Genomic DNA, 134306 nt, shown 5'->3' with positions numbered 1-134306 from the left:
TCTCCAAATCAGGATGAGTAGTTTGCCTTTCCTACCTCAATTCCTTCCTTTTCTTTCCCAGGAACCCATGAGGGACATATAGAATCTGCAGTGGCTGTGGAGTCCACACTACACCTGAACAAAGAATGTCTTCTTTGATAGAACACAGCATGTGGCTATCTAGCTTTTGCCTGAAGCCCTCCAGTGAGTAGAAACCTACTAAATCCTGGGCAGTCCATTCCACTTTTGGATACCTCTAATTGTTTGGATTTTTTTCCCCTTACATCAAGCCTAATTTTTTTTTCTTACATCAAACCTAAATTCTGCAACTTCTACCCCATGCTTCTAATCCTATCTCCCGTGTAACAACATTCAGATACTTGGAGCCAGCTGGCTATCATATCCTCCCTAAATTCTTTACTCCGGGCTAAACATTCCTAGCTCTTTTTTTTTAAAACACCAATTGTTTTTGGTATGAGTTTTTATTGTTTTTTTTCTATTCTTTTTCCAGATTTTAAAATTGTTATAACATTTCTAATTGTCTCTTGAAATCATTAGCTCACATTTGGTCAATTCAAATTTTTTGGTTTTGTTTTTTTTTCTTTAGTTTACAATACTCAGTTCCACAAGTTTTTGGGTTCCAAATTTTCTCTCCCTCCTACTCCTTCCCCCATCCTCCCAAGACGGCATGTAATCCAATGTAGTTCTACATATGCCTTCACCTTGAACTTATTTACATAATAGTCCAGTTGTAATGAAGAATGATAACCAATAGAATGAATCATGAGAAAGAAGAAACAAAGCCAAAAAAAAGGAAAAAAAAAAGCAAAAAAGTTCGTCTCGATCTGCATTCAAACTCCATAATTCTTTCTCTGGGTGTGCATAGCTTTTTCCATCATGAGTCATTTGGAGCTGTCTTTGAACCTTGCATTGATGAGAGGAGTCAAGTCTATCAAAGTTAGTCCTTACATGTACTGTGGGTCTGTAATCATGTACAATCTCTTGGTTCTGCTCCCCTCACTCAGCATCAGTTCGAAGTCTGTCTGCTCCTCATTTCTTATAGCACAATAGTATTCCATTACATTCATATACCATGATTTGTTCAGCCATTCCCCAATTGATAGGCATCCCCTTGATTTCCAATTCTTTGCCACCACAAAAAGAGCTGCTATAAATATTTTTGTACATGCAGATTCCTTTCCCACTTGTATGATCTCTTTGGGATACACCTGTAGAAGGTGGGTCAAAGGGTATGCACATTTTTGTAGCCCTTTGGGCACAGTTCCAAATTGCTCTTCAGAATGGCTGGATCAGTTCACAACTCCACCAACAATGCAACAATGTTCCAATTTTCCCATATCCTCTCCAGCATTTATCATTTTCCTGTTTTGTCATGTTAGCCAATCTGACAGGAGAGATGTGGTACCTAAAGATTGTTTTGATTTGTATTTCTCTAATCAATAGTGATTTAGGGCATTTTTTCATATGCCTATAGATGTATTTAATTTCTTCCTTTGAAAACTGCCTGTTCATATCCTTTGACCATTTCTCAATCTAGGAATGACTTGTATTCCTATACATTTGGCTCAGTTCCCTGTATATTTTAGATATGAGGCCTTTATCAGAGACACTGGTTGTAAAGATTTCCTCCCAGTTTTCTGCTTCCCTCCTTATCTTGGTTGCATTGGCTTTGTTTATACAAAAACTTTTCAATTTATGCTCTCTATCTCTTGTTGTGTCATGAATTCTTCCCTTTTCCATAAATCTGACAGGTAACCTATTCCTTGCTCTCCCAAATTGCTTATAGTATTAGCCTTTATTCCTAAATCATGAATCCATTTTGACTTTATTTTGGTATATGGTGTAAGATATTGGTCTATGCCCAGTTTCTGCCTTACCATTTCCCAGTTTTCCCAGCAGTTTTTGTGAAATAGTGAATTCTTAGCCCAGAAGCTGGATTCTTTGCATTTATCAAAGAGTAGATTGCTATAGTCATTGACTACTGCGTCTTGTGTACCTGACCTATTCCACTGATCCACCACTCTGTTTGTTAGCCCGTACCAAGTAATTTTGATGACTGCTGCTTTATATTACAGTTTAATATCTGGTATGGCTAGGCCACCTTCCCTAGCATTTCTTTTCATTAATTCCCTTGATATTCTGGACCTTTTGTTCTTCCAGATGAATTTTGTTATTATTTTATCTGGCTCTGTAAAATAATTTTTTGGTAGTTTGATTGGTATGGCACTGAATAAATAAATTAATTTAGGTAAAATTGTCATTTTTATTATATTAGGCTCGGCCTAACCATGAGTAACTGATGTTTTTCTGTTTATTTAGATCTGACTTTATTTGTGTGAAAAGTGTTTCTGCATTGGTAACTCAGGTGGGGCCAGTGAAGGGAGGTCTGATTATATCTTCGCTCCCAAGTAGGTGCTACTAGGTGCTAAGTCAGTGTGGGTGTGAAGCACCCAGGGTCCTAAGGGGAGTTGCTTAGACCAGAGCCAGTAGTAAGAGCTTAAGTTCTGGTAGCTCAGATGACGGTTGTTGGAGGCTAAAGAGTGCATAAAAAGGGAAGACAGAGTTATTTGCTTAGGGTCATCACTCTTGGAAGAGTGCTGATGTGGAGACTCTGGGCACCTGTAGTTAAGAGCCCTCCAGCTTGTAAATCTGGATGTTGGGACTTTGTTAAACTCTGTTAACTATGAGATTTGAATCAGACAAGATCTGTCTGTTGATGTTTGTAATTTGTGTTTGCTCTGAAGTTCAGGGTGCTGGCTTTTTTCCCTGAACTAAGTGAATGATATTCGTATGCTGGACCCCTTAATGTTCCTTTCCTTAGTAAAGCAGATCAAAAGAACCCGGGCTTGCAGCATTCTTGTTGTTGGGCTCGTGTTGGTTTTTCATCCCCACAGCAGCTGCTACCTGAATTGTTGCAACAGTTTCATAATTGTGTTCATATAGGCCTTGGGTTTGTCTTGGCAGGTAGACTCCTAAATATTTTATAGTGTCTACAGTAACTTTGAATGGAATTTCTCTTTCTATCTCTTGCTGTTGGGCTTTGTTAGTAATATATAGGAATGCTGAGGATTTATGTGGGTTTATTTTATATCCTGCAACTTTGCTAAAGTTGTTTATTGTTTCAAGTAGTTTTTTACTTGATTCTCTAGGATTCTCTAAGTAAATCACATCATCTGCAAAGAGTGATAACTTAGTTTCTTCTTTGCCCATTCTAATTCCTTCAATTTCTTTTTCTTCTCTTATTGCTAAAGCTAACATTTCTAGTACCAAATTGAATAATAGGGGTGATAATGGACATCCTTGTTGCATCTAGCTTATCCGCATTACATGTAATGCTTGCTGATGGTTTTAGGTAGATGCTACTCATAATTTTATGGAAGACTCCATTTATTCCTATGCTTTCTAATGTTTTTAATAGGAAAATATTCCTAGTTCTTTCAAACTCTCCAGTGAAGTGAATGTCCATACATTCTGCCTCTCTTAACACACTCTAACTTTGAACCGCTTTCTTAGCCACCACATCACATTGCTGAATTGTATGGTTTGTATAGTCAGCAATTTCATTCAATAAACATCTGCTGTGTCTGTGACTTCTGGCCCCACCTCTGACACATGCATGTTGTATATATGGGGGGAGGTTACTTAACTCTTCAGTTCTGTCCCCTCCCCCAGCTCTCTAAGATCTCACATTGCAGACCAGTTGCTGACCTGTCTTGGTAAAGGGAGTTTTCTCACCTGGAGATCCCAACACAGATGAAATCACAGGTACAAACAAACAAAAAATGCGTGTGTATGCACACACACATGCACTGTTTATATTCTACTCAGGGATGCATCATATAAGTACATGCAAAGTTTATACAAAAATAATATCTGATATCCAAACCTTCCAGTCTTTCTTAAACTCCTGGAGGAGTTGTAAGGAGACAGGGGTAGGAAGATAATGGAGGCTGATTCAGTAAGACCCAAGGATAGATCTCATATAATCAGTGGGAACTTAGGACAGATAAATTGGTCAAGTGTTCCATTTTTTCTTCATACCTCTTTCATGAAATCCTTCTGACTAGTCTGCAAGGACCTCTTTCTTCTCTGAACTATCTATTGCCTTTTTAGCATGTACTGCACCAGTGGGCATTTGGTTGCATTCTGTCTGGTACTGCTTTTTAACCTCCTGTGGAGACAGCTTTGTATTAGTATGAGAAAAAACAGACTAGTTTCAGATGCCCTGGTGTTCAGTTTAACAAATATTTGGTTTCCCTACTTGAGATGACCTACATTCTATTGGGGGGAAGCAACAAGTACATATAAAAACATATATAGAATAAGTATAAAGTTAATAAATGCATACAGAGTAATTAAATGCAATGTAGTTTGGTACGGAGGGTGTTAGAAGTTGGGGGGATCAGGAACAGCTTCATAGTGCCTGATGCTACATCTTAAAGGAAGAGATACAGAGGCAGAGGTAAAATGGGAGTACATAAATGTGTTATATATTACTTAGTACAAGTTAAAATGTGCTGAGTATGTGTGGCACCCCTTCTGGGCTCACTCATAATGGCAGTTTGACACCCCAGAGGCCGATGACTATTGCACCCCTCAGGATTTTGAGGTAATCCTGAGCATTAGGGCTTCTAATACTCTTGATGATGAGCTCCCACCTGTGGTGCTTCCTCCATATCAATCAATCAGTCGATAATGATTAGCTTTTCCAGAAGGGATATTTACAGATTGCTTGCTGTCTTGAGGAAGGAGGAGGGAAGGTAGGGAGGGAGAAAAATTTGGAACTCAAAATCTTACAAGAATGAATATTGAAAACTATTTTTACATGTAATTAGAAAAATACTATTAAGAAAAAAGTAAAATATAAATAAGTTGCTTATATAGCAAAAAAAAAAAAAAGGCATATTTTACTAAGAAGTTATAGCAAGGAAAGAAGTTAACCAAAAACACCTCTCTAGCCAGGGGCTCACCCTCCCCTTGCTTATGTGACAAGGTTTTTAGGAAGAGTGGGCTCACAAGCTTGAAGCACAAGGATAGTCAGGCACACCTACAGAGAATATGTGGGATTCGGGAATGCCTTGAGACTCCTGACCCTGGGAGTCCTTTTTCCCCTTTGCAAAATATTCTCCATATTCACTTCAGGGCAAAGCACCAGTGAGGGACTAGTTATTTCCCTTCCTTAGCTGGGCTACTTCCTTGAAGGACTTGAGGTCTCAGCTGATAGGTCATTCCATTGCTTGGATGGGTCAAACAGGTCACCCAAGTTGTTTTGTTGGCTCCTCCCTGCACTCAGCTATTTCTGCTACTGGCTCTGGTGGTCTCTGTTATTACTGACTGTTTGCTAAGGATACCTCTGGTGGCTCCTCTGACCTTTCAAAGCTTTGGAGGTAGTCACCTGCTCAGTTCTTTATCTAGATACCTTGCCCAAGACCAAAGAAGAATAAACACAAAAAGAAACAAGGACCATGTACTTAGGAATGTATAGCAAGGGGGTGGAGGGGGGAGGTAGGGAGGAAGCTTCTAGCTTCTCTTCAAGTTACCCTGAGGTTCACACCAATTTTTGGATCACTAGGCACTATGGGAGGAAAAGTTAAAAAAAAAAAGCTAAAGGAGGGGCAGATAGATTTTTATTTATTTATTTTTGTATTTGAACTTAGTTCCAGCTCCTCAGCCAATCAGAAAACTCATCACCAGCCAGCAGCAGTCATGACCCTAACTCCTCCTCCCTGCTTTTCCTGATGGACAGAAGTAGACTCAGTAAGCCTCCATGTGTTGGGTTGGAACAATGCAGGTAATATTACTTATGCTCTATATAACCCACTAGGAAGGGTGAGTGAAAGCATGCTCAGAGGACGGGTCCCTCATTGAGTAGTCCTCCCCTTACATGTATAGAGAGACATTCTAGTATAACAGTATGAAGAATCTGAGGAGGAACTTTTTGGCTGAGGGGGTCTGAGGAAGCTTCATGGAGAAGGTGGTACCTGAACTGTGCCTTGAAAGATTTCATTAAGGAGGAAATGTGGCAGAGACTATTATATTCTGTGTCTGGAATGTATTTCCTCCTCCTATCTCTCAGAATTCCTTGTTTCCTTTGAAACTTTGCACAATCTCCAAGATTTTCCCATTTGCTAGAACCTTTCCCTTCTCCCCCATTTATTTTGCATGAATTCTGTATTTATTTGTGTACACCTATCTTGCTGAGCAGCTGGTGGTGCAGTGGGTAGGGCATTGGGCCTAGAGTCAGGAAGACTGGACTTCAAAACCAGCCTCATTGTGTGACCCCAAGACAAGTCATGTAACCCTGTTTGCCCCAGTTTCTTCATCTGTAAAATGAGCTGGAGAAGAAAATGGCAAACTAGTTCAGTATTTTTGCCAACAAAACCCCAAATGGGGTCATGAAGAGTATGATGGGAATGAAATAGCTAAACAACATCTCCCTCTCGCTAGGTAGCCCATAAATGCCTAGAGGACAGAGACGTTCTTTTTGTTTTTGTTTTGTTTTTTTGCATCCCTAACTGGTAGAACATGCCTGGCTCTTAGCAGATGTATAATAAATGTGGTCAGTTGATCGATTACAGGCTTTAGGGAGGGAATGAGCTCTGGGGAAAGTTAGGATAAGAAGAGCCAGAGAAACCAAGAATGGGTTAGCTTGGATGAACCATTAAGTGGGTGAAAAGGAATAGTATGTGATAATGATGGAATTACAAAATCTTAGAGTCAGAGGAACCTCACCGATAATTTAATCTAGCCAATCAGAATCTGACCCAGATTGTTTTCTAAAACTACCCAAACAAGGGGTGGTCTATCCTTTGAAGGCTTCTGATAAGGGGAAACTCACTACCCACTGAAGCAAATCATTCTGCTTTCTTTCTTTTTTGTAGCTCTAATAATTGAGAATTGTTTTTGTGTTTTACACTGTTTCAAACTCCAATAGAGACCAATCCCTGCAGAATTGTATATTGATTTAGGAAACCACAAATTAACATTATATATGTTTCATTAAGTGGGCAGGTAGATGGAGTAGTGGATAGAGCTGGGCCTGGAGTCCGGAAGACCTGAGTTTAAATCCTCAATTTTAATCCTGAGTTTAAATCCTTACTAGTTGTAGGACCCTGGGCAAGTCACTTAACCATGTTTGCCTCGGTTTCCTCATCTATAAAATGAGCTGGAGAAGGAAATAGTAAACCACTCCAATATCTTTGCCAAGAAAACCCCAAAAGGGGTGGACGTGACTGAGCAACAACATGTTCTATTGTATTTTTATTTATTTTGTTAAACATTTCCCAGTTACATTTTAACCTGGTTGCAGCGCACCCTGAAGTTTTGCAGGGGCCTTGTGTCCAGAAAGCTGAGAATTTGACAACAATACTTTTATACTATTATGGGAAATTTTGATTTACTCTTATTATTCAGGACTTGGGGCCATTCCTTCTGCAAATTTTGGTTAACTAAAAGTCTGTTAACTTCACCGACCAAAACCTGTCCCATGAAATGTGAAAATTTACTCAGAACCTTAAACATTCCTTAGCTAAGTAGCCAGAGGAAAATCTCAACTGTCCCTGATGCCTTGGCAACACGTAAATCTTCCTCCTGAATGAGCTTATTTGTGAGCCCGCTAAATGTAGTTTAATCTGTAACCTGACTTAGATTACCTATAGAGTTTGTTTGATGAGGTTTGTTCAACATTGATGACATTAAAGGAAGTATGGGATTATGGATCTAGCTTCTCTTTAACTTTTATGGCCTGAGAGGAATGTACAAGATTTCAGTATATAAAAGAATTGTATCTTTGCCACTGCTGTAATTTTGTCTATGACCTTGTTAGTGTCCTAATCAAGGTTCAGTTTTTTCTCAGCTTCAGCTTAATAATAGAATGTAGATTTTTAACCTCTGTAATTCCTACATTATGGTAAATGTATACTTGGTACCAGTTACCTACCACATGAACTCAGAGAGGAGATACTTCTCCCATAACAATGTCAAAAGTAAATTTGGGGGGCGGAGCCAAGATGGAGGCTGGAAAGCAGGGACTAGCATGAGCTCCCTGCCAAGTCCCTCCAAAAACCTACAAAAAATGGCTGTGAACCAATTCTAGAACTGCAGAACCCACAAAAGAGCAGAGGGAAGCAGGGCTCCAGCCCAGGACAGCCTGGATGGTTGCTGGGTGAGGTCTTTCATGCACGGAGCTGGGAGTGGAGCAGAGCCCAGCGTGGGAGGCAGCAGGACCAGCCAGACCAGGAGCTAGGCAGAACAGGCCCTATCACCCTGAATCAGTGAGCTGTGGCAGTTACCAGACTTCTCAACCCACAAACACCAAAGACAACAGAGAAGGTTAGTGGGAAAAGCTGCTGGGATCAGAGTGAAAGAAGGAGTTTGCCGTTAGGCCACCGCCCCGAGGGCAGCAGAGGTGGGGCAGCTACAGAACTACAGCTGCAGTTGCTTCTGGCCCCAGGCCCACCTGGTGGGAGGAATTAAGTGGCAGATCAGAGCAGGAGTGAAGAGCCTGCGGAAGATCTAAGTCCAGTCTGGGTTGGGGGTTCTTGGGGAAGGAGGAGTGCTGGTGTGGCAGAGCTGGCGCATCCCCCCAAGCTTGGAGCATAGTACTCTTTACTCTACAAGCAGTCATACCCCACTGAAAAACTCAAGGGTCAAGTAAGTTGGCTGGGAACATGGCCAGGCAGCAAAAACGCACTCAGATTCAGTCTCAGACTTTGGAATCTTTCTTTGGTGGCAAAGAAGACCAAAACATACAGCCAGAAGAAGTCAACAAAGTCAAAGAGCCTACAACAAAAGCCTCCAAGAAAAAACATGAACTGGTCTCAGGCCATGGAAGAGCTCAAAAAGGATTTGGTAAAGCAAGTTAGAGAAGTAGAGGAAAAATTAGGAAGAGAAATGAGAAGGATGCGAGAAAACCATGAAAAACAAGTCAATGACTTGCTAAAGGAGACCCAAAAAAATACTGAAAAATGTACTGAAGAAAACAACACCTTAAAAAATAGACTAACTCAAATGGCAAAAGAGCTCCAAAAAGCCAATGAGGAGAATGCCTTGAAAGGCAGAATTAACCAAATGGAAAAGGAGGTCCAAAAGACCACTGAAGAAAATACTACCTTAAAAATGAGATTGGAGCAAGTGGAAGCTAGTGACTTGTTGAGAAATAAAGATATTATAAAACAGAACCAAAGGAATGAAAAAGTGGAAGACAATGTGAAATATCTCCTTGGAAAAACCACTGACCTGGAAAATAGATCCAGGAGAGATAATTTAAAAATTATTGGACTACCTGAAAGCCATGATGAAAAAAAGAGCCTAGATATCATCTTTCAAGAAATGATCAAGGAGAACTGCCCTGATATTCTAGAGGCACAGGGCAAAATAGAAATTGAAAGAATCCATCGATCACCTCCTCAAATAGATCCCAAAAAGAAATCTCCTAGGAATATTGTCGCCAAATTCCAGAGCTCCCAGATCAAGGAGAAAATACTGCAAGTAGCCAGAAAGAAACAATTTTGAGTATTGTGGAAACACAATCAGAATAACCCAAGATCTAGCAGCTTCTACATTAAGAGATCGAAGGGCTTGGAATACGATATTCCGGAGGTCAATGGAGCTAGGATTAAAACCAAGAATCACCTGCCCAGCAAAACTGAGTATCATGCTCCAAGGCAAAATATGGACTTTCAATAAAATAGAGAACTTTCAAGCTTTCTCAGTGAAAAGACCAGAACTGAATAGAAAATTTGACTTTCAAACACAAAAATCAAGAGAAGCATGAAAAGGTAATCAAGAAAAAGAACAAGAAAAAGAAATTGCAAGGGACTTACTAAAGTTGAACCGTTTTGTTTACATTCCTACATGGAAAGATGATGTGTATGATTCGTGAGACCTCAGTATTAAGGTAGCTGAAGGGAATATGCATATATATACACATATATATGTGTTTATGTATATATATGTATATGTAAGTGTGTATGTATGTATATACGTATGTGTATATATATATATAGAGAGAGAGAGAGAGAGCGGGCACAGGGTGAGTTGAAGATGAAGGGAAGATATCTAAAAGAAATAAAACCAAATTAAGGGATGAGAGAGGAATATATTGAGAGAAGGAGATAGGGAGAGATAGAATGGGGTAAATTATCTCACATAAAAGTGGCAAGAAAAAGCAGTTCTGTAGGAAGAGAAAAGAAGGCAGGTGAGGGGGAATGAGTGAATTTGACCTGAGGAGGGAATACCATACATACTCAATTGGATATCTTACCCCACAGGAAAGAAGGAGGAAGAAGATTTAAAAAAGGGGGGATGATAGAAGGGAGGGCAGATGAGGGTGGAGGTAATCAAAAACAAACACTTTTGAAAAGGGACAGGGTCAAGGGAGAAAATTCAATAAAGGGGGATAGGTTAGGAAGGAGCAAAATATAGTTAGTCTTTCACAACATGAGTATTGTGGAAGGGTTATATGTAATGATACGCATGTGGCCTATGTTGAATTGCTTGACTTCTTAGTGAGGGTGGATGGGAAGGGAAGAGGGGAGAGAATTTGGAACTCAAAGTTTTAAAAACAGATGTTCAAAAACAACAAAAAAAAAGTTTTTGCATGCAACTATAAAATAAGATACCCAGGCAATGGGGCATAGAAATTTATCTTGCCCTACAAGAAAGGAAGGGAAAAGGGGATGGGAGGGGAGTGGGGTGACAGAAGGGAGGGCTGACTGGGGAACAGGGCAACCAGAATATATGCCATCTTGGAGTGGGGGAGGGTAGAAATGGGGAGAAAATTTGTAATTCAAACTCTTGTGAAAATCAATGCTGAAAACTAAATATATTAAATAAAAAAAATTTTAAAAAAAGTAAATCTGCCCCTGTGTACCCTTGAAGAAGGAAATAAGCATTTACTAAGCGCCTCCCATGTGGCAGGCACTGTGCTCAGTGCTTGACAAATAGTGTCTCACAACTCTTGGAGAGAGGTGTAATTATTATAGGTGTTGTTGTTATTATCCTCATTTTGCAGGTGAAACAGAGGCAAAAAAGAGATTAAATGACTTCCCCAGGGTCATATAGCTAGGAGTTGTCTGAGGCTGGATTTGAACTCCTGACTTCAGGTCCAGAACTTTATCCACTGTGCCATTTAGCTACCTGCCTCCTTTCACCCATAGCTCCTAATTTTTCTCTCTGGGGCCTTGAAGGATGTTCATAGCATAGCATAGCCCTTCTTAGATACTTAAAGAAAGCTACAACCTGCCCTGCTAAATCTCTTCTTTTCTAAGCTAAACATTCCCACTTCCCATCATCAGACCATCTTGGTACCTCCCTCTGGGTCCTTCTTAAAGGTGGTACCCTCAACAACAAGTCGCATAACCAGTCACTAAGAATGTATTCATTTTATAAAACGTTTCTTCTTACAATAACCCTGTGAGGCAGGGAGCAAAAGAACTACCCAGCATATCCCAGTGTCTGACCAGAGGGATCATCACCTCCTCTGCCCTTCAATGCAATGGTGCTGTGGACAGACCACATGGGCTTTAAAGTTTGAAAAAGAACCAGGCTTCGGATCCTGGCTTCATCACTTACTATCTGTGTGACCTGGGGCAAGTCTTGTTGTCAGTCTGGGCCTTAGTTTCTTCCTCTAAAACCAGGGGGTTATAATTGATGGCTTCTGACGTCCCTTCCAGCTCTAGACCTGATGTCCTGTAATAATATACCTTAAGATCACCTTAGCTTTAGGTTTGATCCAGATTAGAGAGGGCCTTAAATGTCATAGTCATTTCATTTAGTCATTTGGATTAAATGTTTGAGTATAGGAGTGATGTGCTCAGATTTGTATCATACAGAGTACTCTAGGAGCAGAGTGAAGGATGGGTTAAAGACTTAGGGAGAGATTGAAGACAAATTAGAAGGTTGTACATACAGGTTCCTTTCCAACTTCTGCCTCAGTTTCCTCATCTGTAAAAATGGAGATCATAATAGTACCCGCTTCCCAGGGTTGTTGTGAGGATAAAATAAGATAATATTTGTAAAGTTTGCTTTGCAAACTTTAAAGCACTATGTAATGCTAACTATTTTGATTATACCTTTATAATAATAGTATATAGCAGGCCAGGGACTATTTAATTTTTGTCTCTGCATGGTGCCTGGGACATAGACACTTAATAATGCTTGATTATTGATTGATTGGGAGAGGTGGGAAAGATAGGAGATTATGGTCAGAAAAGGGAATTTCAGAGCAATTGGTGGAGAGGGGATGGTGAGGTCTACGATGTGACCACCTTGGGGAGTAACTGAAGTAGATGGGAGGGGGGAGTCTTAGGAGTTGAGAAGTTCAAGGAATTCTGAGGATGGAGTCATCTATGAAGAAGGGTCATCAATGTGAATATTGAAAGGATGGAGAGGAAGATTCTGAACTATGTGCTAGAGTCATGGTGTCAGTGTCCAGGATGTCAGTAGATAACAGAGACAAAGATCTGGAGAGGGTAACATGAGGTTGGATAGCATATAAAATTCAACAGAGAAGTAGTTGAGTGGCATTTTACCCTATTCTTATTTCCCAAGCGTGCCCCTGTGGAATCAGGTTGGTTTGGCCTAGCTTGGAAAGATGGACTGATTTCTGCCTTAATGAAGCCTATATCTGGCTTCCTTCCTTCAGATTCTCAGCCCTGGTGGTTGCCTTTCATTGTAGCTTTGTGAGGCTCTGCTGCCCTCTTAAGTCCTTCTAGAGGAATGGCCAGAGGAGCTAAGGGTCTTGATGTCAGTGGGGGAGGAGCTGGAAGGGCAACCGGAAACTGGCACTAGAGGAATGAGATGCGGTGAGGGAAGGAAGTAGTTGAAAAGGATACCGTTGGTTGAGGTGGTTGAAGTGAGGTAGATTGAATGGAAAAGTGAAGTGAGCAGAAAGGGGCAAGGTGAAGAAAGGAGGAAGGAGATAACAAATTACAGGGTTGTATGAGGAAGAAAAAAATAAGGTAAGGAGAATTAGGGAAAGAAAGAGAAAGATTGGAACAGTTTTGGAAAGAAGAATTATAAACTTTTAGAAACCATATGGAAGATTGCAACAAATCACTAACAAGAAGAGAGATGCAAAATCAAAACAACTCTGAGGTTTGACCTCACACCCTGCAAATTGGTAAAGACCACAGAAATTGGGGTTAGTTAACGTTGGAAGGGCTGAAGAGAGATAGACAAAAATAATATATTGTTGGTGGGGCTGTGGATTGGCCCACATTCTGGAAAGCAATTTGGAATTATGCTAAACACATTACTCAGATATCTATACCCTTTGACCCAGAAATCCCTGTTAGGTATATAACCCTAGAAGGTTAAAGGCAAAGAAAATTTCCTTATGCATTCAGACTAAGAGTTATGGAATTTGAGCGATGTAAGGGACCACAGGGACCATATTGCCTAACTGATACCAGAAAGGAAAATCTCCTGTCATAATATACTAGAAAAATAGGTCTTCCAGCCTCTTTCTGAAGATCTCCAATTATAGGGAGGCAGAGGCAGCCCATTCCATTTACAGATAATTCTAATTGTTAGGAAGTTTTTCTTGATATGAAGACAAATGTGCCTCTTTGCTCCTGTTCATTGGCTCCTGGTTCTGCCTGTCCCAGCTTTCGTGGTCATGATTATTTGCCTAATAGAGGCAGCTAAGTGGTTTTGTGGATAACCTAGCCTAGTGCTAGCCTAGGAGTCAGGAAGACTTCAGATCAAATCTAGCCTCAGATACTTAATAGCCATATGACCCTGGGCAAGCCACATAACTGCTATTTGCCTCAGTTTCCTCATCTGTAAAATGTTGATAATACTACCTATCTCACAGCATTTTGAGAAAAAAGGGACATAATACAAGTAAAATTGTTTGCAAAACTTTCAATGCTATTATGTCTGCTATGGTTATTCTCAATAGTCAAATATTCTCAGCCATATGAAATTCCCTTATACTTTCAGCTGGATACTACTGTCTCCTCCTCATTGGCACTGCTTTCTTCTATGATTATATGCCTATGTTCTACACTAGGGGAAGCTGCTGTTCCTGTAACTGCAGTTGGCTTGTAGATGTCAGTTGTGCTTTGAGATCTCTGAAGAAAGCTGTATCCCCTAAAGTTCCTCTTGAGCTTCCATTTCTTGACCTCCATAAAATCGGGGAATTGGGCTAAGTGATCTCTAAGACCCCTCCCAGCTCTGAAATCTGATGACTTAACGTCTCTTCTTACATACATCGAGAGTACTTTGAGAAAAAGATCCAGCCCATACATACCCACTTACCAATCTTCTCATTATATAGTGGGGGAGATATAGCTCACTCACTGACCATCACATGTTTCTATTTTAAAAGAGTAAGAGGTGGAGCACAGTTGAAGCATGAAATTGTACTTTGGTAGCAGAAAGCTCGGGAACAGACCCATACCAGCTGCTAGATTCTTCCTCTTACCTGTCTCTGCATTTTTGCAGTTTGGGGGAGAAGAGGAGAGAGAAAGACTGTGCAGGATATTGTATATTTCCTGCATTTTTTTCTCTGACACAACTGCAGATAGCCTTTTGTTGGGGGAGGGGTAAGTAAAGCCAAAGTAGACACCTGTCAATTTAGAAATGGCTAATCAAATTGTGGTACAGGAATGGAATGGAATGTTATTGTACTGTGAGAAACAATGAATACGAAGAATTCGTAGAAGCATGAGAAAACTGATATGAACTAAATCAGAACAAAGTAAGCAATGTCAAGAAAATATTAGGCAACAACTACAACAGGTAAATGGAAAGAGTAGCAGAAATTGAACCAAGCCCTAATCATAATGACAGAGCTCTGAGAATGCATCTCCCTCCTTTTTTTTTTCCAAGGCAAGGAACTATAGGCGTGGAACAATGCTTCTACTGTAGGTCTTGGCTAATATGTTGGTTGGTTTTGCTGTGCTACTTTTCTTTCTTTTCTTATTCTTTATTACTAGAGATGGGTCACCAGCAATACCACTAGGGGGTCTGTATACCAAAGAGATCAAAGAAAAAGGAAAAGGACCTTTAGGTACAAAAATATTTATAGCAGCTCTTTTTGTGGTGGCCAAGAATTGGACACTAAGGGGAGGCCCATCAACTGAAGATTGGCTGAATAAATTGTGATGTATGAATGTGTTGGGATATTATTGTGCTGCAAGAAATGATGAAGGGGATGGTTTCAGGAAGACCTGGGTGTATGAGGTGATGTAAAGTGAAGTGAGCAGAACCAGGAGAACATTGTACATAGTGATAATGATATGAGGATAATCAGTTGTGAAAGCTATTCTGATCAATATAGTTCCAAAGGACTTGTAATGAAAAATACCATCACCTCCAGAGAGAGAATGAATAGACTGAGAGCAAATTGAAGCAGATTGTTTTCACTTTCTTTATTTTTCTTGCCCTTTTTTTCTTTATGATATGGCTAATGTAGAATATATTTTGCATGGCTTGCACCACATGTATAATGTGTATCATATTTGTTTGCCTTCTCTGTGGGTGGGGGAGGAGTGGAGGAAGGGAGAGAATTTGGAATTCAAAAGAAAAAAAGAATTTTATAATAAAATAATTTTCAAAAATATCAAAAACAACTCAGAGATAGGTCCCTAGTGGGGGAGGGGAAAGGGATATAATGGGAAATAAAGAGGCTATAAAAACAAAAAGATCAATAAACATTAAAATTTTAAAAATATGAGGATCAAGCTTAGCCCTGGAAAAGAGCTGAAAAAACGCATGGTTCTCCCTTGTTTGCATAGCTGGGGGAATACTGCATCTTGTTAGGTTTGGTGGGTATGCCCCTTAGTTTTGCTGAATTGCTTTCTGTCTCCCTCTTTTTAAATTTTTGTTAGAAAGAATGGTTCTCTAGCGTAGGACCGGGAGGAGGGATATATCCCAAGGGTAGGAGCTAGACTTGTTATTGGTGTAGGGAACTTCGGGTAAGGAAAATCCCTCCACCAATGCACGTTAGCATTGCAACTTTTTTTCGTGTATAGTTACCAGAGAAGTTAAGTGATTTGCCCAGGGTCACGTAGCCAATGTGTCAGAGGCAGAACTCTAACCCAAGTCTTCCTGCCTTTGAGCTTACTCTATGAATAAAAAATGGACTTAAAAAGAGAAAAGAGTAGATAGAATAGAGAGGGGGCAGGATGGTGAGAGGAGGAGGAACCTGGAGTAACAAGACAAAGATGGGAGAAAGGGAGTGGGCTGAGACAAAGAGTGAGTGAAGGGATATGATGAAGTCAGAAGATTGGCTGAAAAGAGAAGATAAGGGATAGGAGAGAATATGAGGGGTAAGAAGAAAGAATGACAATAGATCCAGATGGCGATGGTGAAGAAAACAAAAGCGGATGAGAAAAGAAGAGGTAGGGTATGAGAAGAGAAGATGGAGGTGAGGAGGGAAAATGAAGGTGAGGAGACCAGGTACAATGAGATGAGACAATGGAAGTGAGGAAAGAAATGGGATGAGGAGAGAGGGTGGAGGTGAGCAGGGAGGCTGAAGAGAGAAGGAATGGAGGTGAGAAGAGAACACCCTCATCACTTCTTGCTTGGACTACTGCAATAACCTCTACACTGGTCTCCCTAATTCCAGTCTCTCCTCTTTCCCCTTTCTGTAGTTGCCATGCTTAAAATACAAATCTGTCCACATCGCTACCCTACTCAAAAATCGCCTGTAACAGAATATAAAATCTTCCATAATCTAGCACCTACCTACCTTTCCAGCCTTATTTCATGTTACTCCTATTCACACATTCTCTATTCTGGTGCAAAATGACTGCTCTTTATTCACTGAAGACCTTCTTTTCCCCACCTCTTTGTCTTTCCACGGTAAGTCCCCCGTGTCTGACATGCCATCTCCTCCTAATCTCTCCTTCATAAAATCCCCAACCTCCTTCATAGCGCATCTCCATTGCTATTCCCTACATAGGGCTTCTCCTGGTCACCCCAGTTGCTAGTGCCCTTCTTTTCTTGACACTTTTTATGTACTTTATATCTCCTTGTCTGTGCACATGTCATGCCTACCTATTGGGATGTAAGCTCCTCGAAGGCAGGCATCATTCTGGTCACATCCCCAGAGCCCAGCAGAGTGCCATATACACAGTAGGTGGTTATTTACAAGTATGTATTAACTTGAGGAGAAAAGGAATTAGGAGGGGTTGGCAGGGAGTGGAGAAAGCACAAATGGTGGGAAAAGAAGGTGGGGATGAGGAAAAGAATGGTGAATGCAGAGAAGGTGGGGGAGCAAGGATTGGAGATGGATGTGTAAAGTAAAATCATGAGATGTGAGGAGGGAAGATGGAGCCAAAGGAATTGAGGAATATGAAGTTCAAGGAACTATGAAGGCAGGATGGATGAGAGAAAAGGGGAAGGTTAAGGAAAAGGAATGGATGTGATGGAGAGACCAGAGGTAAGACAAGAAGACAGGGATTAGGAGAGAAGATGAGGGTGACAGAGGATGGGAGTGTTAGGAGAAAGGGTAGGAGTGACCGTGAGGAGAAGGTTCGAAGCAGAGAGAGTGGGGTAAGGATAAATGGGGTATGAACAGAGAGGATCCAGTGAGGAGTGAGTGCCTCAGGGTTGTAGTTGGGAAGGGGTCTTTGGACTCAGACCGGGTAAGGGCCTTCTGAAGCTTGAGTCAACTTTTCGGAGACCTATGCTTCTTGTGGTCATGGCTGTTTGTGAGGTTTGTGGGCTGGACAGGTGGGTGGAGCCATAGCTTATCTCTCTGGGACAGTCCTAACCTCAGATGGTGACAGAGCAGGAGCCAACCGGGGGTTTTGCAAACCGTCCCGATTGCAGCAGGGTCGGGTGGCCTGGCCAGGAGTGACAGGACTAGGGGACCAGTGTAAGGGTGGAGCAATGACTCTATAGATAATAGGGGCCTGTGGAATGCAAAGCCTTCAGAAGAGGGACCTCATTTGTGGGAGAGAGGAGGGGAGAGAGCCAACACCTTATTGGAAAGTAAAGGGGTTCCTATTCAATATCCAAGGTCTAGTATTGTATGACATTGTTCTATGGGTCAGTTTCAGCCCCATTTCTGCTTAAAAGTGGTGGAAAGAGATCTGGAGTGGGTCTTTGGTGCTATGCATCTCAAGAGTTTTCATCTCTTCAAAACTGTCTTTGTTCTAGATACAGGTCCATGGATCAGCATTCTAGGACCTTGACATTGGCCCCTGGAGCCAGAACTGAGAGCCCCATCTGGTTTTCTTATCCTTTAGTATTCCCAAGTGATGTAGTCCCTTTCATGCCCAAGATCAGTGCAGCTTCCCTTGAGGAAGGTCAATTATATGATCATAGAATGTCAGCTCTGGAAGATGATTTAATCCAATTCCTGCCCCCACTGATTTTATAGATGAGGATAATGAGTCCTAGAAAGGTGAAGTAGTTTACTGAGGGGGGTCACAGTTAAGTGGCTGAACTGTTAATAGAATCAAAGGCTTATTGTTGTTCAATCATTTAGTTATATCCAACTCTTTGTGACTCCTTTTGGGATTTTCTTGGCAAAGATACTGGAGTGATTTGCCATTTCTTTCTCTAGTGGATTAATGCAAACAAGGATAAGTGACTTGCCCAGGGTCATACACCTAGTAAGTGTCTGAGGATGGATTTGAACTCAGGTCTTTCTGACTCTAGGCCCAGCACTCTATCCACTGAGCCATCTAACTGCCTCCTAACTGAAGTCTACTGACATTCAATTAAGCATTCTTTCCACTACACTATAAAGTCTCTCTTTGACTGCCTTCCAACAAGATTGAGCCTTCTCTCCCCTTCCCCAGTGCTCCTCTCAGAACTCCCGATGCTAGCAGAACCCAATCAAAGGGTCATAGGATAACATATCTAGAACTAGAAAGGATGTTAAAGGCCACCAAGTCCAACAGATGAGGAAACTGAAACAAACGGAGGTTAAGTGACTTGCTCAGGGTCACACAACTAGTAACCATGAGACTAGACATAGACATAGGCATAGATATGTGCAGTAGTGTTATGCTAGTTGGCTCGTTAAGATTAATGTTATTAAGGGCTATGGGACCTTGAGCGGTGAGAAGCAATGTCAGGGACAGAATGTCTATGAAAGGGGACATGAAATAGATAATATGAGGTAGGCAAGAGGGCAACTATATGCAAATTCACACCTATTTTTTCCCAATGGGCTGTCCCCTCCATCCAGTTCCTTGCTGGTGGGGGATGGGACTAAGAGGTGTGAGGGGGCCCCTCTGCCTTCACCCCCTCCCAGCCCCCACAACCCCAGCCGGGATCTTGCGACATTGGGATTGGGCCCCAGGATGTGGCAATCTTGAGGGGGACCAGCAAGTGAGAAGGGGGAGTAACTTTCACAAGATATTGACCTTGGCAAGCTCACCTTGGGGCAGCTTCCTCCCTTTGTTGCCCCCTCTTCCCCATAGTCTTCCCCTTCCTCCAGTTGACCTTTTTTCACTTCTTGTGTGCTCAGGTCTCCAACTCCTATGGGAAATATACCTTTGTTTTGCTTCAGAGCCATGGGTGGTCATTTGCATGTTGTTTTGATCTTTGGTTTTGAAGGCATTCATTTAAAATGGGTTGTCTCTCCCATTAGAATGTGAGCTCCTTGAGAGCAGGAACTATCTTTTCTATTTGTATTCCCAGTTGTTGGCAGAGTGCTATGCACATAATGCTTAATAAATGCTTCATTCATTCATTCATTCATTCATTCAATATGATAATTTTTTTCCCCTCCTTCCCAGTGTCTCCCAATCCCTGGTATATCATATTGGGTTGCAAAGCCCAGAAAAAAAAAATGCTGGTTGGCTCCACTCAGTGTTCCGGTCTTCACTGACTGCTCTACCTTTTGGTTCCTCCTCCTTTCTCTCTCTCTTATAGCAGTTCATATGGAGGTGGGATAGGATGAGAATTTTGGGAAAGTGAGGATGGAGAGTAGAATGGAGGCTGGTTGTCAGGAACAGACTCAAAGGGCAGAAGAGCTAATTCTCCCTCCTTCTGGGTCAACAAGTTCAATCTCAAGTCATCCAGGGCCCTGAAAAGAACCACCCTATATGAAAAGAGTAAGTTGGAGACATAGGAATGGAAGCCAAATCAGAGAAGGACTTCTCTCTCTCTCAAGGCTGAGGAAAGCCCAAGTTTGGGAAGAGGTCCTACCAGGTAAGGCTATGAAAGGAGGAAAAAAGAACCCAGGGATTTTCTTGTTTAATTAAAAAAAAAAGATTTAGAAAGCATCTACTACATGCAAGTCACTGTGCTAGGCAAGGGAATACAAAGACAAGAACAAAGCAATCTCTGCTTTCCAAGAGCTTATATTCTACTGGGGAGGGGGGGAAGGAGAAGGGATACAACATGTACACAATTATAGTACTAAGTAAATGCAGCAGGGAAGGAGAGCACTGATAATTTGGGGTAGGATGGAGCTGTCAGGATAGATCAGAGAAGGTGACACTTGAGGCTTGAAGGAAGACAGAGATTCACACAGGTGAAGAGGAGGTGCATATCGAGCATGGAGACTGGCTCGTGGTCCAGTTTGGCTGGAAAGCAGAGTATGAAATCAAGTTGGAAAGGTACATGGGAGACAGATCATGGGGCCTTGAATACAAAACTAATGAGTTCATATTTTAGATTATGGGGAATAAGGAACAGGAGACTACAGTGATCAGAATTGTAAGGCTTAGGAAGGTGATGGCAACTGTGTGGAAGGAAGAAAAAGAAATAAGTATTTATTAAGTGCCCATTATGGACTAGGCACTGTATTAGGCACTTTACAAATATTATCTTATTTAATAAATTGGAGATAGAATAAATTGGAGAGAGGAGAGACTGGAAGCAGGGAAACCAATGAGGGGAATCTTAATAGTAGTCTAGGTGAGAGGTGATGAGGGCCTCAGAAGTAAGGTAGTGGCTATGTAATTGGAGGGAAAAAGGGATTCGAGATGTAGAGAAAGAATGGAGAAGACATGGTGATTGTTTGGATATGAGGAAGGTTCTGGTGAGAGAGAAGAAGAGTCAAGGGTGATTCTCAGGTTATCAACCTGCATGACTAGGACGGTGGTCATACCCTATCTCCCCCTCACTGTCCCTACCCTCATCTCCCCATACACACAAATAAATGAGGGCTGGAGGCTGCCCATGCACGGTCCAAGGAAAGAGTGGAACTCCTGTCACTAAGATATTACTATGCCAAGGATTTTATTTTGAATTGGACCCGTGACTTCACTGGTGTAGGAAATTCTCAAGAAGGAAACTCTTCCTGCTAATGTAGATCAGCACCTGCTCTGAAATTTATTATCTTAAAGAATTGCCTGGACCACTTAGGTATTAAATGATTTACCCCAAGTCATAAACCAGTATGTGTCAGAGGTAAGACTTGAACCCAGCTCTTCCTGACTCCCCAGACCAGCCCTCTACCTGCCAAGCCACCTTGCCTATTTCAACAACAGATGGTTGAAATGAAATTAGCTAATCTGCCTAGTTAAAATCAGATCAAGTAAATATAAATGCTTGATAAATGGAAAAAAATCAGGTCCAGTAAAACAGTAAGAGTTTAATATTGATGCTGGTGATTGCAGTGATGACCACAATGGTGGTGATGTTGAGGATGACTCTCATCGTCACTTTTAGGAAACTTTGCTCAGCGCAGACCCAAACTCTAAGGGGATTTGGGGTAACACAGTTCAAGGTCATAGGGAGGAAGACTGGGAGTTTATTCCTAATCTATGCAGGTCTCACTTCACCAAGAGCCTTGACAATAAAGCGAGGGGCAGTAGGATTGAGCTGAGGAGAAAAGAGGGGAACTGGTTGCTCCCCGTCCCAAACCGCACTTGCTCCGGAGGTTGAGTCACTCACCACGCTCTGTACCAACCCCCCTTATGCAATCTGCCCCTTAGGGCTGTAAAGAAGGCGCCAGTGTCCCATGGGGCTCCCCCCAGGCAGGCACAGAGACCCTGTACCAAACCCAAAAGGTTCCCACCAACTCCAAAACCAAGCCTTTAACACGCCAAGTAAATCCTGTCCAGCTGCGCTGGAAACCTACCAACACTAACCAGACTGAGGGAAAGGTGAGACCCAAGGAAACCCAGAGACATGAAAGAAGCAGGTCTGGAGAGACTTAGATACATGGGAGAGACAGGGGACACCCCCCCCCCCCCACCGCAGCATCTTCTCTGGGACAAGTTTATATGGGAAAACTGGCACACACATTTCCCTGTCCACGAATTCTTTCCGATGTCTGATGTCAGTTTTCCAAGCTGTGTTCTAGGAGCTGGGGACAGAGCAGAGAGCTCTGCTGCTCTGCTGTTCCTCACTTCGTTTGCTTCTTTTCATCCTATCTCTGTGCTGTTGGCATGGTCATTCACCAAATACCTATTAAATATCCAGTATGTGCCTACCCTTAGGCTAGATGCTACTCCATATACACCTGATAAGCAGGATAAAGATCTATGTTTTAGTTTGGGCTTTGCCACTAACAAGCTGGGTAACCAGTTGCCTCATTTCTTTGAATATGAATTTTCTCATCTGTACAATGGGTATAGTAATACCTTGCCACCCTGATAGCAGGGGGCTAGATTGTGGGATCACCTGGGGGCCCCATCCATCTGTAAGATTTGTGATTATTTGATTCTAATACTGGTCTTACCACTAACTAGATGTGAGACTTTGGACAATTCACTTAATTTCTTTGGGCTGCAGTTTCTTCTCCAAAATTAAGGAATTGTACTAGATGGTCTCTAAAGTCTCTTCTAGTCCTAATGTCCTATGATTTTAATTCAGTTGGGTTCAACAGGTGTTTAGTAAGCATGTTCTCAACCCTGTGCTAATTATTTGGTCCACCCAAAACATTTTAAACTTTGTAAATCTTAAAGTGCTGTTTAATGTAAGTCATTATTATTATGACCTCTGATTCTAACTTACACTCACCTAGCATATAATACTTACACAAAGGTAGTCCCCATGTCTCTTGCCCTCTCTTCCAGAGGTATGGTGCCATATCTGGTATGGTACGGTATCCTGGTATATGATACCAGCACATGAATCACAGTATGAATTTTGTTTAGTCATAGAAACACTTTTCACAGATCCACAACACTTTCCTTCCCTGCCACCCCCGCCAGGCAAGTCTCCCAACAGATTAGCCCGGTAATTGGGAGCAAGCCACCTAAATTCTCTCAGTCTGTTTCCTCATCTGTAAAGCGGGGGGTATATCTACACTACCTAAGTCATAAAGTTTTTGGTTGGAAAGCACTTTATAAACGTTACCTTGATATATAAATGTCAGCTATTCTTATCACTGTTATCCTCCTCCCAAAGTGTCACAGCAAGGGAGGCAGCCACCTAGGGTGTAATACAGATGGAAGAAGATTCAGGGAAAGACACTTTTAAATATCACTTTTAATAAATGCCCTTGTTTAATGACAGGAAATACTTAGGTCCATGGCACATAAAGTATTTATTACGCAGTAAGTTGTCATTTGTTTTACAAGGAAGGCTAAAAACCTCCACGGACCAGGGATGCAGTATTTCACTGTATTAGGGGAAGTGCTATCTCCAAACCCTGCCCAGGGTGCTGCCCAAATGCCCTGGAGCTGGCTCAGCAGCTAGTCTGTCTTGTCTGTCTGTCTGAGGGCATCGATGTACCCTGTATGTAGGAAGAAAGCCCAGACTGAGTTGAGGGCCTCCCCCTAGGGATACAGGGGGTCCAGAAGTCCCTCAGAGCCAGAGGAGGAGACGATCGCCCCTCTGCCCATTAGCCCTGGGGCTCAGCCACATCCTACTCCCTTGATGAGGCTGGCAGCTTCGGGGATCTGGCGGAAGAGGTTTCTCAGAGTGTCGAGCTCCTGCGTGAGCTGGTCCACGCGGTTGCGGAGCCGCTCGTTCTCGGCCATGTACTCCAGCACCTTTTGCTGCGTCTCCTGGATGCGCCGTTTGGCTTTGTCCCGGCTTTTGCGGACTGCAATGTTGTTGCGCTCACGCCGCAGCCGGTACTCCAGGCTGTCTTTGTTCACTGCTTTCTTGCCCTTATGGGGGGGCCCGGCTGGAGAGGGAGCCTTGAGGAGAGGACTGCAGGGAGGGGCAGCAGCGGCAGCCAGGGGTCCCTGTGGTGGGAGGGGTGAGAGGTACGCAGAGATCAGGTACAGGGCGCAGATGTTCAGATACAGAACTGGGGACTGGGAGAGAGTAGGAGAAAGAGGGAGAAAGAAAAGGACCAACCGATACAGGGAATGACAGATGTAGGGTAGTGGGGCAAGATGGACAGTGGATTGAAGGGGAAGAAGTTTATCCAGTGGACTCCTCCCCCTGCCTCCTTCAGTATACATCTTGGTCTAGGAGACCCCTTTTGTACAAATCAAATCATCCATTCCCTTGCCTCCAAACAAGACTGCAGCCCAAACCAAGGATACTCTGTCCTAAAGATTTCAGAGGAAGGAACCCCTGGCAGCTTTCCTCAGCCTCCCATTCCACTTTCTCACACGACTCAGGACATTTCCCTCAATAGCTATCCTGAATCTCCCGCTTTGAAATTTATGAGCATTTCCTCTTCTCCAGCCAGCCAGACAGGAGGCAAAGGCAGGCAGCCAAGGCTGGAGGGGGGTAGCAGGACAGATTGGAATCCACAGAGCCCTTTAAAGCAATGTTTGGTGGGATGGGCAGTGGAAATGGTCAGAATTCAAAGAACTCCACAAAAGCATTTGAGGTGCCTCAAAATATGCAGAGCTCTATGGAGAAGACTTGGTATATGGGAATCCTAGAGCTGTCCTCAGGGGTGTGGAAAGATTCAGAATTCTCAGGGTCTTGGGGTGGTAATTTAGGATCTGCCGAGCCAGAGAAAGAGAATCAGGGGAGTGGGTCAGAACCTGAAGAACTGTGGAGAGGGATTGTTGTACATCAGAATCCTCAAAAGTGTAGAGAGTAGGGCATGGATCATAATCTGTAGCACTTTAAAGAGAGATGTCATCTGAGACAGAACAGCCCAGTCTGATCTTAGAGATACCCTGTTCTGGTCCCCTCTCAAACTCTGATCTCTTGAATATAGGGGTCCCAAGGAGCCAAGAATAAGTATATCAACCTCTTACCTTGAGGACTCGAAGGGGCTGGTTGGGTGTGCCCAGAGCTGGGGGCAAATGCATGGCAGTCTGTCCACAGTGTGCCACCTGGTACTGCAGTGGGTTGTAGCTACCTCGGCTAGAGCTTCTCCCACACTCTGGCCCCCGAGGCTCTTCTTTCACGGACACTGCCCGTGGATCATAGCCCTCTGCTGGGCCATAGGAATTGGGCCCTAAGCCCTTCCGGTCAGGGCCAAAGGCATGGGCCGGATAGACAAAGGTCCTGGGGTCTGGTGGGAGGTAGTGGGGGAAGGCAGGAGTTCCAGGACCCTTGAGCCCACGAGGCTCAGGTTGTGGTTTGACAGCAAAGAGATCAGAGAGGAGCTGTTCCTCCCCGGATTCAATGTAGGCTGACAGATCGATGGAGGCCTCGTGGTCACACATGTCCCCCAGCTCTCCTGGCCCAGTTCGGCTGCCTGGGAACTCTAGTGGTTGGCCTCCTCGTTGCTCACAGTCGTAGTAGATCCCGTGGGACATGACCTAGACCGCCCCCTCTACTCCCCGCCCTCTGGCCACACACCCTGTCCGGGGACTCCCCCTCTGGGTGTCTGGCTTCCCTCTCCCTTTTTGCCCCTTCTCAACTCTATCACCTCCTCTCCCTCAGGATCTTCCGCTCTCCTGGCTCCTGCTTTCTCTCCTCTTCTCCCCTACTCCTTTGTGGCCTCTCTCCTCCCTCCTTTGTGCTGCTTCCTTTTCCTTTCTGCTGCGGTCAGTGGCTCTCCTCTTCCCTTTTTCCCCCCTTCTCTCCCTGGTGCAATGTTGGAGGGAGGGCAGAGAAGGGAAGGCTAGCAGAGGGGGACAAGGTGAGTCCTGGAAGGAGAAATTTGACGGTAGGTAGCTGGTCTCCACCAAATTAGGTCATTGGCCTGTTCAGCAGCTAAAGTTGTCACTTTTTTTGCTGGTGCTCTCTTTTCTTCTCCACTGCGTGAGTAAGGGGGGCATCAGGGTCCTGGCGTTGATGAGTGTTGGTGCTTCTCTAAGTAGACCCCTTACTCTCATCCCATGAGATCCTGAGTCCCACTTGCAGGTTACCTTGTTTCTTCCTCTGGCTCCCAAATTGTTTTGAGCAGAATAAGGTTTCAACTCCTAGGGGAGCACTGAAAACCCTTCCTTGGCAGACCCCTAGACTAGTCTGAGCTCCACCCTTGACATAGCTCTGCCCCCTTCAGCCTGGGCTCCACCTATCTCAGGGATAGCTCCTGCCCCTCCCTTAGAAATCCCACCCCCCTAGACAACCTCCTGGAGGCAGGGCAAGATAGGGTAGGACAGGGCTGGGCAGTGGAGGGAAGGGAAGTGATGGACTAGGAAAGAGGTGACTGACTTGTTTCACAGAGTGCCTGAGGTTGCTAACCCAGAAGTAGTGAACACCCTTTTTCATGAAACTAACGGAAAATCTTTGCAACCACTGCTTGCTTTAATGGGAAAGCTGGAACAGGAAAAAGAGCCCTGAATTTGTTGACAGAGGTTGTTGCTCTTCATGACCCCATTTGGGGTTTTCTTGGCAAAATATTGGAGCAATTTGTCATTCTTTCTCCAGCTCATTTTACAGATGAGGAAACTGAGACAAACATGGTTAAGTGACTTGCCCAGGGTCACACAGCTAGGAAGTATCGGAGGTCAGATTTGAACTCAGGAAAAGTCATCCAGTCTTCCAAGTCTCTAGGCATGGTACTCTATCCACTGTGCCATCTAGCTGGCCTGGGTTCAAGTGCTGGCTCTTATTTACCTGTGTGACTTTCAGCAAATCAATCACCACCTGTTACTTCATCTATAAAATGCGGGAGTTGGACTTACTGGTCTCTTTCCCTTCAAAATTCTCTTTCTCTCTCCATTCCCTCACCCATTGAAAAGGCAGGATAGATGATATCCATTATACGTATGCAAACCATATTTTCAAAACATTATCCATGTTGCAAAAAAAAAAACTCCAAGAAAAATAACATAAGTGAAAAAAAATATGCTTCAGTCTGCACTCAGAGCCCATCAGTTCTCTCTGGAGGTGGGATAGCATTTTTCATGATTCCTTTAGAATTGTCATGGATCTACTGGTCACGCTAAATCCCAGTTCTAAATCCTGTGATCCTGCGTGAACTTAGCAATTGGATTCCCAGTTTCGAGTTTCTTCCCTCTCTAATCCATCCTGTGAGCAGCTGGCAGAATCAACTTTGTAAGGTCCAGCCAGGGCTGACCATGTTGCTCTCTTGCTCAAACATCTTAAAAGGCACCCTGTTATAGCCTCTAGCTCTAGCATAAAATATAAACACAGCCTGCCATTTAGAGCTCTAGACAATCCAGCTCCAACCCACCTTTCCATACTTTGCATTACTTTTATGGCTGCTTCCTTTGCAGAAGGCTGACCTCCATACCTGGAATTCGCTCCCTCTTCGTTGCTAACTTTCAGAACCTCTAGCTTGGATACTGCCTTCTCCAATTAACTTTCCCTTATTCCACCCATTGCCAGCACCAGTAATTAATATTTTCTCATTTTCTTTATGTACGTGTTATATCCCCTCAAGAGAATGTGAACTTCTTGAAGGCAGGGACTCTTTCATTGTTTTCATTTTCCCCAGCACCTAGCATAGTGCCTGACACACAGTAGGCACTTAATAACTACTGGTTGAAGTGAATTGAATTATGCCAGATCCTAACTGAGTTCGGACTAAATACCCCAGAGGAGCCCCTGCCCCTGTCCTAGCAGTGCTAACAACTTTGCTTCAGTCTGTCTTTCTTGTCATGACCTGGAGATTACAACCTTCAGAGGATAATGCCATTGTCCTGTCTCTGGAATATATTTCACTCTCCCACCTCCCTTCCAGTAGGATTCCAGGACCCTTCACCAAGACCCTGAGATCTTCCCTCCACCCCTGGCTTAGCTTCCCCCTTGCTTAGAACAGCATTACCTCCACCGCTTCTCTTCTGGGCCCACTTCCTCTTGAGGGGCTCAAGAGCCTTCCTCTCTGCAATCACCTCTCCATGGGGCTTTCTTTCTCAGGGGACTCTAGGAGAACCCCACGGGCCCCTCTCACTTTGGACTTCCTGGTTTCATGCAGCACGGCTCTCCAACCCTCTTTCCCCTCTCCACCATGATTGCCAAAACCCCTCTGCTTATAGGAACTCAGAATCAGGGAATCAATAGTGCTTTCCCCAAAAAACATGTTTGCTGACATTAATGGGGGGGAAGAAAATTAAGCCAGTTTGAAATAATTGATGCCATATTAGACAGTATGGCTTAGTGGACATAAAATTTGAGTTGGACTCAAGTATCCTGGGATCATATCTTGACCCTGCCACTTATTAAAGTATCTGTATGATCATTGTCAAGTCATTTAATCTGTGAGCCTCAGTTTCTTTATCTATAGAATGAGAGAATTAGACTAGTTTGGCCTCTCGGATTTCTTCCAGTTCTGAAGATAAATTTAGTACTATAGTCCTGTGACTCCAGAAACTGAAAAAGAGGAGAAAAATGTGCTGTTTTGCAGCTCCTAATAGTTAACTGTCCAATATGGAATAAAACTTGGCAACAAAGTAAACTTCAAAGTAGAGGATACAAAATATGCCCAGAACATCGGACCCAAGATTATTGCTGATTTGATCCTGTTCGTAGTTGAAAAGAACTCCGTGTGTGTGTGTGTGTGTGTGTGTGTGTGTGTGTGTGTGTGTGTGTGTGTGTGGGCAGGGAGTGTTAACAAGGACCAAGGAGAATATATTTGTCTAGAGATTTGCAGATCTGGTCAAGAGAGAAAAAATTATTTACACAGATGTGTTAAGCCAAGAAACAGAGAGAAGCAGATATGGAAAGAAAAACCAATAGCATGGAAGTGCCTGGTGGTTTATAGGAAACCACATCCATGAAGAATCACACAATCTTGGGGTTGGGAGAGACCTCAGAGGCTTCATAGAGTAACCCACACCTGACCTAGAATCCCCTCTGTACTATCCCCAGCAGTTGTTCTTTCAGGCTTTGCTTAAAGATCATTAATGTGGGGGAACCTGCTGTCTCCTGAAGGTAATCCATTCCACTTTTGCATAATGTTAACTATTAAGTATTTTTTTCTCTTTTTAAATAATTGTCTAAAAAATTTTGAACTTAACAAATAATACTCTTCCCAACCCAACCCTGAACGCTTCCACATACAAAATAGAACACAAACAAGGATTATATGTGAAATTTGCTGTGTGACCCTGGACAAGTCACTTAAACCTTTGTTTGCCTCAGTTTCCTCATCTGTAAAAATGGGAATACTAATAGCTCTTACTTCCCAGGGTAGTTGTGAGGATTAAATGAGATAATTGTAAAGCACTTAGCCCAGTACCTGGAACACAGTAAGTGCCATATAAATGCCAGCTGTTACTACTGTCCTACTTAATCTGTGCTTTCTTCTGTAGTACTCTGTACACTTTAGCAATGTTTTCAGAGCACTCCTTTTTATCCTTTTCTCTTTTCTTTTGTATCACCATCCATAACCCTCCCCTCCCCCCCCCAAAAAAAACCAGAAAGAAAGAAATCTTTGTGATAAATACATTATCAAGAAAAACAAAACCCTACAGTGGCCATGTCCAAAAATTTATGCCTCCTTCTGCAACTTGATTCCACCACCTCTATTAGTAGGTGGGTAACATGCTTCATCATAAGTCACTTGGAAATGGGGCTGGTGTTTGCCCTGATCTGAGTTCTTAAGTCTTTCAATATTTTTTTTCTTTATAATATTGTTCTCATTATATAAATTATTCTCCTAGTTAATCCCACTTCACTCTGTATCAGTTTCTAATTTCCAAGATTCTCTGAAATTGTTTCTTTTTGCATTTCATTACACTCGTATGTCCAAATTTTTTTCACCACTCCTCTTTGCTTTTCTTTTCCCTCCTTTTAGTCCTCCCCTTAGAATCAGAAAGTTTGTTTTGGTTATGACTATTTGCTTCTCAGTATTATCCTTCCTTTTAATTTTCCTCCCCCATTCTCACCTGTTTCCCTGTTGAGTTTGATAGATTTTTTCACTAAACTGTGCATGTGTTCGATTCTGCTTTCAGTTAAAAGGGAGTTTTTTTTTTTCTGATGGCCTCACCCCCAACTAAACCCTGCTGCCTAATTTATATGAGAGTCTACTCAGCCATTCTCTCTAATACAACATCGAAGTGATGATACTCCTTCCTCCTTCCTCCATCTTTGTTCCTCCTTTTCTTTTCTCACAACCCAATTATGAAAAAAAGCAAGTTCTACCCCCTTCTTCCTCTTTTCAATACTAGTGTATTACTTTTATCCTCCCTTTTCTTTCTCCTCAGAACAGAGTCAATCCATCCCCAGGTCTTCCATTTTTGTTTGTTTTTGAGGCAGCTGATGACACAGTAGATGTAATACTTGGCCTGGAGTCAGGAAGACCTAAATTCAAATTTGACCTCAGATACTTATTAGCTGTGTAGTTCTGGTCAAACCTATGTCTACCTCAGTTTCCTCAATTGTAATATGGGGATAATAATAGCATCTCCCTCTCAGGGTTGTTGTGAGAATCAATTGAGCTAATGTTTGTAAAAGAGGCAAATGGTTTATTCTTTTTTCCTTCCCCTTATTTAACTCCCTCATTTTCTTGGAAGATGATAAGGTTCTTCTTTCCTGGCAAGATTGTTAGCCCTTTACTCCAATAAATAACCTTTTTAGGTTTCTCTGGAGTCTTGCTTTTGTGTTTCAAAGTTTCTACCCAGCTCTGGTCTTTTCATGAAACGCTTGAAAGTCCTCTATTCCATTAAAGGTTAACTTCTTTTTCCCCTATAAGATTATACTCAGCTTTTCTGGGGAAGTTATTCTTAGCTGTAAGTGTAAGGGGATTTGATCTTTAGGTGCCCAGATCTCCTAACAGGGAGGCACGCTGTATCCTGCCTTTTCCTACTACATGGGTGGGAGTGGACTCCTTTGACTGACTGTGTAACCACAACAGGCTCCTTCTTTAAAACTGGCCAGACTGATGTAGTCTCTCTTTTCTGTGTGCTCTTTCCTGTTTCATCCAGAAGGTGAAAAGTACAACTCACTCACATCATGGGAGACATGAACAGAACCAGGAAGGGGGAAAACCTTCCCTCTCCCCCTTTCTTTTACCCTCAGCTACTATTAATGGGTCTGAGGGTGTTCTTTTCTGTTCTATTTTATTTGTCCTCAGTTTTACATGCCAGTGATGATTCTCTTCAACCAGAAGTTTGAGCCACAGTGACCTCGGAGTAGGATTCCCATAGGGATGTTGCAACCAGCCAGCCTGAGCAGGGAAGCCCAGAGAAGCCTAGGTATCTGGGACTTGAGGTAGAGGTGGGTTTTGGACTCAGAAATAAGACTGTACTTATTGAAACCAAGCTACTTATGAACCTAATCCTCTTACCTTCCCCAGAGACTGAGGTTGTACAAGGGGTAGGGAATAGGAGAAAGATTAAACCCATGTTGAAAAAATAAGTCTGTTTGTTTGTTATTATGAATTTTGATGTAAATACTCCTTTGAAGGTTAATTGTATTGTTAGTGGTTAAATAAAACTGGAGTACAGGAGGTCTACCCCCTATAATTGAGGGAACATCATCAACTGGGGCTATATCCAATGGCAGAGATCCTCAACACCCTCCAATCTCCCTTAAGGTATCAGAGAACCCTAGGGTGAGATGAGGATTCATCTTTAGGCCAAAGGGGCCTGGGATAATCAGGGTTACATATGAGGCCTTGTCTGGGATTAAATTGGACACTTCACTTTCATGGGGCCCTTGGAGACTTTTTTTAGATTTTAGATATTCTAGACTACAAGATTGTAGAGGAATTTAACATTTTTTTTTTAGGCTGTAAATGTACAGTTGATTTTTTCCCGGTGTTTATTTCCTCACAAGTCAGTTGCATTGGTGTAATTTTGCAGACTTTTCATTTGTTGATAGCTTGACTTTTTAAATATTTATACTTTTTGAATTATTGAATTCCGTGTAAGTATACTGATATATTGGTTCTGTATTACTGAGTTCTATGTAAGTACTGATATACTGATATTAAGTTTAATATGAGAAATCTGACCAGGTTGCTACTATCTAGGTGAAATATTTCTATTGTTCTTTTGAATTTAAAGAGACCTATACTACTTGCCTTTTTGTGAAAGCTTCACAAGGATTGAAAGGATTTAAAATCCTTCAACTTCTTAGGGTGAGATGCTGGTGCCTAAAATCTGTAAGTGGCTGATATTCTTTGCTATTCGCTAAGTGAGCCTATTTTTCTTCTTGGACTAACAGACTTGTAATTCCGTTTGGTTTACCCAGGCAGTAGCTAGGATCTGTGGGAGAAATTTTGGATACCCTTTGGAATAAGGTCCCAGAGGAAATTGTCCAGACTTCTATGTAGACAGGCTATGGTCCAGAGGATCCTAGAGAATTTTGGTGTGTAGAAAGGCACATTTTTGGTCCACACTCCAGTTGGATGATCTTATGCACTGAGGGAAATCAGTGGATTCTGTGTATTCTGGAAAGCTCAGCATGAACCAGGTTTTCATCTTACATGGGAAATCAATTTTCTTTGCCTTCTTTGCTTTTTATTTTATTTGTGGGTTGAGAAAGGCCCTCTAAGCTAAGGCTAAGCAAGCAGAGATATTTGGTAAATTTTATAAAATGCTTCTATTTTGTTGAATCTGCAAAACTTGGTATTTTGGGGTGTGATTTTCCCTGTACATATGGGCTTGTATATGATCATTTAACATTGACTGTTTCTGAGACTTTACTATGTGACGCAAGGAGCCAAGTAAATGGATGTTGTTTATGCCTCCCCAGAGAACAGAGAAGTGTTATGAATTTGGGACAAGGACTGTTCAAAAACACATTGTCGCCTATTTGCTGAGGATGGCAAACAGGGAAATGATTTGTAAGGTAGCCTGAACTTTGAGTGGTTGGGAGAGGACTCCTTTGACTGGCTGTGTAGCCAGAACAGGCGCCATCTTTAAAACTGGCCAGACTAAGACAGTCTCTCTCTTTTCTTCAAGTCTGGAGGATAAAGATCACAGTTCACCCATAGCATAGAAACCATGAACTGAACCATAAACCCCCTTCTCTTTTGCCCCGGGTCTGAGAATTGGACTGGTGACATTTATTTCTGTCCTATTTCCTTTGTCCTCCTCAGTCTTAGGAGCTGGTAGTCCCTACTAGAGCAGGATTTTGTGCCATGATGATCTTGGAGTCAGTACTTCAGGTAAGATAGTGCAACCAGTCAGGAAAGCCTAGAGAGGCTAGGGGGGGCTGAAAGGGGGATTTGGACTTGGGACTGGGAATATGTCCTATAGAAATTGAGCTAAACCATTTCTATTCTTGTTACTACACTGACTCCTTTGTAAAAGCTGATCTGACTGTTAGTAATAATTAATAATATCAGCTGATATTGACACGGCACTCTGTATGTGCCAGGCATTGTACAACCATTATCTCCTTCGATCCTCATACAACAACCCTAGGAGGGAGGTGCTGTTATTGTACAGATGAAGAACTTGAAGCAAGCAGAAGTGACTTGCCCAGGGTTACATAGCTAGTAAGTAACTGAAGCTGATTTGAAATCAGGTCTTCTGATCCTAGGCCCTGTACTCTATCCACTGTACTGCACAGTTGTCTCTGCTCTTAGTACTTAAATGGAAGTGGGGTGCAGGTATCCTATCCCCTACAATTGAAGGAATATCATCAGTGGGGACTAGAGCCATTTATAGAGAGCCTAGATACCTAAAAGCCCTTTAAGGGTACTAGAGAACCCTGGGGGAGGGGTGAAATGTAACATACCTGGCCTTTAGGCTGTGGAGGCCAGAATAGTCAGTGTTACACCGGCCTATATTGTTTGCCTTTGGGAATATTGCATCCTTCCAGGGAAGGAGAGGAGCTTCCTAGTGTCCTAGACTACCTGGGCTACCATTCTATCTCCCTTCTTTTGTGACCTCCTGAAATTCCACCTCTATCAATCACCTCAACAGAGTCCACCTTGTAGGTATTTCACACCTTCCCCCCTACGCTTTCCAGCTTTCCAGTTGGAATTTGTGCCACTGTGAATGCCCTTGGAGAATTCTACCCTGAGGCCAAACCCTTGGGGATGATCATATGTCTGAACCTGTTTCTTAATGATGAACAAACTCTGATCACAGCCTCCCTCTCCCAGGCATTCTGAACCTCTGGCTGTCATTGTTCAAACACTATTCTCCATGTTTATTGCCCTCGCTTTCAACCGAATATCCCCAAAGTCCCCTCCTAAAGCTATCCACCCCTTTCACCATGCTCTTTAGAATGCCTGGTCCATAGGAACAAACTTGCTTTCATCTTAAACCTTTTCTTTTCTCACTCTTTCTGTCTTTGTGACCTGGCATCAGAGCTTCCCTGGCCACCCTCTCTAGTACCTGATTGAACTTTCATTCATACTCCCCCGCTTCTTACCCCCACCCCAGGCTGGTTGAGGTGGGGAAGTCGCAATATTCCTTGCTCCCCAATGCCACTTCCAAGCGTTCCTTCTAACCCAATTACTAAGTAATCTCTCCTCTTTTGAGGTTCATTCAATCCATATTTACCACCCAATTGAGATTCTGGTACCTCTTATTTACTGACATCCAGGACATCCTCATTTTTTCCTCAATTAATTCAATGCCTGGCTCACAGCCTTTCTCTCCTCCCCAACTCCTGCCCTCATCTGAGGGGATTTCAATATATGTATTGATAATCCCTCAATCACTCCTATCTTCCAGTTCCTGATCTTGCTCATTTTCTATGATCTATGGCTCCAGCCTACCTCAGCTACAGTGTTGGTCATACCCTTTGTCTTACCATCACCCACAAATGTACCACTTCCATGTTCGTGAACTCGAAAATTTCTTATCTGATAACAATCTGTTGTCATTTCACCTCTCCCTTTGCCCTTTGCTTTGCCTTTGACAGTGACGTCCAATCCCTCCATACGTCACTTCCGTCCCAGACTATCACTCTTGCACTGGCTACGCTCTTCCCCACTCTCCATCTTGACCTTTTGGTGAACCAGTTTAACTCTACACTATCTTCTTGATTCCATTGTCCCCTTATCTTATTACTGACCTTGCCCTGCCAAGTCTCAGCCTTGGATCACTCCACCACCTGCTGCCCTTCTCCTTTTTCCATGCTACTGAAGAAGAATGGAGAAAATCATGAAACTATTCTGACATGGTCCACTATGGATTCTTGTTACAAAGCCTCAACTGGGCCCTCACTGCTGCAAGGCAATCCTTTTACATCTCCCTAGTCAACTCACTGTCCCATTCAATTTAGTGGCTTTTCCAAACCTTTTTTTTCTTTTATCTCTCTTCAAACCTCCTCCTGTCCACTGAGAGAAACTTGCCTCATATTTCACTGAAAAAAGTTGAGGCCATTTGTCAAGAGCTGCCTCTTATCTCCTCCTCACCTCATACTGCTTAAGTGCTTTCTGCCACTGTCTTCTCCTTCACTCTTGTTCACAACAAGAAGTGGTCCTTCTTCTTGCCAAGGCAAATTTCTCTACATATACAGGTGATTCCATTCCATCTCCAGCATATTTTCTGCTGTATCATTCTTACTCTCACTAATCTTTAATTTCTCCCTGTCTAGTGGCTGCTTCCCTGGTATTTAGAAATATGCCTATTTCTCCTCTGTCCTCAAAAATCCCTCATCAGGTTTGTTCATCCCTGTTAGTCTTATTTTTCTTCTCCCTTTTGTTACTAAACTCCTTGAGAAGACTGTCTACAATTGGTACCTCCATCTCCTTTCTTCTCACTTTGTTTTTAACTCTCCTCAGTCTGGCTTCTGACCTCATTAACAACTGAAATGGCTCTTTCCAAAGTTGCTAATGATCTCTTAATTACTACATTTTCTCAAATCTCATCTTCTTGACTTCCCTGAAGCCTTCGGCACTGTTTATCACCCTCTTTTTGATATTCTCTTTTCTCTGGGTTATTGTGACACTATTTTCTCCTTATTCTCATACATGTCTGATGACTCCTTTTCAGTCCCTTTTGCTCGGTCTTCATCCAGCTCACTACCTTTAACTGTGTGTGTTCTGTCCTGGTCTCTCTTCTCTCTCTGTACTGTTTCACTTGGTGATCTTGGTGATGAGCTCCCATGGACTCAATTACCATCTTTATGCTGATCATTCTCAAATCTCCTTATCTAGCCCTAACCTTTCTGCTGACCTCCAGTCTTATGTCTGCCATTTCCTATTAGAAATCTCAAACTAGATGTATTAAAGAGATGTTAAGCTCAATGTGTCCAACAGAATTCATTATCTTTTCCTGCAAGCCATCCCATTTTCCCAATTTTTATATTACTGTTGAAGGCACCACCATCTTTCCAGTGACCCAGGCTTATAGCTTTGATGCCATCCTCAGCTCCTCACTCTCTTACACTTCCCCCACCCCCATATCCAATTTGTTGCTGCTAAGTCCTGTGGATTTTACTCTCATTACATTGCTTATGTATGCCAACTTCTCTGATGTTCCCACTGCCCTGATTTGGGAATGCATCACCTCATACCTAGACTGTTTAATGGCCTTCTGGTTGTTCTCCCTGCCTCAAGTCTTTCCCTGTTCTAATCCATCCTCCACTCATATGTTAAACTGATGGAGTACATGTCACACTCCTTCAATAAATTCCGGTGGCTACCTATCACTTCCAGGGTAAATATAAAATCTTCAATTTGGCATTCAAAGCCATAAATTTCTACTGTGGCCCTTTCCTAGCTTTCGTGTCTTCTGATACATCCTTCCCTCCAAACATACCCTGGGATCCAGTGACACTGGCCTTTCCTGCTGTTGCTTGAACCTGACACTCCATTTCTCAGCTCTGTGCATTTTTACTTGCTGCCTCCAGGCCTGGAATGTTCTCCCTCCTCACCTCTACCTTCTAGCTTCTGTGGCTTTTTTAAGTTTCAGTTTATGTCCTACCTTCTGCAAGACCCTTTCCCTTAATGCTAGTGTGTTCCCTCTGTTGATTATGTCCTCTTTATCTTGTTTGTACATAGTCACTCTAGGAGCCCCTTGAGAGCAGGAACTATTTTTTTTAACTCTCTCTGTATCCCAGCACTTAGTACAATGCCTGGTCCATAGTAAGTATTTGATCAATGCCTTTTGACTTTGACTTAGGCTTTGGAAGAGTATTTCATATCAAGAAGATATATTCCTATAATAAAATCTATGAAGAGGAAGGAAAAAGCATAGTGGAAAGTATTAGGGAGAGGATCAAAGTATGGACAAACAAAAGCCCGAGTGTGGTAGGAATACATACAGAATGCTTCATCAGAAAGAGGAAATGGATAGATGAAAACTCATCACAAAACTGTCATAGAGGCAGGATAAACTAACAATGGAGAATTGCAACGTGCTTTAGGTTATCTCTCATTTAAAAGCAGAGCAGCTAACAAATTCCTGACTTGCCTTGCAAATAACTTGTAGCATCTAACATAGTGCCTGGCACACAATAGGCATTTAATAAATGCTTATTTGAATGAATGTTGAATGAATCCTTTAGAAGGGAAAAGCAATGAAGGGAAGGGACCATTGTCCTTTGAAGGGACTTTTCTGGCCTTGATTCTGACTAAAAAGGAAGAACTGGTTGCTGAAGTAGAATTGTCAGGAACTTGGGGAGGAAGTAACCACACCATCTTAGAGTTGATAGATTAAGCATCTGGAGATGGGGGCGGGGGGTGGTGGTGGTGGTGGTGCGGTGTGTGATGTACACCTTAGGTTCTAGAAGACTAGGTTTCTAAGGATTCAGAGATATGATCACGTGACCTAATATTCTACAAGGGAAACTGGTTTAGGCAGGAATTGGAAACTCCCAGAAACAAAACTCCGACAACAGAAACACAAATAATTCTGATAAAGAGGAAGAGGGGAAGCAGCTTAAAGAGTCTGGTGTGGCTACACAGGGAACTAAATGACCAACTAAGAGGTTCGAAGGATATGTACAGGAAATGCAAGTAAGAGAGTATGAGAATATGAGTATGAGAATAAATACAAAATGCAGCATGATTCTTTAAGAATAATGTCAAGATTACACTTTCAAGTTGCTAACCTGAGTATTTCAAATTATCCTAGATGGGAACCTAAGGTGCCTACTATGTGCCTGGCACTGCCCTAAGTGCTTTTTACAAATATTATCTCATTTGAACCTCACATCAACCCTGTGAAGTAGGTGCTATTATTATCCCCATTTTACAGTTGAAGAAATAGAGACAGACAAAGGTTAAGTGACTTGGCCAGGGCTACACAGCTGATAAGTATCTGAGGTCAAATTTGAACTCAGGTCTTCCTGACCCCAGGCCTAGTGCTCGGTACAATTCTCTATTCAGCCACTAAAGTGATTTTCCTAAAAGGCAAGTCAGATCATATCACCCCTCTTCAAAACCCCCATTCACTAAACTCCAGTGGCTTCCTATTGCCTCCAGAGTCAAATACAGAGTGTTCTGTTTGGCATCAAAACCCTTCATAACTTAACCCCTTCCTACCTTTCCAGTCCTCTTAACACCTTACTTCCAGAGACATACTCTTCCATTCAGTGACACTGACATGCTGGCTATTCATCAAACAAGACGCTCCATCTCTCTACCCTGGAGGGCTCCCAAGCCTAGAATGCCCCTCCTCCCCCATTCTGACTATGGCTTCCCTGGATTCCTTTAAGTCCCAGCTAATATCCCACCTTCTATAGGAAGCCTTCCCCAAACCCTCTTAATTACGATGCCTTCCCTTGGTTGAATTATCTCCTATTTATCCTGTATGTAGCTTGGTCTGTATGTATTTGTTTGCATGTTGTCTTCCCCATTAGATGAGAAGCTCCTTGAGGGCAGGGACAATCTTTTGCCTGTTTTTGCATCCCCAGTGCTTATCACAGTGCCTTTCAGATAGTAGACACTTAATAAATGTTGATTAATTAATTATCCACTCTACCATCATCTCTCTCAGTAAAAAGATTAGCCAAACTGCAAAGGAGCTGGATGCAACTGGGGTGAGGAAAATCTTTTCAAACCCTAGAATTTCCCCTAATTACTATACAAATCAGTTCGGGAGAGACCAAAAGGAGTTAGGCGTAGAACCCTGTAGATGCTACAGACCTTTGCTGTATTTCCCACCAGCAACTACATACTCCCTTGTGTTTTCCCTACTTATATTTTTCAGACTGTAAAGAAAAGCAAAATGATTTAAGAAGGAATTGAAGCCCCATCTAAGTGAGAAGATAAGAAGGCACTTAACCAGCCTCAATGAGTTTTAGTCACCAGATCCAGACAAACCATCAGGGATGTTGAGAGAACTTGGAGGGGTGATTGCTGAACCACAGTGGATATTCTAATTCAAGTCAACATTTATTAGGGGCATGTGAGGCTGTAGGATTCAATTTTGCAATAATGCTATAGTTCTGTCCTCAAGGAATTTATACGTACAGGGAACCGAGGAAATAATAAATAAGCATGAAGGCTGATGGGGCAAATTGGAGATCAAGACAAAGTGGGAAAATGAAAAAAGGGAAAGATTATTTTCATTTGGGGAATCAAAGAAGGATTCCTAGTGGAGGTGGCACCCAAGTTGGGCTCCAGAGGAAGAAAGGATTTCAACAGGTGGCAATGTGAAAGGAGCACATTCCAGGTATGGAGGACAGCCTGTGCAAATGCATGGAGACTGGTGAGTGTAGAATGAGATCAGGGAAAACCTAGAAGTCGTTTGGCTAGAATATGGGAAGTAGGGAGAGGACAGAACCAAGTTGGTGAAGTAAGGCAGGGACTTGCCTGGAAGCTCCCAAATTTACCTCCAAACAACTATAAGATAATACCACAAAATGAATTCTGGAGCAGCAGAACCCACAAAAGGATGAGATAAAACAATTTTCCAGCCCAAGACAACTTAGAAGGTTGGCAGGAAAGGTCTGTCTCATTTGGGTTAAAGGAGAGCACAGTCCAGCACAGGTGGCATCCAGCAAGCCACCAGCCAGGTCTGGAACCCTGGGACACGCTAGCAGAGAGGCTTCGTTAGAAGTTTGGGATAGTGCCCCCTTCACCCCAGGAGCAGAACCCAAATTTAACATAAAGTTAAAAGTTACAAAATAGGTTGGAAAAACAAAACAAAATAGAACATGACCATAGAAAGTTACTATGGTGACAGGGAAGATCAAAACAATCTCAGAAGAGGACAGCAATGTCAGAATAATTACATGCAAAGTCTCAAAGAAAAATGTGAATTGGTCTCAGGCCCAAATAGAACTCCTGGAAGAGCTCAAAAAGGATTTTAAAAATCAAATAAGAGAAGTAGAAGAAAAATTGGGAAAAAAAATGAGAATGATACAGGATAATCATGAAAAAAGAGTCAACAGCTTGGTAAAGGAAGCATAAAAAATGGAAAAAGATACAAAAATTCACTGAAGAAGATGACTCCTTAAAAAGTAGAATTGGCCAAATGGAAAAGGAGGTACAAAAACTCACTGAAGAAAGTAATTCCTGAAAAAAAATAGAATATGGAAAGTGCATGAAGGTAATAGTTCAAAATCAGGCCTAAAAGGCAGGTAAGAAAAACAATGTGATTGGGCTTTAAAGGTCAGGCTAAGGAGTTTATATTTTACCCTAAAGACCAATGGTTGTGAAACTTTTTTGATCACACACCCTCACCAGGATAAAAATAAAATAAAATTTAAGCACATTCATTTATAAATTATATTCACATACTACTAATCGTTATGGACATTATAAAACTTACACAAAAGAGATGTTTTTTCAAAAGGATGAGATGAAGATAAACTATTTTATCCTAGAATCAGAGATTTTAGGGATCATCTGTGGGAATCCTCTGTATTTACTGAATAGGGGAATGATATGGTCAGACTTATGCTTTAGGAATTGAGGCAGAGGGAGCAAATAGGCTATTGCAGTAGACCAGGAGAGAGGTGACAAGTTTTTGAAGCAAAATTGTGGCTGTGAGAGCAGAGGGAAAGAGATAGATGCAAGAAATGTCATGGGGGGAAATGAAAAGATTTGGCAACTGATTGGTTGTGTGGAGAGAGTGAATTGAAGTCAACACTGAAGTTGCGAAACTGAGTGACTGGAAGTATGGTAGTGTTCTTGACAGTAACAGGAAAATTTGGAAGAGGGGTGAGGTTGGGGACAAAGATAATGTAAAGAAGTCTGTTGTACAGATCGCAGTTTTTCCATACTTGGTTATCCTGTGTGACTCACTCTAGTTTACTCAAAAAGAAATCATTCACTGGTCACTGCCCCAGAACATAGCACCTGGCCTCAGAGGGGCAACTTCCCATAACCATGAGCTGATGGAGTAGGAGGAGCAATTTGCTAACAGCCCTTGCTATGAGTGCCACTTAGTTATGATTCCACTAAGGGGCCATGGCATGACCCCAAAAAGCATTCAATCAACCAGTCAGAAGGTAGAAAGATGGGTCACATCTGACCCTCCTCATGATATCCAGTTGTGGGAATTATCTCCAACATAACCATGCTGACCCCAACTCAGAAGTTGGAGTTTTCATGGCAAAGGGAGATGGTAGAGTTGGGGTCAGCATGGTTATGTTGGAGATAATTCCCACAACTGGATATCATGAGGAGGGTCAGATGTGACCCATCTTTCTACCTTCTGACTGGTTGATTGAATGCTTTTTGGGGTCATGCCATGGCCCCTTAGTGGAATCACATTCCCACATCAGAGAGCACTGCTATGAAGAGGAGTAACAGAAGACTTTTGAGTAAGAGAATGACATGAGAGGAAATACACTACAGAACTGAAGATGGGCAAATGTACCAGTTCTCAAAAGGAAGAAAGTTGATTCTTCAAACTGTGGCTATTGAGCTTGATAGAGAGTCTAGGAAAATTCTATTTATAATTAAATGTTTAGGCTTATGAGTGTTTAGAATGAGCAGTCATGGTCACCATTGACCAACATGGGCCCATCCCAAATGGCTCACCTCATTTCCTTCTTTTGACAGTGTTTATAGAGATGTCATATTGCTATGAATTATGGAATGCTACCATATTCAAAGAATCAAAATTGTGAGTGACCCAAAAATCATCAGAGAAACTTGTAGTGGTTGTAAGTGGGCTGCAGTACATTGCCAATGATGACAGAAGTGGCCTGAAAGATTTTATCTAGGAAATATATTGAAAAAGGATGACTGGAAATGGAGGTGGGCTGATTGCATAACTACAAGTAGGGATGGATAGTCAGAGTCTTGTACATACAGAAGATTAAAAGACCTAGAAGAAGGCCTCTAGAGCTCTGAATACATCTTCTATGAAGGATTTATGGGAGGACATGAACAAGAATTATACAGGATGGGATATAGATGACTTGCAATCTGCACCACATCTGTACCACATCACTGAGATGGAGGATTGAAGTATTTCAGTTGTTTTCCAGTCATGTCCAACTTTTTGTGACCCCATTTGGGGTTCTCTTGGCTGAGATACTGGAGTAGTTTGCCATTTCCTTCTCTAGCTCATTTTACCAGTGAGAAACTGAGGCAAACAGGGATGGGTAACTTTTCCAGAGCTAATCAATGTCTTAGGCCAGATTTGAGCTCAGGAAGATGAGTATTCTATTCACTGTGCCACCTAGGTCATACAGGTCATATAGCTACTGCATAGTAGAGTTAGTACTTGAACTTAGGTCTTTATGACTCTAAGGCTGGCCCTCTACTACACCATCTTGCCTCACAAAATCAGATTTAATAGGAAAAATTATGAGATCCTACATTTAGTGTTTTTTTTCTTTTTTAAGATAGATTTTAATTGATATGTTTTTATTTTTACTTTGCCTAGATTTCCTTCCGTATCCTTCCCCTCCTTCCTCCCAGAGAGCCATCACTTATAAGAAAGATTAAAAAAGCTATAACATGAAAAGAAAAAATTTAGCAAAATGACCAACACATTTTAAAAAATTTGGTATGCCATACTATGCAATGGTCCATGCTGCAGACCTTGACCTCCAAAGGAATGAAGGCAAATGTCTTCACATATCTATTCTCTAGGTTCTCAATTGTTCTTTATAATTTTGCAATACAATGTTTTGATTGTTTGTGGTTGTTCTTTCCATTTACATTGTTGTAATCATTTTGGATATTGTTTTCTTGCCTCTGCTTATTTCACTCCATATCCATTCATCTAAATCTTTTCATGCTTCTCTGTATTCATCACATTTGTCATTTCAGCACAGGAGTATTTATGTGCTATGGTTTGTTTAGTCATTCCTCAGTCAGCGGGCATCTATTTTTTTTTCCCAGTTCTTTGCTACCACAACCTACATTTAATTTTTTTTTGAAAAATAATTGCAGAGGCAGAATGAGGGAGAAATAGCTAGACAATAATTTATATGAAAAAGACCTCAGAAAATGACTCTTTGGGAGGGAAAGAGGGAGAAGTACAGGGAGAAACTATGGTATTACTTTTTTTAAAAAGAGACATTATTAAAAACTTATTTATAAAAAAAGAAAAGAAAAAGATGTGGGATTTTCTAGTGGACCCCAAACTCAATATGACAAACAATGTGACGTGGAAACCAGAAAAGTTAATGTACTATTAGGCTTCAGTAATAGAAATGTACTGTGCATTCTTTCCAAGTGACAGTGAATATAGCACAGTGATTATTAATATAGTGTGGGCAAACCAGGTCAAATCTGAACCAGCTCCTGTCATTGTCAGTCATCAGTCAGTTGAAATAAGCTTATGACACAAAAGAATTATATTTGCTGCATTTGAATGTGAAGTGTTTGTACATTTACTCAAAACTAAACAATTTTTGCATCAAAATTAAAAGTACAACATCTATTATATAGTATATTCCAAAAATCATAGTGCAGTTTTAAGCTATTAAACTATACTAGAGACATTTCTCAATAATACTTCTCACTATTGTTCATCACAATGTGATAAGCTAATCCCCGCCCCAACACTGCAACTCTAAATAAATTGATATAACTCCAGAATGATTATAGAAAATAATTTGAGATTTTCAAAAATTAAATCTAATCATCTTGATTTTTGCTGTTTTAAAATTTTTATGGCAAAATAATATTTTGTCATGGATAAATACATAAATAGTTGGTAAAGAAAATACCCTGGAACAGCTGAAACTAGTACAAATGTAAGACATTGCCCTCCATGTATACATTTTGATTCCTGGAAGGAGTGGAAAAAGAATATTTTATGCAATTTTTATGCAGCTTGAAAAGAACAAACAGTTCTGAGAGAATCTAAAACAAAGGCAGCCTCTCAGATGAAAGTGGAGGAGAAACATATAAAGATCTGAGAAGACTGGAATGAAAACATGCCTCTCAGAGGTAAAAGTACTCATTATTAGTAAAAATCTCTGATGTGCATTGTTTCCTAGAAACTAATTTATATATGGTTGTTTTTAGGACTTTGAAGTTGCTTGCTTGGAAACTCTGAATCAAAGAACGGTTTTTGTAACTATGGGACTATTATATTTTAATTTATGTCATATCTGACAGAAATATGAATTTCGAGTTTTTCATCCTCAAGAGAAGGCTTTGATTTGGGGCATTAGAAGCCAGAGGAAAATCAGAGAAACTGACTAGAGAAGCTGCTTACAGATGACAATACAGAAGCCAACAAAACCAGGAGAAAAGATGCTGGGACAATGGGAGGGAAGAACAACTGACTCTGGCAGACAAGAGACAGACAAGCTCTGCTGTTGATGACGGGAGCCAATTTGATTAGAAGATTCTGGGAACTGATTGGAGAAAGCAGTATCTGATGTATGAAAAGCTGGCTGGAGAAGGCTCTCTACTTCCATCCGTAGCTTGAAAGAAGGGAAACCCTCCAAATCCTACATTGCCTTTTACTGCCCTCTATGGCTCAAGAGGGGAATCTCCCTTGAAGCCCTTGGAGAAATGAATAGCTTTTCAGATTCCCATGGATATGGTGTGCATTAGTGGGAGCACTGGAGCCCTAGAGTCAGGAAGACCTGTGTTCAAGTCCAACCTCAGATACTTCCTAGCTGTGTGATTCTGGGCAAATCATTTAACTGCTACTTGCCTTAGTATAGCAACTATCTCCCGGGGTTGTTATGAGGATCAAATGAGATAATATTTGTAAAGTGCTTTGCAAACCTTAAATCAGTATATAAATACAAGCTCATATGATTAGAGTTGTGGTTCAGGTTTCTGGGTAGACCGTTCTGTTTTAATTATTCCTGCTTTTGCTTCCTATTTATTGAATGTTACGGTTATCCTTGTTTTCCCCCTGTTGTTTAGTAAATGTTTCACACTTAAGAATTAATGTTACCATTGTGCTGATTTGTTCTATTAGGAAGCACCTCCTTAGGAGCTCAGAAACAATAATTATGAATGTAGATATGTATATATATTATATATATATATATATTTCCCCCATACCAGGGATACCCTCTAGAACGCTGACAGTGAGCTATAGCCAGCCTCCCCTCCCCATCATAAGAACTACCCCCTGCCATCTGGCAGCATGAGTGTAGTTTGGAGTGAATGAGCCGGGGGTGGGGGAGAGATCAGGTGTTCATGTTGGATATTCCCTTTACATAAATAAAAACAATAGACACTGTCTGTTAATAGAAATGCAAACCCAAAGTAAAAAACTCAGATAAAAAATGTATTTAAGACTGGACAAAACAAATATTGTTGGTGGAGAGAAAAGGCGGTAAGGGAAGGAAAGGGAACAAACATTTATTAAGTGTTCCTATGTGCCTGGGGGCAGCTAGGTGGCACAGTGGATAGAGTGCCAGGCCTAGAGTCATGAAGACTCATCTTCCTGAGTTCAAATCTGGCCTCAGACACTTATTGGCTGTGTGACCCTGGGCAAGTCACTTAACCCTTGTTTGCCTCGGTTTCCTCATCCGTAAAATGAGCTGGAGAAGGAAATGGCAAACCACTCTAGTATCTTTACCAAGAAAATCCCACGAAGAGTTAGACAAGACTGAAAAACAACAGTACAGCAACAACATATGACAAGTTCTGTACTAAGTGCTTTACTGCTATGTTTTCTTTGAATATGTGCTTTAGCTACAAGCAATAAGAAGACCAATAAATTGAAATGATATCTTAAAGATGCATTTGCAGGATACAAGAAATTTTTCCAGAGAAAATTGTATACTTTCAATATTATATACTTTTGTATATTGTATACTTTTAATAAGCAAAAACATTTCAAAAAAACGCATCTGTGGCATCAAAAGGATTGCTTGAATTATACAAGGCTGTGTATAGAGTTACTAAGTTTAAAGAGCTACATTTAGTTGGGAAAATGTTACAGCTATTGATAAGGTCAAAGTGATCCTTAGGGAGCAATTTGCAAAGCAAATTTAAGAGTTCCACTTGCAGATAATACAGTGGGAAGGAGAATTGCCCATATGTTTGAAAATGCTTGTGGTTCATTAATTGAGGAGCTCAAGTCTTGCTATTTTGTATTGTAAGTGGACCCCCAAAAAATGATGTAAAGGTGCCCATTTAAAAGAATATGTGCAATATATTGTTGAAACTGATGTTAGGGAACATTTGTTACTTTTGCAAACCTATTGATGACAGTGCCGTATCAAGAGAAAATGTCAATATAATTGACAGAATTTTAAAAGTGAAAATGATAAAATGGCAGGATTATACCAGACTCTACAGTGATGAAGCCCAATAGATGTTAAGATAAAATGTACGCCCCCAAGTATGAGTTTAACGTGTATCATGAAATATTCAAGAGGAGCTACATAAGTTCGAGTTGTTTCAAGAGTAACCAACTTTGTAATAAACAGTCCATTGAAAGGAAGACTCTTTATAAAATTGTATGATAATAGAAGGACAAAGGAGAAAGAATTGCCTATGATGCCAAGGTGCAGTCATACATGGTGACTGAAAGGATGGTAGTATCTCCAATAGAAATAGAAAACTTTGAAGGAGAGCTGAGTTGAGGGTACAAGAAGCGCCATTTTGGACACACTGAATTTGAAATTCCCAGGGGACTTCCATGTAGAAATACTAACAGGCAACTGGAGATGCTGGACTAGAACTCAGGAAAGACATCACTGATGGGTGTCATTTGCAAAGAGATAATAGTTGAGCCCATGAGAATTGTTGAGTCTGCCGACAAAGTGAGGGTATAGAGAGAAGACAAAAGTCTTCCCAGTGTATGGTTAGTGGTCCAGACTGGGGTGATGCAACAGAAAAAGTGAATGAAAAAGAGCGCACATACACGTAGGAGGAGAATTGAGAAAGAGAATCCAGGATGAGGGGTCAATTTTGCCAGAAGCTATAGAGAGTCAAGAAGTAGGAGGGCTAAGAGACGGTTTGTGGAGTTAGCAATTAAGGGATTATTGGAGAAAGTTTCAGTTGTGTGCTGAAGTAGGAAGCCAGATTACCCAGGGTGAAAAGTATGTGGAAGAAGAGAAAGTAGGAAAAGAAGTATTATCTTTTTCTGGAAATTAGGTCATGAAAGCGGGGAGAGAGAGATACAGGACTGTTGTTTTAACTGATTATTCTTGCTAACTACTTGACTGTTAGGGCCTGGGGAACGTGCATATGTGTGTGCATGTAACTGTGATCTGATACCTTTCTCCATTCCTCTGACTACCTTTCACCACCACCATCCATGACTGAATGTAGGCAGAATCCTAGGCAGCCAGCTCTATTTGAACTGTGACCTTTAGACTGTAAGTTCTTTGACTTGAGGGCAGGATCTATCTGTGGCCATTTTTTATCTCTCCCGCCCCCTCCCCGTGGGGCTTAGTATAGGACCTGACATATAGTAGGTGCTTAATACCTGGTAATTAACTGGCTGATTGATGGTAGGTGAGACCTGGCCTTGGGCATGGATCCTCCACCCAAGGCCAAAGATGGCTCAGATGTCCGACCAAGTGCTCTTGCCTTGTCCTAAGTAGGGGACTGGCTGGGGGGTAGAGAAGGGGAAAAGGGAGTACATCACTGGGCAACATGTCCTTGTATAGGTTCATGGCCTTGGAATCTGTATCCTCCTGAGTCTAAACTCCCCCTCTAAAGGGGGAAGAGGGCTGGCCAAAGTGTCAAGGTCCTGGAACCTTGAGAAGAAGAAAGGCATTGGAAGTTTAAGGCAGTGGTGTCTCCAGGCTGCTGGGGGTAGCTGGGTGGCACAGTAGACAGAGTGTTAGACCCGGAGTCAGAAAGACCTGAGTTCAAAGGTGGCCTCAGACACTTACTAGCTATGCAAGTTACTTAACTTCTGTTAAGTAATAAATAACTGTAAAATAAGGATAATAATAACAGGGTGGTTGTGAGCTTCAAATGAGATAACTTTTATAAAGCACTCAGCACAGTGCCTGGCTCAGAGCAGGTTCTCAGTACATGCTTATTCCCTTCCTTTCCCTTCCCTTCCCTTCCCTCTTCAGGATTTTGGGCTCATGGCAGGTAGATGAACTGAATTTGCTCGAAGGACTCTGGAGTATTAACAGTCCCACCCCTCCCAATCACTGTCTGGAGTTTGGACTTAACTCCCCTCTCCCATTTCTGTGAGGCCAGTTTATCACATCTAAATTCAGCCACTCTAGGGCAAAGGCCTGCTTTGTTACTGCTTTGAGTAAAAGGATTATTAGCCCTGTTTAACAGATGAGAAAACCGAGGCTCAGAGAAGTCAAGTTCCTTGGCCAGCATCACCCAGCATCACCCAAAGACAGATATGAAGAATTCAGAGAGACAAGGGAAGACTTGTATGAAATGATGCAGCACCAAGAAAATAATATGTATAATGAATACAATAGTGTAAATGAAAATAAGACTCAAAAGCATCTGAATGCAGATTGTCATGAATAATTGGCTCACCTCTAGGCAGAAAGATGGAGGATGAGTATAGAATACTGAATGCGCAGTTGTGTAGTCGCTATGTTGGTTGGTTTTGTTGAATTCTTTCTTTGTTACAAGGGAAGATTCAATGTATTGGGAAATTAGTTATATTTATGAAAACCCCATCATTAAAGTATTTTTAACAGTTAAAAAAGAAATTACGTGTCATCCAACTTAGGGCTGGACCATTTGCTTTTGTGATTTAATTCAATTTGACAAGCATTTACTAGATGCCTACTCTTTGCCACTAGGTGGCGCCATAGTGCATAGAGCACTGGGCCTGGAGTCAGAAAGCCTCATCTTCCGGAGTTCAAATCCAGCCTCAGACACTTACATACTAGTTGTGTGACCCTGGGCAAGTCACTTGCCCTTCAGTTTGCCTCAGTTTCCTCATCTATAAAATGATCTGGAGAAGGAAATGGCAAACCACTCTAGTACCCAAAATGGGTCACAAAGTGTCGGCCATGACTGAAACAACCAAACAGCAGCACTGTGTGCCAGACACTGTCCTAGACTGAAGGAATAAAAGTCAGAAACAAGTGTCTGTTCTTGAGGAGCTTACGTTCTACAGGAAGGAAAGAGCATATAAATGGACAAGTGAATATGTTGTTCGGTCGTTTCAGTCATGTCCAACTCGTGACCCCATTTGGGGTTTTCTTGGCAAAGATCCTAGAATGGTTTGCCATTCGCTACACCGCCTAGCTGACCTCCCTACAGACTCCCCCTAAAAAGACCCTTCCACAAAGTTCATAGCTTCCCCTAACAGAAAGCCCTCAAAATGGAAGCCAATTAAACCAGCTACCCCTGAAACAGATCATCTCTGAACAAAGAAAGGGATCTCAACTATTCAACAAGTGGAGGCACGACCCCTATTTTCGGCACTCTGCACACCTAGGAGGGGCCAAATTCAGGGGTTAAGGAAGAGGTTGGTCAAACCAGTCAGTACCAACTGCACCCACTGCCCAGGATAAAGGGTGAGCAGTCTGGTCAGAGGTCTCTTTGTTTGGCTGCAGTAGCATTGGCCGCTGTGAGGCCAAGTTATGACGTTCTGTCTGATATGCTTTGTACCCTGCACATCTGCTCCAGGAGGCACCAGAGCATGTGATTGAGCTTTGGTCTCGAGTCAGTGAGCCCCAAACACTTCTAATTGCCTTACCTAGCCGCACCAGCTCTGATTTTGTATGTTCTCTTTTCCCTCTGTAAATAAACACTCCAAGTGCACTCTTATTCTCTGGAGTGTGGGCAGATAAAGGATAGAAAGGAAAGTGGGAGCCAATGCCAGAATCTGGTGTCCAGCTATAGTGGCAGCATCAGAGAGTTAATTAAGAGAAATCCAGGGAATGCAGAAGATTGGGGGGAAACTTTTATAGACAATCTCCTGGATAGGATGTAATCATAGTGCAGTAGTGCCGTAGGGAATATGATGAACTGGCTGATTCAGGAAAAACATGGGAAGACTTGGACTTAGGAAGAAAGAGAAACCGAGGCCAAGTGGGAAAATGTTTAGTATGGTCTTACATGTATGTGCATGAGTGTATGTGTGTATGTATGTGAATACATCTATCTCCACGTTTATTCGTAGCCTTCTTTAGGGGAGGGAGGAGAGAAGGAAGAAAAAAATAGAGTAAAAAGTGCACAGCAGAGAACGAAAGAAAACCTACAAGGAATAAAGGAGAGCTAGGTGGTGTTGGAAAAAGAATGAGTAGTATTTATTATAGAGGTTTTCTTGAAATGAAAATTTATTGTTTTGTATTGAATCCTCTCATGTTCTTCTGGGTGCATGGCAATATTCTTTTTTTCCTTTTCTTGTTTTGTATTTAAGTTTAAAATGAATTTTAAAATTTACAGAAAAAGAAAAGCTAATTAAGAACCTATTGCATGGAGTCAGGAAGACCTGAGTTCAAATGTGGCCTCAGGTACTTGACATACTTACTAGCTGTGTGACCTTGGGCAAATCACTTAACCTCAATTGCCCTGCCCTTCCGCCCCAGCAAAAAAAAAAGAAGAAGAAGAAGAACCCATTGCAGTAAATCATTGAAATAAGAGAGACAGGCAAGTTCAGGAGACCCCAGTCCTCAGAGACACTTGACACACTTACTAGCTGTGTGACCTTGGGCAAGTCACTTAACCCCAATTGCCTTGCCTTCCCCCCTCCAAAGAAATAAAAAATAAATCAATCCAAGGTGATAGCCCTAGGGCCAAAGATGTGCTGCCTGGGACTAGTTCAAGGAAGGAAGCCCCACATAACTGAAACATCCAAAGGCCTGGAACCTAGATGTTGGCAGCCTGGGATCCCAAGTGTCAGAATTCGATCCTTCACAAGCAGGGAAACAGTGTAATATATTGGGAAGCAAAAAGCTGCACTGGCAAGCCATAGACCCAAGTGCCAGCCCTCGCTCAGGTCTGCTGTGTGAACCTGGTCAGATTAGTTCTTACTTTTCTGGTTTGAAACTAGAAAACACTTCAGAACACACTCGAACTTCTTTGTTCATAAAATAAAAAGTGTCAGACTAGAGAGCCACAGACCAGAGGACTGAAGATTTGTAGAAGGGGACTCAGAGTCTATCTCATCTAACCTCCTGCTTTTACAGATGAAGACACTGAGGCACAGAGCAGTCAGGTGGCTCGCTCGGAGTCACACATACCCGAGGCAAGGTTCAAACCCGGTTCTTCTCAGCAGTCTGTGCACTACGCCATGATGTCTCTCCTTCCAGCTCCGGTTCTGTTTCTGAGTCACTTAGTTGTGTCCAGCTCTTCATGACCCCATTCTTCACGGTGCTCTCTTGGCAAAGATACTAGAGTGTTGTTTTTATTTCCTTTTCTAGGGACCCCATCTTATAGGTGTGGAAACTGAGTCCCACAGAGTTTAAGTGACTTGCCCAGGACCACACAGCTACTAAGTGTCTGAGGTTGGATTTGAACTGAGGTTCTCCTGACTCTAGGCCCAGTGCTCTGCTGTATCTCAATTCCCACTATGCCTATCCCCACACACTCCTTACCTCAGGCCAGCAGCCCAGCCATGCTTGACCTTCTCCCCAAACTGTGACCTGAGTGATGGGAGGTTTGTTTATGTATATACCACAAGTCTTGCCTTTTAAAGGATCCCCTGAATTGGATCCCATGAAGGACAAAGCAGCCCAAGAGGTAGTACCCCAGATTGACCACCGGGTGGTGGTGTTTGTCCAAAATAGCTACCTGTGTTCTTTTACGTGAGAAGAAGGAGTAGGTTCTCAGTACCCTGGAAGCCCCAACCAATTCTGTGCTGCTAGAAAGTGGAGCAGTGAAGACCACAAGGAGGCCCCTGAGAACAATTCAGGGAAAAGTAGTTAAGAGGTGAAGACAGAGCAATTATTTGAGATTCATTTCATGAGGCATAAATAACAACATACCTTTACCCAGCGGTTTATATGGTGATACATACCATGTTCACCCTCATTTCTTTATTTGGTCTTTCTGAGTAACACTGAAAGTATGATCGTCTTAACTTTACAGATGAAGAAAGAGACTCAGAGGGTTTAAAGAATTTGCCAAGAGTCAAATAACTAAAAATAATAATAGCCGGCATTTATAGATCTCTTTACGGTTTGCAGAGGACTTTACAAATATTAGCTCATTTGATCCTCACAACAATCCTGGGTGTGTGTGTCTGTGTGTCTGTGTGTCTGTGCATTACCTCATTTTATAGTTGAGGAAACTGAAGCAGGCACAGGTTAGATGACTTCGGCAGGGTCATCTCAGCTTGCCTGAGGCCAAATTTGAACTCAGGTCCAGTGCTCTGACCACTGCACCACCTAGCTGCCTGTAAAAAACAAGGGCCGGGACTTCTTAGGGGCAGCTAAGTGGCTCAGTGGATACAGTGCTGGGCCTGGAGTCAGAAAGATTCATCTTCTTGAGTTCAAATCTGGCCTCAGACATTTACTAGCTGTGTGACCCTGGGCCAGTCACTTAACCCTATTTGCCTTAGTTATCTCATCGTAAAAATGAGCTGGAGAAGGAAATGGCAAACCCACTCCAGTATCTTTGCCAAGAGGGGTCATGGAGAGTCAGACACCATGACAGAAAGACTGAACAACACAAAAGGACTTTCTATAGGGACTGCCCACGTCCCCCCATAGCAGGGATGAGGCTCAGAAAAGTAAAATACGTGGTCACAAAAGCAGTAAATGGAGAACCTCATTTGAGTAGGTGGACATCATTCTAAAGCCTTCCTAACTGTAAATCTACTTTTCAAAGCAAGTCATTCTCTCAATTCCTGTTCTCAGTAAGCATGTGGGAAAGGTAGGTTAGATATTATCAGCCCCTTTTTAATAGGAGTAAGCTGAAGCACAGAGAAGCCGTGAGTGAATTGCCTAGGGTCACACAGTAAATGAAGTACAGGTTATCCCACGGATGATGGGAGACCAGGGCAGTATTTGACTGCTCTCTGGAACAATGGCTGTACTAAGGAATACAGTGCAGGGTGTGTTTTTAGAGACATTTGGAAGAGTAGGGGGTAGATTGGGGCAGGGGAGAAAGGGGAAGGAGATAGCATCTATATGATTCAGATGACCTTCATCCCCCCAACCCTTCCACTTGAGGAAGCAGAGGAGCTCAGGGGCAGGAAGGAGGCAGTAATGGATGAGGACCAGAGGAAACCGTGAGATGCGCAAATAGATTGGACCGGAAATGAGAAACCTTCTGATGGACATAGGCATGATGAACAAGAATCAGATCCTCGAATCTCCAGGCTGGCAGCTGGCAGTCTTTACCCTGCTGACATCAGTGTTTCCCCAGTAACCAGGGGCTCAGGGAAGGGAGCAAAGCCTTAGCCTGGGGCCTCTCAGAAAGGGGGATGGGACAGGAAAGGTAATATAGAGGAGGATGGGGTAGGCACCCACAAAAACAGATAGATATTCCTCTTATACAAGGCAGGGGTATATAAGGGGGAAGGTATTCTGGATCCTGAGCTCTGGAGTTGCCTTCAGAGAAAACCAATTCCTCTTAAGAAAAGAAAAGCCCTCTCTAGAAAGAGGGCAACCAGATCCCCTTCCTTCTTTGAGATGAATCCGGATGGATTGGGTTCCTCTCATAGGATCATACATGATAACTTTAGAATTAGAAGGTACCTTAGAAGCTACTGAATTCAACCCTCTTATTTTGCAGATGAAGAAACTAAGGCACAGAGGAGTTAAGATTTGCCTAGGGTCATAGGGATAATAAGTGTCTGAGGCAGGGTTTGACCTAATTTCTTCTGACTCCAAGACCAGTGCCCTATTCAGGCTTTCTCTCCTCAGTAGGACAGGTCTCAGAGTAGGCAGCAGTGACTTTAGGGGTGTTATTCAAAGGCCACTCAGTCCCAAAACATCTCTCTAGCACTGGCATTCCATGAGGGCCTGAAATTCTTCCTATTAGAGTCACCAATTTGGGTTAAGCCTTTTTCTTTGGAAGACCCCTGTCAAGAGGTAGCTTATTGCCAGGGAGGGAGAAGCAAATTCAGTCTTAAAATGAATGTTCAAAATTGAAAAAAAAAATTAGTTAAAAAATAAAGATATAACCACACGCACAAAACTGATTCCTTTGACAAATCACTATGGGACCCAGATACCTGGCAAAATGAAACAGCAGAGGCTATTTGGGGATTGGGAGAGGTGAGTTTTCTTAAAATACCACAATTGGTAGCTGGGGCGGGGTGATAGAAGGACCTTAATCTAACTAACCCTTTTATTTAGTTTTATAAGTTGTTTTTGTTAAAACTTAGCAAATAAGGTTTCAACTTGCAAAGAACAGAAGAGGATTGCACATGAAAGCCTGAACTTCTATTATGTTCAATGGTTTGTGGGTTGTTTTGGTTTTGAAGCAAACTACTCATTTCCCACCCAGCTGTACTCCTCTGGATTTCATTATGTCCTTCAGGAGCCTCAATGTCCTACGAGATCACATCAGCCTGGAATTAATACCTGCCCAGTACCCCCTGCTCCTGGGGCTCCACCTTCCCTCTTTAATATGAGGGTAGAGGTCAGAAATCAGAGAGACCCTCCATTTTTGGAGGGCAGCAGGCCAGCCATCACTTCATTTCCCATGCAGGTGCATTCCTCTGAAATTCATCATGTTCCCCTCACCGTCTTCCACTAATGGTAAGATTTCGAGCCCCTCTTAAATTCCATTGCCTTCCCCCTGTTGCTTCCTATTTATCCTGCATATAGCTTGTTTTGTACATATTTGTTGGCACGCTGTCTCCCCTATTAGATTGCAAGGTCCTTGAGGTCAGGGACTATCTTTTGCCTTTCTTTATATCCTCAGCACATGGAACAATGCCTGGTACGTGCCTGGCACATAGTAGGCACTTAATAAATGTGTTTATTAGCTGACTATTGACTGACACAGTTCTCTAATTCAATGGAGATAAAATCATTTATGCCCTGCCATTATGTGCAGTGTTTAACAATAGATATTAAATTTAACCTCGCAGTAACAAAAATGTTCTGCTTGTCTTGTCCTGCTTCTGTGTGTGTGTGTGTGTGTGTTTGTGTACACATTTCATTGGCTAATCCCTTCATTTTACAAATGAGTAAAACTAAGGTCCAGAGAAATGAATTAATCTGCTTGCAGAGCTAAAACTCCATGTCTTCCGATTACAAGCCTGGTGCTCCTTCCAGACTCAGGCCAGCAAGGAGGAACCCGGCAGTGGCCAGCCCTGCCAGGGGTAGCTTTAAGTAAGCCAGGGAGAGGAAGAAGGGGCCCCTGCACTTCACATAGTCCTTGCTCAGTAAATGTTTGAGGATGATTTTAATTGCACTGGAGAGATGATGTCCAAAGCCCCTTCCAATGCTCCGAGTCTGTGTTAAGTCTAGGATGTGGCTGCTCCAGAGGCCTTTGGGGCAGGTGCTTGGGAGGTTTGCCAAAGTGCAGGTGGACTTCATAGCCCCACCAGTCCTTCTCCCCAAGCTAAAAAGTCATTGCTCTGTGGGGCTTTACAGGCCTTGAGGCTGCCGGAAAAGTTAAGTGAAACCTTGGCCTAAGGTTAGCTAGTAGGCCCTATCCACCCTAGGCAGGAATGTATCCAATCTTGCCTTGACTAACAAGATGACATTTAAAAAGTAACTCTATAACCAACCTCAGCCTCCTCCCTCATATTTGCAGTTCTTCTTTTTATCAAACCTAAATCTATCCTTCTTGTAATCTATGCTTATGCCTTCATATCTTGTCCTCATGGAAATGCAAATTGGCTGGTCACCACTCCCAAAGAATTGCAGTTTGTCTAACCTTTCCCCCAGAGAATTTTATCCTTTCTTCTATCTTTGAAAAGCCTATCATTCAAGGCTCCCTGGGAATTCCCTCCCTTTTACCTTCTTTCCTAACCAACTTAATTTATCATCGCTTTCCATCTTGTCCAAAGTCACAGTTGGAGACAGTCTTTAGACTCTATATCAGCTATACTTGTTTCTTTGTCCTCCCCTTCCACAGTATCTCCCCTCCACCCTACCTGGAGTGTCTTCTTGACTCTTATTCACCTATTCACATCCATCAATGTCTTTAAAATCTCTGTTGACTCCCCTCTGCAATGCCCCTGCTGACTAAACATCCCATATTCAGTTCAGTCATATTTTAGTCCTGTCTGACTTTTTGTGACCCCCTTTTCAGGTTTTCTTGGCAAAGATACTGGAGTGGTTTGCCATTTCCTTCTCCGGCTCATTTTATAGATGAAGAAACTGAGGCAAACAGAGGTAAATGACTTGCCCAGGGTCATGCAGTTAGTAAGTATCTGAGGCTGGATTTGAACTCAGGTCTTCCTGATGCCAGATTGGGATCCACTTCATCACATAATTGCTAAATATCTCACATAGCGTTTATGTGTATGGCTTGGGCTGGAGTGCTTTTGATGTGCTCCTATTTCCTATTCATTTTAAAATTTTAGAGGGGAGGGGGATAAGTTTTGTTTCAACACGCAGACCCTGACCTTGTTCCCAAATGAAGGCTCTACAACATATAATCCCAAAAAAGTTACCTAAAACAACATTAAAGAATAATTGGGACTAAGTGTGTCTGGAGCAACAGTCCATTTCTTCAACATCCTTTTAGATAATAATATTGATAGCTAGTATTTATATAGTGCTTTAAGGTTTTACAAAGTGCTTTGTAAATATCATCTCCTTTTATCCTTGCAATAACCCTGAAGACAGGAGCTATTATTTTATAAATTTTTTCGTTGTTTCATTTGTTTTCAGTCATGCCTGTCTCTTGTGACCCCATTTGTAGATTTCTGGGCAAAGATACTGTTTGCCTTTTCCTTCTCTAGCTCATTTTACAACTGGAGGTAAACGAGGTTAGATGACTTGCCCGGGGTCACACATTCAGTAAATGTCTGGGTCCCATTTGAACTCAGGTCTAACTGGTGCTCTATCCACTGTGCCACCAGCCCCCCCCCCCCGACTCCCAAACCAGTGCTTTTTCCACTAAAACTACATGATCTCTCTAGTTTTTCCTTTTTTTTGGCTACCATAAATAGTGCTGCTATGAATTTTTTGGTGGTCTTTTCTTATTGTCAACAAGGTCCTTGGAGTATAAACCCAAAAGGTGGGAGGGTATCACATTTCCCCTCATTTGACTAACTCTATGCTTACCTTTGAGAATTGCCAAGGACACTAAAGTTCCCTTAACTAGTATGTCAGAATCTGGATACAAATCTAGGTTTTCTGGACTCTTGAGACCTGTCCAGGGGTGGGGAACTGTGGCCTGGAAGCCAGGTGTGGCCTTCTGGGTCCTTGGGTGTAGCCTTTTGACTGAGTCCAAGTTTTACAGAACAAATCCTTTTATTAAGGGGATTTGTTCTGCGAATTTTGGATTCAGTCAAAGGGCCCCACTTGAAGCCCTAGAAGGCCACATATAGCCTCAAGGCTGCAGGTTCCCCACCCTTGCCTACTCTCCTACACCCCTTCTCTACCTCCATCTCTCTGCAACCAGGCTTGGAAGAGCAGAAGCTGATATACTCCAGTAGAGAGAACTGGAGAATTGTTTTTGTTAATGAAATCATGGGTACATTTTTTTCAAGTTTATCTTGTCTTTACAAGATCACAGGTTCCTTGAGGGGAGGATTCTTTTTTAATTTGTTTTCACCAGGACTTCAGCTAAGGAGATACATATTTTACAATGCCTTAAGGTCTGGTGTTTCATTAATATGGATATTCCTTCCAACCACTGAGATTACAATCTATGCAGCTGATTAGTTCCAAGGGATAATAAAAATAACTTGGTTGTTGTCCTTTGTTCACAAAGAGGATCAAAATGATATCACTATGCTAGAGTTTCAGTGTGTCCAGCTGTGGCTGATCAGACCAACATGAGCTCAGAATGCTCTGCCACAGGTCAGGCACAAATGTGGGAACATTTGGGGTTGATGCTCTAAATTTGCAAATAGCATCCTGTGTTTCCTGTGAGCTGTTTTATCATAAAAATAACTACCATTTATATAGTGCCTACTATGTGCCAGGTACTGTGCTAATTGCTTTACAGATGCTATTAACTCACTTTATAGATGAAGAAACTTAGGTAGACAGCTGACATGCCTAGGATCACATACCTAGTGTCTAGGCTGGATTTGAACCGGTCTCTGACTCCAGGACCTGAGCTCTCTCCATTCCACCACCTAGATGCTTCTAGTAATAATTAACATTTATACAGAGCACTGGGCTGGGTGCTTTGTGATTACCTCATCTGGTCCTCACAACAACCCCGGGAGGTAGGTGCTAATATTACCTCCAGTTTACAGATGGGGAAATTGAGGCAAACAGGGTTAAGTGACTTGCCCAGAGTCACACAGCTAGTGTCTGAGACTGGATTTGAACTCAGGTCTTCCTGACTCCTGGACTACAGTTCTATGTACTATACCATCTAACTGCCTCTAGTTACTGATAGCCAGAAAAATTGTCCACCAGTGGGTGGACAACCCTGTAGTTATGAAAACTCTAGATTTAGCTAGGTTGGTCCTCAGAATGCAGACACAGTTCTGGTCAACAAGTATTCATTAAGCACATACTGTGTGCCTTGAAGTTGCTCTTTCTAGGCTAGCATGGACTCCATTGATATAGCCTTGGAGAACCCTCACCTCCATTACACAACCAACCAATGGAGGAGAGTTTCACAAATTTTAAGTAGGTCCCCTGGGATGCTTACTGGAACTTGTCCCAGAGACTGTATTCCAGATTCAAGGGGGTTCCCAGAGACTGTGCCCTCATCAGTGGGACAAGGGGACTCTGGGTTTGAAACATTGCTTATCTCGTCAGTGTCCTAGAACGTGGTTAGTTTTGCTGGACTGATTTTTAAAAATCACTCTTTTTTCATTCGTTGTTACAAAGCATCGCCTGCTGGGCAAAGGAGTGGGAGAGGAAGAGACACAGAAATGGGGATATGAAACCAAAAGCTATTTAAAAATATAAAAACTGCTCATTCTAAAATTTTAATTAATAAATACTTGTTGGATTTGAAATAAGACCCGAGTTCTAATAGGTACTTACTAGTTGTGAGATTATGTGCGAGTCACTTGATGCCCCCTCCCCTGCCTTGTGCCTCAGTGTCCTCATCTTAAAAGGGACGTAATACTTTTACCACTATGTGATCTTTTTTTTTTTAAAAAGCATATACTGTGTATGAGTCAGCTGAGTGGGGCAGTGGATAGAAGGCTAGGCCTGAAGTCAGGAACCTCGAGTTCAAATTTGGTCTCACTTATTAGCTGTGTAATGCTTCCTCACTTAATCTGTCTACCTCAGTTTCCTCACCTCTGAAATGAGGGTAACAGCATATCTCTCCCAGGATCACTGTGAAGAGCAAATGAGCTATGCGTAAAGCAGCTAGCACAGTGCCTGGCACACAGTAGGTAAGTTCCCTCCCCTAAACTCAAATGAGACAATGTATATAAATAATTACTTTGCAAATATTTAAGGACTCTATAAATGTCAGCAATTATTATTTTTAGATGAATAGATATTAAGCTGTAAGCTCCTGTACTTTGTTGGGACAGTTTCAGGAGCCAAAGGCAAGTATTTAGCTGTATGATATGGACCTGGGTCAGCTCAAGGTTGTAGAAAGTGAGGGGCCTCAAGAATGTCAACCTGAGGTGAATTTTGGTATATACAGCCCTGGGTGGGAAGGGCTTGGAGGGGACCCTGCCATCCTCCCAGAGGACCATTTAATCTCCAAACATCACAACATTTCATTTTCCATTTAAAAAATTTATTACATCAAAAATAAACAAATACAACCAAACCTAAAACCCAAACAACCCAAAGATACAAGAAGATCATAATCCAGGCTTTCTTGTCTAACCCAGAAAAAAATATCTGAAAACATTTTAAAAAACAAAAGAAATAGAAATGCCAGCTTCAAAAATATTTATCCAAAAAGTAAGGCATCCACTTTACAAAAAAATCGACAATACAAGTAGAGGAACGGGTTGACAAAGGAGGCTCAATAGGAAGGGGTTGACCCCTGCACCTTGGCTGCTTTCTCTTTATCAAAATCTGGGCCTTGATTAATTAATCATATGAGGCAGTGGGGTAGAGATGGTGATCTAAGGCAGGCTAGGGGTTAAAGGTAGAGGGGAAAGAGAAATAGAGCTGTCCTTGGAATTCCCAGTCCTTAAGAGTGAACTGAGGAGATTTAAAAAAGGAGCCAGAAGGAGTATTGGGAGAAGGTAGGTTTCCTAGCTCCAGGTCTATGTGGTGATGCGTGGGAAGGGACAAAGTTTGGAGAGCAAGGAAGGAATTAACAGATCTCAGAAAGCTTTGTGGGGATCCAAATTCCGTGGACCCACCATCTTTAGCTGCACAGCTATGGTGGTTGAAGAGGTTAAAAATTAGCCTTATGACAAAGGACCAACATCCTATTTCTATGAAACACATGGAAAACCAACTATGAGACATTCATTCTATCTGTCAAGACATAATGAGGACTTATTATCTTGGTTAGCCAGCCAGAGGAACTCCTTTCTTCCATAGTAAGGGAGAAGAAAGTAGATAAAGTTATCAGATAGGCTTTTCTGACATTATCTCTCTAAGCTAGCTTCCATCCTCCCTCATAAAAGTCCTCTTTGTCTCTTAGATTAGTGGTATGTCCTATCTTTGGAAATAAGTCCTGAAGGGAAGGAGGAGGGGAGAGGAGGCACTGTCTGGATAGGAGTGTATTTGTAGGGGAAGAGAGCCCCAGCATGAGGGTTGCTTGGAAAGAAAAGGGGAAAATAAGATGGCACTGGCCCTCACTCACCTCAGGACATACTCCTCCCGAAGCCCTACTTCTCTGGTACTCTTGTCTTAAGATTGTAGAATGAGATCCCCAGTAAGAAGTAGGTAGCTCCAGCAGGGAAAGAAGGATGTCCTAAGAGAGAAAAATGGGAAGATTTATGCCCTGACCCTGGTGTGGAAGATGATGGAAGAAGTTGGCCCAGCCCAGATTCCAATCTGGGGACTACGGTAGCTCAGAGGGGAGACGCCCTACCCCAGGGAAGAGAGATATAGTGTAACTCTGAAAAAATGGCAGCACTGAGAGATGGAGTTGGGGATGGGACCTTGGGGGACAGAGAAGGGTAAATACTGGTGATAATTACCAAAACATCTCCTTCCCACTAAGGGCAGTCCCAAGGTGGGGAGAGGAGCTGCTAAACCCTGTTGCTAGCAAAAAAAAAAAAAAAAAAGCCACCTCTATGAAACCAACCAGGAAACAAGCTTCTCTGGGTCTAGAAAGCTTTGGCACCGAACTAGGGGGTAGGATACAGGGAACAGTACAGTGGTGTGTGTGTGTTGGGGGAAGGGAGAGATGGGGAAGAAGAGGCAGTGCTCATCCTTTGTTGGTCCTTAACCCTAGAGGGAATTTGTACATGCCTGGCAAGGAGCCACCAGTGAGACAACAAGACGATGGGTGTGTGGGGAAAACACCTGTCTCCTTCCTTTTCTGAGACTCCTGCACCCTGTGATAGGCTCACAAGCTGCTGCTGCCATCAATTCCCCTTCCCTCAGAGACCTCTGGCTTCCATGTCTGATCTGTTCCTCCTTTCAACTCAGGCCTCTGTTCTTAGGCTTGGAAGGGAAAAAGAGAATGCAATACCAAACTTGTTTCCTGAGGATGCTGCTTACAGGGGATTTTTGCATACTTGTTGGCACCAGGATTTACCCCCGGACGGCCCTCACTCCTATAGTTGGGGTCTGGGTAGAGGAGGTGTCCCTTGGCTAGACTCCCTCACCCCTAAACATCTGAGGGGGCAGTTCCCCTCCCTAGGGACAGCAGCACTGATGAATGAATGATATTCCTACATAGACCCTAGCAGTCTGTGGCTGGTTGTTTGGGTACAAATTAAACTGGTTATCATTTCCCTCCTGTACCTCTCTGACTGCTCCTGCCTGAGAATAGTTTTGGGGTGAGGGTAAAGAAGGAGGTTGAGCAAAGGAAGGGATGAAGGGTGGGGAATCAAAGTCAGAGAAGCTCAGAGACAAGCCACTCAGAATCAGGGTCGGGATGAATCGGTTGACTCCGGCCCATTGGGGCCAGTGGATTTGTAGATGGGCTGGCTCTGTTCTTTCATATCATCAATAGATTCTTCCTCTTTCGATGGGCTCTCATCCACCTGGGGATATACGACCACACACAGCTTCTGGCTCACCAAGGTTAGGGATGCTGAGAAGGAAAAATGCAGGAAGAAAATCAGAGAACTTCTCACCGCGGAGGATGTGATGGGATTGGCTCCCCAAACGCTACTTACTGGAACCCCACCTCTAATGGAGGACATCCCATAAGCTCTGCCCATCTGCACCTTAACTTACGATCCTTTACCTGATGGTCTGTTCTCCTTACGACTAACTCACTCTAGCCCTAGTCCCGTCAATCACTGCCCCATGGGCATTTCATCCTCCTCAGTGCCCCTAAAGGTGGCATTTTCCCGGGCTAAAGACCCTTCCTATAGGACGCTGGCTGATTTCTTCGGGAAGCAATTGGAGTTAAGTGATTTGCCCAGAGTCATACAGCTAACATCTGAGGTCAGATTTGAACTCAGGTCCTCCTGACTCCAGGACCGGTGCTCTACCCACGGTGCCACCTAGCTGCCCCTGATTTTTTCTTAACTTCTGAGGTGACCTTTCCTATCAGTCATGCATTTTTTTTTTTTTGCGTTATAATTTTCTATGTGTCTACGTATCTATGTAGAGAACAATTGTGGTAAAGTGTACAGAGGGGCCAGACTTGGAACTAGGAAGATATGGGTTCAAGCCCAAACTTTGGACACATACTAGCTGTATTACCTTGAGCAAGTCACTGAAACTCTCGTGTCTCTAAGCAACTCTTTAAAGACTGAGAATAGGAATTTTTTTCATTAATTGTACTTAATTCTTCAGCACCCAGCTGAAGGACCCCACCTAGGACTGGGTATATAAGTATAAAGAACAAAACATTACTCACTTAAAGGAATCTTACACTCCAAGGTTATTAATTGATTAAATGACTATAAATTCCAAAGCAGGTGCTGATCTACACTAATAATAAAGTCCTGTGGAAGAGAGGGGAGGGAAGGTTGTTGGTTGTTCAGTCATATCTGCTTTGTGACCCCATTTGGGATTTTCTTGGCAGAGGTACTGGAGCGGTTTGCTATTTCCTTGTCCATTTTATTTTACAAATGAAGAAACTGAGGCAAATAGGGTTAAGTGACTTGCTCAGCTAGTAATTGATTTGAACTCAGGATAGTGAAGTCTTCCTGATTCCAGGCCTACCATTCTATCTACTGTACCACCTATCTTCCTCTATTAATAAATTAGATGACTATAAATTAAAAAGGAGGTGCTGATCTGAAATTTGCAAAAGGAGCATTTCCACTGGGAGTTCCCAGTACTAATAAAGTCCGTGAAAGAGTAGGGATGGAAGGAGAAGGGATGAATGTATTTTATCCTCCCTATTAAACTACAGGCTCCAAGAAAGCACAGACCATGTTTTAAAACAGTGCTACCAACACAATGGCTGCTTAACAGAAACCTGGTAAAATTCCCTGGTTTTCACATAGTATTTTGTTGAGTCATCAGTCTTGACAACTTGTCTGAAAGATGTCCCGGAAAGGTCTTCTTTTTGGGATTCTGTTGAGCCAGCTAGAGGATATTCTGTTACCAACCTCAGCACTAGACTCTAGACCCTGGTAAACTGTCAAGGTTCTTGCTGATACTGTTTCCCAGGTCCTAGACTGGATCATTGACTATCCCTCTTTCCTAGATCCCCTCAGGCCAGCTGTGGAGTCATCCCCAAACTTACCTATGAAGTCATTGAAACACTGGGGTTTGTGCTGCCAGTACACACCGAGAAAGTAGACAGGGATACCTGTCATCATGATAGCCAGGCCAGTGCCACAAACCACAGGCTCTGACCACAGACTAAAGACCAGTAGGAAGGCCCAGAACAGCAGGTAGATGACAGGAAATATCAGGTGTATCTGGTGGATAGAGTTGAGATTCTGTTAGCCACAAAGTCTCGTGAACAAAATGGGAATCCTAGATACTAAGATTCTGAATATCTAGCTCCCCTACAGCTCTGGGGAGATCTAAATACTTTTGTTCCTTTTCAGGATTAGAGTAGGCATTTTCTAATCTGCAGCCATGATAAGTCTATGATTCAGCCACAGACATCGGAGAACCTGCCCACAAAACCCAGGCCTACCTAGAACTTTATAACCTTTGCTGGTCCTTTTATTTAATTCTAAATATTTTTATTGGTAGCATTTTTATTTGAAATTCATCCCTTCCCTCACTCCCTGAGCCCTGTAAAAGAATAAAAAAAGAGGGTGAAAAAAGTTCAGCAAAACCACCTGACATCATTAACCAAGTCTGATAATGTGTACAATGTTCCACACCCAGAGTCAGAGTCTTTCACCTCAACAAAGCCGGGAGGGGAATATCCTCTCTACTAGTTCTTTCTAAGGGACTTGGGAGGCTAAAGATATCTGAGGCAGAGGGTTTATCTGATATAGTGGTTCCCAAATATTTTCCAATAGCTAATCTCTCTCCTACCCGCAACACCCACAGCCTTCTACTATAGTTAATTTTGATTCCATTAAATTAAAATGTTTTTGCACAAACAAAGCAAATACAACCAAGATTAGAAGGAAAAGTGGAAAGATGGGAATTTTTTCACCAAGTGTTTTTGCTAATGGCTTCGTTGCTTAAATATATAGAGAAATGAGTCAAATTTATAAGACTACGGGTCTTTCCCCAATGGATAAATGGTCAAAGGATATGAACAGGTAGTTTTCAGATGAAGAAATTAAAGCTATACATAGTTATATGAAAAAGTGCTCTAAATCACTGTTGATTAGAGAAATGCAAATTAAAACAACTCTGAGGTATCACATCACCTATATCAGATTGGTTAATATGATACAATGATACAAAAGGAAAATGATAAATGTTGGAAAGGTGGGAAAATTGGGGCACTTAATGCATGGTTGGTGGAGTTGTGAACTGATCCAACCATTCTGGAGAGCAATTTGGAACTATGTCAAAGGTCAATCAAACTGCGTATACCATTTGATCCAGTGATACCACTACTAGGTCTGTAACTCAAAGAGATCATAAAAAAAACAAAAAGGACAAATCTTATTTATAGCAGCTCTTTTTGTGGTGGCAAAGTATTGAAAACTGAGGTAATGCCCATCATCAGGGGAATGGCTGAACAAGTTGTGGTATATGAATGTAATGGAAGAAATGATAAGCAGGCAAATTTCAGAAAAACCCGGAAAGACTTACACGAGCCAATGCCTAGTGAAATGAGCAGAACAAAAGCATTGTACACAGCAACAACATTGTGTGAGGATTAGCTATGATACGTTCAGCTCTTCTCAGCGATGCAACGCTTCTAAATTCTAAAAGACTCATGATGGAAAATGCTATCCACATCCAAAGTAGAGTCCGAATGCAGATTTTTTTGGTTTATTGTGGCTTTTCCTTTTGGTTCAGTTTCTTCTTTCACAACATGACTAATGTGGAAATATGTTTAATATGATTGTACGTGTATAGCCCACATCAGATTGCTTGCCATCTTGGGGAGTGGGGATGGGGGAGACAGAAAAAAAAATTGAAACTCAAAACCTTTTTAAAAAAATGACTGTTTAAAACTATGTGTAATTGGGGAAAATAAAAATGCCATTTAAAAGAAAAAAAAAAGAACTGGGTCTAGCTAGGATCCAGGTTTCCTAATTCCCAGAGTTTCCACAGATATAAATGTGAAGGCTAACAAAGAAGCTACTCAAAGAACAGAATGGATTGATGGATGAGGGCTGCTCTCAGCCCGGAAAAGCTGAAGGGCAAGGGGGTTTCAATGACCAAAATCTCACCTTGATGGGGCGGGCGATATTAGGTTGCTTCCAGCGCAGGACAATTTGCCCAGCGATTGTGACACCGTAGAATAAGTAATTAATGAAGCCTACATAGTTGATGAGTGTATATATGTCACTGGTCACCAGCATCAGCAGGGTGGAGAGACACTAGGAGGATGTAAAGTTGAAGTTAGAGTCATTCAGTTACAAGGACTCTGACAGGTCCTCTTGATTCCTGAAAGCCTCAGAATCTAAATGATGCCACTTTAAAGATGCCCAGAGAAGACTGCTTTACCTCCTTCAATAAGCTGCTCCCCTGACCCTCTAGGTTAGGCATTTCTTCCTAATAACTTATAGCCTTCTTGTTGCAACTGATAAAAAATTTTCTTTTTTTCTTTTGAGCAGAGATGGAGAAAAAGTCACCAGCCTCTGTAAAATACCTTTTCATAGTATAAAAGGAACAGAAACTAGTCCCTCTCATCCTTGTTTTCTCTCAATTTGATCATTTCAGCTCCCATCACACCTTCCCCATTGGCTGAGTTTTCCAGTCATTTTGGCCACCATGTTCTTTCCACCACTCTTGAATGGAAGAGGAGTCCAGTCCAGTGTGGAGTATAATTTTCTACCAAAAATCTGATCAATACCGAGGATAACGAGAGGGCATTTTCATGGCTCCAAGTCAGACGTGTGACTGCACCACATCGCTGATTCAAGCACCCCTTGTGGTCCTGTAGGACCCTGGCATCGTCTTCAGCCCCACTTACACATGACCAATCATCCGTATTTATATCCTCAACTCTTTGGGTTTTTGTCTTTTTTTTTCTATCAAAGTGTACTACTAGCTTGTCTCTGGCTACATTGAACTGTATTCTGCTCATTTCTGACCAAATTTCAAATAACCCAAAGTAATCTTTCATCAAACCTTATCAAGCAATGGGTAGTGGGGGGTACTGAGGAAGGTAGAGCATTTAGAAGTCAAAAAGTTTTAAAAATGAATGTTAAAAATTGTTTTTACATGTAACTGGGGAAAAAGAAAATACTAAATAAAATTTAAAAATAAATTTCCCCTCTGTGTCAGATGTTTTTAGGTTTATCAGCTTCCTTACCTCCCCGCCCCCCTCAGTTTGGCAACCTCTTTTTTAATGTCGGGTCTTCTCATAACTGAGGATATTTCCGTTCCCTTTGATATCAATAAGAGGCAGTGAAGGGTAGTGAGTAGAGGGATGCTCCTCGAAGCCAGGAAGACTTGAGTTCACGTCCAGCCTCTGACACATACTGGCCCTTATTGCCACACTCAGTGGCAGCTCTTTAAGACAATAATCAGTAGAAAAGGTACTGATCTACACAGGTGGAGGTAATCTCCTCACCTTGAAGTTCCCTATGAACTCACAGGTTCAGAGCATGTAATGCCACATTCAATCAGTTGGGTGTTGGAATGGTCTATGTGAAAGACTGGAACTGGCAGCTCAGATGCTGATTAGAATGCGATGGGTTAGGTCCAGTGGTGGTATTCAAATAAATTAACAACCGGTTCTCCATGGAACCAAGCCAAGGCTGCTACTGACCTGGTGAGTGGGTGCAGGCCCTGTTCCGCCCCCTCCAACAACCGGTTTGCCTAACTCAACCTAAAATTAGGTACTGGTTTTGCCGAAGTGATGCAAACCAGCTGAATCCCACCACTGGTTAGACCTAAACAGAAATAGGAACAAAGGGGAGAGAGCTAAGATGCGGCAAGTGGGCTGAGGGGCTGACCGGTCCTTACCGTGAAGAGGAGAGCAGGGATGGGAGTACAACGTTTTATATGGATCATAGCCAGCACACTGGGCAGGTGGCCTTCCCGGGCTCCGGCAAAGAATAGTCTAGTAAAGGGAGAAACAGTAGGGATCTGCCATGAGATGCTATTTCCTCTGGAACTAGCAAAAGCTTAAGACTCCTGGCATACCCCACTCCCTCCCCTCACAGCATGCCCCATCCTCAGCCTCCCCCAATAACTGGTACCAATATACAGGCTTCCCCCATCCATGCACATACTTAACACCCAAGACATATACACATACTGTCCTATTCGTCTCTCCATGCTGTCACTGAGGCAGCTGACAGATGGGCTCTGAGTGACCTGGGAACACCTGGTGTCTGGGGTCTAGGTTGTTAATGGCCATGCCATCTTCAAGCATAGGCAGAGAAGGCAGCTACCTGCCTGAAATAATTTCAGAAGCTGCTGGGAAAGTCACCTCCCTAAAATACCTTTCTGTACTTTGTCATATTTGTAACTATATATACCTTTCCCCATTTTTATTGAAAGGACAAATCTCTTTGGAATAGAGAGTTCTAAGTTCTCATTAGTCATTTATACTTTAGTATGAATATTGGCTTAAGTGTAAGGGAGGAGATAAGGAGAAGGCCCAGAACTAGGAGGTTCGCACTCCAAAGATGGAACCGCTAATTTCAGTTCTGTCCAGGGTCAGCACTGGGAAGGGTAAGGGAGGTGCTGACTAGGGATGGCAGCCCATGAATTAGTCAGTCAGGCAACAAGCATTTATTAAGCACTTATTATATGCCAGGTGTTGCACTAAGCACCGAAAATACAAAGGAAGGCAAAAACATGATCCCTGGTAGAACTGGGTCAGGTTGACACACATGAGCATGTTTGCCAGACTTGCACAGGAATCTGAGATGTGGCACCAGGTACTCTCTGCCACCAACTGCCTTGGCCACCCTGCCCCACCACATGCAGCCATACACGTGCCCTGGATGCTCCAGCCCACCTGTGAGCACCCCTGCAGGGTGGTGTCATGCACCAAGAACAGCCCCCAGATACAGCTGAGTCTTATGTTTGCTCTCCTATTTGTGCAGCCAATACCATCCTCCTGCCCCCCAAATCTGTTATCCCAGTATCCAAACGTAAGGCTGCCTAAAGACAATCCCTGCTCTATAGCTGATGACTGAAGAAATGAGAGGGTGTCACACCCACACACACTTCCACATCTTGGTAAAGAGCCATCCATTCCATACCTGAAATGAAACCTTTTTAAGGGACAAGTAAATAAATGAGGAGAGAAGGTCATTCCTCCAAGAAGGGCCTTAGGGGTGGGTGGGTGAGAGAATACCCCACCCCAGATGACATGTGCAGATGACTAGTGCACACATACATCCCCTGTCACTTGCATGCACACACACAACTACACCCATCCACGTGCATCCAGACCTGCCTGGAGGGACAAACCCAGCTCTAAATTGGCTTTAGTCACTTTCTCTTCCAAAAGATTCCAGAGAGCCACGATGGACAGGCTCTCTTCCTGGGCCCTCCGCTGTGACTTCCAGGAAGCTGCAGCTCCTGTTTAACAGGCACATGAGGGTGCCATGGGTGAGTGTTTGATGCCTCAGTTACAGGAATGGTACCAGGACTCCGCACAATGGCCCCCAAACATGGCACCTCGGCCCCCTCATGGGAAAACCTGTCTCTGCTGGGGTAGTGCTATGTTGGCTATAAGCCAGGCCAAGTTAAGCTCACAGGCAGCCCAGTCAGTGAGCTGAGTAGTGGGTGAGACAGCATGTGGCCTCCCTGACTGCATGACTGACTCTGATTTGGGTATGAAAGCTCCCCTGGGGCTCTGGCCTTCCCAGGAGCATGAGGTGGCTCAGTTCCAACCCAAACCTAGTTTTGCTAGAACCCTTTCTGGCCTCCTGGAGGCATTCAGTTCAAGGTGAAGAAGGGGAGAAGATGAATCCTTTCTCCTGCTCCTCCTCACCCTCCATACTCTGCACCTTGGGCCTGCAAGGGTCACGGCAAAGACCACCTGGGAAGCCGGGCTAGGTGCCTGCATAGCCTTCTGCCCCTTTTCCCTGTATTGGTTCTTCAAAGACACTCATATTCAAGTGAAAGATATGGCCCTGGAGGGTCCAAAGGAGGAAGGGCTTAGACTTAGGATCACAGACACCATGTAGTCTAAACTCCTCACTTTACAGATGAGGAAACTGAGGCCCAGAGAGGTTAAGTTTCTTACTCGTAGTCACACAAGGCAGTAAGCGGTAGAGCTTACTGTGAACCCAGATGTCTGGCTCTAAGGCCAGTGGTCTTTTACAGTGCCCACACTCAAAAATCATGTCTTCCTCTTTCTCTCCCTGTCCCTTCCCAGGGTTGTTTTCATTCTCCTCATTAGCACCTGGAGCCCCAGACAAAACAGACCAAGGAGACTTTTCTATCCCCTAACAGGTCATCGAAGCTGAGAATGAAAGGGTCTGGGGGCCAACCCCACCCCTCCACCTCATCACTGAAGTGGGTCCCAAATGGTAAAGGTGCTGCTTCTTTTTCCACCCAATGGTAGGAACCTTAGAAATTGCTGTCTACACATGCATGTATGAGCTCTCTCTCTCTCTCTCTCTCTCTCTCTCTCTCTCTCTCTCTCTCTCTCTCTCTTTCTCACACACACACACACACACACACACACACACACACACACACACACACAGAAGTACACACCTCTCTGTAAACCCAGAGATATACACAGAGATCAAGAATTCACACATACTTTCACATGTCATATGCATACTTACCTACCTGGATGTACAAAAACGTGCATACATATGCACATGCAAACACACAAACACACACATTTTTGCACACAAAGCCATTTAAACAGCCAGGCTCCCCCTCTCCACTCACAGACAAGTGTTATGTGCACTCACCTGGAGGATGTGAAGAGAGATCCATTGACTCCACCAAACGTGGACAGAGCGACAGAAATGGGCATGATCCAGGCCATGACCCCGAGAAGCTTCTCTCCAAAGGTCTGGAAGGGAAGACAAGGGACAAGTGGAAACTCTGTGCTGAGCTCACTTACAGAAAGAAGGAGCAGTGCCTGTGTTTGCCCTCCTTCATGTTGCAAGACCTCGAGTTCAAATCCAATCCCAGATGTGTATTAGCTATGTGACCCTGGGTTAGTCACTTAATCCTGTTTGCCTCAGTTTCCTCATCTGTAAAATGAGCTGGAGAAGGACATGGCAAACCCCTCCAGTATCTGTGCCAAGAAAACCCCAAATGGGGCCACAAAGAGTCCAGCAGGACTGAAGCAACTGAACAGCAGCAAAGCATTTATACGGCATTTTAAAGGTCTGCAGGATTGCTTTATGAAATCTCATTTTACCCTTACAACAACAAAGGGGCCACCCGCTATTTTGAACACAAATTCTTAGCTAAAAACAGGTGTAAGGAAGGGAGGGAGGTACTATTACTATCTGCATTTTTCAGGAGAGGAAACTGATGCACAGAGAGGTTCAGTGCCTTGCCCACAGTCACACAGTCTAGTCTTTCTTCTCTCCAATCTACCTGCCGTACAATTGCCAAAACAATCTTCTTAAAGCATAACTATGACCATGCTACTGCCCTGCTCAAGGAGCTTCTTATAGTCTCTAAGATAAAATACAAACTCTTAAGTGCAGCAGTTAAATCTTTTCACAAACTACCTCAGCCTACCTTTCTAGGCTTATAGAATATTCTTGTCCTTTGTACACTCAATACTTTGCAGGCCAACTGACCTGCTATTCCCCATGTGTGGCACTCATCTCCTGCCTTCCTGCCTTTGCACAAAGCATTCCTCCCCACCGCTCCTAGGCACTCCCTTTTCACCTCTGCCTCATAGAATCCTTATTTATTTCAGGGCTGTCCAAAATGTGGCAGGACTACAAGCATAGAAATTTGTATAAATGCTTTTAGAGCTCTCACTAAAATGGCAAATCAAAATATATTGTCTATTGTTTCAATAAAAACCTAAGGCTGGACAGCCCTGGTTTATTTCAAGGCTCAGATCTCATACCATCTGCTGAGATAAGGGATTCCCTACGGTCTCCTCCACATATCATCTTGTCTATACTCTTTATCTGCTTACTTTTTATATCTATCTCCCTCTCCTAGGAGAAGGTAAGTTACCGGAGGGGATGGACTTTTTTTCATTTTGTCTCAATCTTTAGAGTCTCCCATATAGTGTCTTGCACAGAATACAGACTTAATAAGTGTTTGTTGGATTGGATTGGAGAAGACAGGTTGAGAGCAGACTTTAGTCCTACTGGAGAAGAAGATAAAAAAGATGCCTCATCGAGATACACATAGGCTGGAGGCCCATAAAAACTCATTCAAGGAACCTGATCTCCCACTATTTTGAGCATGCATGCTTGGCTAGAGCTAGGTACGTGAAAGTCTTCTCACTGTTTAATGAACAAGCCATGCACATTTCTGTCTCCCAGCATTCACTCATAGGAAAGGCAGCACAGGAAGGAGCAGAGATTTGATCTGGGAGTCAGGAAGGTCTGGGTTTAAGTCCCACTTCCAACATGAGCTGATTATGACCCTTGGACAACAAAAAGGAACAGATGCTGATCTGCCTTGGTAGATCTCACCAGGGAGTTCCTTGAAACCAGTGACATCCTAGATCCAGATCAAATGTTGATTCAAGTACTAGTAATGAACACCTTCCCCTCTCCCCTCAAGCCCTGGTTGCCTTGAAGACCCAGCTCAATTCCTACCCTCCTCCATGATTCTTTTCCTAACTATTGAGTATCACTAACACTACATTTCAATGATGTTGACACCTAACTAAGTTCCAGGCAAAGATGAAAAAATGGTATAAACCCTGACCTCAAAGAACTTACAATCTAATGTAAAAAATGGTCTGGCAAGACCCAATGATAAGACACACAAAGGAAAAAAAAATCTTCCTCTGAATTCTTGCAGCACTTTAATACCACATGGCACAATTTGGCACTTAATTATAGAATGCTTACCCTGTTATTTCAGCTGCCATCATTTTTCTCTCCCCAGTAGATATGAAGCAACTCTGATCTAAACAGACTGGCTTTCTCTCTGTCCCTCACACACACGACACTCCACTTCTATGCCTTTCTATCCATGGCTGTCCTTCCATGCTTGGAATGCACACCCTCCTCATCTCTGCCTAAAAGGATCTCTCTATCCCTTTAAGACTCAGCTCTATAAATTCCCTCAAAACCCCCAAACTACCTTGTATTTAACCACTTCATATTTATCTTGACTATACTTTCTCTTGTTAGAATGTAAACTCATTGAGGGCAAAGTCTCATTTCAGTTTTTGTATCTGTATTCTGAGCTCCTAGCACAGGATCTGGCACATAGATGTTTATTTTAATAAATACTTGTCCACTGATCAATGGATAGACTGTGTGTTAGGTTTCTTTAGTAGTCACACTACAGCCCTTATCCCAGTATGGCCCAAGCAATGGACACTCAAGTTAATATTGGTGGGCCAATTCAGTGGTCAGGAAATTATAGCCCAGGCCAAGAACATTCTCAGCCCACAGCAGCCTGGATTTGGTTGTAGTTTGCTTACTCCTTGCTATAGAATTAAATGAACATTTGGAGAATGGAAGAAAATCCGTGAAAGTTGAATGACTGGCTGGTGATACTTGTTAAGGGCTCACAATGGAGTTGAGATTCATGATACAATTCTCCTTCCCTGGGGATTAAAAAGTTGTTGCTGCCGGCCCTGATGCAATCTCATGAGCAGCAAATCATAAAGGGGGAAAAAAAATAAAAATAAAATTAAAAAAAATCATAAAGGGGGAAATGACAGGTTTGAAGGCTCCAGATATCACAGGTTCTGTCCCCCTCTGGAGATAAACAGTCAGGCCTGTGTTTCAGGAAAGCAGAGATGATTTGCAAGAATTTGTTACTTTGGACTGGATTCAGATCTGTTCTACCATTGACTTACTCGGTGACCCATAGGTGATCAATAATTCTATTCTGTTCAATTTAATTCGATCCAACAAATACGTATTAAGTGCCTGTTATACTGCGCAAGACTACGGGGATTACAAAGACAGAACGAAAACGCAACAGTCCCTGATAAGGTCATGTTGCCATGATCCAGGTTTTTCATTTCTCTATGCTTCAGTTTTCCCATCTACAAAATGGAGAGAGTCATCCATGCTCCCTACCACCTGAGGATCCTAGAATCAGGAAGACCTGATTTCAAATCCAGCCGCAGATACTCACTAGCTGTGTGACCCTGGGTAAGTCACTTCTTAACCTCAGTTGCTTCAACTATAAAACGGGTACCACCTACCTCCCAGGTTATCATGAGAATCAAATGAGATCATAATTGCAAAGAATAAATGCTAGCCATTGTTATCGTCCGCTGGATCATGTTTACAAAGTGACTTCATTTAAAAAATAAAATTCCTCTCCACCCTCTGAGAATGTCACTGTAACAATGAACTGCTCAGGTCACAGCATAGCACAAGCAACTTCTGTATTATGTTAATAATGAGTTCACCCCTAATAGATCCATGCTGATTGACAAGGCAGGGCCTAGAGAAATCCAGAGGGTTCAAGAGTCACCGCCACAGCCAACGGGCTGGAAAATATGACTATGAGGAAAGACCGTGAGAACCAGCTATTATTTTGCGTGGGGGAAAAGGTGTTGTGGGGTTGTATAACAACCGTCTTGAACTGAAAGGTTATTGAGAAGAACTCAGTGACCAGGTTATTCTTCAATCTCTAGGGACAAGCCCTTGGCTGGGAGACTTTGGTTGGGCAAGAAGAAGAATTTCCAAACAATAAGACTGGAATGGAATACAGAAGAAGACACATTGCCCTGCCTTCTCCAAAGGCGTCTAAAGATAAAGACAGACTCCATCTAATGTACAGTGGTGGAATGGGATGAACCATCTAACCTATAACCCTGAGGGATTAAACCTTAGGATCTCTTCCATCCAAAAAGCCCAGAGAACTTTCTTCATCCATGTTGGTTATTTACCCTCACATACTTTTCCTCTCTTAAGAGGGGTCAAGGATCACTCCTAGAAGAAATAGTAGATGTATTAGGAAAGATTTCATGTCAGCCTTCAGTTGTAGGCTCCCTTGGTCTCATTTTATTCATGTAATTGCAGACTTTGGAGTTGAAGGGGGACATTAAACAGGTAGGTGGCCCTGAGTTAAAATCCTGCCTCGGTCACCTACTGGCTATATGACCCTGGGCAAGTTCAAATCTGGCCTGAGTCACTTAACATACTTACTAGCTGTGTTACCTTGGGCAAGTCACTTAACCCCAATTGCCTTACCTTTCCCCTTTCAAAAAAAAAATGATAGCACCCATCTCCCAAAGTTGTTGAGGATAGAATGAAATATTTATAAAGCACTTTTGCAAGCCTTTATTATTCGAATCCTCACCTACTACAATTGACAAAGTGGGAACCTAGAGAGGATAAATGACTACTCTAAGGTCACACAGGTTGTAATAATATCTGACATTTATATAGCACTTATCACGTGCTACACACTTTGCAATTATTACCTACTTTAATTCTCACAATCCTGGGAGGTAGCTGCTACTATGACACCCATTTTACAAATGAGGAAACTGAGGCAAATAAAGGTTAAAAATGACTTGCCCAGGATCACATAGCAAGTTCTGAACTCAGGTCTTCCTGCTTCTAGGTCCAATGAGCTACCCACTGGGCCACCTAGCCGCCTACTAAGTAGCAAAGCTGAAGTCTGAACCAAGGTCCCTCTGACCTTCAATACAGAACTCTTTCTGCTACATCCTCAGTGACATCATCACAGAAGTTAAGGAGCTTGGTGATCACCTATTCCAAACTCCACATTTTACAGGCAAGGATGCTGATGCTCAGAGAGGGTAAGGGATTTTTCCAGAGTCACACAGATGGTCAGTGGCAGGGTCAGGACCTGAACCCAGGTGTGCTGGTCCCTGGCTCTGTCCACTAGATGGCAGATGTCCCACCTTATTCACAGCTCTACTTGGCAGGACATTTGTTTTTTGGTGTGTTTTTATTTATTTTTCCTCAGGCTGGGTTTGGGGGGGGATTGATGCTCATGCTTTGTGGTCCTTGTGATATTTAGTCACTCTGCTGATGCTGGTAGAAGAGCTAGTGAATTGGGGAAAGAGAGTTAGGAGGTAGACCGGAATTCCCTGCTTACTCCAGCTTCTGTTTACTGACGTTTGAGAGTGAGCAGCAATTCCCAACTGGGGCTGAATCCTTACTGAGGTTCCTGCCCATATGACTCAGATCACTGGGAAAAAGAGCTCAGATGAATTACTCAGCCAAACTTCCTTCAAACTTCCTGGTTCAAAGGGTCCTTGGCCTCAGAGGGAGCTTCAGAAATATGAGATTCCTTACCACAGCAACAGCATTGGAGGCCAGCAGCTCCTGGGGTGACATCGCAGTGACATAAGCAATGTTGGCAAAGACATAGACAAACGTGACCAGTGGGATGGAGATGAAAATAGCTCGAGGAAGGTTCCTGCAGAGTGAGATAACATGAAATGGGGAGGGGATCACTAGGCATAGGAACTCACCACACCCCACCTACTCCATCCCCCTAGGTTCCCTAAGATGGAATAAAGGTGTTTTGTCCGGGATTCTATTCCTCTTTTGAGGCTTCAAGTTCACAGCCTGTCCTTGGGCAAAATATTCAAAGTTAATCAAGTCATTTGGAAATGAATTTGCCCCAGTCTGGGCAGACTGCCTAGAAAGAAATGAAACAGATTGGAGAGATGTATTCCAAACCTACTGTTGACACAAAGAGGTTTATCCCTTGCTCCCTTCTACAGGATGCTCCACTCCCCCACTTGTCCTAGGCAGATGTGTTCTTGCTCAGAGACAGGTGGATGAATCATAAACCTCTCAGAGCTCAAGAAATCCTTTTTAAAAGTTAATTGTCTTATTTCTTTTTTTTTTAAATAAAATTTTCTATCACCTACATTTCCCAATACATCCTTACCCCCTCTTACCAGACAGCTACCCCTTATAAGTATGAGTAAAAAAAAAAGACAACTGTTCAGCAAAACTAACCAAATTTGACATTATATGTAGAGTCTGGCAATGACTGGTTATTTCCACACCGTTCTCTACTTTCTTCCTGGTCTACGTTACTGACACTTTAGGCAATTTTTAACCTGACTCTGATGGAGACATCTGATTATTTTTTCCTTACACTGCCAAAAAAGGATCCCAGATTTTGAGATGCAGAGCTAGAAGGGAACCTAAAGGTCATCTGTGTCAACTCTCTCATTTGATAGATAATGAAACTGAGGCTTAGGAAGGTTAAATGATTTGCCCAAAGTCACACAGGTGGTATTATATGTGTGTGTGTGTGTGTGTGTGTGTACATGTAAGTGCTTTCCTTCAAACAGCCCTGGGAGGTAGGTAGCATACGTATTATTAACCCCATCAGACACATTAAGAAAACCTATGCTCAAAGAGACCAAGCACTTAGCCCACACTCCCAAGAGCAGGTGGGTGTGGGAACTGGGATTCAAAGCCCAGCCCTCCTGACTATAGATCCAGTGCACTTTCTACCCCAGGACAGGTAGAAGGAAAATAGTGCAAACTCCTTGGAAGAGGAGAAATGCAGGCTCCAGTCTCTCCAGCAGCAAGTGTTGTGCCATTCAAGGATATGATAGACAAGGTGGGCTTTATCCTTACTCACTTGTAGGGATCAACCAGTTCCTCTGTCACATAATTAAGGAAGTTCCAGCCTCCATAGGCAAAGGAGCCCTGAAGGAAAGCCAGTGCAATGAGGCCGATGTCCGGCTTTTGGAAATTTTCAAATGCGTTTTTGGGCTCCAGCCAGAAGTACTGTCCTGTGAACACAAGGGACAGGAAGTTGTTTTATCACAGTGCCCACCCCCCTCACCCCCAATTTTTGAGTTCTGATGGCTGGCCTGCCTGGCCCCATCGACTGAAACAAAGCCATCTCTTGACATAGTCCTTAATGAAGCTTCAGACTGACAGATGAGGTAATAGATAATGTTCTAGGAAACACTTCCAAGGATATCATTTTAAAATCTCAGACCCTGATCCTGCTTTCAAGTTCAAAACATTTCCAAATGTTTTCCTTTTAAAAACTATGTTTAGATACCTGGAAGGGACGAAGACCAGAGAGGGCAGGGAAATTAAGAATATAGGGGATAGGATGGGGTAAGAATGGCATTAGGAGTCTTCATTTTGCCCTTTTCTCCTTTGCTGCTTTTCTTTTCTGGTCTCCACCCAAGTTCTGTGTATTTTCATCATGAAAAATATGGGAGAATTCATTTCATTCCAGAATTCTCAACATACCCTGTGCTGTTCCATATGGTCACATCTTTTGCCTTTTCTTTTTTTTTTTTTGTTAAATTTTTAAAAACATCTTTTTCTGATGTTTTTTTGCTCTGTCTCAATCAGTTAACCAATAAACATTTACTAAGCGCCTACTATGAGCACCATGCTAAGCACCTTCTCCTCTGTAAAGTTGGCTTCGTCCATTATATTATATTGCAGGTATGTGTTCCGCCCCCAACTGGTCACTCAATAAAGGTTACTGACAAGGCTGGAGTGACCATGGGCCGCTGATCCAGGTCCTCTGATCCAGGTCCTCTGACTCCAAATCCAGGGCTCTTTTCCACTACACCTTGATTTGCATTAAAAAATGATACGTACACCAATCTTTTCTGGCATTTAGAAAATGCAATAATGAAGCAAGCGTGGGAAGGAGAAACAAAGGATTCTATTTTATCAAAATATCATGCAAAGAACTTAGTTGGCATTTCCAGGGGAAAAGATCAAGCCCTACACCTGGGGTTTGGGCCAATGACTGAAACCTCCCTATATGTCATCTGACTTTGACTGTGAAGCAGTGATATTAGGCAGAGCCTGGTGGTGCCATAAGTCCCATGGAAACCAAACAGAATCCGGGCAGGGAAAGGAATAAATCCAGGAGAATGTTGGCACAACACCCAAGAATGTATCTCTCAGCATTGTAAAGGTTATGAACAAATTGAAAACCTAAAAAACAAAATAAGCCAAAAATATATTGTTCCCCTCAGATATAAATAATATAAAGGGTAAGGTGCTCTCCTTGGGTCAGGGAAGGGGAACCAATTCAATTTTACAGCATTGACTAAGCATCTACTAGGTGTAAGACACCATGCTGGGGACTCCTACTGAAAGGAACACTGTGGGTTAAGATACAGTCCAAGATGTGTAGAAAATGACTGAGTGCTTCTAACCTTTGCATTAAAGCAAGGGAAGAGGAGTCACTCCAGTATGGAAACTAGAAGACTTACAGTACACGTATACAGGTATGTGTGTGCAAATGTTGTATGTGTGTACAGGTATACATCGAAACCCGGATACTCTCTGTGCCTCACCTTTGCAGATCTGCACAATCCCCATGATAATAATCAGGCCCAGGGCCAAGAGCTTTCCAGCTGTGAAGATATCCTGTACTCGGGTGGCCCATCGCACGCTTGCGCAGTTGACCCATGTGAGCAGCACTGAAACGACATCCCACACATATGTACGCTTAGAGACAATAATTTCAGGCATTAAACTAGAGATCTGTGTTCCCAGTACACAAAGACACAAATACACATTAAGTCTTAGAAAGGATGGGATGATTTTAATGAGGGCTCAAAAAAAATCCAATTTGATCCTAGTAACCAGAAATTACAGCTTTGCAAAAGAGTTACAAATTGGGACTAGTTACTTTCATTCCTAGATGGAGGCAAAGATCCAAAGGCAGGCAAATATGGGCAGTGACTTTAAGCAATTCACAAGTTGCTAAGGGTAAGGACCTAGAGGAAATCTTGACTGCTGTATCACACAGAAGTAGTTATGCATCCCATTTCCCACTTCAACTGAGCAGGACAGAGCAAAGAGGATCACACAGATAGTAAATTGTAGGGTCTAGATTTGAACTATCTGTGTGATCTTGGACAAGTCACTTAACTTCTCTAGGCTTCAGTTTCCCTATCTGAAAAATGAAGGGAAATGGTCTAGATTGCCTTTAAGGTCTCTTCCAGCTCTGACATTCAATAATTGTAGGATTTAGTGAGAGTGAGGAAAGACTCACTTGGAGGGAAAGGCATCTCCTGTTCCATTCACTGCACAGGATCATGGGACTTAGAACTGGAAGGGACCTTTAGATAGCATTTTTTTTTTGAAAGCCCAGTAGACCATTTTTCTTATACAGATGTCGACTCATTTTTTTTTTTTTAGCCTCAGGGACCTTATGATGGTGCTAGGATATACTTGAGTAAGGGGCTAGATATAACCCTGAAGTCTTTTCCTCCAAAAAAAGAGATCAGGAATTTATGACATTGTGGGACTAAGAGAGGACCCCAGGCATGTACACATTGACCTACTCAGGGTTGAGGATACTGTTTCTGGCTCCTCTTTGAAAAGAGCAATACTCAGCCCAGTATCCTCAGACATCAATCATCCTAGAAACAACCCCTGTGGAGATGCAGCCTGGTAGCTACATCTATAGATTCTGTACTCATAGCTACCAAAGATCCAGAAGAGAAAGTGCTTGCCATCAGACTCCTTGGTACTGTCAAATGGTTCAACACAAGTAAATGAAAGCATTTTACAAGTGGAAATGATAGTAAAGAAGAGGTATTACTTCTACTTTGCTACTGCACCCTAAGGACAATGGGACTTTTCCGTTTAGCTTGAAGCTGAAATCTTCCATTTGGGTCGTCCCAAGGTGAGCTCCTTGGGAACAGGGACTGACATACTTTTCTGTTTGAATCTCCAGTGCTTAGCACAAAGCTTTGCACATAGCAAGCACTTAACTAATGCTTTATTCATTCCCCAAGCTTTAACCTTGGCACTGATCCCAGATAAAAGGAAGTGGTCTTTGTGCGTAAAATGATGGTAATGATAATACATGCTCATACAGTATTTTTACTTTCAAATGCTTCCTCATCTTATTTTATTTTTACATCATGCCAGCAAGATAGGGCATTATAAGTATTACTATGTTCACTTTACAGCTGAGGAAACTATGGAATGGAATAGTTTTGTTGATTGGCCCAACATCATAAAGATAGGGATGACTGTGTCAAAAATAGACCCTGCATCTCCAGATTCTCAACTTAGTTGAACTGAGTAACTCCCTGTTCTTTGCCTCCTGGACTTACGAGACCCCAATACCCTGGTGAAAGGACAAGGTAGCAACAGTATGGGAAGCTGTAGTAGCAGCATAAAGCCCAAGAAAGCTAGCTGCTGGCAACACTAATTTGGCACTAATTGCTTCATTTTTGCATTGGCAGACATGATCCTAAACCTTTCCCGCTCCCAACATCAGGCTTGCTGTTGTATCATATACCAGTTGCCCTCCCTTCTCAGCAGCTCCCACTAGCTCACCAGCTTTCCTCCCTCCACTCCAGGCCTGCCTACTCTATTCATCATCACCCGACTGCTGGAGTAAACACATTAATGGTAGGTAATGCATTTGTTGACTGTTTTGAACCTGGCAAAATGCTTTCCTATGTTGTCCTTGACACTCCAGTCTCAACTCTCAGATCCCTCTAATGACCTACAAGAGAACACCAACTTCTATAAAACGACAAGCAAACGCTGATTAATTTTTATGGAAGAAACTGAACTAGGGCAAATTGGGTCTTCAAAAGCAGAAATCCTTGACACCCTGTGGATAAGCTGTTCCACAAGATAGTGTCTGTGTGAGCAGAATGAAAACATGCTGTCAGAAGGGGTCTTCTGAGTGACTGAACAGAGAACATTTCCTAAAGACCTGAGCATTCCACAGGAACAAGACAGATGGGAGATGAACACACATTTGTTTTAATCTTATATAATATGAGGATTTCAGTAAGTGAGGGTACAACCAAAATCACCTCATGATTAAAATCCCCGGGCTTATGATCTCGACTTTTCCACTGGATCCCAATGGTTAAGTCAGTAGAAGGTCGAATCCTGTCCTGTATGATGACAGTGTATAAGGAATTCAGAACAGACAGCTAAGCCAGTGCTGGAAAGATCAAGGGAAGTGTTTTATGAAAGAAGATTAAAGACAAAACTGGGTTGCTGAAGAACAAGTGAGGATTATTAACCAAGGGGATATCTGTTTCTGAGACCATAGGAGAGACACACAGAGTATAATGGAGAGGAAAAAAGAGAGGGCAAATGAGGTCTGGGAGAGGGAGAGGGCAGAGACAGGGAGAGAGGAAGAGACACAGTGAAGGGTAGAGATGATCAGAGAATCATTGATTTAGAGATGAAAGGGACCTTAGTTGGTGGAGTCCAACTAGAGGGTAAAAATGACAATGGAAGATAAGCTGAAGAAGGATAGGGAGGAAAGTGGGGGTGGGGAGGAGCAGTGGCTATCAGAGGGAAGGAAAGAAGAGAGTAGAAGTGAATGGAGATGAAATGCAGAAAGGGAATGGAAACTGTTGGGAGCAAAACAAGGGCTGTGGAATGGAAAAAATGTGCCTGGGCTAAGTTCTAGTGGGAAATTCTGCCACCATTTATTCCACAGGGAAGGGCTGAAGGGAATGAGCATTATAAAGCACCTACTATGTATGCAGCAGGTAGTATGCTAAAGAGTTTAGAATTATTATCTCATCTAATCCTCATAACAATCCTGGGAAATAGGTGCTATCATTATCCCCAACTACCTTTTTTAAAAAGTTGAGGGGCAGCTAGGTGGAGCAGTGAGTAGAGCACTGGCCCTGGAGTCAGTAGGACCTGAGTTCAAATCAGGGCTCAGACACTTGACACACTTACTAGCCATGTGACCTTGGGCAAGTCACTTAACCCCAATTGCCCTGCCTTCCCCCCTCCAAAAATAAATAAAATAAAAAGTTAAATTGGCCCAAGTGGTTGAAAGCAAATTATCATTCCATCAGTAAAGTTCCTTTAAAAAGATAAACACTGTGCAAATGAAAACAATTCTAAGGTACCACTTCACATCTTACCAGATGGGTTAAGATAACAAAATGGGAAAATGACAAATGCTGGAAAGGCTGAGGCAAAACAGGTATTCCAATGTACTGTTGGTATAGCTGTGAACTGGTCTGACCATTCTGGAGAACAACTTGAAATTATGCCAAGAGGGGTATAAAACTGTGTACTCTGACACGGCAATACTGCTACCATATCTATAACTCAAAGAGATCAAAGAAAAAGGAAAAGGACTTGTATGTACAAAAATATTTATAGCAGCTCTTTTTGTGGTGGCAAAGAATTGGAAAGTGAGGGGATGCCCATCAAGTGGGGAATACCTGAGGGCACCAAGTTATGGCATATGAATGTAATGGAATATTGTTACACTGTAAGAAAGGATGAAGGGGATGGTTTCAAAGAAACTTGGGAATAATTGTATTAACTGATGCAAAGTGAAGTGACAAGAACTAGGAGAACAATTTATACAAATAACAGCAGTGTTGTGGAAAATTTTGAAAACCTTAGTAACTCTGGATGAACACAACCCCATCACAATTCCAAAGGACTCAGTATGAAACATGCTATTCACCTTCAGAAAGAACTGATGGACAAGAGTACAGATGAAAGCATATTTATTTTTTGGACATGGCTAATGTCTGAATTTGTTTTATGTGACTATACATATTTGTAATATATTTTGTTTTTCTTAGCTTTTTAATGAGGGGAAGAGAATTCAAAACTTATAATGGAATAAATATTTTCTTAAATGTAAATACTATGGGGAATAATAAAAAGATCCATCTTAACCTTGGATTATAAACTTTTTAAATATTTGGTCATATAACCATATATGGTCAAACATTTAATATTTGATCACTATGTATTTCACAATATAATTGGTTTTCTTTGTATTTATATGTGTTTCATTTTGTTCATTCAACAGCATTATTTTGAGAAGGGGTCCTTAGGCCTCACCAGACTGCCAAAGGGGTCCATGACACAAAAAAATTTATTCCCTAGGGATAATGAAACACCTCTGAAGGAGAAATTAATTCACCAAAATAGTCTATGGTGAGCCCTAAAGTGACCTCTAGGTTCCCTACTCCCTTATCACTTTATTCTCAGGGACTTTTGTTAGGGTAGCAACCTTTCACCTCAAGTGGGCTAGTTTAAAAGCAAGAAGAAATGAGAATGAGGTGGGGAGACAGAACAGTTAAGTCTGGGGCTCTCATGACACCTCATGTCCACAAGGCCTGTGCTCCTCCAAGTCTTGACCCTTCACACTGTAGCAAAGGATAACAGCATGTGATTGAAGGGAAAGGGAAGAGCAGAAAGACAGCAGGGTGCTCATTTGCAGTCTCCTCAGTACAACAGAACACGATGCCCTCCTCTTACAGAAGGACTGAAACCTGAGCCACCTCCCCAGAGAGGAAAGGTCAGCAGCCACAGGCACAAATCAGCAGGATTCTTGCCAGCTCTCCTGCTCTGCTTAGGGGTCACGAAGAGCCCTTTCTGTGACTGATGCCGATTCTCTCCACCCCCACCCCCAGCTCTTTTTTCCATTTAGCACCTGATGCAGGATTCCAGAGATAGTTTTTGCTTTCTCTTGGGCTGTTCCTGGACTTGTCAAGGGGATTATTTCAGGCTCAATGACTGCATAGGCAGGATACCTCCATTCTTGAAATTCAGTGCATTTGGGGCTTCTGACCTTGCAAGTGTCTAGAACAGCATGGGGCACTGGCAGGATTTCATATCTAAGGATACAACTTAATGAATTAATTAGTGCATATTACATAATGCAGCATTATGTAATATCGAAATTTTGTTTCAGCAGTCTATAAAGAATGGAGGGTGGAGGGAATTAGATCTTAATTCTATGTGACTTCCTAAAATGTGCTAGCTCTGTTTCTTTCTCTCTTTCCCCCTTTTGCTTTTGGTTCACCTTCTGTTTTCACACTGAAGAGGTGGAAGGAGGCCAAGATGACAAAAGACCTTAGGAGGATGCCGAATTCAAGAGTGTATTTTCTTAATTAACTCCTTTTGAAAAACTTAAAAGAGTCAAGGTGACAGGAAAGAGGAAAAGGGGTAGAAATAAAGAAACAAAGTCTTCAAATTCAATGGCCCATTAGGGATATGAAGGAATCTATACTTTAGAAAAGGGATTTGAAGTCTTTTATTCATGGGAATTTGGTGGGGTGAGATGGAAAAACAATTGCTGACTGATGACTGTGCATATCCTGCTACCAGATGTCTGCTTGGGAAGGTAGGGGGTGGAGTTAATTGGACAAGTCTTCCCCTAATGATAACTCCTCTAAACCTCTTTATTTAGCCACTACAGGAACCTAGGTATGATGGAAACAAGCCTCCTCTAATCTATTTCACTTCACTTTCAATTGTGAAGGGCACAATGACATCAGACTACACGTAGGGCCAGGTACCTGGAATCAAAGAGAGAGGTCCTGTACTGGGGATCCTTGAAGAGTTTGGCCTTTGTTTCCTTTGATTAATTCAGTGTCTTTGATTGAGTCTTGCTAGGTGCTAAGCCCCAGGCCCAAACCCCTATGTATTAGGTGCTAAGCCCATGTGGGTGTAAATTGGTAACTAAGGTGGGCTCCAGGTGAGGCCAATGAAGGGAGATGCTAACAATAGAGCCAATCATAGGAGCCTAAATTCTGGTCATCCAGATGACATTTGATAACATCTGAAACTGCATAAAAAGAAGGCTCTCACTCCTGGAGGCCCAGGACTCTGAGCAGCTGCTGTAAAGGTCTTCCGGCTGAACTCAGATGAATTGTATTTGGTCTGTTTGTAATTTGTATTTGCTCTGAGTTCAGGGTGCTTGTATGCTGGATTAAATTAAGATTGTTAACCCCGAAATGTTGCTTTCCTTAGTAAAGCAGATCAAAAGAATCTGGGTTTGCAGTGTTCTGTGAGCTGGTTGTTGTTGGTTTTACACCCCCACAGCAGCTGCTAGCCGGATTGTCCCTCTTACAGAGAAGAAATATTTAAAAAGGAACCAATCAGCAAAAACTGGAAGAGGGGCCATCCTGCCTCAGGACTGGCAGAAAATCCATGTGATGAGGTGAAGGCAGCATGGTATAATGGGAGACAATGTGTAGTAGAAAAGAGTGGCATTTGGAGCCAGAAAACCTAAGTGAAAATCCACAATGTGCTATTTCTTACCTGTGTGACCTCAGACAATAAGAAACCAGACTTCTCTGAGCCCCAGCATCCTCATTTGTAAAACAAAGAGAGTTCTCCAAAGGCAGGTGTCTATCATCTTGCAGTGTCTATCATCTTGGCTTCCCTATTTTTTTTTTTTTGAGGGCTCCAGCTACCAAATTTACAAAGTCAGAGTTGTCTTCAACTTCAACTTTTCATATTCTACCAGTGGCCAAGTCTTGTCTATTCTGCTTCCATTACTCTCTCTCCCATCTAGCTCTTTCTCCATACTCACACAACCACTACCTTAGTTCAGCCCTTGAATCACTGAACCTTCTAAGTGGTCTACCAGCTTCTAGGCCTATTCACTGAATGGGTGTTACCTCACTCAAAGTGAGAACTTGAAAAGGCCTTAGCATAAAAAGGGCCAGGGTCTCCCACTGCATCCAGTCATCCTTTCCAAACCAATCTTCCATGCAGATTCCAAATCAATGTTCCTAAAGGACAGGTCTTACTCAAAAAGTACCACTCGCTCCCTCTTGCCTCTGCAATTCCAACTCTCACACTAGGCATTTAAAGCACTTTGGACCTGCCATATTCTATATTAGTCCCTGCAGTCAAGCTATACTGTCCTACCAGCCACTCCCCATTTCCTCATTCCACCTCCAGCCTTGACACATTTGCACAAGATGACCCGATATCCCTGGAATAAGTGCCACTGCCATTTGGAATTCCTAGGCCTTTCATGTCTTATCTTAGTAACACCCTACTACCCAAGGCTTTTTTCTAATTCTTCCCAGTTGTAAATATTCCTCTGCCTCTTCCAAAGTACTTTGTATTCTACTAAGTGGAGGGGAAAAATTACTTTGTATTTACTTTGCTTGTTTTTTGTGACCCTTATTCTTTGTTCTACCTATCTTGTCAGCTCTTATCCTTTGCTAGGTCATCAGCTCTCTCTTGGATCCCTGAATGTGGGTATATCCCAAAGGAATCCCATGGATTCCTTTCTTCTCTCCTTCTACCATTTCTCTCAATGATTCTCATCAACCTCCATGAGTTGGATTACCATCTCTAGGTGGTGTTTTCCAGAATGATAGGGCCAGGCCTCATGCCTCTCCTGAGCTCCAGCCTGGCATTACCAACTGCCAAGGGGATGTTTTGAATCAGATGTCCCGCAGATATCTCAATCTCAACATGTTCATCCCCTCTTCCCAAATTCCTGATTACCATTGAGGACACTGCCATCCTTCCAATTGCTCACTCTTTATTATCTTTCTTATCTATTTATTATCTTTATATATCTTTCTTATCCTTGACTCCACTTTCATTCTTCTCACATTAGCCAATCCATTATCAAAGCCTGCCACATCTACTTTCAAACCATTATTTGTATTCATTTCCTTCTGTCCTCACACAACCACTATCCTAGTTTAGGCCCTTATCACCTCTCACCTGAACTACTGAAATACCTTTCTGTAGTGGGTCTCCCAGCCTCAAGTCTCTCTCTCCCCAATCCAATTCATCCTCCATGAGGCTGTCAAAGTGATTTTCCTAAGTCGTAGGTCTGAGGGAAGTCTTGGGAAACACCGGGCAGTACAGAGAACACTGGCTTTAGAGTCAGAGAACCTGGCATTGAATCCTGGCCCTTCTTCATATTACCCACCTGACCTTGAGTCACTTATGTTCCCTAGGCCTCAGTTTCTTTATCCGATAATAGATGTTTGTTGGATCTGTAAAATGAGATTATACTAGATAGGCTCGAAGTCATCTTTGAGGACACCTGACTCTTGAGTCAGTGACCCTATAATCTTATGACGCTCTAGAAATAGAACGTGAAGGGTGATGTCACAAACGTACTGTCCTATTTGGCAATGTAAAACATGGCAGCTTTAATACATACTCCAGACCCTACGGCTTCCACACCACTGCTTCTTCTTCTTTCACAAGTAATTCAATCCAGCAGCAAACAGACTTGTCCTATAATAACCTTGGCCTGCCTCATTCCTCTTTTTCTCCTTCGGGGTAAAACCACATACAAACACACACACGAACTAGCCTTCATCTGGAGCCCATGCCATCCATCCCTGGTCACATGGAACATGATGCACACATTTCATAGACCTCAGAGAAACACAAACCCAGACGAAACAGAGAGGTAAACACTGTTGGCCAGTAACAATCTCTTTATAAGTAGATTTCTTTTGACAGTAAGGATCCTATGAGATTAAAACTTAAATCTTGCCTGTTCTTTAGCCCAGTATTTTTTTGTGAGGCAACTGGGGTTAAGTGAATTGCCCAGGGTCACACAGCTAGTTATCCCAACATTTTTTTTCCCATTTATTTTTTTGCAGGTGGGAAGGCAAGGCAATTGGGGTTAAGTGATTTGCCCAAGGTCACACAGCTAGCAAATGTGTCAAGTGTCTGAGGCCGGATTTGAACTCAGGTCCTCCTGACTCCAGGGCCGGTGCTCCACTCACTGAGCCACCCAGATGCCCCTATCCCAACATTTTTATTGAGCTTTCTAATCAGGAAATTTATAGGGGACCTGAAAGATAAATGTATGGGTACTAAATCTGAACCCCCACCTACTCCAGACAGCCAGTTATACCGAGATAGGCCTGAGAGGCAGTGCTGGTCACACCTAGGTAGAGTCCAGAATGTAATTTTTTTAGACCCAGCCAGCGCAACCTGACTGAATCAGCAGGCACTTTGGCATACTGGGAAAAAGAATCTGGAAATTTCACAAAGAATGGAGCAAGAGTGGATGACTAAAGGTGACCTAAACCACTAATCATGCAAATTATATGTAAAATAAGGAAATTCAACATTTATTTCATTTTCTCAAAGTGAAACATCAGAGAGAAAAAAAAAAAACACAAGATAGCAATTAGGGAGAAATCGAAGACCTGTAGGCTCCTTCTACTCAATGCTTGCCCCTGTGGGTACATTCCCTAGGTTTACAACCTTGTAATCCTAATGGTTCACCTATGAACACGTAGGGCAGCCAAGTGTCACAGTGGATAAAGTCCTGGAGTCACGAAGACTCATCTTCCCGAGTTCAAATCCGTCTTTAGACACTTACTAGCTGTGTGACTCTGGGTAAGTCGCTTAACCCCTGTTTGCCTCAGTTTCCTCAGATGTAAAATAAGATGGAGAAGGAAATGGCAAACTACTCCAGTACCTTTGTCAAGAAAACCCTAAATGCGGTCATGAAGAGTCAGACGCGACAGAAATAACCGAATAACAAAAAAAGATCCTTTGTCTTCCCAGAAATTAGGAAAGGAAACAAAAGGATGATAGGATCATAAATTTTTTTCAACCTTTTCATTTTACAGTTGAGGAAACAGACTCAGAAACATGAAATGACAACTGAAGATCAGAGGTAGCAAGAGGGCTGGATCAGATTAGATGCAAGGTCCTCTACTTGAAAGCCAACACCCTTTCTGCAGCATGTTGCTGATAGCTGTAGCCTCCTTTCCACTCTACCTGCCAATGTCCAGTGAATAGATATTCACTGAAGGGCAATAACAAAGGAGGGGAGCAAAGAGGAAGGTGTAAGAGGGGTTATTTAGCTTCTTGGGAGAAAGGCAAGAGGCCTACCCAGACCTCAGGGGAAATGAACCTTAACCAGAGGCCTGGGGGAACCACCCCAATTCCTGTAGCTACTGTAAACTCACCTGCTTTATAGTTTGGGGATTTGGTGCTCAGGGAGGAAAGATAGGTGTGTTTGGATGAGGACTTAAGAGCTTGGAGCTGGCTCACTTACCAGTACAGAGTATATATACTGTTTTCAAATCACAAAACTGGCGGTTTCCCGCAATGTTCTTGTCCCTTTCCCCCTCCATTTCCACCCCCTTTTTCATTCAGTCTCATTTACTTCAACCTCTTACTCTGGGATGTATTTCTCCAACAGTGACTTGTGGTAGATGAGTCCCTCCAACCAAACGCTCAGCAACACAGAAACTTGGGCACTGGGTGATGGCAACAGCAATGGATGGAGTGTCAGGAGGCTGTTTTCTAACTCTGCTTCTATTTCTGACTGACCTTCACGTAACTGCTTGGTTTCTGCAAGGTTTCCAGGTGCGATACACCATTGCCAGCACCCCCACCCAAAGAAAGTTTTCAAAGTGCAAGTTATGGACAGGCAGGCCACTGAGCAAATGACTGGGCAAACTCCCCAGAGGCCGTGTGAGTCTGTTTCTTGCTATACATCAGAGGTTCTTAACTGGGGCCCATGATGTTTTTTTTTTAATATCCTGATGAATATGATTCCATTTTAAAATCCCATTTATTTTAGTTTGTGTGTTGAAAAGTATTATTCTGAGAACTGTTCTATAGGCTTCATCAGACTAATAAGAAGGTCCACGATATGATGCAAAATGTCAAGAACACCCGCTATAAATATATATGAGCCTGTTGTTCTCCCAGTGTTACCTTAGAGAACTGGGCTGAACATAAAGCCAGGAAGGGACACCTTGATTTTATCAGAGACACCAGAGAAACAGATCAACAGATGTGGCACAGCAGAAGGCATGCAATTATACTCGTTGGATTGTTATTCTGATTTCATTAAGTCAAAAAATAGGATAGGACCATTTGGATGGGAGCCTAGATTAGTTTAATGAGAAGAGCAAAAGTTAGATGAATGGATCAGATAGGTCATTGATTTAACCCAGTGTTAGACCATTGCAGGAAAAAGCTACAGTGCCTGAAACAACATCTAGTGATAGCCTACCACAACTCACCTACTAAATTCATGTATTTCCCTTATTCCCTTATCTTCTTTCACACTCTTATCCCTTTCTACTTTCTCCTAACCTGTGTCTTTGGCACTTAAGGGCTACCACCCAGGGCTAATGAGTCTCTTGAACCCTGAATTCATTTCGGATCTCTATTCAGGGAAGCAGGAAGTGAGATGTTGATATGACTTATATAGTAAGGGAAATATGAATTGGCTATGCTTTAACGCCCCTGCCCCTTTAAAAATATTTTTCCTCCAACAAACTGAGTTGTTTCCCTCCTTTGGAAGTTATGATCCACTAGCTTTGCCTCCCCTCCTTTTGGCCCCTTTGCTAATATCACAATCGTGTGGTCCCCAGAATGCTGGGAACTCCATTTGGATTTCTTGGTATCTCTGGCATAACTCCCTTCACAGGAGCAGGCTGCAGGGTGGCGCTTGTTTTCCTTTTTCTTTTCCAAATCACACAGCCAGAGAAGCCGATAGTCAACAGGGACAGATGGGGAAAAGGAGGAGATATAACTGGGGGAGGGGCAGGGAGAAGAAAGAGGGAAGAAAAAGACCAAAACACAAAATTGGGGGGCTGGGAGGAAAGAGTGGAAAGGGTAACAGAGAGCACAGAAGGCTGAAGTGGGAGGTGGGGGAAGGAAGACCAAATGAAGCAGAAGCAGAGAAAAAAGAGGTGGAATGCAGCAGACAGCTGTTAAAGGGGGTGGGGGCAACTGTCAGCTGACATCAGTTTCTACAAACTAGAACACCCTGTTCCTCTTTGAGAGTACCAAAACAAGTACCTTTTCTCAGAGAGATGATCCCCTTCCCCTCTAAGAAAAATTTATCTGGGGTAATAGACATACGAAAAGGACTTGCTTCCTTGTCTCACTTTTTGAACTGAGTTCTTCCTGACTCCAAATTCACCACTCTACTCAGTCTGCCACCTAGCTGCCAAGAGTCCCCAGCCTTTTCAGAGACCCCCTTTTAATATCAAAATACGTATACTATCCTGCCTCATGATAGCAATCATACTATTAGACTAGCCTCCTGGCTGTTTCTCAAATCATGTCTCAGCTCTGGGCATCTTTCTCTGCCTGTCCTCTATGCCTAGAATTCTCTCTCCTCATCTCTGCACAGTGGCTTCCCTGGCTTCCCACCTTCTACAGGAAGGCCTTCTTAACTCCTCTTAATTCTAGTGCCTTCCTTCTTATTCTTTTTTTTTTTTTTGGAGGGGGGAAGGTGGGGCAATTAGGGTTAAGTGACTTGCCCAAGGTCACACAGCTAGTAAGTGTGAGCCCTAAATTTGAACTCAGATCCTCCTGATTCCAGGGCCAGTGGTCTACTCACTAAGCCACCTAGCTGCACCTGCCTTCCCTCTTTTAGTAATTTCCTATTTAGCCTCTATGTAGCTTGTTTGTATATGTTTGTCTGTTGGTGCTCCCATCAGATTATAAGCTCCTTGAAGGGAGGGACTGTCTTTTGCCTGTTTTTATAACACAGTGCTTGGCTCAGAGTAGGAGCCAACAAATATTTGTCAACTGTCTGACATACCACGATATGGACCCTTTACAAATAACTCTTGAGATCCCCTAAAGATGCAAAGACCATAAAGTTGGGAGCCATTAGTGATCCAGTTCAACCTTTCTACAAAGGAGGAAACTGAAGCCCAGAGGCAGCAGGGTAGAGTGGACAGTGTTAGATTTGGCATCAGAGGTGCCTGGATTTTAAGCCGAGCCCTGACACATTAGTACCTCAGTGACTTGTAAGTAAGCACTTTAACTTGCATTTGGAAGGGCTGTTGGGATACAGGTTAGATGATGCTCTATATAGAAGCCTTCTTCGTGTCTGCTTTCAAACTGTAGGGACTCCTCCCTGGGCCACAGTGGGGAGAGTGGGGTGGGGAGGGGTGTGTCAGCGGGAACCTCAGTGATAGGTTGGAGTCACTCTCCCTGGAAGGTACTCCAGCTCTTGGAAGGAGTTGGGCACGGGTTTCTAATTGTGGAACAGCCTTGTTGGCACATCCCTGCCTGATGTAAGAGAGTCTCTAGAGACCCAGGAGGTAACCAACAGTGGGGGCCAAAGAAAATACCAAGACCTGTTTGACTTTGAAAGTCCGGGCCCCAAGGCTCAGATAAGATTCTTTTCTCTCTACATTTGCCAACTCAAGGAGAAAAGGCTGTGTTCACCACACCTACAGAGGATCTGGAAAAAGTAGAACAGAAGATAGCAGGTCTCTGAAGCTTTCGTTCTGTTCTTAAACTTTTATATAATTATTTTTAATTGAGTATTTTCTCTCCCTCCCAGCCCCTCTACTTAAAAAACAAAAATAAAAAGCAAAAAACAAAAAACAAACTCTCATAACAAGTATACATAGTCAAGCAAAACAGATTCCTACATTGGTCATGCCCCCAAATGTTTGTCTTTCTCTGCATCTTGAGTCTCTGCCAGGAGATGAGCAAAATGCTGCATCACGGATCCCCTGGAATCATACTTGGTCATTTTACTGATCACATTTCTTGAATCAAAGTTATCTGTTTTTACAGTGTTGCTGTTGTATAAATTGTTTTTCTTGGACCTGCTCCCATAACTGTATCAATTCATACAAGTCTTTCCAGGTTTCTCTGAAACCATCCTGTTTACCATCTCTTATGGCATAATAGTATTCCATATCATTCACCATTCCATTAGTTTCCAACCTCATTTCCTTGAAGTCTAGAACTGAGTCACTGTTCCGTTCATAAAGGTTAGAAAAGTCATAAAGGACTTCCCAAATACTCTTGGAAATTTAATGCAAAGCTTTTACCCATAGTGGTGGGGAGGGGATGGGTGGGTCTGATTTTCAGAGAAATTCTACTTGCCACATGATGACAATTTTCCTTCTAAAACTTTCAACACAAAGCAAATTACTGCTCACATTTATATTTTATATTTCAAGGTCTAGTCTTTTCCTCACAATAACTCTGTAAGACAACATTACCTAACTTTCCCTAAAATCAAACCAAATGGAGAAGCCGGACACTTGGCTATCTGAATGCTCACTCATGTCCACTGTATGTAACCTGTGGCCTTTCTTAGTTCGTAATCCACTGTCTCTTTTCAAGTTAGTCTTCAGTCTTCACTCCTCACTCTCTCATTTTTTTTGTCTTCCTCTTTCGTCTTATCCTGTCTTCTTAAGTGCCAGCTGCCTGGCCAGGAGTTTCTGCTGAATCACCAGCCTGTGCTTAGATCAGCCAAGAAGAAGCCCAAATACAGTACTCAGCATTTCACAAGAGCTAAGCACTTCTCTTTTTCTCTACTAGCCCATGGAAAGGAGGCCAGAAAAAAACCCAGAAATAAAAAGCCAAAGGTAATCAGTACTCAGTGGAGACTCCCTTGATAGCTAATTGTTTTCCCAGGGTAGGCTGGACAAATTCTTAGATAAATGTCAACTCATTCCTTAATCCTTGCAGAACAATCTGTTAATAGCCAGGTTTTAGATGCATGGGTTAGACAAAGATGAAACACAAAGGTTATGCTTTGGTAATCTAGGGTCCGCGAATATTATAATTTTTTTTTGAAAACTACTTCTCAATAATTGGTTTCCTTTGTACTCCTATGAATTTTGTTTTATATATTTAAAATTTCTGAGAATGGGACAGAATAAGGTGGCCAAAGACACCCCAAAAGTTAAGAACTCCTGGTCTAGAGTGATTTCTGAAGGGCTGGTCTGAACCTTTGGTCATCCCAAGTCAGAGTTGGCATGCAGAATCAGAGAATCTTAATTCAAAGGGTCCTCTCAGAGGTCATACTGACAAACCTATACCTGAGCCCAGAAATCTCTCTGGTCATCCAATCTTCATTCCAATGGTGGAGAATAGATTATCTTCTAAAACAGCACATTCCACATTTGGAGTTCCTTTAACCCAAGAAATAATTATGCTATCTAGCCTTTTGGTGACTTTTCTCCTGCTAACTCAGGAAGTAATTCTTTCTGCACCTAGCTAAAATCTGCCTTTCTGCAACTTTTGCCCTGTTGTTGTGGAGTAATGTCTGATTCTTTGTGACCCCATTTGGGGTTTTCTTGGCCCAGATACTAGAGTGGTTTGCCATTTCCTTTTCCAGCTCATTTTACAGATGAGGAACCTGAGGGAAACAGGTTTAGGTGATTTGCCCAAAGTCACACAGCTATTAAGTGAGGCCAGATTTGAACCTTGGGAAGATGAATCTTCCTGACTCCAGGCCCTGTGGTCCATCCACTGTATCACCTACTCCTTGACCTTATATTCTGGGGCCAAGACAAACAAATATTCTTCTTCTTTCACTGACAACTCTCCAATACCTGAAAGTAGCCATCTTTTATCTCAAGTTGCTCTCCCCAAACCCTTCCAGGACCTCTCCTCCAGTATAAATATCCCTTTCTGGGAAATAGCTGATTCGCAGAGAATATTGAATATTAGCAGTGGAAAGGGTCCCTCAGGCCGTTTGGAAACCTGATACCTTCATTACAGTTCAGTAAGGCACTAAGAAACCCCATTTTCCTTTGTCCCAAATGGTGAGTTCCTCCTGAGGCCTGCACTTTGTGGAGGGGCCTAGGCTGGCTAACTTATTCTCCTCCTCTTAGCTCTGCTCCTTGCTTTTGGAACTTGTCACCACGCCTCTGCATTGGTACCTCTCTCTCTCAGCCCTTTTTCAGGTTCTTTTTGGATGTTTTCTTCCCCTACTGGAATGTAAGCACGATGAGGGAAGGTACCGTCTTTCTTTTTGCTTATATTTATATCCCCCAGTGCTTGGCACAATGTTTGGCACATAGTTAAATACTTTAACAAATGTGTTACCTGTCTGCCAGTCTGGACAATTCCTGAGAGATGGCTCAGTTATAAGATCGACCCCACGGTTCAGATAATGCATCTAAAATTTTTGTTTTGGCACCTTCTGTCTATCCAGGGGTTCCCAAGTCCCAATTCTGGGAACTGTCCGCTGCCACTCAAGCCTCTGTAACCATTTTTAGTGAAGTCATACTGAGCTCTGTTGGTTAAAGGTTATTTCCTGGCTCCATCAGGAGAGACAATATAGTCTTTAGGTGCCAATAGAAGAGAAAAGAGAACCCAGATGTCCAGGAAGGAGGCAAAGAGAAAGAAGACAGTTTAACAGAAGTCAGACACAAGGAAATACCTGTTTTTCAGGTGGTTGGGAAACTTAACAATGAAAGACACTAACTCCTCTGGAAGCAGGATCTGGCAACCAAAAGAAATGCTGCTCACGTATCCAGGGCCTTTGACTGTGACTAGCTGTACTATGGACCTAATAAAGAAATACAGATTTCTTATGGAATCAGGGAGGAAGAAGGAAGAGAGCTAAGAAAGAGGCTACAGTTCAGTTGATGTTTGGAGCAACCTCTACCAAGGAATCTCTAGGTTATTCTCTAATGTAGACAAAACTGGACATTGTATTTATTCTTTGTACCTGTAAATGCCTACCTGTACAGTGTAACAGAATGAGAAAAACACTGGACTTCCAGCCAGGAAGCAGTTAATCCTGGCTCTGACACTTATTAGCTACGTGATTTTGAATAGGACAATCCCTTCAGAGCCTTTGTTTTCTTATCTGTAAAGTGGGAAGTCACATAGTCTCTCCATTTTCCACCATTGGAAAATGAGGGGGTTGGACCAGAAGATATTTAAGGTCCAAATTTATGGTCTTTGTGACCTCTCTCAGTCATTGCAAAGACTGCATAAAGTAACTAAAACACTGAGAATTCTTAAAGCCATCTACAGGTGCAGGGCATTAGGATGATTTTGGTTATATAGTCTTGGAGTGAACAATGAGCCCAATTCTGTTGACCCTTGAGTCTAGGTTGACATCAAACTTACGTCTGAATCATTACCCATGGAGTGCTCATGGCATAGGTAAAGAGGTGATGGGGGAAAGGAAGAGAAAGGAACAAAAGCAAGAATAGGGTTAGAAGACAAGAGAAAAAAGTTTTGTACACTTGGGTGTTAAATGATTAATACATAAGTGATATGCAGAACAGAATCCTCATTATTACCTATTAAATCTCTCCAACAACTGCTCAAGGACCAATATGTTGTGTAACTACAATGGAGTTCAGAGTCAGAAATTATACATGAGAAATGAAATCCTGTTCCCTTACCACCAGATCAGGGAAAGTGGCAAAGTAGACATTTGAAGCCAAGGAAAGCTAGCCCTTCTGGAATCTTAGGAGAAAAGATGGAAACCTAAACAGAAACATTTATCTCCCCTGGGCCTTTCATTAGTTAAGCACGAGAGAAACCTTTTCAGAGGGTGAAAGAGGGGAAGAGAAAGGAAAAAAACAAGTCAGAGGGAGTTGGAGACAACCGGTGACCCTGGAAGCAAGGAAGGAGCCCAGGAGTTGCATTAACTAACTTTGCAGGGTCAGCATGTTCCCGAATACAGAAGGAGACAAACAGATCAAGGAAAGGGTGGGGGTGGGGTGCCCCCGGGGAGCAGGAAAAGAGGGAGAGGAGGGACTGCCCAGAATGATAACCTGCTCCTCTCTCTGTAGTTGCCACTTCAGGTTGGTTATAACCAGAAATGGGTTTTTGTAATTTATTATTTTTCCTCCCAATTACGTGTAAAAACAAATTTTAGCATTCTTATAACCAGAAGTGTTGATAAAAAGCACATACACACACGCACCTGTTCCTCTCTGCCTTTCCTTACTTCCAACAAATACATACACACTCTTAAATAGAAGAGCGTTTCATTTAATTACAATGTAGAATCCTTCTCTTTTCTGAGCCTCTGTAGGTTGGGGAGATTTTGCTGACTCAGCAGTGAATAATCAGCTTTGACCTGAATAATGAAACAACTCCAAGCAGCAGCTGTATTGCACAAATCCAAGTCTGCAGTCTCCACTCCTCCCCCCTCCCCCCCACCGAGGCACAGCAAAAGCAAACCGGTTGCAGCAGGTTCTTTCCTCTTCCTCCTCCTTTCCTCTCTCCCCACTCTGGCACTTCATATCTCAGATCTCTTCCAAAGTAGCCCCATAACGGTTACTCCATCTCAAATACCTCCCACATTCAGGCAGCACAATCCCAAGACTGAATTTCCTAAGCACGCGTTCCTTCCCTACCACACACTGATCTACTGAACTGGATGTTCCCCATTACACAGCAGTTTTTCCCTCCCTAACTTCCAGATTCCTCCATATTACCCATTTAAAAAAAAACCACAAAACATCTATTTCTTGTGGTTGGAAATAGGGAAAAGAAAGAGGGTTGGAAGTGGAATAGATTTGGCACCTTCCATTTCCACCTCTAGGGAAAAAAAACCCTCTTTGGGGATCAGTTTTCTTGTCTGTAAAAATGAGAGGCTGAACTTGAAGATCATAAAAGTTAAGAGTTAGAAGAGAACTGGGAAGTCATCGATCTCATCCAACTTTGCTATATTTGTAAAATGCTCAGCACAGTGCCTGGCACATAGTAGGCACTCTATTATAAGTTCTAGCCCCCTTCCCATTTCCACCTACAACTCTGGAGAAAAATGGCAAATGCTGTCAAACTCAGCTCAAAATAACAATGGGTGTTTTAAATAGGTCACCTCTGACACAGGCTGTCCCTTTAAATGAATCTGTCTTTTCAAGATAATTCCCCTGGCAACCTAGTTCCAATCTATGTTAGATACATAGTTATATTAGATATATAATCTATACATCAAGAAACATGAGGAATCCCACGGGAGGAGATCTAGGGGAAAGTGATTTAAAAACAGGTTCCTTGAAAGCCAGGTTAGAGGAATTTGGGGTACTTGGCCTAAATAACAAGATTCGGGAGAGCAGAATAAGGAACGTGACATAGTGCCTGGAACACAGTAAGAACTTAGGAAATGTTTACTGATCGATTGAGTAGGGGAATAGGGACTTAAGTTAAATAGTGGGATATTACACAGGCAGTTGCAATCAGAGCTTTCATAGATTTAGCTCTGAAAGGAATCCTTAAAGATCATCCCATTATAGGATGATTAGAATGGACCAACTTAGAGGTCATCTAGTCCAGTCCCAAGAAACTGAGGAATGGAGGTTAAGTGATTTGCCAAAGGTCAGATAAATAAGAATCTGGAGAGGATTAAGCTTAAATCAACTGGAAAGAATTGTTTTTTTTTGTTTTGTTTTTTAGCAAGGGAGATTTTGGAATTATTCTTTCTGGAGGCTAATGGAGTTGAAAATTGGCCCTCTGAGGTAATTTAGATACAATTGGCCTAGAAATCCTGGGGGATAGGCCAAATGACCTTTGGTGATCCTTCCTAGCATATGTGTCTTGTGATAAATGCCACAAGCCAGGCTTTAAAATTCTTTCCCTGGCTCTATCCCTAGCACTTGTCAGATGTTGGAATAGGTTGCTGACAGAGATTGTGAAATCTACCTCTCCGGATCTATTAAAAACCAGGAGGGATCCTTATCCATCTAAAAAGTCTCAGGGCAATTTGTCTCCATTGTGGGAGGACAGTGGGGCACATACTCCAAAGAGGGTGTGTGCCCAGTAGCCTGAGCCTCATATGCTTTGGAGAACACAGGGCAAAGTAGAAGTGAGAACTAGGAACTCTACCTGTTGACCTGTCATTGGGGATATTTTCTTGCCCTGTTATGAAGAAGCTATCTAATCATAGAGTATAAACTTGATGACCAGTAAAGGTTGCTTCCAGCTCTCTGAAGCCACGATACTATCTAGTTTCCAGCCTAAGACGCTTTCAGCAACATCAGCAGGAAAGAGGAAATTGTGTGTCTGAGTGCTCACCCATGAGAGACAGAAATAGCAGTGGCCAGCATTTTGGTTGTTTTTCAGAGTACCACCAAAATTAAGTTTGTCCAGCAGCAAAAGGCAAAAAACTATTCCTGCCTTCCCAAGAGCTCCTTCTTGGAGCTTGCTGACTGGCAAACAGAGTGCTCCAGAGACCCAGGTAGTCCCTAGCTGCTTAGCTGCTCCATGTTGTCTAAACACTGTACACCTGGAGCACAAACAGATGAGTATGTATTTGAAATCCTCTGGTGGTGTTGGATATTTTCTTCCTTACCTACTGAACAACTTTTCACAACTACAGGAGTCCCCTGGAAGGCGATGCCCTGTGTCAAGGACTGTCAACCTAATTGACCAATGCCAATGATGGCCCACTGCAAGAGCCAGAACTGGTGCATAGTTGAATCCACTGAGGAGAGTCAGGTCTTAACAGTCACTATTATCCCCTTAAACCTTCCCAGCCTTCACCAACAAGTCCAGAATAAAAGAGATCAGGACCTTGGACCACCACTTTTGAATGCAATATAAGTTAACCCATAAACCAGTCAGGGCTGCATTAAGGGATCTAGGTAGTACAGCAGAGGTAAACTGTGCTAGGGGCATAATATTGGAAATGGGGGGGGGTGTCAAGAGAGGATAGTTAGCCCTAGAACTCTGGAACACAGACACAGACACACACACACGTACTTACGAATCTGTGATTTATTCAATTCAAGTACTCCCTCTGATAAAGCAGGATGACATCTATCAATTCCTGATTATTCTGTGGGACCTTTGCCCATGTACTACAAAGCTGTCATGGAGATCCACCCAAATCTGGCAATCTAATCCATATCTGTATCTCTATTATGCATATCATTATGATTAACTGCTAAATTCTAAACTGTGATCACTGCTGTAGGATTTCATGGAAAGACCATTATGGGTTGGGATTAAGAAATTAACCAATCCCAGCATTTGGTCTAGTGTAGGCTAGGTGATATTTAAATCACTTTCAATTAAACTGCCTAAAACTAAGTCATTCATTGTACCTGGGGGCTTAAAACAGCTATAGCTTACACACTCAAACACAGGGAGAAAGAGACATCAATTTGGCTCCATGGGAGTCTTTTTACATGCACACCAAGTTTTGGCTCAGGAGCCAATCAAAAGGGCATGTATCTAGGGGACTGGAAGGTCAAAAAAATACTACCTTCATATGCTCCTGCTTCTAAGTCCACATGGCAGACTGCCTCAGGCAGAGCACACTATGTGAACACATATACGTGAGTTTCCTAGGACAAGCTGTAGAAGCTTAAAATTGCACTAAGACTTTTGGGACAACCTGTATACATGAAAGATAAGGTGTGGTGGACAGAGGGCTGGTCTTGGATTCAAGAAGACCCAAGTTCAAGTCTCACAACTCTGATACAAGCTGGCTGTGTGACCCCGGGGGCAACTCAACTTAACTACTCACTGAGGGCTCTAGTAACTCTAAGACTATAAGTTTGCAGAGAAAAGTGCTTACTTACATCATTGATCTGAATTTCTTTATCTGGAGGTTCCCTACGGCGATGAAATCAACCATGGGTCCAGTTCCTACCCCAAGCTGCTATCTATGTGTACGTTTGGGCATACATAGGTACATATATACAATATGTGTGTGCAGGTATGTGCATGCATGTGTATGTGTAATTCTGGTTGTTTCCTGCAGCTCATATTTATGTAACGTTTTACAGTTTTTTACAGAGCAGCTTCTCCACAACAACCTTCTGAGGTCAATCAGTAAGTAATGCAAGTATGCTTGTTTCCATTTCACAGATGGAGAAACTGAAGGTCTATGAAATCAGGTGACTGACCTACAGTAGCAGAGATCGATTGGATACTACCTCTCCTATATCTGTAAGCCAGCTGGAATATAAACTTTAAGGGCATGAACTGCATCTTACAAATTTTTTGTGTGGTTGCTTATGAAACATCTGTTCATAGGTAGATATGGACCCACTGCCATGAAATCTGACAAGTCTGATAAGACCCACAGTAGACACTTGGAAATACATGGTTTTCTCCAAGACACCAGGCAAGTAGAACGTAGGTTAAGGGAGGAGAAATAATGAGAAAGACAGAGGGTGCAGGATCAGGAACACGAGGGCTGCAAGGAAGGCACCCAGAAGAAGAGGGGGGAAGACTCAGCAGATACTCACGTAAGCAGACTCCAGCCAGGAGTCGGAGCCCAGACTCTGGAGGAAAACAGGTGGGGAAGAGTGGCTGCAGCACATAATTGGAGAAGGTGAGAGCAATGACGGCCTGGTTGGTGGGGTAGATTACTAGCACAGCAATCCACAGCCTTAGGAACCTGATGGAAGGAAGAAGACAGGTCATGAATTGAATGAGTCCCTTCCTTCAGGGCTAGCAAAAGTACAACTTGCTCCAAAAAAGGACACCTGGGAAACTCGAGAGCAGCCTTTGTGGAAAGGGAGGGTGTTAGAAGGGAGTACCCTTTATCTTCAAGTTTATGAAGGTGCTAAACCACAAAGAAGTGAGAAGCATGTCCTTTCAGGCTGTGGATGTGTTTTATTAGCAATTATTGTTAATGTTTCAGCAAGTAATAACATAGGCATTTATTAGCACAGACTTCAGTGTTCCTCCTGCCTCCCTCCCCCATATGTTTCCACCCCACTGGCTCCTAGTTTCGTCAGTGATAGGGGACGGATGGACAGATGAACCAAACATATTTTTTAAAATTTCCCCTCAGATCCAAGCAAGGAGGGTTAGTCTCTGAAGCAAATGAATTGGTGGGATTGAGGAGAATGAGGGCTCTTTATACCCCTTTCTTAGAGAGGGAGGGAGTAAAGAAAGGATAGGGTTAAGCTTCTCCTGAAAGAACTGTAGATATTGCTTGGCATTTGAGGGAAACCTAGGAACCATATCACTGAGGTTTCCCCTCAGAGCAGCGAGCCTTGTTAATGTGGGAAGAACAGGACTTGTGTTTCTTCCAGTGATGGGAAGATGACCGGTCTCATTGGTCAAGATGAATGAACAAGAACAATAGAATATTTTATGTGTCCAGGGCTCTTACAAGTTGACTCCATGATGACAGCTGTGTGGTTTTCTTTGCTCTGTTGGTGGGTTTTCATTTTGAGCCACTCACCAATAAGATGGTGATAGGGATAAGAACCCTGTACCTTATTCTGCTAATGCTATCAGACTGGAGCAACTATGAGAAATTCCCAACATGGAGCCATACCAACATTGGGGTCTAAGAGGCAATTGGTAAATCCCCCTCTCTAGCTTTCCTCAGTGCTCCAGTTGTCCCAAGAAAGGACGGAATGAAAATGACTCTAGGTACTAGACAAATTGGCCAATTGTCCCATATTAAAGTTAGGCTAATTCTGTTATGGGGTTACTTGGCCTGAATTATCATTTGTCCCAAGCCAACAGAAATCTGGACATCTAATCACCTCATTTCAGCAACACAAACTTTAAAAAAAAAACCCCTGTATTATATATACATATAATACAATGGTATGTATTTATTTAGCTTTTGTTTGTGTCTTTTTAAAAATATTTTATTTCCCCCTGCAACCACATGGAAAAACAATTTAACATTCATGTTTTTTTTTTTAATTTTGGGTTCCAAATTTTCTCCTTCCCTTCCTTCCCTACCCCTTCCCCAAGAGGGTAAACAATCTGATATAATTATACATGCACCAACACCACTTCTTAAAGGAGAAGCATCTTATAATTTATAATTGTGTGTCTGAGTCAGATGAGGGACTTCTTCTGCTCCCCTTTTCCAAGAAATGGTACTTAAGGTCTTGGGATACACTGGAGGCTGATGAAGCCTGGCAATGGTCATTGAGGATCCCCAATCATCCAGCGAAGAAAGAGAGCAAGGAACCCAAGTGATGAGATCCTGAATTGTACTGCCTAGAATTCCCAGGCACTTCCATTTCCCTGTGCCCAAAGTTACCCAGTGCCCCAGGTAATAACCTTACCCAGCCAGGCCTCCAAAGATGTCTTTGACATAAGAGTAGTCACCTCCAGATTTAGGGATAGTAACTCCAAGTTCAGCGTAACACAGTGCACCCACAGCTGTGATGAGCCCTGTTATAATCCATATAATCAAAGCAAGGCCCACAGAGCCAGAATTCTCCAGGACACCCTTTGGTGAGACAAAAATTCCTGAGCCAATAATGTTTCCTATAAGAGGAGAGAGAAAGGAGAAAGTCAAGTCAGATCAAGTAAACTAGCATTTATTAAGTGCCTGCTAGTTGTATTTGCCCTTTATTTTCGAAGAGGACCATGACTTCAGGGAAATGATGATATGACTTGCAGTTGACTTTGATTTGAATGAGGGAGGGCTGAAAAGTTGAGTGACTTGCCCAGGGCCACAGAGCTAGCAAGGGTCTGAGGCTGGATTTGAACTCATGTATTCCTGATTCCAGGCCCAGTGCACCACCTATCTAGCTGCCTTCAGGTGTTAAGTGTTGTAGATGGGTCCAGGAGCTTACAATCTAATGGAGAAAACAAAATGCACACCATTGTGTACAAACAAGATTTATGCAGGTTAAATAGGAGGTAATGTCAAAGGGAAAGAACTTGGCGGGGAGAGAGAAAAGACAGGAGAATATAAAAGACCTCTTGGAGAAGGTAAGAGTTTAACTGGAATTTGAAAGGAAACCAGGGAAGTCAAAAGGCAAAGATGAGGAAGAAGAGGAAAAAAATTTCAGGCACAGGAGGGAAACTGCCAGGAAAAATGCCTGAAGTAAGGAAATGGAGGAATGTCTTGTGGAAGGAGCAGCCAAGGAGGTCAGCGTTGAAGATCAAAGTCTAAGACTGGAAAGGTCAAGGGGCTAGGCTACAATCAGGAGTAGGATATTTGATCTTGGAGGCAATAGGGAACCACTGGAATATCGAGTGGAAAGAGCAGGGACTAATTTAAAGTCAGTAGTAATATGAATTTGTATGGACATTTTCACTAAATAAATTGTTTGCCACTTTCATTCCTAAATCCTATGAGGTTTTTCTTTTAACCAATATGGTATTACAGTTTAATAATACTATTCCCAGGCTCGAAAGGCAGATCATACTTGCCTTTCAAAAGCTAGACACAAGTATGATAAGAGTGAAGGAATAGCAAGACAGCTACCTCACCCACTTTCACTAGGTCTCGTGCTCATCTACATAGTCACTATCTATGGCCCCCACCCCTCCCAGCCCTGATCTTCCAAAGGCCAAGGTTTGCCATAGGTACTTCTTGTTCCCAAGGCCTCTTGCTTGGTTTCTTAAATGCTTAGGAGCAACACTGAAAAAAATCCATACTATCTATAGCATATGAAAAAATGCTTCAAAGAACAAATAACTAGAAAAATGCACATTTAAAGCAACTTTGAGGTTCTACCTCACACCTGTCAGACTGGCAGGGAAGGAAAATGTCAAATGTTGGATGGGCTGTGGGAAAGCAGGTGTATTAATGCAGTATTGGAGGAGGTACAAATTACTACAGACATTCTGGAAAGAAGGAACTATGCCCCAAAAGTTATTGTGTATGTCCTTTGACACAGCAATACTACTACTAGTCTGTATCCCAAAGAGATCAAAAAAAGAGGACAATGGCCCAGGTACAAAAATATTTAGAATGGCACTGTCACAGCAAAAAACTGGAAACAAATTACATGGGATTACATGCCCTTTACCTGAGCAATGGCTAAATAGATTATGGTATATGAATATGATAAATACTATTGCACCTTAAGGAATAACAAACATTGTTTCAGAGAGACTTAGGGAAATCCTGGATGCAGAGTGAAGTGAGAAAAACTAGGAAAATAATCTGTACAATCACAACAAAAATGCAAAGGAAAATGACTCTGAACGCTTGATCCTCAAGGTCACAAAATTTTAGAGTTAAGGAGCACACCTGAGCAGGGTGACCCAGCGTCTGCTTACAGACCTCCGGTGAAGGGGTTCCCCTGGAGGTACCCAGTTCCATTCTGGGGCGGCCCTAAGTGTTGGGAGTAACATTAATCTTGGGAGGTTAGACAGGACGACTATTACAATTCCCGCCGTACGAATGAGGAAGCGGAATCATAGAAGAGTAAATAAAGTGATGTTACAAATCACTGTATTCTTTAAGGTCTGAACCAATGGAAGGTGGACTTTGTTCTCTTTGCCAGTACGACGATTAAAAAGACTCTTTCCAGAGACATAGTTCCTGGGTAATTTAATCATTTTATTAATAAGGCCAGAACATTGTTATTTATAGGGAGAATCAACCTACCCCCAGACCAGGTTACTCAAAACAAAGAGTCATCAATTTCCATATCAGCGGTCTTGATAATTAGGAGAATCAACCTTCTCCCAGACCGGGTCATTCAAACCCCAGTCAAAGAGACATCAAATTCCACATCACCAGTCTGGACAATGGGGAGAATCAACCATCTATCTCCCAGACAGGTAGGAGCAAACAACAATGACCCATTAGCCCAAACTTAGAATTCCTTTCATTATCTAATTAGATGGTGGCCAGGGTAAATTTCTAAGAGAGATTTTCCACACTGGTTGGTTTCTGGATGAGGAATTAACAAAAATAATTAGTTATAAAATACGAGAGGAATATTAATTTCTCACACCAGTGGGTAAAATGGCACCTCCTACCAGTATTATTGTAAGGATCAAATGAGATAGTAATTACAAGAACTTAAAAAATGCTAGTTTTCTTCCATCCAACAGATTCTGCCTCCCTCACTTAATGGGGTTGGTCTTCTCCAGAGAACTAGAAATAGCCTCAGGATAAACATTGATTCTAAAAATCTCTACTTCCTGGTCTAAGTGAGGCTCTAGCAGACAGGACATGGTGGAAGGTGCACCAGACTTTTATTCTAGAAAGAACTGGACTTACTGGTTGTGTGACCATGGACAAGTCACTTAGCCTTCCTGAGCTTCAGTTTCCCCAATTGTAAAGGATAATACTGGTAGACCTTCTTCCCAGGGTTGAAGTGGATGAAGATCAGATGAGATCATCTCAAAAGCATGTTGTTGTAAACCTTAAAATTCTATAGTGCTGGCTATGATTATTGCCTGTTTGCTTAGTAACACTATTACATATTAAAGAAAAGGAAAGTTCAACTTAACAAAGACACAAGATGGGAGAGACTTGACTAAGTAAAGTCCTTTGGGAAAATCTTAGGGATTTGACTAGAAACTCACTGAGTCAACGTTAGGACATGGCAGCCAAAAGAGCCAATAGGGCCCAGAAGGAGGGAAGCCATGTCATCCTGTTCTAACTTGCCCTGGTCAGACCACATACCTGGAGGCCTGGGTTCAAGTCTGGATACTTAGGTGATGATAGCATGAGAACAGAGTGTGTGTCTAGGAGAGGGTGACCAGGACTGATGAGGTTTGGGGTTGAGGGTGATGAGGGCCCAGCAGCTGGGAACCCCCTTGAATCTGGAATACAGTCTCTGGGAGCCCCCCTGAACTGTCCTTGAATCTTCCAACTGGATCTGGCCTTCCCCTAAGGCCACAAGCCTCACATTATCATTAGGCCCAAATCTCTACCTAGCCTCGCCCTTTGTTGTTCAACTACTTCCCACCCTTAATCCCATTACCTCACCTTGCCCTCCTCGGACTTCCCCTCAAGACCCTTCCTAAACCCCTCCTCTAGTCACCCCAGACCACCCCTCAATCCCTCCTACAATCTTTGTGTATATAATCTCCATCTTGCCTCCATGAAGGTGCTCAGATTCAATCTAATTCAGTAGGTTGAATCTGGCCCGCTTGTGGAAACAGGCGTCACAAGGTGGGGGGATTTCTTAAGACAGCCCATTATGGTGAATCCCTAATAAACTTTGTCTTTTCCCTTGGCTGAGAAGGCTTGAGTCGAATTCTTTCGGCAGGACCCGGTGCGTCAATATTTCGGGGTGTCGAGCACCCCTCAACCTTAAACCTCTTCAGAGGGGTGTTCAAGACCCCAAAATACAGACATGCCAGGTCCTGCGGAATGAATTCGACTCAAGCCTTCTCAGCCAAGTTAAAACAAAGTTTATTAAGGATTCGCCATATTGGGTAGACGCTTAAGGGGCCTGAGCATTTGTGAGGCTAATGCCAGCAGGCCAGACCAATCTGAGCTGAGCTAGATTGAATCTGAGCGCCTTCATGGAGGTAAGATGAGACTTAGATACAGAAAGACTATGGGAGGGATTGAGGGGTGATCTCGATTAGTCTGGGATGACTAGAGGAGTGGTTTAGAGCAGACTGGGGCGACTGGGGTGAGGTCAGACTCCAGGGTGGGGAATAGCTGAAGGCTACCTGGAGATGACAGACAATGAGAGCTAGGGTATAGATATTTTGATCAGGATCAAGGGTAGGAAACAGCCAGAAGGCAATCCAGAAATAGCCAGACAATGGAAGGCTAGGCTGGGCTATTTGGGCATGAAAAGCCAGATCAAGTGGAAAGATTCAGTGTGGGGTTCAAGGGGGTTCCCACAGTCTAAACCTCATCAATACCAGGATCAGTTCAATGAGTTGGGAATATTTAGGCTGGCGAAGTTGAAACACAGTTCTTGACCAAGAAAACCCCCAACTGGGGTTACTGAGAGTTGGACGTGACTCAAAAATGACCGAAGAACAACAAAAATGTGCTGGCAAATGCTTAACTGGTTCTCCAGAGAAACATGTGCCTACAAAACACTTTTAAATTTAATGAACATCATCAACATTTCTCCATCACTTTCTTAAATCTAGGCAATCAACAAAATAATAAATCAAGTCCTGATTTATTTATTTTTGTCAATTTCTGAGGGGTAAATGCTTTACACTGAAAACTTAACAATCAGCTCTCTCCAATACGTTCAAGCTGGCTCCAGCACAATAATGCTTATACGAATGAATGTTTTTTCCTGCTATAGAATATAAATCCCGGCTCCTTGAGAACAAGGGCTGTTTCATTTTTGTCTCAGTATCCCCCTTGGTATCCCTATCTAGCATAGTGCCTGGTATAGAGCAGGTGCATATTAAACACTTTTGATTAACTGAAAAGACATCATGGGAACTGTGTTGGGAGGCATGATCATTATCTTCAAGCAGTCAAAGTTCTAAGATTAGACTTGCAATTTGTGGAAGTTGCAGTGAAGCCGATTTAGGTTTGATATAAAGAAAAAATTCCTCACAACTGGAGATATCCAAGAGAGGCTACCTCAAGAGACAGTAGATTCCCTCCCACTAGAAGTCTACAAGCAAAGGTTGGATGACCACTTGGTAGTAATTTTGTAGAAGCAATTTCCATTCAGGTAGAGTTTAGAACAGAGCCCTACTTAAGTCCCTTCCAGTGCCAAGGTTTTGTGGTTCTTCCTAAAACGCAGACACGAACATGTTACCCATCTACTCAATAAACCCCACCGACTGCCTAGTACCTCCAGGATCAAACATAAAATCCGCTGAAATCCCACCTTCTTCAATGAGCTTTTCTTATTCCGGTTCAATGCTTCCCTCTCAGATTGTCCTCCATCTAACCTATATAAAGCGTGTCTGTCCATCATGGTTTGTCTTCTTGATTAGAGTTTGCAAGGCAGGTACTGTTTTTGCCTTTCTTTGACTCCCCAGCACTTAGCACAGTGCCTGCTACATAGACTAATTGACTGAAGAACACATTCAGGAGAAATTGTTAAACTGAGAAATTAGAAACGTCTCCCAATCAAATTTGCCAATGTTCTTGGAAAATAGCCCACAAAATACTTCCAATCCCCATCCTCATCTCTCTCTGGTAATTTGGGACTAGTGTTGGAATAGACTAGGTGAAGGGGACATAGCATTTTACGGTTGATTGCCAGAAACCTGATTTCACAAACCTCATCCAAAAAGCGACGGACCTCATAGCCAATGCAAACTTCAGCTTTAACCCTAACCTGAAACTTTCATCTCAAAATTTCCATGTAATTTTCATCATTTCATCCTGAGAGCTGGTGCCTATCTAGTACAGCCAGAGAAGGAGATGAGAGCCTCATTTAGAGGCAGCTCCTTCTCTACTTCCTTTGGGCCACAGAATACATTGTCCTTTGTGATATCAAAAATACTAATGCTGCAGTGTGAAATCAACATTGGAAGAGTCAGGAGACAGAGTCCACTTAAGAATGACTTCCAAAGAAATTGAAATTCAACCATGGAAAGACCAGAAGGAGAAGGAGCTCGTTTCTTTCTCACAGTCGGTCTGAAATTTCCTTTTCTACTGTTCAGAGCCCATCCATCAGAACCATTAGTTTTGGTGCTACTGCCCAGAAACTCAACTAAAGCAAGAGTACTGTCCCTACTCTCTGATTTTATGAAAAAATATAAAAAAGTTTCTAAGTTTTCCTGATTGTATGAAGCTATTTCCTTTCCTCTCCAGCTACTTAGTTTTTGCAGAAATCTACCTCTTTAAAAGTTACTCCATTAGTGTAGAATTAATAGCTATTGGAAGTTGGCCTCTTCCCAGCTCAATGAAGCTACTAAAAAGCCTTAATGATTTCAGACTGACAAATGTGCAATGCCTTCTTCACTGGCCAGTGGTGTACAGGAGTTAACAAAGTACCTGGATGAGACCAAATAAGGGAGCTTGGGTTGCTGTCATGGCTGAAACATGATGGTAAACCTAAAAACACCTTGCCTTGGCAAGATTTTATCAGCTGAGTGATCGATGTATACAGCATTGCAAGCCACTAAGAGAAAAGCAATTGAATCAGGGGTCATAAAAGTAGCTCAAGGGGTTAGAAAAACAAGGTTTGACTTTGGTCCTTAAGGTGCTGAAAAAGGAGGAGTAAGCCAACGTATTTCTCCTGAGTCAGGACTGTCTTTGCTGAGGGCAAATGAGGGAGGTGGTTGCTGTTGAAAAGATCTGATCCTCTGGAATGAGAGACATCAGAATTTGACCAAAAGTTCATGAAAGATAAACATCTGAATCAGAGATCTCTTTCTCTAGACATTTCTAGAATGTTTCTTTCTCTAGCTCTTGGATTGCTCCAGATCACTAAAACGTTGAGAAAAGTGCTTCTAACCTCTAAAAAGTTTCACCAATTCATTTGGGGATGAATAGCGTATAGCATCACCTCTTTTACCTAAGATCTGGCTGTCCAAAATGCAGTGATTTATGTGGCAGCCTACAAACATAGAAATTTACATAAATGCTTTAGTAAAGGAAGCCGAGGTACTGCAGAGCTCTCACTAAAATGGCAAATCAAAATATATTGTCTATTGTCTCAATAAAAACCTAAGGTTGGACAGCCCTGATCTAAGATATGAAATGCTTGGAATAGTTGGAAGACTGGAACAAAGGTCCTCATTTTATCAAAATCCTAAGGGCAAAGTTAAAATCTAGGGAGGTACCGAGGTCAAAGTTGAACTATATGCATTTGTCTCACTCTGTATTCAGGGTCTTCGGACTCCTCAGTCCATTGACCCATTTATATTATGCCTATTTTGCTAATCAATTAATTATTCACCACATAGTATCACCTGGTAAATATTTATATATTATTTAAAAGTTTGCAAATGAGGTGTCTGTAGGGAAATTAGCATTTCTCAAGGAGACATAATCAAAGTCCCAAACCTTTGTTTGCCTGGCTAAATTTGCTCAGTCCACAAGCATTAAGCACCTCTTATGTGCTAGGCACGGAGGATACAAGATACAAAGGACACAAAAGTGCGGTCCCTGCACCTAAGGAGCCCACAGTCAAATGTGGAAGATGATCTGCAAATAACTATGCACAAACGTGATATACACAGGACAGACTAGAGATGAAGAAGAGGGAAGGTACTAAGTATGGAGGGTAGCCAAGAAAGGATTCTTGCAGAATGTGGGACTTCACCTGAAACCTGAAGGAAGTCAGGGAAGCTAGAAGGTGGAGATGAATGGGGAGAAGTTCAGGCATGGAGGGCTACCCGTGAAAATGCCCAGGAGTCAAGAGATGGAAACTCTTGTGCGAGGAATAGCAAGGAAGCCAGTGTCACTGGATCACAGAGTACAAAAGGAGGGGACCAGGTTATGAAAGGGTTTAAAAGCCAAACAGAGGAATTTATACTTAATAGTCAAGGCAATGGGGGAAGTTACTTAAGTTAAATGAACAGGGGAGTGACACTCTATGATTAAATAATTGAGATAATATGATTTTATTCCCCTTTCGGGGTTATTTTGTCCTATGCTTACAATAAAACATTACTTCAAAAAATTAGATCCTCACAGCCCTGTGAAGTAATACATGTAAAAAAATTCCATTTTATTAATGAGGAAAGTAAGGTAGCTATTACTCTCCTCATTTTATGGACGAGGAAAGCAGGACAACTATTATCAGCCCTAAATTAAAGAGAGAGCAACTCTGGGCAATTTCCAACATGAAACTACCCTAGTATGATGATCTGAAGCTTCTGGAAATGAAGGCTTAAAGAGGCCAAGTCAATTTCCCCGAATCGTACTATACCTAAGTGGCAAAGCCACGATTAGAGGAACCCAAGTCTCCTGAGGGACTGGGAGAGGCAGCATGTTGTAGCGAAGAAGGACACCGGATTTGGAGCCAGAGAACCTGGGTTCCAATCCTGGCTCTTATTGATAATGATGGGGTTTTAGAATCTGGGAGCCCCCTGGAACTCTCCTTGAATCTTCCCACTAGATCTGGCCTTCACCTGAGGGCATAAGACTTCCATTATCACTAGGCCCAAATCTCTACCCAGCCCTGGATTGTCCAACTACTTCCCACCCTAGATCTTATCAAAATATCTAAGACCAAATCTGTTACCCTTTAACTGGCCTAGCCGGGCTTGGTCAATTACCCCCGGACTGCAGATTGCCTTCGGCTGCTTCCCACTCTTGATCCTATCAAAATCCCATTCTCTAGGTTCCTGGAGTCTGACCTCTAGTCACCCCAGTCCCATCAAGATCCTCCTTAGACTCCTCCTCAAGATCCTCCCTGGACCCCTCCTCCCATCACCCCAGACTACCTGACCACCCCTAAATCCCTCCCACAATCTTTCTGTATATAAGTCTCATCTTGCCTCCAGAAAGGTGCTCAGATTCAATCTAGCTTAGTTTAGGTTCAATCTGGCCCCTTGGCATTAGGGTCACAAATGCTCAGGCTCCCTAATAATAAACTTTATTTTTCTTTGGCTGAGAGAAGGCTTGAGTCGAATTCATTCGGCAGGACTCAGTGCGTTGGTGTTCTGGGGTCCTGACCACCCTTAAACCCCTAAAACCTCAACGTATATTACCTAACCTCAACATTATCACTTATTACCTGTGTACCTTGGACAAGTCTTGTAAAATTCTCTGGGCCTCAGTTTCCTCATTTGTATAATGAAGGGCTAATGTGACAAACTCAAGCCTGGCAAAACTCTCAGCCTCCAGACAGAACAAGATCAAACTTTCTGGTAAATGTTTAACAATTTAAATAAGAATAGAATATAATGTAGATAATGTTAAATAATCCCTACACTTGCAATGAGTTTAAATAAAACCCAAAGAAGATGGTGCCCAAGCTCCATCTTGTCGAAGAGAGGAACTCTTTGAGGCAAAGGTAAGGATGAAGTGCATTTTCCATCATGCAAGAACCTCATCTTTCTGGTCAATCACAGGAACCTGGGAACTCCTGCCTCAGTTTGAATGGGGTTGAGAGTTCCTCCCAGAACCTTGATTTAAGGGGAGTACCCAGACTAGCCACCTCTTACTTCTCACCTAGTACATTCCTCCATACTTCATCAAACCTGCCTCAGGCCCCGCCCCCTTTTGTCTTTTTATGGTCTTTTTATTGTTATTGTGGTCTTTCCCCATTAGATAAGGTCAATCTCACTGCCCTAGTTGGCAAGGACTATCCTTTTGCCTTTTTTTTTTTTTTTTCGATCCCCAGCACTTGGTATTGTTCCTGGCACATAGTAGGTGCTTAACCAATGTTTACTGACTAACTGACCAACTGACTGCATTCCAGGTGTGGAATTGTCCTGAGATTGCAGAAGAGAAACATAGCAACCCATTACAGATCTTTGAGTCTGCAAATTTGGGGTGGTCTTCAAGCGGTGAGACTTTTCTTGGGTGGTTTTGAAGGAAGCTGGAAAGGGGTATTTCTTTCTGGGTTGGCCGAATAGTTTTGTTTGTTTGTTTGAAAGGGGAGAGCTGTTCTGGTGGTGTTAGAGGGATTCCTTTGTTTATCCTACTTTCCAACTCAGTACCTACCTCTCTGCTATTTCTGTAATGTTTGAGCTCAGGTAATCTGGTCCACTCAAATCACTAAGATAAGTAAATTATCACATAAATCTTTCCCAGGGAAACAATAGGTTCCAATGGCCCGGGAAAACAGCTGGCCTTCTCCTTCCCAAGAAAAGCTAAGGGAAGCCAAATCACCTCATGAAAGCAGGGCCAACTATTGTATCAGCAGGCAAGCCCTTACAAGAAAAACTACTGGAATTGAGAAAATCCACGTTTGCCATAAATAGTTGCTAAACCTTAAGTTAGATGCCAATGCCCAAACTGTGCTTAGTTTGGGAATTACATCTGGGCCTGTCCACACTAGCCATCAGAGCAGACAACCGAAAGCCTTTGCTAACCTATGCTATTCGTGAAAGTCTAATTTTTTATACAGTTTTTTTCTTATACGGGTTATTTTATACAGTTTTCTTACACAGTTTTATACAGTTTTTTCTTATACACATTTCAGGGGACCTTGGTCATCCTTCTAGCCTGGGCTATACTTAGACCTCCTAGAAGGTAAGATTCCCTGGAGACTGATCTCTTTTGGGGAATGGGTTGTTTCACTTTAGTCTTGGGTCACCACAGTGCCCAGGTGCAATGGGTGGCACTTAGTATTTAATAAGTGTTGGTTGAACTGAATGGAATGTCCAGAAGCAGAATGATGCTTGACCTTAGGTACAAGAGGCCACCTTCCTCTTTTATCTCTTATCATGGCTGCTGAATTCAGTCAACAAATATGGAAGAAGGGTAAATAAAAATCATCCATCTTAAGTGTTTTTCAGGGTATTCTTAAAAGTGCCCAAAAGAGGAAAAAAATAGTCCGATATGAGCTCCCAAGCCCTAATGGACCCAGGAGGTGGTTAAACCAATATAATGAGAACTTTGAGCTACATCTCTAAGGTCCCTTTCAGCTCCAACATTTTAGGACTTGACAGTTTATAAAGCACTTTTCATATCCATTAACCTTCTATCTTATATGAAGATCAGTGTGATTCTCACAACAATTCTGTGAGGTACCACCTGTATTATCACCTCCATCTTGCAGGTGAAGATCATTAAACGATCTAGCTAATGTCATTCTGTAAGCAAATGCAGGAGAGTCAGGATGAGAAGTCAGGTCTTCTAACTCCAGGGCAAATCATGGCCCTGCTCCTTACTGCTTGTATGATCTTGGGCAAACTACTTAACTTTTGGGCCTCAGCCTCCTTATCTGTAAATTGTAGGGGTTTGGCTCAATGACCTAAATGATGCTATCTGCCTCTAAAAATCCTAACCTATGATTGAAGAGCTTTCCATGGTATCATGCTGCTTACACAGCTTGAGAGAGTAAGGGGAAGAGGAGGGAGGCAATGGGGCCAGAGTGTACATGCTACCAAGTACAAAGTGATATTTCAGCTCTGCCAAGCTGCTATGAACAGGAAGGATCCCACTAGGCTATTTCAGGACCACGAAAGCTGTCTTGGAGGCAAAGACTGGTAGGTTGGGGTAGGGTCCTTGACCTTTTACTGCATGGTGGGAAACTCACCCTGCTGCCTTTGCCCTGCTTTCTCCAGGCTGCACTGTGTAAACAGCCTTCTTGGTATGAAGTTAAATCAAGGAAGAAGACAGATTCCTTGTGGCAGTAAGTTAACCTGCCCCTGAAGGGAGAAGAGAAAAGTAGCAGGCAGCTTAGAGAGCCCTGTTGCTCCAGTCTCTTGCTACTAAGTCAATATGGTCAGCTTCTGTGTGAAGTCACCTACTCCTGGGTCAGGGTGAACCTTATATCCCATGTTGGAAGATCAAAACTGTTATGGTCTTTAGAAGTGGAGTATGTGTATAAGAATGGGTTCACCAGTACAAAAAAATGGTCCCAAGAGCACCACTTCCCTTACCTTCAACCTTTGCAGAGAAATAGTATTACATAGGACCAGGACTCTAAAAATTCACCCAGACTGCTGCTTGTCCAGGTGTAATTTTTAGGTGCCTTGGGTAGGCGGGAAAGAGATAATTGCAGCTCAAGAAGTATTTATTGAGCACCCACTTGGTGCATGCCTGCTTTAGAAGGTAATTGGAAAGCACTTGTTCACACAGAGATTTTGGACCAAATGACTGGTGCCAAAAACCACCCACTGACTGGCAGCCAGAGCAGCCTCAGGGGACAATGTGCTGAGTCCTTGAAAATTCCCTGTGTCCATTAAAGATTCACATCTTTACTCTGTGTTCTTTCTGACAGGTTACAGGATTAGAGTGTAACTAGGGTTGGGGAAGGGAAGAAGACCATCCAGAGCGATAATCAGAAGGGCACTTTTCTGGCACTAAGGTATTATTGCTACTTGGAGCCTCAGATTCCTCACACATAGACTAGATATTCTAAGATCCTTCCCAGTTCTAAAATTCAATTATTTTCTTTTGGCTAAATTCACTCAAGTCAATTAAAAAGTATTTGTTGAGTCAGTTCATATACTGTGCTAGGCATTGTGAGGGGATAGGGAGCATCATTCTTATCCTCAATGTGGTTACAAACTAGTTGAGAAGAAAAGATAAATACATACATAAAAATAATGGTACAAAGCACTATATATGGTAAACGGGTTGTACAGATAATGAATTAGAGAAGATCAGAAGAAAAAATGACTGTGGCCTAGGAGGACCAGAGAAGGCTTCATGGAATAGGTGAAATTTGAGCTGGGTTTCCTAGTAAGCCCTGTGATTGGAGAGGTCAATCTCAAACATTCTAGAAAGTAATTAGGAATAACGCTTTTTTTAAAGAGTGACTAAAATATCTATACTCTTTGACTCAAGAGAGCCCACTGCTAGGTACTTACCCCAAGGAGTACAAAGATAAAGAATGGCACCATTTATTACTATGTGGTGGGCACTGTGCTAAGTGTTGGGCAAAAAATACAAGCCTGGAAAAGAGTCCCTGCCCTCAAGGAATTTACATTCTAATGGGGAAAGATGACTCATAAAAGAGAGCTGGAAGAGGGGGTGGGGGAAGGGATTGGTGGAAAATTCTTAGTCAGAGGCATAGTCAGGAGGGGAATGAAACTTTGGGGGGGCAGGGAGGGACCAATAGCTGTTCTCCCAAAACTCCCCCAAAATTGAGGCCCTGAAAGGAATTGAGCAATGAATATGAAGAATATGGAGGAAGCATAGGAAGTTTCATATGAACTGCTACAGTGAAGTAAGCAGAACCAAGAAAAATACACAATCAAAATAGTGAGAACCACACAGACAGCTAGGCCAGGGACTGGGAGAGAAAATACACCTCCATCCTCCATTGTGCGGAAGAGGCTGACTGGATATCACCAGTGTTGGCTAGTTTCACTAAACTGCTTTTTTCTCTTTTTAATAAATGTTATATGGGAAGGGTCTATTCAGAAATGAATGATATAATAACAGAGGGCATTAATAAGAATTAATTTTTTAAATTTAACCTTAGTGCTGAAAGTTAGGGAGGACTGAGATTAATGCAGGGAGGTGAGGTGCGGATGGAATTGCCTGTGTTTTTTGTTTTTCCCCAACACCTGGTTACTAGTCAGTAACCTTAAATGAGAATGTAAACAAAAGATTGACACAGTCCTGTATGGGTGGCTGAGGAGGTATATTGTAATGAAAAGAGTGTGGGACTTGAAGTTAAGAGAAACCTGGGTTCAAATTCTGCCTCTGACACTCGGTAGTGTGATCATGGGGGAGGAAATTGCTGGCAGTCTCTTAGCCTGTTTCCTCATCTTTAAGTCAAGGATAATAATTTCTATGGTAGCTACCTCCCCGAGTTACTGTAAAAATAATAATATTTGTAAATCACTTCATAAACATTAGTAATGAATTCGCAAATTGATTGACACTGTCAGAAACAAAAACCTGCTGAGGTGCTTTTTCTTTAAGCCCACAAAAAAGACTTTAAAAAAAATCAATGTAGACACTACTTGAAAGGGACAGTATGAGGATAAGGATGAAAATATCATCTCCAGGCAGATGACTCACATACAGCTATACAAACACATTTACGTATGGATAGGAATGACATTTCATAACACATACATATGTCCGGGTCCAGGCTCTCCTCCAAGCTGTGTTCCCATATCAACATATTGGACGTTCTGAACAGGATGTCCCGGAGACATCCTCAATTTATAATTTTCCCCCTCACCCCCCAGGTCCAATAAGTTGCCAAATCTTACTGTTTATACTTAGACAACACCTCTTACATGCAATACCTTTCTTCACTTGAACAACAATCATCTTAGTTAAGTTCCTCATCACTCCTCGACTGGATCATTACAACAGCCTCCTAATTGGTCTCCCTGTCTCAATTCTCTCACCACTCAGGTCCATTCTACACCCTGCTGCCAAAACAATTTACCTTAAGCAAGGATCTGACCATGTGACTCTCCTGCTCAATCAAATCCAATGGCTTTCTATTGTCTCTAGAAAAAATAGAAACTCCATAGTTTAGCATTTAAAACCCTTTCCAGTCTGGCGCCAAACTATCTTTTCAGCCTCAAGAGACACCCCCCCCCCCTTCATTCTGTGATTCAAATTCGCCTTCTCTAGGTCCCCACACCTCCTATCTCTAGGATCATGCACTGTCTAGCCCACAAGCTTGGAATACACATCTCCCTCAGAATCTCTTTCTTACTTAAGAGTCAACCCTAGCACCATCTTTTTGTGTGAAGCTTTCCTGATCTGGCCAAAGGCTAGTACTCTCCTCACCCCCACCCCTGCCTCTTTCCCAAACTACCTTTTTTTCAACTACTTGCTTATTCACTTTACACTTATGCTGTATGTATTCTATGTGTTTATTGTCTCCTCGATTAGAATATAAGTTCTGGTCCCCAGAAAGAGAGGACACCCCCCTAGTTTTCAGAGATGGTGAGTGGTGCACAGGTGTGCAACGCTGCATATGATGATTTTTTTTTCTATGTATTGATTGGTGATTTTTTTCGTCTTTGTCGTATTAAAGAAATTCTTTGATCTGGGGGATGATTCTCTGGGATGAGGGAAGGGGGAGAGAAAGCAGATGGGGAAATCTAGGCAATTTAAAAAATATATATGTATACATATGTAAACAAATATTTGATGTAATTATTTGACATCTTTCATGTAAAAAAGATCACAAGTTCTTGGCAAAATATAAAACGGACTGTTCTTCAGATTGGAGAAGACAGATAAAAATGTTTACAAGAGAACTGACAGTCAGGGTAAATGAAGAGAGAGCAAAAGAGCTCAAAATTGTTGTCAAACTGTCAAGTCCTCAGGTCTGTATGGCCTATACCCCCAAGGTATTGGAAAAATGTGTGGTTGTGATTGTGAGGTGCCATACACAAGACTAAGCAAAAAACAAAACAAACAAAAAATTCCTTATGTTTTGCATGACTTCACATACATAATTAATAACATACTGCATGTCTTCTCAATGGGTGGTAGGAGGAAGGGTGAAGGGGAGAGAGAATTTGGAACTGAATTTTTTTAAAGGAATGTTAAAGATAAACAAATGAATAAACAAATAAAATTGAGAAAAAATTCCAGTAAAAGATACATTCTTCTGATTACAGACTAAGTTTGACATCAGTTCCTGGAAAAATCATAGAAAGCACTATTAAAGGAATGATTGGAAAGCACTTAGAAAGGGAATCTGTGTATATGAGCCAATATAAGCCCAAATGAGTTTTTCATGAAAAAAAGTAGCCAGGCCAGCCTAAGCTCATTTCCTTTTGTGGACAAGGATTGCTAGACTGAGATCAGAGGAATGACATTTCATCAAAACACTTGATAAAAATCTCAGTGTCAATACCTCTGTGGACAACTTGGAGATGTGAGGTTGAATGATTATAATTAGGTGGATTTGACAGACCCATGTCAATCCGGAAGATGGTCCCTATTGGAAGGCCACAGGAGTCTGTTCTTGGCCCCAATTCTGGACAACATTTTTATCAATAAGTTGGATGAAGGCATAGACAGAATTCTTTTTAAAAGCCACAGGGACACAAAAAGCTAGGAGAGAATGAATGACAGAATTGAGATCCCAAAAGATCTTGACAGTCTAGAACAATGAGGTGAAATTAATGAGGTAAAATTTAAGGGAAAAATGTAAAGTTATACATCTGTGTTCAAAAAAAAAAAAGTCAGGCAGCTAGATGGTGAAGTAGATAGAACACCGACCTAAGTTCAAATCCAGCCTCAGACACTTACTAACTATGTAACCCTGTACAAATCTTCTGAACGTGTTGGGGGGGGGGGGTGGCGGGGAGGAAGAAGGTCAAGCACAGTACAAGAGGCTCTCGACTGGACAAAGAATTGTCCATATGAAGATCTAGAGGTCTTAATGACACGCAAGCTCAATGAGTTTCAGTGTGACAACGAAGCCAAAAAAGCTAAGGTGACCTTAGGCTTTATGTGGCTGATTCTGGAATAGTGTGTCCAATTTGGAGTGCTCCATTTTAGGAAGGACAAAGACCCACCAGAGTATGCCTTGAGAAGGATAACCAGATTGGCATGGGGAACTAGAAATCATGCTATAATGGGGATTGGTAGAGCTGGATAAGAACAGACTGGAGAACTCCCTTCAAATAAATTTCAAGGGTAGTCATGTAGAAGGGATTAGACTTGTTTTGTTTGACCCTAGAGGGTAGAACGAGGGGCAATGAATGAGTGGAAATTACAGAGGCAGATTCTGACTTTGATTGAAGGGGGTTGGAAAAGCCTAATGATCACAGTTGTATAAAAGTGGAATTGGCTGCCTAGGAAATTAGTGATTCTCATTACTGAGAGTCTTCAAGGAGAGGCTGGATGACCACCTGTCAGGAATATTTTAGGGGGGTTTCTTGTTTAAGCAACAGAGTTGGATTAGATGAACTGTAAATTTCCTCCCAACTCTTCCATGAAGCTGAGAGCCAGTGGTTTTATAGTACTGTCTGGTTAATTACGACCGAACTTTGGAATCCTAATCAAGTATATTTAGAGCTGTGGGAAATAACATTTCTAGAATCAAAAGAGGGGCTCATTCACTTAGGAAATGGCTCTTTACCCATTAGTCAAGGGGGAGTGTGTGTGATCCTTCCATTTTAAAAAAATAAAATAATTTTTCCAGATTTTATTTTTTATAAATAGGCAGTTAGGATATTTTCCACCCGAATAAATAGTTTAAAGACAGGGGATACTCTTTTAAAAACTAATAAGGCCAGTCCACTAATAATTCTGTCCATAGTGATCACAATAATGTGGCTAATCTGCCCTACTTAAACAGCTAGCCCAGTGTGAGCTTGCTTGATATATATATATCTTCCTAGCATATATTTGTGAAGCCATGCTCCAGAATGACGTCAGCTCTAATGCTGGGAATATTTAAAGCTAAATTGGGCCAAGCTCTAGAGAATAGACTGATGGAAAAATCTGTGGCTGAAACAAAGGGTAAGGGATAAGATGTGATCAATAAAGCTTTTCCAGTTTAGACTCTCCAGTTCTATAAATAATACAGGCTTAAAATATAATTGAAGGATTATTTTTATTCCTCTAAAAAAATCCACAGAGCCTCTCACAATGCTTTATACGTAGCATCTTCTCAGTTAAATAGTTGTGACATGTTGAATGGTAAGATATGGAATTATAAGCAATATTCCCCCCTTCCCCAAAGCAGCTCATGTACCAGTTCTAGATTACCAAGGGGTTTAGAACCTTCTCCACAAACACTGAACAAGTGAACAAGGTCATTGATTCCTAGGAGTAAGATGAGCTGAATTTCATTTCGTTCTGTATACTTGGCAATGAATCATGGTTGTGTGTGGTTCATTCTTCATTTTCAAAGAGGGCCATGATATCAGGAAGATGATGCCATGACTTGCAAGTGAATTGGATTACAGTGAGGGAGGGCTGTGTAGTCACCAACCTCACTTTCTCCTCCAGAGCCATCTGGGTCCAGTGGTCAGATTATGGATCAGGCAACCTGAGAGGCCCAGGATAGCAGTGGGAGACTTTTTTTTAGGTCTAAAGTCTTTCTGAGTTCTCAGGTAATGACCATTCATTGATTAAGGCTGTTTGGGAAGTGAGCCAAGGATTGACCCCTTTAATTAAAAAAAAAAAAAATCAAAATGGGAAGACCCTCAGGGTTGTTTCTGGGCAAAAGGAAACAAATTACATTCATTCTGAGCCATCAGGGCCCAAAAAATAACCATTAAGTGGTGCTTAGGCAGGGGGCTTATTGTTGGTCAGTCAATGAGAGATAGAGTGAATCTAGCTTCAGGTGTGGTCTTTAAGAAAGAAATCTAGCCAGTAAACTCCAAGATATCAAGGTAGGCCTCAGACACCAAAATTTATCTTCCTTTGGGCAGAGTACCCTCAGGTACATGACAGCTTGAGAAGAGGAGTTGCCCAACTTGAATTGGCCATTTGGGTCTCCATTGGACAGCTCAAACTACTCACAGGTTGTGGTTTGTCCTTCATTCTCAAGAGGACCTGGAAATCAGGAAGATAATACCATGAGACTTGCAAGTGAATTCAAGTTTGAAACCCAATTCACTCCAGACACTTACTTTTTTAATTCAAAAAAGCCCCATAGTTCCTTTAGAAAGATTCATTGAGCCTGAGACTGACTAGAACCTTCTCTTCCCTGCATCTTGAACATGACTTTTCATTTGTCTAGCTCAGGGGTGGGGCATTGCCTTGAGGCCACAAGTTCCCCACTCCAGGTCTAGCTCCTATTTGCTTTCCAGAATCCCTTGGCATTTATCCCAATTCTGTCCATTTTTGCTCTTTGAATGGGTTCATATTCTACGCTCTTTAGGAAACTATATGAGGTCTGAAGAATCATAGAATATTAAGACCTAGAAGGGATCTTTAGAGATTAGCCAGTCCAGTGTCCTTATTTCAAAGATAAGAAAACATCTATGAAATTGCCTTAGAAACTTGAAATGATTTATCCAAGTTCACAAAGCAGAGCTTTGATTTGAATATAGGGCTTACAGTTACAGAAACGCAGACATAGGTTTGACATAAGGAAAAACTTTCTAAGCTATCCAAAAGTGGAATGAGTTGCCTTGGAATATAGCCCTTATAAGGCTTCAAGAAAAGACTGGACAGCTTAGCCCTTATAAGGCTTCAAGAAAAGACTGGACAGCCACCTGTCAAAAGTTTTTTAGAGAGAATTCCTGATTGGGTACAGATTGTGCTATATGACCTGTAAGATCCTTTTCAACTCTTGGATCCTAATTTTGTAATTCTCTCCTTTGGTGCTAAATCCACCAAATCACATTGTCGCCATTAAAGCCTGCATGGTCTTGCTGAAATTTTGGAAACTTCTTGTCTTCTAGAGAGAGCATGGTACACAGGACTTTTATCTTCCCTGTGATTTCTTCCCTGGATGCACATCACTCCTAGTTCTTTTCCTGCTTCTCTAATTATTCATCTTCTATCTCATATGGCCTCAGGCTCCTCTGCCTATCCCCTTAGGCATGGTCTCCCAGAGTTAAGACCATTTCAGTTACCATTCATAGGAATCTTAAACAGATAAGATCTTAAAATACAATCAGGATTAACTTTTCAGAATGGAGGGACCAAAGCATCCCCTTCCTCCAGGATCACTCCCTTCCCTCTGGGAGTTAAACAAAGGAAACTCCTCCCAGCCAAAATAAATTAATGCTAAAGAATGGGTGTTAATCGGCCAATCACTTCAGATAGGCAGGTAAAGGACAATGATCTCAATAACCTAATAATCAGTTCAGTGGTGGGGAAGCCATAGATGTAAAGATGTAAAACCATCTCAGCAGATGGGCTAAACCAGGTTGCGATAATCTGCAGGCCTTAAACCCATGTGGATGTCTACCCCAAGTATGTGAAATCTCCACTGGGAGAATGGGTGGAAAAGAACAATTTATTCCAAAGGCCAAGAAGGCAGATGAAGCAAGTGTTGCCCAGTGCTTAGAGCTTGGTCAAGCATCAAAGACATCAAGGTTCACTGCATCCTGGGCCATGGCCAGTCATCTTGACTTTTGTACTACCACCACTGGACTTTGATGACTCAGGAAGAGAGAGACTAAGGCTGACACTTTATAGGACTCTGCCTCAATTCACTAGCAAGTGAAGACATCACTATGGTGTCATTAGTCAACAACAAAAACCATCGGTCCGAGAAAGGTCTTTTTGTACTTTCTTTGGAGCATATCACTCACCCCTTTAAGGGGCTTTTCTAAGGATTTTGGAAAAGGCTTTAAAGAAAACAATTATCTTAATATATTCAGTTTTATTAAATAAATGAGGTTTTAAATATGCTTCCTATTACTGACCTATACTCCCCAACTGCTTACATCTTCACCAGAATGTGTCACTAAGATCTCAAGACTCAACAGGACCAAAACTGCTTCCCCTTTTGTATGCCATATTTTTGTCGATGGTACTATCATTTACCCAATCAGCTCTTTTCTAAACATTGGTGTTGTCTTTGACATTGTCCTATTTTCATACCTACATCCAGTCTTTTGTCAAGCCCTGATGAGTCCACATTCATAGTATCTTTTATTATCTATACTCTACTCTGAATTCTCACTGCCACAAACCCAGGCCCTTATCACTATCTAACTTGAATACAATTGCTGTTGAACAAGCCTCCATATCTACATTTCCTTCTTTAAGTTATCCTTCACACTGTTTTCAAATCATTTTTCCTTATTCACACAGATCTGGTATCTGTGTGATCTTGACAAATCATGTAATCTCCTTAGACTTCAGTTCCATCATCTGTAAAGAATGAAGAGAACGAACTCTATGGCCTCTGAAATCCATTCTGGCTCTAATTCCATGATCCATCCTATGTTTTGGCCACTCTTCTCAAAACTCTTCAATGCCTACTATGTAAGATTCACACTCCTTAGGTCAGCATTCAAAGTCTTCCACAAACTGCCATCACCTGAGCCACTTAGGTGCATCTAAGAGTGTCCACCAACTCTATACGGAGTTTTAGGGGCAAAGGAACATTACTGGATTTGGGGGAGGTCAGGTAAGGTTTCCTTTAGGCACTAAGAACAAGGTCCTGGGCCTTTTAGAATCAAAACCTAAGTTCAAATATTGCCTCATATACTTAGCTGTGGAGCCCTAGGAAAGTCACAACCTTTCAGCCTCAGTTTTCTCATTTGTAAAATAGTTTGGACTCTGTGGCCTCTAAGTTTCCTTTCAGCTTCTAAATCTATGATTATATTCTAGCTCTCATCTTATCTTGTGGTATCTGTGTATTTGTTCATGTCTGTACCTTATTCAATCTTTATCTTGTCCTGACACAGTGCTCAGTACACAGTATATACCTTAATACCTTTTTGTTTAAATTGAAATGTTAGATTCATTCCTCCTTCACTTTCTAACTGCTTCCAGCCCCCAGGTTTTCTCTGAAAGCAGGTAGCTTTGTAGTCTAAAGCTGTTTGTTTTTGTCCTTGAGCCCTGAAAGAATTGAAACTAAATCCTTCAACCACTTCAAAGAGAAGTCTGAGTAAGGAAGACTAGGGGGTAATTTTCATACCTACTAATGGGCTTAGCCATCAAATGGACACCTTAAGGATCAAAATCCACATAGGACTAGGTTGGAATCCTGCATCTGACACTTACTAGTTGTGAGACTTTGGGCAAGTAATTTAACCCCCTTAGGCCTCAGTTTCCTCATTTGAAAAACAAGGGAGCTGTACTAAATGTCTTTTGAGGCCTCATCTAGCTCTAAGATTATGATCTTTTGAAGTAAAATTTCGGAGTTGGCAGAGACCTCATTAGAGACTTTTTTTTAAGCTAGCAATCCCTGCCCTCAAGGATGAAAGGTGATAACATACAAACAAAAAATATAAATTGCAGATAATCTCAGAAAAAAGGTATTAAGATTAAGGAGTACTGGAAAAGGCATCTCACAGAAAGTGGGATGTTAGCTGAGACTTGAAGGAAGCCAGGGAGACCAGGAGGTGGAGATGAGGGGAGAGGGGGGGAGGGAAGGAGTGGGTGGGGGGAGCAGAGAGAGAGATCCACCTTGTCATGCCCTCCCTCCCATCCTAATTTCCAGGACAATGTTTCTAAAAATGTTTCTGGCTCTCACCTGGAATTCACCCCTCACCTTCAATCAGCTAACCATCTCTTCTCCATAGCTTGTGATAATACACCCCCAACATCGATATGCACACACACACAGTTGTACACACATATACAAGAGTTTTCTTTCCACAGTCTTCTCTTCTTTCCACCTAAGTTACTACCCCTCTGGTTTAAAAACTTGCTAAGGAAAATGAAGAGATCTAGGACATAAAAATCAACGAATGTTAGAGTTGAAAAAGACCTTAGATCATCAAGGACCCTTCCTTTAGGCCATCTGACAAAGCCTATGGCGCCCTTCTCAGAATGTGTTTTTAAAAATTCATAACTTAAGTAAAAACTAAATTTCAGTGAGAGATTAGTGAAGGTAAAGATGTAATTTTTTTTTAACCATCCAAGTTTACAAGAGAACCTGAAATCTATCTAGAGTCCAAAAGTGGAGGTTCCAAGTTTAGAATGCCAACCTCTCACCTCATCCACCAGATGAGAAATCTGATGCTAAGAAACAGAAAGGTTAAGTTTATTATTGCTCAAGGAACCTGACCTGACACCCTAGTTAGCAAACTGCAGTCTAGGTCAAAAGAATCCTGGAGTTTCAGCTTTGCAAATATACATGAGTTTCCACAGAAACACACACTGGTAATGATGAGGGCACAGTCTCTGGGAACCCCCTTGAATCTGGAATACAGTCTCTGGGAGCCCCCCTGAACTGTCCTTGAATCTTCCAACTAGATCTGGCCTTTCCCTAAGGCCACAAGCCTCACATTATCATTAGGCCCAAATCTCTCCCTCTATTGTTACTTTAGATATGCATGCCTTCAGTTACTTCCCAACCTTGATCCTTCAGCTACTTCCCATCCTTAATTCCATCCTCTAGGTTCCTGGACTCTGACCCCACCTTATCCTCCTTAGACTTCCCCTCAAGACCCTCCCCTAAACCCCTCTTCTAGTCACCCCAGACCACCCCTCAACCCCTCCTACAATCTTTGTGTACATAATCTCCATCTTGCCTCCATGAAGGTGCTCAGATTCAATCTAATTCAATAGGTTGAATCTGGTCCGCTTGTGGAAACAGGCGTCACAAAGGGGGGGATTTCTTAAGACAGCCCATTATGGTGAATCCCTAATAAACTTTGTCTTTTCCCTTGGCTGAGAAGACTTGAGTCGAATTCTTTCGGCAGGACCCGGCGTGTAGCTATTTTGGGGCCGCGGCGGTCACCCCTAGAAACCTGTGGTTCCCCTGCAATCATCATTTACAAAAACCTCTTAAGTAAGAAAATCTAACAGAAGGAAGGGGAGGATTTTTCTTAGTCCCTCAGCTTGAAACTCTCAAGCCAACAGTTGGATTTCCTTTTAGATATGTGACCTGATTTCTACAATTTACCCTCGGGGTTCATGCTAATTTGCATGGTGGAGAAAACCAGTCAAGAGATTTTCTGGATATCTGGAACATAAACTTCCCCCCTAAGATCATGGCTACCCTCAAAGGAAAAGTAAGGATGAGAGCCCTAATTAAAGACTGACCTAGTGTGCTCCTCAGGCCCGCCAGAAGTTTTCCTGAAATCACAATTCAAGTAAAACACTTCATCTCAATTGGTAGCTCTGTGGCCTTAGGAGGTCTTTTTCTCAGAGAAGGAGCTCTTCTGTTTTTGGATCTCTGGTGTTTAGGACACAGCAGTCACTTAAAATGTTCATTGATTAAAATTTAGCAATAATTGCTTCTGATACAAACTAATAAGTAGCTACAGGCAAGGCCAAGCCAAAGGTCAACTCAAGAGATGGCAACAAGCATCTTTAAGGACCTATTGTGTGCCAGGCCTGGTGGGCTAAGCACTAGAGATACAAAGAAAGGTGAGACCAGTCCCTGCCCTCAGAGAGTTCCCAGTCTAATGGGGGAGATAACATGCAAACAAAATATATTCAGGATAAACTACAGATAATCAAAGAGCAAAGGTCAAAGAGCAAAGGTATTAAGATTAAAGAGGAAAGGTATCCTGCAGGATTAGTTGAGACCTTACTAGGTCTGCATCCCAAAAAGATCATAAAAAAGGGACAAGGACCTACATGTGCAAAAATATTTATTAGCAGCCCTTTTCACAGTGGCAAACTATTAGAAATTCAGGGAATGCCCATCAATTGGGTAATGTCTGAACAAACTGTGGTATATGAATGCAATGCAATACTATTGTGCAATAAGAAATGATGAATAGGCATATTTCAGAAAATACTGAAAAGACCTGTATGAACTGATACAAAGTGAAATGAGCAGAACCAGAAAAACCATTGTACACTGTATCAGCAACATAGTGTGATGATCAACTATGAATGAGTCAGCTCTTCTCAGCAACACAATGATCCAAGACAAGCACAAAGAACTCACAAAGGAAAATGCTATGCTTTTCCAGATAAATAACTGATGGATTCTGAATGCAGATTGAAGCATTTACTTTATTCTTTCTCATGTTTTTTTTAACTTCTTATAAGTTTCTTCTTTCACAACTATAACTAAAATAGAAATTTTTTTACATGATAGCACATGTGTACACTATATCAAATTGCCTACCATTTTCAAGAAGGGAGGGAGAAAAAATTCAAACTCAAAATCTTATAAAAATGAATGCTAAAAATTTTCTTGACATTTAACTTAGGGAAAAAATACTGTTAAAAAGAGTTAGCTGAGACTTGAAGGAAATCAGGGAGACCAGGAGGCAGAGTTGAGGAGAGAAAGATCCAGACGTGGGGGACAGCCAATGAAAATGTTCAGATAGGAGATAGGAGATAGGACTGTCTTGTTCAAGAAACATCAGGGAGAAAGTAAAAATATTTTAAATGAAGAAACTTTAGCTCCTTTGTGTAATCTTTATACAATTAGTTTTTTAAAGTAAATTTTATTGATGTCTTTTGTTTTTCCTTCATCTACATTTATCACCCACATTCCCAGAGAGCAAATTTTAATAACAAAAAGTAAAATAGGGGAGGAAACAGGTAAGCAAAATTAGTCAAAATGTGGAAAATGTCTGAAATGATATATAATGATTCATATCTATTACTCTCTTACCTTTACAATGACTTGGGGGAAGGGGATGGTATTGATGAGGGCACAGTCTCTGGGAACCCCTTGAACCCTTGAACTCTCCTTGAATCTTCCCACTCGGCCTGGCCTTGGCCTGAGGCTATAACCATTAAGCCCAAATGCCTACCTTGCCCAGTCCTCTATTGTCCAGCTGTTTCCCACCCTTAATCCTGTTTCCCATCCTTAATCCTGATCAAAATATCTATACCCTAGCTCTGTTACCCTAGCCCTTTATGGTCTGTCATTTCCATATAGCCTTCAGCTATTTCCCCCACCCTGGAGTCTGACCTCATCCCAGTCCCTTCAAGCTCCTCCTTAGACTCCTCCTTAAGTCCTTCCCTAGACCCCTCCTCTGGTCACCCCAGACCACCCCTCAATCCCTCCCACAACTTTGTGTATATAATCTCCATCTTGCCTCCATGAAGGTGGTCAGGTCCAATCTAGCTCAGATTGATCTGGCCCTCTTTCCTTACAGGCGTTGCAAGGGGTGGGATCTCTTGGGGCAGGCCTATTTGGCTAATTCTTAATAAACTTTATCTTTTCCCTTGGCTGAGAAAGCTTGAGTCGAATTCTTTCGGCAGGACCCGGTGTGTCGTCGAGCACCTCTCACCCCAAACCCTCATCAGTTTCACCTAGCTGGCTTATAATTTGAATAATCATTTACTAAGCCTTTACCACACGCCAGGCACTGTGCCAAAAGCTAGGAATACAAAATGAGGCAAAAGACAGTCCCTGACTTCAGGGAGCACATAATCTAACAGAGGAGACAACATGCAAACAAATATATAGTTATACACAGGGTGTATAGGAAATAACAGAAAGAAGGCAAGGCACTGTAAGAGAGGTTGAGAAAGGCTTCCAATAAAAAATAAGATTTTAGTTGAAACTTAAAAGAAGCCAGGGAAGCAGGTAGTAGGAAGAGAAGAGGGAGAGCATCCCAGGCATTAGAGGCAGCCAGAGAAACTGCCCAGAGCCAAGTGATAGACTGTCTAGCTTATGTAGCAGCCAGCATAAAAAGAATTTCTTAAAATTTCTTAATCACTTATTACATGCAAAGCACAGTGCTAAGCATAAGACAGTCCCTGCTCTCAAGAAGCTCAATTCTATATGAAGGGATGATACTTAAAAAATAAAATTAAGGGGCGAGAGAAAGGGAGATAGAATGGGGTACATTCTCTCACATGAGAGGCAAGAAAACGTTTTTACAATGGAGGGGAAGAGGGGCGGTGACAGGGAATGAATGAACCTTACCTTTCATCAGATTTGGTTTAAGGGGGGAATAAGATACATACTCAATTGGGTATCTTACCCTACAAAAAAGTAGGGGGGACAGTAATGGGGGGGGGTGATAGAAGGGAGGGCAAACTGGGGGAAGGGCTAATTAGAATACATGCCATCTTGGGGTTGGGGGGAGAAGAGAGATGGGGAGAAAATTTGGAACTCAAAATCTTGTGTAGATACATGTTAAAAACTAAAAATGTTAATTAAAATCTCAATTTTCATAGCGAGAGACAAGACATGGAAAGCCATACCTCCTACTTTGATCCCCTACAATGAATAGCATCCTATTTTTCACATCCTAAATGTTTAAAATGTGCTTACTAATTGGATAAATCCTGATTTATTCATCTCTCTTCTAAGAGCAAAATACTTCCTAGGCAGGTGTGTTTTGTGCATCCTTATAAACATCTGATAAAATATTACTGTGGCCTAGAAAGACCTTTCACAATCTCTCTCCAACATATAGGCAGGTTTCACAACATATAGGCAGGTTTCACATTACTTCCCCTAGAATGTTAACAAGTTTGGGTCAAGTTTGTTCCCTATACATATCATTCCTGGCCTACCTCTCAGGCCTTTGTACAAACTGTCCCCTAGGCCTAGAATGTCTCCCTTCTCCTCACTCCCTTTTGTAATGCCTCCGTTCCTAAAAGGCCTCAGATCAAGTACATCCTCCAAGAGACCTTTCCAGACATTCCTAGCTTTTCAAGCTCTCAACCAAATTACTCCATTTACTTTGCATATATTTTGAATTTACTTTTCTGTGTACATAATACTTAATTCTAAGCCAGGGGTGGGGAACCTGTGGCTGGCCCTATCGGTCCTCAAGTGAGACCCTTTGACCGAATCTAAACTTCACACAACAAATCCCCTTAATAAAAGGATTTGTTGTGTAAAACTCAGACTCAGTCAAAAGGCTTCACCCAAAGACCTAGAAGGCCACATGTGGCCTTGAGGCCGCAGGTTCCCCACCCTTGTATCTAAGCCATAGTTTTACCATCAGAATAGTGAAGTGTAAGCACCTCGAGGGCTGGGACTGGGTTTTATCTTTTTTTTTTGCCCCTCGAGTCTAGAACAGTGGCGGACACAGCTCTCAATTCTTGTTAAAATTCAACTGATAATGGGGATTAGGTAGTGTGAAGACGGGTCCCATTTCTCTACTAACTCATTAACTGAAATACATAATTTCCTCTTTTTTGCATTCCAGTTCGTCCTTTCCTCTTTAGCTTTAAGATCTGTAGTATTATTGCTCAACTCCATATGAAAAATACTATTTGTGACAATTTAACATGTTAAGAAATCTCTCTGCCAAATCTCTCAGGCCAAAATACTCCTAAAATGAATATGACTACTGAGTAGCAGCTTCTGTGTATAAAACCCTCAGGTACCAGCAATCTGTGTTAGGATTATAGATTTCACATTGAAAGAGACCAGCTCTTTTCCCCTAAAAACCAGAAAATTGAGTCCTAGAGATCAAATTGCCAAAGGTCAAAATTTGAACCCAAGCTCTCAGGCTCCAAACTCAGCTCTCTTTCCATTGTACCACAATGCCTCCAGAGAAGCAGTCTTGCAGCTAAGCAAAGTCATTTTAAATAGCAAGCAATTATCACTTGAGCTCATATTTGGGCAGAATAACATCCATAATGGATTTGATTCCTCAGAAAAATAACTTGCTCGTTATCTCTTTAAACAACAAACACATAAGCTCTTTTGTCACTACAGAACACCAGAGCTGTTACTTTTGTAACTGGAATGACATTTTCTGGTGCCTTGGTGGGTTCAAGATTAAACTGTTGTCACACTCAAAAAACTATGGCATAAGTTCATGGACCAACCACCGTTCAAACAGCTGAGATGGTATTCATGGCAGCTGAGCATCTCCACTTCTTCAGATTCCTTAAATTAAAGAGAAATGCTTTATAGACATCCTGTATTTAAGATGGATTACAACTCACTGTAGCATACAGAAATAAAAATGAGTTTGTATTGGGGTGCTAGAAGTGGGGGAAGAGCTGGGGAGTAAGAATGTATGTGTATATGAGCCTGGATCAGAAACCTGCCTAAAAGGGAATAAAAATATTTAATCCTCTCAGTCAAACTGGTGAAAGAGGTGACAGGCTTCAGGCTATTTATAGATCTTAATGTTAGCATGTGGTGGTACCTATATTGTGTCCTTAGCTGAGATCATTTGGGAAGAGATACAAACTAGGCAAATAAAAGTCAGTAAGAGAATCAGATCTTTTTTTCTACTATAATCTTTTTACTTTAGGTTCCGGAGAAATAGATGCCAGACAAGTCCCCCACCTCCACCCCACCCCCAATCCATTTAACCTTCTCCCTCTGGCTGAAGTCACGAGAATATGAAGATGAAATGAGCTCCCCTGGGAGCCAATTTAGACAATAACAAGGACAACAGATAGGAAGTAATAACAGTGATCAAAGCCAGAGAAAAGGTGAGAGAGAAGTTTATCTGAACTGGATTGTTTCTAGCCAGGCATTTGCATTTCTTATAGTCCTAAAGAAATCACTCTCTGGGGTGCCTGGAATGTGAGGATAATCCAGATAAACTAGTTCCTGGGCACCAAAATACAGTAAGTTTTAAAACTGATATTAAAAGGGAGAAGCAGACAAGCAAATATTATAATCACAACACAACTTTTCCTAAGAAGAGAGTTAAATATTCTTAAATTTAATTGTTCATGAAAGCAAAAGAGACATAGGAACTTCCCCAGGAAAGAAGGAGCAAATTGCTCTTATCCACCACCCCAATGCTTCCCTAGAAAGAGTGTTGCCTAGAAACTGAACTGAGGCGCCGTAGACCACTCGACAATGCTGCCACACACCCACTGGCTAAAAGACACTTTTTCAGGGGGACCCAAGATCAATGCGGTCTATAGGCCTCCTGCTTCAGAACATACTTTTATCTGTCAGTTCTTCCCAGGCTCCATTTTCAGGTCATTCCGGCTTCTCTGAGAAAGTCTGATACAGTCTCCTCTCTGAAAGAGTTGGGTAGGTGCACTCATTGGGACAGATGGCAGAACTACCCAAAGCCTGGGTCCTCTAAGACCAACCACCCACCACCTTACACAGAGGTCACAGGCACAAAGATAAATAGTGATGGAATCATTCATTTTTGGCAGCACTTCGTCAAGTGTTATTGGCTTCTTGGCTTTAAATGAATGACAATATAATTTGAACAGCTCACTCCTCTGTCTTACCCAGCAGGGATGAGGCATAGCTGAATTTTAGGTGCTTTACCAATTGTTTCAAGGAGGACAGAGAAGAATTCTTTAGCTGCTATATGATTCCACAAGGGGCAAGAGGAACAGTGAGGGAGAAACGGTCTATGGCCCCATTTAGCTACCACAGAAAGAAAGGAAAATCAGTTAGACTCACCTACAATGATGCCGCAAGCACTGACCAAACCAATCTCTTTCTTCAGTGCTACTCCACCCCCTCCAGAACCAGCATCTGGACCAGCATCAGATTCGCTCCGGGCTGTGGTGCCCTTTTCGGCGTTCTTTCGGTGCCTGGCCTTTTCTTCCATCTTTTTCTCAGAAAAAAAAAAATTCAACCACTGAAATTTCCTTCCTCTCTGCCTACTTATCTATTTGTACTTCTTACTAAGCCTTTGAAATGAAAATGTCCTTTCTCTAAAATAATGACCTTTCGTCCTGGTCCTTTAAAAAAGGCACGTGCAGGTAAGAAAGAAAATCTCAAATTTATATTAGTACAATTAAGACACTTTCCCGTTGGTCTAGGTTGGCACCAAAGAAAGTGGTTTAAAAAGGAAAAATAGACATGTGTACAAAAATAGAATTGTACCAGCTACTCCCTCTAGAATTCACAGGAGTGAGGGGATATGGATCTCCAGTTTACACAGGCAGCTGCTTCATTCAGATGCACCAAAAAGGACAGTTTGGATTTCCCTTCAGCTCTCCCCTCAGACCAAAATCCAAACTGGGTTTTTAGCTCAGCTTGGTTTTTTTTGGTTTTTGGTTGTTGTTGGTTTTTTTTTTCTTTTTTTTTTTGCTATGAGGGTGAGAGTATTTTTTTCATTGACAGAATCTTGGGATAAAAAAAAGAAAAGACAATCCTCAGGTGCTTTCTTCTCTTTCAGAAAAACAAACTGCAGACACAGCTGGTTTGCTCTAGATTTTGTTCCACAGGGTGTGGATTTATTTTC

At 42.2% G+C, this 134306-nt stretch overlaps 2 protein-coding genes across 3 annotated transcripts; both read right to left on the bottom strand.

Moving 5' to 3' along the window:
* Positions 1-23726: 23726 nt before the first annotated feature.
* Positions 23727-25547, bottom strand: CEBPE (CCAAT enhancer binding protein epsilon). The gene is made up of 2 exons (XM_036735040.1): positions 25041-25547; positions 23727-24062 (listed from the first exon to the last, which is right to left on the bottom strand). The coding sequence occupies exons 1-2, from the start codon at positions 25545-25547 to the stop codon at positions 23727-23729; spliced, it is 843 nt and encodes a 280-aa protein (XP_036590935.1).
* Positions 25548-60069: 34522 nt separating this feature from the next.
* SLC7A8 (solute carrier family 7 member 8) lies at positions 60070-134099 on the bottom strand. 2 transcript variants are annotated; one of them, XM_036735042.1, is made up of 12 exons: positions 133946-134099; positions 133517-133667; positions 103523-103727; positions 101729-101880; positions 79361-79486; positions 77662-77815; positions 76350-76473; positions 70869-70972; positions 67945-68041; positions 66201-66350; positions 64127-64304; positions 60070-62512 (listed from the first exon to the last, which is right to left on the bottom strand). In XM_036735042.1, exons 2-12 carry the CDS (start codon positions 133665-133667, stop codon positions 62343-62345), a joined length of 1611 nt encoding a protein of 536 aa, XP_036590937.1. In that variant the 5' UTR covers positions 133946-134099; the 3' UTR covers positions 60070-62342. The 2 variants fall into 2 exon arrangements, with proteins under 2 accessions (XP_036590937.1, XP_036590939.1); XM_036735044.1 differs by lacking the exons at positions 77662-77815; positions 101729-101880; positions 103523-103727; positions 133517-133667; positions 133946-134099 and having other exon boundaries at positions 79361-79476.
* Positions 134100-134306: the final 207 nt, after the last annotated feature.

This window comes from Trichosurus vulpecula, chromosome 8 (assembly GCF_011100635.1).
Source record: "Trichosurus vulpecula isolate mTriVul1 chromosome 8, mTriVul1.pri, whole genome shotgun sequence".
Classification (NCBI taxonomy): Eukaryota; Metazoa; Chordata; class Mammalia; order Diprotodontia; family Phalangeridae; genus Trichosurus; species Trichosurus vulpecula.
Note: the sequence above shows the minus strand (reverse complement) of the source record. Positions and strands in the feature narration are given on the sequence as shown.

Bases quoted from the DNA above. Each gene is read 5' to 3' on its own strand.
- CEBPE (XM_036735040.1), bottom strand. From the start codon at position 25,547: ATGTCCCACGGGATCTACTACGACTGTGAGCAACGAGGAGGCCAACCA. The intron at 24,063-25,040 runs GTAAGAGGTTGA...CTCCCACCACAG, and splicing joins AGCCCCTTCGAGTCCTCAAG to GGACCCCTGGCTGCCGCTGC.
- SLC7A8 (XM_036735042.1), bottom strand. From the start codon at position 133,667: ATGGAAGAAAAGGCCAGGCACCGAAAGAACGCCGAAAAGGGCACCACA. The intron at 79,487-101,728 runs GTGAGTATCTGC...ATGTCGTTTCAG, and splicing joins CCTGGCTGGAGTCTGCTTAC to TGCTGCTCACATGGGTCAAC. The intron at 64,305-66,200 runs GTGAGATTTTGG...TCTATCCACCAG, and splicing joins ATATCGCCCGCCCCATCAAG to ATACACCTGATATTTCCTGT.